Source organism: Ambystoma mexicanum, chromosome 1p (assembly GCF_040938575.1).
Source record: "Ambystoma mexicanum isolate Mex_15411 chromosome 1p, UKY_AmexF1_1, whole genome shotgun sequence".
Classification (NCBI taxonomy): domain Eukaryota; kingdom Metazoa; phylum Chordata; class Amphibia; order Caudata; family Ambystomatidae; genus Ambystoma; species Ambystoma mexicanum.
Genome location: NC_090921.1, coordinates 62,451,401 through 62,595,579, shown reverse-complemented (window position 1 = coordinate 62,595,579; position 144,179 = coordinate 62,451,401). Strand labels below are relative to the sequence as shown.

The following is a 144,179-nucleotide window of genomic DNA, read 5'->3' as shown; positions in this document are numbered from 1 at the left end:
CTGTGTCTACTCCTAAGCTAAATGTTGGGTGACGTAATTTTTGCCACATGCAGTTTTACAAACCTGTAATGTAAGCTGCTAGCATTTTGAGTGCACAGGGAACTGGATATCTCAAGCCTTAAATGTGAACTAGTTTTCATAAACCGAAATGTGTGCCTATGTTTGACACTCAGAGAAACGTGAAAATGATATTCTAGTGTTGTACCATAGTATTGTTATTGAAATTCAACATTCAACTGGGTTCATGGGAAACGAGTTTTGACCAGTTTATTTAGCCTGTGTTCCTTGTTTGTGAGACAAATGTACATATCTGCTCCGCTTACTAGTTGGCTGGCTACTCACAGAATCTCATTGGGACTAGGCTCCTCCATGACCAGTAGCCTCTGCAATGCCTCGGGGCCTACCACACACTTTGGGCACTATCTGTAACCCTACAGTCCTCTGCCTCCTTGCACTTACCCAGAACCGCACTGCCTGGATGCACTTACTTGAACAATGCTGCCCTGATTGCAATTCCCCCTTCCCCTTCCCTCCTCCGGTACTTCTCCTCTCCGTCTCCCCCTGCACTTGCACAATCTGAATGACACAGTAGGATCATTTGTTTTGGCCCCCCCCCCTCTCTGTCTTCCATACCTGGTCTTGTCGCGCCTAGAAACACTAGTGTACAGGCATGTTATAAATGACTTATCACATCATATCATGTAGATAAAGTGTGTTTTGTAATTGAAGCTGTCATTTCTGCCAGAAAGTAGGTGGCTGCTGTGATTGAGCAAATTATTATTCATTGCGCTTATAATTAAAATAAATATATATTCTTTCTATACCTCGGCCTGGTTCTTGGCTCACTGTGGGCACAGGGGGGAGATTTATGCGGCTCTATGTGAGTCTTCAGTAAGGTCAGCTCTAAAAGTTAAATTAAGCAAAGTATATTAGTGCTCCCTGATTGGTGGGGGAAGGAACCTTCCCAGGTTAAGGAAGGTCTCTCAATATAATGTGTACCCTTGGCTCTCTTCCTGCTCACACCTGTGAGGCTAAAAACCTCAGGGTCATCTTCGACTCCACACTTTCCTTCTCCCCTCACATTTCCTAAATCTCTAAGAAGTAACTACCAACTGCACCGCCTCAGAGGTATTCTTCCTTTCCTCGCCTTCCCCCAGACGTTCACTGTCTCCAGAGCTCTGGTTCTCTCTAGGCTTGACTACTGAAACAGCCTCTTTTTAAATCTACCCTCCTCTAATCTATGTCCTCTGTAATTTATCCAGAACAGGACTGCGATACTTGTCCTTGGCCTCAAGCCCAGGGATTGTATCTCTCCAGCTCTGAAATCTCTCCATTGGCTCCCAGTAGCTGCAAGGATAACATTCAAGACCCTTTGCATTGTCCACAAGGCCTTCTGGGGCCTGGGACCAAAATACCTGCAGCTTTCTCTTCCAAAACATCTTTCTTCTCGAGCTCATCGCTCTTCCACCTCCAACTCCCTTAGGATCAGTCACTTTTCTAAGCAACGAGTTTGGGGCAGATCTCTCTCTTCAGCCTGTGTCTCCCTCTGGAACAGCCTCCCTGCCTCTCTGAAACTTAGGCAGAACCATATCTCTTTCTGAAAGCAGCTCAAGACTTTTCTCTTTGCTTCTGCCTTCTCTCTCCCACTTCCCTTCTGATCTCCTGTCTTATAATGTACCGGTTACCTGGGTACGAACCCAGGTCCCTGCCCTCCCAGTTGCATGCTTGCACTGCCCCCTGGTAAGTCTGCACCTGGGGGCTGTATCTGCATCCCTACAGTACCCCTACTTGCACTTATCCAACACCTGTCTGCACTTAACCCCTGCACTGCCACCTGTTGGCCAAACTCTTTTCCTATGTCTTGATCCTATGTCTAGCACCTCTTCCCTCCCCTTTGCACTTTTCCCCTTCCCTCTCCTTCTCAATGTCACTTGGCCCATTAAGATCGTTGTCCTGTCCTCCCTTGTTCCCCCCTTGCCTTGTAGCACCTTTAAATACTTGTGTATAGGCGCGCTATAAATAAAATATATCATATCATATCATATTGCTGCAAATGAGTCAGCAAGAACCAAGTGGTGGGAATATAGGACTGTTACACACCATCATCAGGAACCCGGAGTAAGGCCACTGTGCCGACTTGTAAACTTTGTACCCCAGGTGGCAGAGGAGGAGGAATGTTCAAAAGTGTCATGCCTCCTCCTATACACAACAGGAGTTCATACCTGATTGCAGTCCATCTGGATGTATAGGTGGGCGGGGCTCTCTAGCAGTCACCCCAATTATCAGCAGAGAACCTCCAGGCCCATCAACGACTCCCCGCCACAAGAACGTAAGACTCAGCCATGGGAAAAAGTTACTTGGCCACATTACGGGTCCGGTGGTCACCCTGCTGGAGCTACTGGTGGGTTGTCACCAGACCTGTAAAGATTACGGCGCCTGACTTCCTGGTGCGACCGGGCTATTCCAAGTCCAGCACTCGGGAAGCCAGGCACCGGTAATTTCGTTTGTCCCCATTCCCATAGAGCCCGGGAATGGGGGCACGGGAGCACTGGCAACGTTGCTAACAGTGCCGGTGCTCCTGTGAAAAGTCTGCGGGCGGGACGGCACCCGCAGAGTTGTAGTGTGCCGTTCTTGAAACAATGGTACCGATAAGCTTACCGGCACCATTGTTTTCGAACCGGCATACTTAGAATGAGGCCCACTGTCTTTTATTAGCAAACAAATGACAGGGATCACACCAGAAAAGCAAGTATCCTCAAGAGCTCTCGTCTTCTAGACATGTGTCACCTGGTTTTATCCCGATGTGACATCACAAATGCAGGCTCCATCCCTGAAACCTATCAGACATTCACATTGGTCAGTTTGGGTAGGATACATATGGGAACTATATGGGTTAGTTCATCAATTAGATAGCCATATCTATTGGCTCCTACTAGTATGCATCTACAATGTTGCAGGTTTGCAGAGAGACCAAATCATATCCCCACTTGGAAGGTGAATCTGTATTGGGCAGAATGTGTCCTCCTGTCCTTGGGACCCCGGGCAGTTACCAGACTGAGTGTACATTTCAAGGCAATGGGAGTTAACATGGAAGTGCAAAGTGTTCCCTATTGTTGCAATCTCTGATCACCTAAGCCTGGGAGAATGCAGCCAGTTAACTTCTCATAGGCAACACTTCTTTACCTTCTGGTCCCACAGGAACAGTCCTCTTCGTCTACCTTGGATGAATGGGCAGGGTCCTGTTCGGCTGGATCATGTGTGTGGAGACCACAAAATGAAGCTGTTGTGCTTCTAATTATGAGGATTTTACCCTGACTTTCTGCAGGCGGCTCATTGTCTTGGTAACTGGAACTTTTCTGTCTCCATTTGTCCTTGGCTGCGTGCCTTGTTTCTGCTTTCCTCTGGCTGCAGCGATCATGTCAGCTTTTCCATGGACTCGAAGACTGTCTCTCTTCTGCCATCTTTTCAGAGACATATAGCTTCTATATCATTCCCTATGGCTTTTCCATGTTAATAGCAGTCAAGCATGTGCAAGCTAAGTAAAGGAACTCTTTGCATCTTACGGTTTCAGCTTTCACGAAGGGTATGAGTATAAAGAGATATGTATGTGTGTCCATCCTCTACCTACGTGAGTCATAAGCATGTGCTATGTGCCTATATGCAATAAACTAGTGCATGTTTGTGTAACTTCATGAATGGATGCATATGTACTTAATGTATAATGTGGCTACATCGTGATGTCAGTGATGATAGCATTGAATTCTGGCTTTGCAGCCAGTCGACTTGTACGACCGATGTCATTTCCATGTCGTCCAGGTCATCAATTGGGTATGGTCTGAATGGCTGTCTGAGCGAATAACGCTTCTCACACCTGCGTTACATTGAAGTTCATGGTGATGGGCCTAACGATGAGGCACATGTGTCGTTTCTCTGCCTTCATGCTGAGAGTCATATGAAGGGCATGAGGGGTACATGCATACCCAAGATCCACCGTCACATGACCGGGCATTCTGAAGGTTCACAATGGGCACATGCAGACCTTTGACCTGGCCCCCTGGCAAAGCCCAATGCCTGTGCTGCATGGCCCTGGAAGGCAGAACACATGAGCACAGGAGTGGGCAGTGAGTCCCTTGGTAAGGTGGCAAACCACTGAATGCATGGAATTAAAGCTGGTCTGGGGTACTGCTGGGAACACAGTGGAGTCAAGACACCCAGTTGTATGGAGGATCTCACAAGCAAGTCATGAATTCACTATTCACAGCATGGGTATGCGAGTGAGTGGAGAGGTCACACGACACCTGCCAGAACACCTGTCCACCCAATTACATGTAGCAACACGCATCCCTGACAGACTAACCTGTGAGCATGCAACACGTGCAGGCACACATTTCTGATGTAAAAGTGCTTATGCTGTTGACCCCAGCACAAACATATGGCATGATCACACATCAACTCTGCCTTCACATGCAGTGGGATGACAGATCATATTCCTGTCCCAGAGAGGTCAATGCACCAACATGGCATTTACAGACATCCATGCACACCTGATGAGTGGGGAGGGCTGCGCTACCAAATGTGCAACCCATAGAGGTGCCCTGCATGCATGTCCCTCACATGGCGACAACATCGTAATATGGCATCTGCACTGTCTGAGCATGTGTACTCATGAACTCACATTGCATGTGCACAAGTACACCAAGTCACCAAGTCGAACACTGCTCATGCCAACGCATGTCCAATCAACAGATGTCTGCCATCACATATTCCCAGCATTGGCAGGAGGCTGCATGCTGCTGTGGATCACTTAAAGACACATGCTCTGTATAGAAGGGAGTACCTTCAATCATGCAAGCCCATGCACAACACACATACACCGTAGAGCAGCGCAACACATGGGTACTCACCAGCAGCTTCCAGACGTCATTGCCACTCACAGATCTCAGTGTGGTTGCTGGGTAGAACCTCTTGAGGACCTGCAGCTGGTTAGATGACATCCTTAAGGGCTGCCACCGCCTTACTATAGCTCTGAATGTTGAGGTCCTGCCAGCATGGCAATCCCCGGGGCAGGTTTGGCTAGCTGTGTCGTGGAAATGCATGCTGACTCCCTTTGCGCCGCAGATGACCTGTAGGTTGATTGAATGCTAATTCTTCCAGTTGTGGTACATGTGCTTTGAGGGGCGGGGGGCGGATGTAGTGTGACATGCATGCAGGCAATGGCTCCCAGTACCCATAGGAAGTGTGCCTTGGCATGGAACTGCCACACTCTGTGCTTTGATCATTTTGCGGGTGAAAGGGGTCATATGCATGTTCTGTCCCCCATTTGCTTCATTGCGCAAGCCCTAACCACACTTTAGCAGCAAAGGAAAACTAAAAATAGACAGGAAAGAAAGAAAAAGAGCAAATGAAATAGTAGCACATAAAATAAAGAGTGAAAGAAAAGTAAAAGAAACAGTAAAGGAAAATGTATGAGCAAAAGAAAGAGCAAGAGTAATGAGGGGGAAAGGAAGTGACAGAAAGAGAGAAGTGACAGCAAAAGAACAAGCAACAAAGGACAGGAAATCTAGGGATTATTTAGATGTTTTACTTATTGGCGCAGGTTCTAGAACCCAACGTTATTGAGATAACATATAAAATACATATCAGGAGTTGGGTGGTATCCTTTAAATGCGCTGCTAATGCTATTACTCCCGCATTTAAGGGTTGTCCAATCCCGAGTATGGCCGCATTCACCTCCAGCTCTCAGCTGGCGGTGACTGCACCGGCGTTATGGGCTATTTTGGCGCTATTACCGCCAGCAGTATTTGCATCAGTGGGACTAGAACCACCCAAAGGGATTTACTGCCTCACCTCTACTCGTGATCAAGCGCAAATTGCGCCAGACTGAGTAGCAGTAACGCTATTTGCGCTGGCGGTATCCCGGTGCAATTAGAGAGAACGAAAGAGAGAACGAAAGAAAGAAGCGTTAATGCAAATGGCATGGTGCACGGAGCTTTATAGAGTTCTGTTGTGGCCCTGGGGGGCAGAGCGATGTGTTTTGGGCGGGGTGTTCCTCAAAACAAGTTCTTTGGCCACAGTCTCACTCGCTTTTGGTTCCTCTGCAGGCATGTTGTGTTACATGTGTTGATGTTCTCCCAGGGGCCACTGGCGATTACTGTAACCAGCTCTACATCCAAATGATCACAGGTACTAACTAGGCTGTGCGCTCCGCCCCAGCCCTACTCAGCACCGACGTTGGAATGGTCACTTCCTCCCCTTTAGCGTACATTCGGCTGTATTTATTTATTTATTTATTTATTTGTTGTATTGAAGCACCGCGCCTGCGCAAGGGAGATGCAGTTGTCAGCGAGGCGCTAGGCACTGCTTTGCTAAGTGCTGAATGTAGCGCCTCTTGGATATTGTGGCGGGCAGTTGGCCTCGCTTGCGGCGCAGTGCCAGCTCGATGCAAGCCGAGCCGCATGTGGAGCACTGGGGGCAGGGCTGCCTGTATTTGCTTTAGTAAGAGAAGGCAAAGCGAGATGGGCTTGGGTGGAAACAGGGAGGCGAGTGATGGGCCCGAGGAAAGGTCAGGGACGCCTCTCACTCAGCATAAGAGGAAGGAGCACACTTGCAGGCTTGCATCCTTGGAAAGGAGGCGTGCATTCCTCCAGATGTCAGCCACACATTATGCACAAAGTGCCGCAAATAACGGACCTTTCTTATTGGATGGCAATGAGCAACCCCTTTGTTTCATAGTGTGAGCCTTATCTCCATCATCAATTCTTACCTGGGTACGTTTTTATCCCGATCAGTGCTATAGATGTTTTAAGCAATAGCACTGTGCACTCTGGGACATGTAGTTCAGTAGTGACATTAGCAGTAACTGATGCCAAGTCCAGGAATTCAGGGAGCCGTGATCCAAATATGAATAATTTGCAAAGACTGACCCCCACAAGGCCCTGTTTGCCGTGTAACGTAGCTGTGTGGTCCTGACTATGTACATCCCCCCTCCACCCCCCCCCCCCCCGGACTGTACATAGTCTACAAGCACCACAAAAAAGCGTGCTAACCTGACGCGCCATGTAATACTCAGCTCCAATAAATATATATATATATAATATGTTGCCAAGATAAAGGCTGTGCTTCTGCAATAATTTTCCCTTTGCTGAAAACACAAGTAATATTAGGTTTCCGAATGTGTCGGGTGCTGACACCTTTTTTGTGTGGATAGTCCATAGTCACAAACAGAATGCACATTATACTGTGGGCTGCCCACCCCCTCCCCACCCTTGACACCAGTGGGCCTATTCACAGCAAACTCGGGGGAGCGAAAATACAATGGATTGAAAGAATGTTAAGCTAAGGAGTCAGAAAAGTGGAGTGTTGAGTTGATAACATGTGTACATGTGTGAATATATGTATGGTGTTCTGATGCAGGACATTGTATTGGTTTATCATTGTATATGAATCCGATGTGCATGGCTAGTTCGATCCTAGATCAGCTTCTGCGTGTAGAGCGCTTTGAAGCACTTGCCTGTGTATAGGCGCTTTATAAATAAACAGCACCATACCACGCCATGTATTTCGGAGGGGCTTCAGCGTACACGTACAGGGGGGGTTCTGTTGCAGGAGTAGGGTGCCCCACGTCGCACAGTGTTCCACGTTCAGGGTAGGGCACGACCCTTATGAGGTACATCCGGGTGAAGAGGCACTCGGCCTCAGAGGGCTGATCCTCACCTCTCCCTCTGCAGCGTGATTCCCCGGGGCGCTGGGAGGAAATTGGCACCTGTCAGCTCGCGCACGGACGGGCAGATGTGGAAGCCTGCCCTATAATTTGCTCACCTGGTCCTTAAAGCAATCATCATCATTCCTGCGAATAATTCTAGGTTACAGAGAAGGAGGTGTTCTAATAATTGCTCGACGCCCCGCAGCAGAACTATTTCCTGAGCAGGTGCTTTTGCCGCATCTCTGGGGGGTCGCAAAGGCTGTATGTATATAGGTGCCTATCTTCTGTGGGTTCGAGTCTTGCTGGCGCTTCGGGGGTTCGAAGGTGTGAGGGAGCGCCTGCAGAGTCTTGTCAGCGCTGCCCGAGTGACCTTTTGGCCTGGGAACCGAGATGGCGATCTGCCTTATCCTCACTCTCCTCATGGGGTCTGCGGTATCAGGCCAGCCCCCCCAGGCGGGCTGCAGACTTCCAAGGCAACAGATCAAGGCCTACGTGCAGGAGGGGGACGTCGTGCTGGGGGCCCTGCTACTGGTCTACTGGAAGCACTCAAACCCCGCCACCAGCTTCCGGGAGGAACCCAGTCCAATCACCTGTGATGAGTGAGTACCATGCTTACAGGACCCTCAGGAACAGGGGGCGATGGGAAGAGCTTCAGAACGACCCCCGCCCTGTATGCTTGGCCGGCGGATCTCTTGTTCTAACAGCACCAGGCCCACCTGCCATGGAATCACTGACAGTACCTCCCTTCTGGCCTGGTTCCATTTGAATGAAGCCTCCCCTGATTCCCTTACACATGATAATGCCTCCCCCTCCCCCCCGCAGCCAGAGAGGTACAGAGATGCTTCCTCTAACTGTATCCTAGTTAACACAATAATTGTAAAGCGCCTATACGCAAGACAAGTGTTTCAAAGTGCTCTAGGAGGGAGAGAACAAGGGGAAAAACAACAGTCGTTCAGAGCCCTTAAAATTCTGAATGATACACGTCTGCCCAGGCAGAGTAAGTGCATATAGTACAGTTAACAGTGTAGATAATAGCAAATAGGTCTGACGACGATTCTGCACTTTTCCCAAGTGCATTGAGGCGCCACCATGCAAGAAGGGGAGACACGGGAAAAACAGATAGACAATCTTTAAGGCATGGTACGTTCAGATTGTGCAAGTGCGCAAACAGGTGCAGGAGAGGGAGGTAGGGGGAGAACAAGTGCAGGGGGGTGTCCAAGTGCGCACAGTCAGTCAGAAACGGGGGTAAGTGTTGAGAGATGCCACTCTCATGGGTCATAGACCAAGTGCAGTAGTGCTGAGGCAAGTGCGAGAGGACAGGTGAGGGTGCCAGGGACCTGTGAGACTCGGCGGGACACCAGGCGGCCAGTCAGGTTTATAGCTTCCATCATCACGCAAGGTTGCAGAAGAGTGCACACTGCTCCTCTCTGCTTAAGGCACCTAAATGGCTAAGCACGTGCCCAGAGACCTGCAAAGAACTCAACGCTGGACCCTGGTGAGCTTCTTCTTCGATGGAAACCATTGTGTTCACGTGAGAAGACGAAGCCATTATTGTCAGCAGTAGCCAGTGTGGGGAAATTGCAAGTCCTCCTTCATTAAGCTCTGCACTAAAGCTCAGAGTTTAACCAACATCAAAAACTCAAGACCCACCTTATTAAGCAGTCTCTCCCCCTCAACACCTAGTGCATCATCGTCACCCCCCTCACGCAACCTCACTTGCCAGACGCTGTCTGCCACTGTCCTCCTAGCCACCCTGTGCAGCTGTACCCCTTCTCTGTGCTCCTCTCTATCCTACCCCGCTGTATATCTGTTCTGCTGTTAACACTACATAAGAGGGTTGAAATCCCTGCTAATCCCTTTGCGCTGACATTCTTTTTTGAATTGGGTTTATTCCTTATTACGCCCCCTTCTCCCCAAATTCCCTGATCTCATTTGTTTTAATTTGTGTATACCTTGGCGGGTGTATACCTTTCTTTGCTAAACGACTGCCCCGTTGTCGTCAGTATTTCTTTTCTCATGACTGCTCCCCATCGTATCGTCTGCTACGTAACCATCGGCTGGCATTTATGTGCCGCGAGATCCACCCGTGCAGCGGGTGGGGCCCAGCGGCCTGACACCGCGCGATAAAGGCAAGCCCGTCTGTGCCCGTCCGGCCTGCTGCCGGCCTTGCTGGCACCTTCCCCTGGATGGAAACCGCCTCCAAGCTGCCCGCTATGTTCTCCCGTAAGCAGCTTGCACCGCCAGGCATCCCTAACACAGATAATATCAGCCCTATCGTGACATTAGTTCAACCTCATTCCGAGTGTCGCCTCTTTCATGCGCGCTCACTTGTGGCGCGTGCTAATCAGTGCCATGCTACTTCATTAGATATAGCCCCGGTCTGCAGCTTGCTTTTGTGGCACTGTCTTAGTACATCTTAAAATTCTGCCTCTTGATTGGACAGCGCCCCCTGCTGGTGGTGGCGTTGCTATTCATTTCAACTCTTGTGTCGCTGTCACATTGATCACTTGAACCCATCATGTGCAGATGGAGGCTTGTATCCAGCTGCTGGCTTTGTATCTTCCACCTGCTGCGGTACTACTTTCTGTAGTGATGGTAGTGATGCCGTTCTTGATCCCCGCTTTCCTCCTCCTCACTGGGGACTTTCACCTTAGAATTAAGGATCCAACAGACAAGAAAACCCATACATTGTTTCCTGCCACCAACGAGCTGGCGACATCCCAGCACGTGACCTGCCCAACCCATGGCCTTGAAGCCCACCGCAGCTCATATCTTGACCTGTGTCTGGGCTGTCAGTATTCCCGGTCCTTCTGGTCTTTGGCTCAGACTACTTTATCCTCCCTTTTTCTTAGGCCTTGACATCTAGGGCTGATTCATGGAATATGTGCTCGGTTCAAAGAGAATTTGCACTGCTGAAAAGTGACTTTGCACTGCCGACACAAACCCTGATTCATGGAAGCATGCAAAGAGTACTTTTGCAGTGCAAAGTCCGGGCAAATTCAGCGCATAGTCATTTTTGCAGTAAAAAATGACTTTGCACAGACTTTGCACGGCAAAAATACCCTTTGCACAGTTCCATAAATCAGGGCTTGTGTCGGCAGTGCAAAGTCACTTTTCAGCAGTGCAAAGTCACTGTTCAGCAGTGCAAAATTACCTTAAACCGGGCAAATATTCCATGAATCGGACGCTCAGCCAACAGGGAGCACATTATCAAAGCGCAGCGCTTATTTTTAGTCACGCTGCAGCTAGTCTTAGCGCTGGGTTTAAATGATCAAAGGCTAGCGTGAACTTGATTTTTCGTGGAGAATGGTTCTATTTTGCACCCCTTTCCGCAGCGTTGCTCAGGGGCGTTTGTGCGCAAGGCTGAGACTAGTGTTGATTATTGCCGCTATCTTGTAAAAAGACAAGCAAGGCAATTACTGATGTCCTTGTGCATTATGCTCCATTATGTGTCTCGGGAAGATAGCTCAGGGACAACATGCTCACCTTGGAAGTAAGACGACACTGAGCAACACAGGTTCGATCCCCGGGTCCGTGCTTAGAAAACTCTGAGTATTAAGCGCATTTTAAATAACCTAACCTATCATATCTAAAGTGGTCCAATGTGACATGCTTTGAAACTCCCCTCTCCTGGGGCTTGTTTTAGAAGTGGCATTCTAACTTGCCAGCTGTCTACATGCGTGTTAACGCGTGCACACGTAAACAACAAAAGATTGAGGGGAAATTATTAGATGGCCCCAAGATTCATCCCCCCTAACAAGGGCTTGTGTAAACTTCAAGACTTAGGAATCCTATTGCCTTTCTGCTGGGACCCATAGGAAGTGCGAGGAACACTATACAAGAAAAAGCCTGTGTTTTTTCGCTAAAAACACACTACGGCACTCAAAAAGTAGTACATTATAACACATGACTTTATTAAGATAATAAATCTATTAAAAATGTATTAAACAATTCATATAATCATTTCATATTACTAAAAATCAATTTAATATACACATTCTAACCTCTAAAACTCGTAACACTACGAAGCACTCTCAGGGTGCAAACGTACTTGCTTGTCACTCACAAACCTCTCATACCTATATTAAACCTCACTCACACACCATACAAAGTTAAATAGACTACTGTCGAAAATACAAAAAAGCAAGCTCTCAAATTCTAAATTGCTCTTTCCAGCCAGTTTGTACCCTAGTTAGATTAATCCTTTTCAATGAAAGGTGCTCATTAAATAAATTAATTTTTATATAAAGTTGCCTATTAATAGGGCAACCAAAATGCCCGACATGTTTCGTTCTAATAACGATGTAAGACAAGTGATAGAACTTCTTCAGGGGAAATTCGACAACCAGGTTCTCTCGGTCTTCTTAAACTTTGTGGGGAAATGTTCCTCTGGGATCTGTGGTGACTTCAATATTTTAATCCATTCCCGGTTACGTAGGCTTGTTTCCAAACTCAAACAATCCACCGTTGTAGTTGACTACCACACAAGCAGGTGTCACTGTCCTGCTACAGATATGTAGAGTAATAAATTCACTCAAAAGGTTGCTGACCCGAGTTCGCTAAATCTTGTAGCCTGGATAACTCCCTCTGCTACGGCGGCAGATTGCCACTATTGTTGGGAACCGCTTGACTGTTCTGCAGTGAATGGTTTCAATTATCTTGACGTCTTGCGTTGTGTCCTCCATGTTCGCGTGCGTGTTGCCTCAATTACCTGGTACAACGCGTGTCACATGAGATGAGTGAAAAAAAGTGTCTGTCCGGCTTATGTAATAGCATGCTCGATCACATTTTTGCAGAAAACTTGTAATAGTGTAAAACACAGCACAGCCTCTCAACTTGAACATTAAAATATAAATTGCCCCTACATGGCCACAGGTATTTAATAATAAAATATCAGTGACACTCATTTCATTCCCCACCTCATTTGTGGGACGGGATAGCTCAAGGGCAACATGCTCGCCTTTGAAGCAAGACGACACGGAGCAACACAGGTTTGTTCCCTGGGTCCGCACTTAGAAACCTCTGGGTATTAAGCGCATTATAAATAACCCATCATATCATGAGGTGTCCACTTTCGGGTGTGGGGAGCAATGCTTGTAGTCCAAAATGGGGACATGTCTCCACTAACTCTGAGTACTGTTTCAGCATGCAAGGATCATGACCGGTAACGTGTTCTAGACCAGAGTGTCAGTACTGCCCCATTTCAGGCTGCCTTGGCGACAGCTCTACATTTCCAGTAGGGGTAGAATAAACCAACCCGCTGCAAACCTTAGTTACGATGTAACCCCTTCACTGCTCCAAGCAGTGCATTTTATAGTGCAATATTGCAGAATTAAAATAAATGAATGCCATGGAATTGCACAGTAGCTGCTAACGCTCCACGACAGTCACTCAACCTGCTGTGCTACCAATCACGATGTCTGCCTTAGAACCCGTCCCCTAAGTTTGAAAGAATTCACTTTCAAACGTGTACCTCCTATTAAAGTTCACGCGAGCCATGAACAGCGCACTACGAACAGGAAAGCCCACCCACCACCTAAACACTGTGCACAGTCGCATTCATTATGTCAAGTCTGGAATAAAACACGGAACATAGGCGGCGCATATAATGATAGCCTTGCACTCCTTGGTCTGGGAGGCAAGGGTGTGAAGCACAACACTCTTTATGTGGCATTTGCCCTGGAGTAGTGGACAGGCACGATTCATGGAATATTTGCCTGGTTCACGGTGAGTTTGCACTGCTGAAGAGTGACTTTGCCCTGCCGACACAAACCCTGATTCATGGAACCGTGCAAAGTGTATTTTAAAGGTATTTAATGATAAAATGTCATTGACACTCATTTCACTGACTGGATAGCCCGGGGGCAAAGTGCTCGCCTTGGAAGCAAGACGACAGGACCAACAGAGGTTCAATACCTGGGTCAGCGCTTAGAAACCTCTGGGTATTAAGCGTGTTATAAATAACTTATCATATCATAGGTGCCCACCTTCGGGTGTGGGGGAGCAAGATGGTGTCGGCATGGTTCATGGCCTTCATTTGCTGCATTGTGTCAATGCTCTGTAGTCCAAAATGAGGACACGTCTCCACTAACTCCGAGGACTGTTCCAGCATGCAAGGAGCATGACCTGTAACGTGTGATACACTAGCGTGTCAGTACTGCCCCATGTCAGGCTGCCTTACCATGACAACCCTTGGCGACAGCTCTACATTTCCAATAGGGGTAGAACAACTGCAAAAATGACTATGCGCTGACTTTGCACTGCAATAATACACTTTGCACGGTTCCATGAATCAGGGTTTGTGTCCAGATAGTTTTTTTATGAACCGTAGCATAAGCATATTCCTTTGATGTGCTGCGTGCATTTTGAACACTTTTCCATTTCGGTCCTTCCTGTGGCTATTACACAGCGATACTGGCAACAGGCGTGTACTGAAATGTCCCGTGCAACCTAGACATTTTGATAGCCGTATTACAGCAATGCCCTAAAAAACTTCCTTTTTTAGCATGTTTGCATTTAGTCTCTGTTAATAAGGAAAATAAACAGCCCGGTCCAAATGCACTACTTGTGACTGGCAGTGAGCTATTACCAGCTATCGTCTTGCGGCAAGCAAGGCCAGCTGCCCTTTGCATTATCGAACAGGTGCTTAGTTTGGCAATTATCAAAGGTGCACTTAGCAGCGCTTTGATAAGCGGCCGCCCTGTGCTTAAAAACTGCTCCAAGTGTGATCATTGCAAAAAAGTGACCGCATGGAAACCAGTGCTAGAAAGCACAGGCGCTCTGCGCCATTTCTTTGATCATCTGGCCCCAGGCGTCCCAATCGCATCCTGTCCCGCGGCGCGCCTGGCGCTTGGTGCCCAGCGGGGATATTATGCATCAAATTCAAGTGCGCCATGCGGATTCCAGCCTGGTAGATCCAGGTACTTTATCAAGTCCTTTCTTCGGCAGTGGCGGACTGCCGGGCTCCTTTTAAAAATCCCAAACCAAGAGCTCATCCGTCTGGCTACAATTCTGCTAAAAGAAAGGTCCCTTAAGCTACTTCCCATAACGCTATTGGTGCTGCCGAACAGGTCTACTTTTCATCTTGCATTGAAACATCTATTAATCGTTCTAAAGGGTTGCTGAAGACCTTGGGTCCTCCTGACCACATCCCGCCTTCTCAGGGTCTGTGTGATTCTCTGTCTAGATAAGGTTGATATAATCCGCTCGGATATCCTCTCCTCTGGACCTAGGTCACCTTTTTCCATCTACGATAGGGGCCGCCTTGACATTTTGAGGGGGATAGCTCAGAGGCGACGTGTTTGTCTTGGAAGTAAGATCCCACTGCTTAGAAACCAATCTCTGCTATTAAGCGTGTTATAAAAGAAGAATTATAACATTATAATCTACCACTTTGTGGTCAACCGTCCCTATCATTCTGCTGAGGATATCCTAATGGCTGTCTCAAAGTTGGAATCTGCACAAATCTGGACAAATTGGAGGTCATTGAGCTCAGTGGACGCTGCGACTCGCTGTCCATGAAGTGGCATTTATCCTGAGGGAGGGTCCGTGAGTTTGTACCAGTTTCCACGTTCCCCTCACTAGCCCATTGTGGCAAAGGCCAGCTGCCGTTCAATGGGCACCGATGGACGGACGCGACTAGCCACAGAATACGGCATGCGCATCGGCGCATCTGCGCCGTGATACCTGAGGGTTTGGGCGTATAATCAAATGCATTAAATAAATAAATCCAGCAGGCAAACCTCCTATCGCCCCGCATGACCATTAGCGGAAGGCGGGCCAGGCCGCGAGCACACAGCCTCCTCGCCTGGCCCACCCCAGCATATCCAAGGGATGGATGCGCGTCCTCCATGTGGCTACAGATTCCTGCTATTATAAGAGAAGGGACCATGCACGGAGGACCGGGACAGTCCTCCACACATATGTGCGCAAGGTGCACGTTTACATACTCACCCCGACCTCACAGCTGCTCGAAACATAGGAAAGAAAGACCTGTCCTTGCTATGCTGTGCATGCACTTTTATACTCAGGACATGGCCAAGCCGGCAGGAGTCTGGCAAGACCCATGCCACAGGGCAAACCAGGCATAGGGGCGTCTGCCATATCGGGGAGCGCGCGACTCGATGAAAAAGAGAGATTATTGTGGGTCAGTACCAAAAGCATTTGCACAAGCAGCTGACTTGACACATCGTTTGTATGAGGTCACTGAGAATGACATTTGGGGAGTACCGTCAGGACAGATGTTTGCAAGTGAATCTGATTCGGTTAGGCGGGAACTCGCAGGAATGAAAGGTCCCATTCGTAATCAGGAAAGTAAAGGGTTCCTCGTTTGCTGAATCAGGTGTTCAGGAGCAATAGGGATGAAAGGAGTGCCCAACAGGAATAGTGAATTAAGTGTAAAGGTTTAGAGGTTCAGAGGTTATGTAAAATGTGGTGCAAGGTCGAAAGTGGATTCTTAAGCTTGTTGCATCACAAGGAGAGTAGTTTCGACATATGGCACGATGTAAGACACGTGAGGTACACGCGTGCATATATGTATGGCACATGATAGGGAGAGGAGCCAAATAATCAGATCCATATCAGCTGATATGCGAACAAAATGAAGATTGGCATCTTTAAGATTCGATTATATTGGGTGTTCTTTAATGAAACAAGTGCCACAAGCACTGTGCAAAAGGGTGTCACAGGATGCACACTGGTGCATTATATAGCACTGCACTTGGGAGTACAGACATGCACCCCATGAGTATGCGCTAGGGCACAGTAAGGGGGTGGCACAGGATGCACACTGGTGCATTATATAGCACTGCGCTTGGGAGCACAGACATGCACCCCAGGAGTATGCGCTAGGAGCACAGTAAGGGGGTGGCACAGGATGCACACTGGTGCATTATATAGCACTGCGCTTGGGAGCACAGACATGCACCCCATGAGTATGCGCTAGGGCACAGTAAGGGGGTGGCACAGGATGCACACTGGTGCATTATATAGCACTGCGCTTGGGAGCACAGACATGCACCCCAGGAGTATGCGCTAGGAGCACAGTAAGGGGGTGGCACAGGATGCACACTGGTGCATTATATAGCACTGCGCTTGGGAGCACAGACATTCACCCCAGGAGTATGCTCTAGGAGCACAATAAGGGGGTGGCACAGGATGCACACTGGTGCATTATATAGCACTGCGCTTGGGAGCACAGACATGCACCCCAGGAGTATGCGCTAGGAGCACAGTAAGGGGGTGGCACAGGATGCACACTGGTGCATTATATAGCAGTGCATTTGGGAGCACAGACATGCACCCCAGGGGTATGCGCTAGGAGCACAGTAAGGGGGTGGCACAGGATGCACACTGGTGCATTATATAGCACTGCACTTGGGAGCACAGACATGCACCCCATGAGTATGCGCTAGGGCACAGTAAGGGGGTGGAACAGGATGCACACTGGTGCATTATATAGCACTGCGTTTGGGAGCACAGACATGCACCCCAGGAGTATGCGCTAGGAGCACAGTAAGGGGGTGGCACAGGATGCACACTGGTGCATTATATTACACTGCGCTTGGGAGCACAGACATGCACCCCCAGGAGTATGCGCTAGGAGCACAAAAGGGGGTAGCACACGATGCACACTGGTGCATTATATAGCACTGCGCTTGGGAGTACAGACATGCACCCCAGGAGTATGCGCTAGGAGCACAGTAAGGGGGTGGTAAAGGATGCACACTGGTGCATTATATAGCACAGCGCTTGGGAGTACAGACCTGCATCCCAGGAGTATGCGCTAGGAGCACAATAAGAGCGTGGCACACAATGCACACTGGTGCATTATATAGCACTGCGCTTGGGAGTATAGACATGCACCCCACCCCAGGAGTATGCGCTAGGAGCACAGTAAGGGGGTGGCACACGATGCACACTGGTGCATTATATTACACTGCGCTTGGGAGCACAGACATGCACCCCAGGAGTATGCGCTAGGAGCACAATAAGGGGGTGGCACACGATGCACACTGGTGCATTATATAGCACAGCGCTTGGGAGTACAGACCTGCATCCCAGGAGTATGTGCTATGAGCACAATAAGGGGGTTGCACACGATGCACACCCAGCCATTATATGCAATATGTTTAGGAGGCATCAGGGCCCGGGCAGTGAAGTGTTATATTGTGTAGGTAAGTGCAGAAATCACATTGTGGTATATCCCTGTCTGTCCTGTTCCCTAGACACCCATTCTTCTGATATCTGGAAAACGCAGGAAGGAGGAGTGGATCAACATCTCGGATTCCAATTCCAATAGGTCATAGGAGTCCTAGTCAGGTGCAACTGATGTAAGGGTGAAGGATGTGTAGCATTGTGTGAATCAGTGTGCTGTGCTGTTCGTCTGAATGGTGATGCCTTGTATCCTACACTCCGCTGTTTGAGCAAGCAGGCTCATGGCATCATGGAACTCGCATCTGCTGGTCGGATAAGGGCTCCATGTAAACAGGTGTGAGGGAGACCTGACAAGGTAAGATGACCACTCATGATGTATGTAACCAATCAATGGCCGTACATTGAAGATACCATCTGAGAGTCATCACTGCATACATCATTGAATGCAAGCTAACCCCATTCTAGCTAACACAACCATGTGCCCTCCTCATCACCTTATGTGTTTTGTTTTTCCCCACTAAGTTGTTTGTCCACTGGATAAACCCCATTATCTCCTCTTCCCCCAAACCTTCTTCTATATCAACAGGGCAAGGATGGATTACACTCTGGTGTGGTCACAATGCACCACTCCTTAGACAATGTCAGCTGCCATAACTTGCCACTTCAATCATTCTTGCACTCTCCTTGTCTCCTAGTCTTTTATCACTGAATCATTTGCTCAGTGATTATCCTAACTCAGTCTGTTTTCTTTCTTTGACCTTCTTTTATGCACAATGATAAAACTGGGTCAAAGCCTCAGAGTCATTATTGCATGGGACAAAGTTCTTCCCCAATGCATTGCACTTGGCTTCTTCCGAGGTAATTATCTAAGGACAGACATTATGCTGCCATAATGATCCCTGCCTACAGGTACATTATATGACACATAAGTGCTCCAAAACATTATTCTCAAATAGGGGATAACTTTCTCTTCTCAGCTACAATACATAATTTACTTGGAATGATCATGACTTTCCGGCTACAATGGGTGCCTTTCACAGTTTACAATAAGATCCAGGAAGAAGAGATTCATGACAGCATCTTCAGGGCCACCAAAATTTAATAGCCCACTAGCATTGGTGAGTCGTTTTTATGCAGGGCGAGTACCATTTGCATGATAAATAACCTTGCTGGCTAGTATGAGGATGTTAGAAACCTATTTTTCACTTACTGCGAACACACTTTGTTTTAAGTAAATGGCAAACACATGTTTCACTGTGCATGCTTGACAGCATTGCAGCAAAAATGAAGCATGCTTATAGCGACATGCAACATTTACAAAAAGCACTGGTAAATATTTAGTCACCAGTCACCTTAGGGCAAGTGCATTTCTCTTAGGTAGAGTATGTAACCTAAGGAACTGCAGGTCTAGTGGGATTTTTAAGAATTTGCAAGGCCTGATTATATTTATACTATGTGGTGTCAGCTTGCTGAATGCTATTGTGTCACTTCCAGCTGAGGACCTAGAGAAAAGGGCTGGTGGTAAAATGAGCTGTCTGTGTCCTAGGTGTATTTGTTTGTAGCCTCACATGCAGGCATTATGTCATCGCTTTATTTCCATTTGTATTAGAGTCAATTTGAGGGGAGGTGTTGAAAGATACAAAGGCTCTAAAGTCTGAGAGGTTCTGCAGAGCAATGATCCTCGCAATCAGCTATGTAGCTCACATCTCTATTTCTTTCTCTTAGTTTCCAGGTGATATCCTACCGTGATGTGCTGGTGATGGCCTTTGCTGTGGAAGAGATTAATCGCAATCCCAATTTCTTGCCTAACACCACCCTGGGCTTCCAGATCCATGACCCCTGCCTGTCTGAAGGTCTTGCTGTGGCTGGTTCAATGGCTTTAATTTCTGGAGCAGAGGAGCCAGTGCCAAAATACCGCTGTTCTCCCAGTGCATTGATACCAGGAGCTGTGGGAGAAGTGTGGGACACCAACACACAAATTATGTCCAGCATATTGGGAGTGCACAACGTCCCACAGGTATAAGCAATACCCACGTAGTATGTGGTTAGAAAAGAGTAAGGCATTACTGCACTGTGCCATAGAATGAAACATTAAAAGCAATCATCACATACTGCAAATCAACACAAAAACAGCATTTTAGGGGAAATGCTCCAGAATGGCTAATTTCCCTTACCTACCGAGCCCTCAGCAGTTTTGCTGGATTTCTAGGATTTATTTTTTCACCTGGTAAGAGTGTGAGCCTTTTTTCCCACTCTTTCATGTGTTTTGCTGTGTGTGTTTAACATTTGTGTTCTCATAGACTGTGGAGCCTCACCTACTCCATGTGCATCTTTTTACTGTGTGTCCCATAGCACCTTTAGTGCAGTGACACAGTGTTGTCTTTTTCAGACTTCCCATTTTAAACCCAATTTTCTGGGACTGACTACTGTCTCCCAGAAAATGTTGCCATTGACTATATTAGTCTTTTTAAACTCACACACCCAGTACAACCTATCTTACATAGAGTACTGGAAAGGGTTAATAGTTATCCCTTTTTGTCTGTCTCTCATGGAACATTGTTTTGTTCCCCTTTATTTAAGATTTGGCTGGTGGCAGCGGTATCTACCCTATTTTTCCTACCACGGTTATTTTAAATATCCTTGGTATTGTTTTAGGCTACCTTAACATTTACCCCATTTACTTTTATTTGTTTCCGGCTGGGTTTATTCGCCATTTATTTTTGTAAAGGTCTTTCTTGTGTTTTAATGTGTGCACCAAACCAGGTTTGGTTCCTTTGTTCGCCATCATTTGGTGGGCTTCTGCACGGAAACCCTCCTTAGGCGTCTGAATATCTATGTAGGCAGGAAGTTAGGGAGGGGTTTTAGGACCCCTGTCATGGGTTCCCTTGGTAACCCAAGTCGCACTCCTGTTTGATTGGCTAGGTTACTGTCCTGCCAGGACAGCCACCCTGCTGTGTGATTGACAGCCAGGATGGTGAATGGGGGAAAACTGCATAAAAAGCAGGTCTCTGGGACTCAGAAGACAGAGTCACAACTGGATCGAGAGAACTGAAGAGAAGATGAGAGAAGAGGACCTCTACCCAGACTGGGCTTCCCGTTGAAGCCTGCTGTGGGTCCGAATCTCCAAACTTCAACGACAGGCAAGATCTGCAAGGAATCTTCTCCCCTTGAGCTGGTGGGACCAACCAGTTCACCAAACTTCAAGCCAGGCCTCCCTCCTCTGGTCGAATTTGCTGTGCACAGCTAAAGTGAAGCGGATAGCCAGAAGGACCGGACCCTGCTTGGGTTTTAAGGCGCGCACCTTTTATTTGTTGCTTTGCTCTGCTGCTGGTTTCTTCCCTGTGCAGTGCAGGACCCTCCAGTCTTCCTACTTCGTGTCAGTACGACAGTCTCTTCAGGAACCGTGAGCCTGCAGGACCTGCCAGGAACTTCTGCCTCAGCTACAGCTTCCTCTCCATTGAAGGTACTGTTCTAACTCGGTTGTTCGTTCCGTCCGACCGCGGTGTAAGTGTTTGAAATCTTTCGCCAATCCGAGGCCTTGTCCTTCTCTATTCTTTAAAGTAACTTTTCTTCTGACCAACTTCGTTCCGAACTCTTGACAAACACTTAACCACGAACTACTCTGAACTGTGTTAACATTGGCCAAGGTCTGTTGATTTGAATCCTTATGTTTAAAGCCTTTTCTAGCTTGCCCTGCTTACTTACTTGTTGGTGCTGCTTGATTTTGAATACCCTTGTCTTTCCCTCCCTTTTAAATTGCTGGAGTGCCAGTTTGTTCACACTTCATATTGAGCTTAACTTGTCCAGAATCTATTGGGCGGTGTGTAGTATATTAAGAGTGTGATTTTTCTACTGCTTTACTTTAGTGAAATGTTTTACAACTGATGTGTAAATAAATGTATATTCTTTTACTCAGAAACTTTGAGTCAGTGTTTGTTTGAACCATAGTAATTGCTGTCCTTTGTGTAGCTATTGATACTGCTCACTTTACTCTTGAGATAAGTCTAGCTGCTCAGCCATCACTACCACTTTACTGTGTAGTCCAGGCTTGTACCAAAGCTGAATTTGTACTGACACTTGGTGTCTTAATTATGTGTGGTGTTCCCAAAGGGTACTGCATATAATTCTGCCTAACTCAGAACACACACTACTTATCATTGCAATAGTTGGATGGATGGATATGGTAATGGATGGATAGATGGGTGGATCGGTAGATGAGATGGATGGATGGATGGATGGATGGATGGGATGGGATGGTATGGGATGGATGGGTGGATGGATGGATGTATGGGTGCAAGGGTGGATGGATGTGTGGATGGATGGATGATGGGCGGGTGGATATATGGATGAATGGAAACGGTTTGGATGAATAGGTGGGGCGATGCATACAGGGATATAGCATTTATAAAGTATACAGTATTGACTAAAACATTACTAGGCACTAGGCTACTCTGTTTAAGAATTATGTAATTCAATTCCAGAGAGGGGGACAAGGAACAAGCAGTTAGAAGGCAATATGGAAAAGGGAGGGAAGCAAAGAGTGATGAATTAGAGAAAGATTGAGAGGCAGGCAGATAACCTAGGAAGAGAAGCTGGGGTAAATGATGGAGGGACCGACGGATGGAGTGATGATGGAATACAAGATGGTGTGAGGGAGCACGGAAGAGAGGGAGAGAAGGAAGAAGGAGGATGTGCCCAAGGGAAGATTAGAAATATGGGAATGTAGGAAAATTGTGATGGATAGATGGGAGCATCTGTAAACTCCACTACAATTTAGTGTTCTAGAGCCGCATAATCAGATCACAGGTATCTATTTTGTGGGGGTGAACACGAATGTTTCAACAGATTCCAGAATTTATGATGTTACACTCTTCACAGATGTAAATGAGCCAGGAGTTGCATGATCTGAAGGCTAGAAGTGTGAATCGGTGTTCTCTAGTGATTAACAAATGGAACATACACTCTCCTATGAAGGGCAGTGGATTATACTTTCCCAAGGTATGAGGGGGCTACTGATGCATTTGTGGGTTGAAATGACCACTTCAATGCTGAACGTATTGTCAAATGAAGTTGAGTTGTGGGTATACCTGTCGGGAGACAGCTTCATAAGTATCCCTGTTTTCAGTTTGACATGACTTAGGCATCTGTAGTCCATTCTCGCCATCTATAATATCTAATTCCAAGTGCAGATCCTCTTCAGGAACCTTTCTGCCATGAAGGGGTGCAGCGCCACTCTGCATCAACTCAGTGCCATGTCTGTGCTGGATGCGACATTGAGCCGTGTGTACATAGAGGTGCATGACCTTAGCTCCACACTTTTTCCCTAGCACTCCGATGCTGAAGGACCATATAAATTAAAGGTATACTAGCTATTTGCCATGAGGGGCAGGTTGGGAAGGTGATCAGGAATCAGTGGCAGGAAGCACCATCAGAAAAAACATTACCAAAAGGTAAGTAATGTGTTGGTCTAATAGATTCCTTCATCCCATGGATTCCTCATCTATGATGGTCTCCCAAACCAGCATGTGGCTATCGAGGAGGGAGGAGAGCAAACATTCCACTTATACCACAAAACAATGGCAGGCCGCTCTACCAAAATGAGCTTCCTGCCTTTATTGGGAATCCAAGCAGTAATGTTTGGCGAACATGAGCGTTGCATTGAGTCCAAGAACAGGGACTCCTCTCTGCTGCCAGTCCTCTAGTTGAATAAGATCTCGGACCCTCAGACACATCATCTCTTGCCAGATCTCAGCATTTATTTCAAGATCCAGAGGAAAATCCACCTTAACAGTGCCTGTTGGGTTGCAGCTCCGTCATCTCTCAACTGATAGCTGTAGCTTAGAGCCCACACCGGTCCCACTTATGGAATCACTCCATCACTCCTCTCCCTTGGAAGGATAAGGTAGAGGATAAAAGATAGGTAGATTCATCTTTTGAGACAGATGGAAATCTGAGACTACCTTTGGAATGAAGTATGGCCTCATTCTCAACATCACCTTTTATTTGGAAAATACCAAATAGGGAGGTTTAACAGATAATGCCTGGCACTCACTCACCAACCAGCGGAGGATATGGCACAATTACCACAAAACATGAATAACTGTGGGGGTCATGCTTCGGGGTGCTTTTGAAAACTAATATAGCTGAAAAGTTCTCCTTCACAGTGTCAATCTGCAGGCTTGTCCAGGTTAAATAAAGCAGAAAACCCAATACAGAGGAAATAGGACAAGTACACAAATGCAGATCCTTCTCCTGACACCAAGCTGAACATGTATATCATCTGTAGGCATACATGGACTTGGTGGCAAGCTTCCAAGCCAAGATAAGTGCGTTCAGGGTGCCATCTTACAATAACACTCCTTAAATCCCAGCGTCTCAGCAGCCAAACATGAAGGTTCAGATACAGTTCAAATGGGGCAACACTCCTTCTGACAGTAGAGCAGATTCACTCCATGTGGCAGGCTCCATGATGGGCAGATTTACATGCCCAGCAACTATGGGTGCCACTTTCTCTGACATCAATCTGGAATGATCAAAATCAGTGTCTATCCGAAAAGGCATAGCATTCTGAGAACTCTCAGGATGGCAGTGATCGACAGGAACACAAAGAGGGTGTCGAACCTCAATTCAACCATCCGTTTATTCCATAGATTTCTGTGTCAAGGAAAATCCATGAAGCAGAACAACTCATAATTCCTGTTTCCACTGGAAGCATAGAAGTTCACCTGTGAACACCACCACTGGGAGAAAACCTCCTCCAGAACAACTTTGACAGAACTCCACTTGTGGGAGGCCACATTCTGTCTGGCTGTCCAAGCCATACATAATGATTTTCTCTGTCACAGTGAGATAGGGTGCCGTCAGAGACACGTCATTCTCTAGACGCAGCCACATTTCTCATTGCTTCTCTGCATGGAGGTAAGGTCCCTACACCATCTTGCTTTTTGAGGTAGTGCATGGCTACTGCATTGTCCATCAGGACTAGCACAGTGTTGCACTGCACTAAAGGAAGGAAATTATAAGGGCGATACTGATCACTCTCAATTTCAGCAAGATTATGTGCTCTCAGGACTCCATTGGAGACCACATGCCACACATCATCAGATCTTGCAAGTGGGCACCCCAGCCTTTCAAGGGCTACAGTCAGGTGCGGCTAGGGTTGCCAAAGCAATGCCCACCCTTTCAACAGGCTGTCTACCAATCGCCACCATGCTAGGTCCTAGGTCCTACGACACACTCACTGAGAATTGCAAAAAGTCTGATGTGTACCCCTGAAACTGAAACCACTGGCAACTGAGAAACCACTAAAGCACCTCATGTGTAGCCAGGCCTCCAGTATTACAAGAAAGCAGGAGTCCATGAGACCCTGCAAGCACAGGACCTATGGGTCCAGCCAAAGACAACTCACTCAGTTCAGGCTATTTAGGTCTGACACTTCCCTACCCGTGATCTCAGTTTCCTTTTCTAAGCTAGTAAACTGCCCTGACGTCACTGAACATGGTGCTATCTCAAGAGTCACCTCAATGGCTGTCGAGTTCTCTCTCGCAAGAGAAGACGCATCAGGGGATGGACGGTCTTAGAGAATAACATTAATTTACATTTTCAGTTCCAAAATACCTATTAGAAGGACCCAAAGTAAATCAGACTAACCTCTTCATTAATATGCCCAAAGGACAACAGAGGGTCAGGGTTAATGTGATGTCACTTGTGGAACATTATTCAATCACAAACATTGACCAATGTGATTAGAGAAACTATACACACTTAAACAAGTTTTTTTTTTCTCCATAAAAGGTCAAACCCAGAGATTCTGGAACCACTGTTAGGGATTTTGTCAGAGGACTATACCTAATTTGGTGATATTTTATTATCATGGTAAAATGGTGGCACAGTGTTATTATGGTAAAGCCCTAGATGGTGTGACAGGACTCCCCTCTTCTACCTGTATTCTACTTAGGGTGAACTCTAAATACAGATCACCGGGGCTATCACATTAAAATATGTTGACAGTGCTATCTGTCACTCAGCAACTTATCTACAAGGCTGGACTTCTGTCTTTGACAGATTCTTTTGACTGTAAACATGCACAGCTGATTCCGCAGTCACGCTCTATCTACAGAACCCCCAGTAAATCAAATGACACAACCCGAGCACCATGAAGAATGTATCAAGACACGCTGTGACTTTTAAATTGTCTATTTCTCTTGGCAAATGAACTCACCGATCATAAACAGCAACATTGAATAGCAATACAATTAACCATGTGATTGTGATTCAGTAAAAATAAGCAGCAAGAAAGAAATTGTCAACATGAACTCAGCTCAATGACTAAACATGTGTTTCACCCACTTCGACCTTGGTTGTGAATTTTTTGGCAGGAACCAGGCTTAGTACAAAAAAAAATGTAATTTCTCTGCATTACATTTGAAAGGTGCTGAATTTTGTTTCATAAAAAAAAACAGAATATCTCTGGCTGTCTCAGAATACATCCGCACATGTGCACCTTACTTAACCGATATGCTCACATTAAGTATGGGCGAGATTTCTGCGCTGTTATAATGGGCAACCCTTCGCTGTTGTCCTGCCAGGCTGCAGCAGTATCATGACTCCCACACCCAGGCAATCCAGATAAAAGGACACAACCTCCCTCCGACTACAGCTCGTCTTCTCCATCTGCTGCCTGGAAAATCTTGCCTCTCTGTACTGCATGATTCCGGCCGGTCACTTGCTTGTCTATCGGCTGAACCCCCACACCTCTTCTGTCTCTTGAATTTATATGCTATCCCTGTCAATCTCACAAAAACCTGCCTCTATCATGACGTGCATCAACCCCTCGATTTGGTTTTTCTGGAAGCATAGCTTTATGAATAGATTTGTAACAATCATTTCCTCTGGGAACAACAGCACTTTCTCCAGAGTGCATATTTTCCTTGCAGTTTGTGCAATAAAATCACAGCCAGCAAACTTGTCCCTGCACGTTTTAACTCCACTGTAAAAAAACACCTTACTTTTGACATGTCATCTGAACCTGGTTTGCACTGCTTTGTTAGAGATAAATTATCAATTAATTGGAAGGGTGTTAATTGGTTAGTTTGGGTTAATATGTACAAAATGGACAGATAACCTATTCACCCTGAAGTGAATCATTTAAAACATGGTTACCACAAGAGTGTGTATTTCCATTTGTAATATAGACCAGCTATTTGATGCCTGTATTCCTTTTACTGCCTCCTCTGAATATAATGTCATGGCTCACTTACTGCCCCTCGTATACAATATCCCTACATCTACAGTATCTCTCCTACATCTCCCTCCTTTTTCTACTACTGGGATCCCCTGGAATACCACTGCAGGAGAAACTAAATAATCTTTCAAAAATAAAGTTTAAAAATAAAACGTGTACTCACAACCGAAATGTCCATATTTGAAACAAAAACCCACCATACACATTAAACCACAGGCGTCATTAATTAAGTACATACTCCAGCTACATGGAACAAGCAACATTTCCCACCACAGATATATTAATGATATTTACATACATAAACAAAAATCATATATTTATCTGATTTATTTTTATCAGACATCATCATCCTTTAACAGTGGTCCGATCTCCATTTTGATGGAGCACAGCACAACAATATGCTCCATATGCAATAAACGAAAAATAAATTATAGTGAAGATGATGTCCTTTTAGTTCCTGGTACCCAGAATATACTGGATCACATCTCCGGAATGTCCTGTCCATTAGTATTTGCACTACCACTGCACATAACGCTGTCATCAGCAGAACTCCTCTAGTCAGGCACTCCATGAGATCTCCTCCAAAGGCATCATCTTTATGGCATCTCTGGCTCCTTATCTTCACCCCTTTCTCTCGGTTCAGGGGCTTTCCCAGGGCCTCCATTCCCGTGGCATCCTCCAAGGGTCCAGCACTCCAAGGATCCGTCTCTGCCGGGGCAAGGTATTAGTCATCTAAAGTAAAAAGAAGCAAAACAAATTAAGTACCTAGAACAACACATTTTTCTATCCCTCTTCTGCTTCAATTCCTGAAAATAAAATTGGATTGTCGTTATTATTATAGTGGCTCCATAGAGTTAAACTTGCCACTCTGGAACACCTGAAAATAAATGTATCATTATATAATTCAAAAACATACAACCAAAACACTTTCAGCAACATGCATTATATAGAACATAGCTCTTTATATCAGAAACCTTTATCATTATTTATTTTTTAACTAGCCTCAACTTGCTCAAGCCTTTTCACCTCATGTTTCGGGTGGAAAGGTTTGATTTGACTTACATGGACAAACTGTTCCACTGTCATCTCACTCTCCCTTTTATTCTATACACCACAATGGACACCATGTCTTTTATTTTAAATGGACCTTGCCATGCTGCAAGAAACTTAGAGTTTTTATGCTTACCTTTCCCAAAATTTAATTTGTAGACTTGATCTCCCACCTTGTACTCCCTTATAGATGTCTTCCTATCATAATAGTTTTTGCACTATCAGCAGCCCTCTCGAGATTCTGCTGCACAAATGTTGTGCAACTCTTCCACATATTCGTCAATTGTGGAGACATTTACAATTGTTTGCTCATTAGTCCTATACAATAAATGTTGTGGCAACACCATCTCCCTGTCAATATTTCATGAGGACTGAGGTTTGTTGATTTAGCGGGGGTCTAACTAATGGCCATCAATACTAAGGGCAGCCGAAGATCCCAACTAGACCCTGCCTCAACCACAAATTTCTTCAACATGTCATCAATAGACCCATTATTCCATTCCACCCCACCTGAAGAAGAAGGACGATATGAGATGTGCAGTTTCCTTTTCACACCCAATATTTGCCAACCTTTGGTCATCAATGCAGTAGTGAAATGACTACCCCGGTGTGACTCTATCCTTTGGGGTAACCCAAATCTTGAAAAAATATGATTTACCAATACCGTGGCTGTTGTTTGCGCACTGCAATCTGGTGCGGGTATGCATTCCACCCATTTGGACATTAAACAAACTACCGTTAAGAAATATTTATTTCCCCTGGCTGACCTTTTTACAGGCCAAACATAGTCGATTTGCATATCAGACCATGGAAGGGTCACACCTCTTTTCATTAAAGGAGCTCTTTGCGTAGGTGAAGCAGATTGAAATGGTGAACATACTAGACACCCTCTGGTGTATAGTTCAACATCTTGGGACATATGTGGCAATAAGCATAATCTTTTAAGATTTCCAAAGTGTTATGTGAATCTCTGTGTCCCGCAGTTATTGCATCATGTGCATGATGTAACATCAGCCCCCGAAATGACATGGGTACCTCCCATTGGATTTGACCTGTTATAGATTCTCTAATCATCAATCCATCTTGTAACCTAATTCTCTTTTTGTTCTTCAGCAGTACTCTCAATTCTTTTTTCCCTTTACAATCATTTTCCGTCAGAGGATTTTGTTCTGCATCTACCAAGTGATTATGAAATATGTCTAAAATTGGGTCTTTTTTTGCGCATTGATCAGGTCCTGATCTGAGGTATCATAACTCCATTGCACTGCAGGCTGTTCGACTTCTTTTGGAGATTTGGAGCATGTGATCGCATCGACCTGTATTTCACCAAGTAGGTGTTCAATGGGAAACACCTCTCCCATTACAGATCCAATTTTGGCTAACTGATCTGCTTTGTCATTCACCTCCTTGTCCTCACCTGGTGTCTGATTTTTCTCCAATGTATTATTAAATCATTTTCTGACACAAGTTTGTCTATGGCTTGGATCATCTTCCGATGTTTAAGAGGTTTTTTGTTATATGTGAGCATACCTTTTGCCTTCCAGCCAGACAAATATTCCACAAAACTGTTTCACGCACAATGCCTTTCATTTTATTTCCAACTGTAGTAGCAATTGCCTTGTAAATGGCAGCTAACTCTTCTACTTGACTACTCCTAGATCCGATCCTCATGCTCACTATTGGAATGTTGTCACATTTAAACTAGATATCTCCTATTCCTGCTACCAGTTATTTTTCTGTGTTATTTTGCACATGGCATGCGTACCCATCGACATACACTGTTGGTAAATCCCTACATATATCCTCATTAAATGCCTTCAGGGGAGATTGTTCAAATTCATTCAAATTCGATTCTATTTCTGCTTCATTGGGTGTACATTCAGCTGCACACTCAGGCAGTTCTGCTAACTCTTGGGCAATTGGGCTCTTCTTATTTTGTCTATATTTCACTGCCACAGGAACCCGTGAAGTGGCAATGTCCAGGAATTAATTCTGGACTGTGCCAAATGACCTAACCTAATTCTTTTACTTTGAAGAAACTGCAGGGTTTGGTGATTTGTTTCAATAATTACCCATTCTCCTTGAATGATGGGATGGAAATGCTACAAGGCCCAAACAGGGGTTAGGAGTGCTTTTTCTCATTCACTGAGTTTAGTTTCAACCTGAGATAATGCCTTGCTAGCATATGCAATAGTTTTGTTATTCACATGATGCCTTTGAGATAAAACTGCTGACATACACTGGTCATTGTACCCTATTTCTACAAAGAATCCTTGTTCTTTATGGGATATGCCAAATATGGCACCTTCACAAGGCATTCTTACAGCCTGACCACCATTTTACACTGCTCCTTTTCCCAACTCCAGGGTACACCCTGCTTTAATGATCAGGTTAAAGGTTGCATAATCTCTGCATGATTTTCAATAAATCTCCTGTTATATCCTGTCATCCCAAATAAACTCCTTAACCCTTTCAAATTAATTAGTAGGATCTTTCAATATCTATATTGCTTCCACCTTTTTCTTTCGTGGATTCAACCCATTCTCAGTCACCTCATGACCCAAGAAGTTCACTTTCTTTTTACACCATGTCTAATCCCATTGAAATGACTTTTCAGATCCTCATTTCTGATGAAAACATCATATACATAAACTATTGTCCCCCTTTCTGTTGCATCTCTTTGGAGAGTTGACACATTTAAATATTTTGACTTACATTTCAATATGCTGTTTTTCAGTTTTATTTTCCTTACATCAATTGTCTTGGTGACAGCACACTGTCGCGCTTGATTCGTAAGGATAAACAGACTGAATTTTATATATTCCTTTAGGTTGAGAATCCAAAGACTCTGGCAACTCACCCTGCACATTCACATATCTCTCAGCTATATTCCCAATCACTGCATTATTGAATTCTGCAGTATAATGAGAGGTTTGTATTGCCATTCCTAACGAAGAATTCTACTCTAAATGAATATCTTGGCAGCCTTTAATGTCCACCAGGATATTAATGGGCCCATCCCCAATCTCTACCAGGGGTATATATTCACATTCTAGCCCTTGCTGCCTCATGGATTCATTTAGGCACACAAATGTTGTCCCTTTCTGTGTTTTAGGGTTATTGTAACTTGCCTGGTAAATGCAGGAATGGTAAAATCCTTTTTCACCTGTAATTCAATAGCATACGGTACCATCTGTGCGCAATGATAAGCATGTCTTTTGTCTTCACATTCAGGGGCAGGTCCCCCCAATCTGGACCACACTTTGTGATTAAGGAAGTCTAACACTTTTTGTGCATAGTCATTTCCCTAATAAAAGTTATTCTGTGCCCCACTCACTATCCACATGTTGTGACAGATAGTTTTTGGGCCAATGGTGATTTTTAACATACATCTGACTCTATTCCCTGAGTCTGGATCATCCAACCCAAAAATGTGCTGATTTTTTACTCTGAATTTTGGGATCTTCTCCCTGTCAATTATTCGCTGGAGTATTTTCTCATTAATGAAACTTCTTTCCTGCTCAAGTGCTAAAGTGGCTTCTATCATTTCAGAATGACCATTTACATGGATTGATATTGATATTGAAGGTTTATGTGTTTAGCACCTATACACATTGGGCCTCATTACGAGGTAGGAGGTAGCCATGGTGCTTTTAGCACCATGGCTACCCCCTTACCGCATTCCGGGTCCGGGTTCCCGAAATAGGGACTTACCCGGTCAACCTTGGAGGACCCGGTAAGTCCCCATTCCGAGAACCATTCCCCATTCCCATTTGAGCCCCCATAGGGCTCAATGGGAATGGGGATGGAGCTAATAACAGGCCCGTTAATAGCGGCCCCATTATTAGCTCCCTGGTCCCTTAGCGGCTCCTGCTAAGGACGCCTGGTAACACCAGGCGCCCATAGCGGGACCCGCTAAGGGACCTCGGAATATGGAGGTAAGGGATTACTGGCATCGGCACCCTTACCGGTGCCGGTAATCCCTTACCTACTACCTCGTAATGAGGCCCATTGTGTTTCAAAGTGCTTCAAGGAAGGGAGGGAACATGGAAAAATTATACAGTGAACATTCTTACAGTCCTTGATACATTCAGAATGCAAAAAACAGAAATTAACTATCATAATCAGCCTGGTGACATTTCAGGTAGTGCAAGTGCTAAGACAATGATGAGGAGGGGAGGAAGGGAGGAAGAGTGAAACAGACAGGCGGCTACATTACTATGCCTGACGGCAGTTGAGGTAGTGCCAGAAGAATAACGAGAGGAGTGGGTGGGGGTAGTTGGTGAGTTGGAGTGAGGGAGACGGAGAAGAACAGAACAAGCGACTATTTTACTAGATCTGATGAAAATTCAGATAGGGATCCATGGCTGCCCATCTCCCATTTGCATTTCAGAAAGTTTTGAAATGTGTTTTTCTGTGTTCATCTCTGGAGTGTCAGGTGGCTTGCATTTTTCTTCTTTTAAATAAAAACGTAATGTGTTTTCATCTATTTCTGATTGCCATTTTTTCTTGGGGTCCAAATAAATCTCTAGAGACTGCTTCTCTTTTTCACCTCGCATTTCACCCTGACACATTAGAATGACAGTGACACTAGGTACACAACCATTCTGAAGATACACTTCCACTGCATCAGCTGACTTAGCCACTCTATAGCATTCTTTTATACTGTTGTTCTGTGACCTCACCTTCTTAAGCTTCAACAGCTTTTTGGCTAGGGACCATAAGACCCTGTTTCCCCCATCAATGAGGGGCCACAACCTCTTCAGGCAATCTGTTCCTATCAGAAACGGTATTTCATTGATGGATGTAATCAATTCTTCCTGTCTCATCCGGTGTTTCCCTATCTTTATGTCAACCTCAGTGACACCTTCGATAGGTATCTCCTCACCATTAAAATTGTGCACCGGGCCTTTATTTTGTCTCACTTTGATATGATTTTTTGGGGGTACCCCTTCATTGATACTTCTTGCAAAATCTTTGGACATGATTGTGGCCTATACCCCTGTGTCAATCATTGCAAGTGCATTGCATTTTTCTTCTACAGTGATAAGCCACTCTCTGCCCCTCTAACCTGGGACTACCAGTGTTTACAGTGCAGTTTTTGACTGAACATTCTCACAAGGATCACGTTGTAGCCTGTCATTTTCTGCCTCAGAACACCAAATTACATTTTGCATGGTGTCTGTCTTTTCAGTCTCCTGAAATATGGTGTGGCTCAAAATATTCCTCAGGTGACTGGCAGCATCCTCCGTTTGAGCAACCATTTTTCTGACAGGCCTTCATCAGTATTCTGACTGTCAAGGGAGGATATTTTAACAACTAATCCTACCTCTTTATCAGATGTTTTATTTTCACATAAGATGTCCTTTTTAAATTTGTCTCTCTGTTCTTTAGAATTTTCCTGTTAATTTTCTCCTTTTGGATTTTCATCTGCACACACTTCCATAGTCGGGTTCAACTCTAAATTGGAGGACGGTTTAATTCGACTTACGAGCGGAACCACAAAGGAGGTATCACTCGACTGGAGTCTGACGCAGAGCCGACTGCTGAAGACCTCGCCATCGTTGTAGATTCTGCAGAATTGTTCCTCTGCTGACCAAATTTTCATGGACGGGTACCAATGAAAAGGACCCCGCGACCTGGAGCAGCACAATGAATTGTTCACTGAGCCTGTCTGCCACTGGGAGCTGTGATGCGTTATCCATCTGATGCCTGATACACCAGTGAGGCCCTTCACTCGTGGGCATGAACAGGATACTGGGGGTAGACACATACAGCTAACTTTTCCCACATGGCACAACTGTGGAGTTCTCAACGAGGACGGGTAACCACCTGTTGAAACTCTTGTACGAGGAATTCCAAGGAAATTAACTTTGGGAACCCAGTGAAACTGACACACAGACCGTGTTTGTCTGAAGATTCTTTTTCCCAGAACATTTTATGAATTTCTGTGTCTATGCTATTCTCTCTCTTTGATACTGCCCCTGAAGAATTTCCATGGAGTAAATCCGCAATAGGGAAGAAACATGTTGGGCTGGTTTTTACACAATGTTGAAATTTACTTGATGTATGAATGAATGAAAATTGGTTCATGAACGAGTATGATTGGTATGAATGTCATGAGTGGGAGGATAATTTAATGAATAATTGAATTAGTTTGTTTTTCATTATTTAAATTCTGAATGTCTAGTTTGTTAGGCTCAAGTCACGTAATTACACTGCCTTGGCCCTACTTAGTGTGGTTGTTTGTTAATGTTCTTGTCTAATTTTTTAACTACATTCTGTCTTTCCTCTGTTGATTAAATCTATGAGAGGTGTATGAATTTTGCTAACACATCAAACCAATATAATGAATATGTGTTTGAAATAAACTTGTTTTAAGAATAACAATAATTTTGGGATTCTTTTCAATCTGTAGCTAATAAGAATGATGCTGGCTCATTAACTTGAGGTCGATAGCTGGTTCCTTTCAACCCTGTTAAAGTAGCGGTATAAATTTGCAGTCACCAGCTCTTTTGTTGTTTATCAAGGGTTCCGCCCTTAATGTGAGGGTCTGCTGGTGACTCACCTTTTTCCCTCAACCTCTTTGTGTTAAGATAATACTCACTGTAAATTGAACCAGACTCCCTTTTTGTGTGTGTGAGTAACGCTTGTTTCACTTTCACTGGTGGGTATTTTCATTTTTGAATCAGCAAGCAATTCCAGACTGATACACAAAACTGGTTCATGGGCTTCTGTATTTTTATCATTGCACGGGCTAGCACATAGTCACTTGTTGTCAGAACGCACAAGATCATTCCTATGACATTCCGCCCCTTCACTTGGCTGGTGCTTTTGGACTGCACAGAATGTTCCTATTGCTCAGATAACATTTTAACTTTGTCCTCCAGACATTGACATCTGTCCATGTTTCTAGATTCCTCTCTTTGCGGACTAGTCCGGTATTGATCATATTCACCCTGGTTGGGCCTTTTTTGGTATCTCCCAGGAGATTGATTTCTATTTGAGTTATTTCTGAATTCATGGGTCATTGGAGGTGGAGAACTTGGTGGTACCATTCTTTGGCTGTGGTCGACTGGTGGTGATGACTGATTATAATTGCGCGGAACATAATTCATGTTTTGTCTCTCATTTGGTGGGTACTGTCCCATATGCTGATTTCCATTTTCAATGAATGTATCCACATACCGGGGCCTTTCTTGATGGCCATATACCATGGTATTAGGGTCAAATCTGCTCTGTGTCCCCAGTGTCTGGGATGGGCCATTGTTACTTTGATTTTGATTGTTATTCATGCCTGACATATCGGACCGGTATCCTACTCTAGGTCTGTCACCTAAATATCTAGGACTAATGTAATTTTCTCTATTGCTCGAGTCGTGCGATTGAAATATAGTGTTTTGGGGTGGCGTCCTCTGTGGTGGCGTGCCCCATTGATTATGTGTCATATCGTTCCTTGCCTGAGTTCGGCTGATTCAAGTGGCATTTTTGTAGATTTTATCTCTGTTACCTTTGGTGTTGAATCTTTAGATTTTGATTTGACTTCCCTCATCTTAGATCCTTCCTCTCTTTGACTCTATATTACCCCATACATTTTAGTCCCTGTCCGACAATCTACTCTAAGGATTTTTCTCAGTCAAACTCACAAATTCACTGTGATATAATGTCTTTTTTGGAGACAATAAAATTATGTGGTCTTAAATTCTGCTGAATTAGGGCTAATAGATACATCAAAATGGGAAAATGTTCTTTTTAATTCTTGGAGGAACTGGCGAGGGGACGTATCTGGCTTCGCTGTCATGGTATATGGTGCTTTCTTGGCATCTTGTATTGACTGGTAAGGTGGGAAATTATGTCTAACCTCTTTATCATAGTCTGCCCATGATGGGCTTTCTTGTTCATTAAGGCCTCTAATGACACTAGCAGTTGCAGATTCAAGTGTTAGGTGAAAGTATTGTCTATACTGTTCCCTAGGTATCTGAAGAGCTTTAAATATATTATGCAATGTTTGTCAATGGTCTTCTATTCATCAATTGCCTCCTTTTCTGAATGGCTTAATCAAAGTTTTGATGGACTTCATTATTTTGATGGGGCTACTTGGTGCATTATGGGGTACATTATACAGCCTCTTATTTCTTTTCTCTGGTGGGTAGGACTGAGGATAACCATCGGCGGGAGAATCAAATCCCCCCAATGGGCTACAACCAGATCTATTGGTACATTGCTTCCTCGGGCAGGGTTAATCTCAACTCCATTAAACATAGCGCCTTGTTGTTTTTCTTGAGATTTGAAACTAAACATTTGCTGTTCCAAATCTTTGCACCTTTTTATGAATTTATTCTGCCTCCTGACCAAGGTTAGAATTCTCATCACTAATCTTATTGATCACACCTGCATTTCATTTATTTGCATTTGGCACTGACTAAACTCTCTGTCCTTCTTGTCATTCTCTTCTAACATTTTACCCATTTCTTGCTCTATAGCATGACATTTGTTTCTCTCTCCTTGTTATTCTTTTCAAGCATTGTCATCTCCAAAATGGTGCCATCCTTGTCTTGCCTGATTGCGTCTATGACCGGTTTTAATTGCATCAGTTTCTGTTCAATCTCCTCAAACTGCCTTTTTTTCTGAGACAGCTGTTTGTCCAACTCACTGCATGTAGACTGCATCTCTGTGTTAAATTGCACTAATTCCAATTTTAAAAACTTTACTTGCTCACTTGCCTCCTCCAAATTAATCACTTCAGAATCATTCTCCTGCAGTCTTAAAGACCGATTTAAGAGAAACCAAAGTTTCACACATAACCTTATTATGCAATATTTCCCTGCATTTTTGTCTGAAGCCCTGAAAAGTCTTAATAGGCATATCTGTACGATGCCGCCCTCTTCAAAAATGTCATGCAATGACTATTAGGAAAGATTTAATTTTAGGTAATTTTCCTTCCATGTGGCAACCCCTAAACTTTTTGCTGCTGTTTTCACCCTGATCTAGACTTTGTCAGAGAAGCGCAGCCTTCTGCCGCACTCCTCTGGGCTTTCGCTCCATTCTTACGGGGAAACTGACATGCCCTTAAGACAGTCAGTACCGGGAAACGTTGTTTTCCGTAGTTCTTTTATCATGTTGCAGCTTTTGCGCAACATGACACAAGAGGGCACTGTAAGCTAAGTTACTGCTCTCTTGGGTCTCTAGTCACTCTACAGGCCCTAGACACTCTCTTTGGATTGTTAACGAACGGTGCAAGTGAATCACGGACGGGACTGGTGGCAGCAATTGTTTCTTTGTGTTTTGAGCTCCTTTTGGCTGTTTAAGCGCGTTTCTCGCGCTTAGCCCAAAATGGTGGCCTGGCTCCCAAAATGGCCAAACCACGAGGCTCTTTGTCCTGCCCGCTGACAGTCTTGCCCCCTTCACCTTTCCCCAGGTCGAGCCGACCCGGGGCCTTCCTAATTTGGGCATGTACTTTCCCGCAAAACACAGATGCTTTTGTGGGCTTCTACAGGCCTTGCGTGTGCCTCCAGGATGTGGGCTGGGATGTCTGGTCCCAATACACATCCTGGGTGCCAGAGAGTCTAGTGTGTCTTGAATGCCTGTGACCACCGTGGTCCGTGATAGGTCCACGTACGGTGTGAGTGTTTTGTGAGCAGATCTCCCATTGGGTCCCCTCTGTTTTTGCACGAAGGGAACTCTGGATAAGAGGAGGCTGGGAACACCACTACCATGTCGGTCTCCTGAGTTCTCACGAACGACGGATACAGGAGCCAAGTATCCTGCAACTAAGAGGCTGAACCGAGGAATCGCTGGTGACCCGCTGAAGGACTGCTCCTCTGCACTGCTGTCGCCCGGTGAAACCATTCTGCCTCTGATCGAACAATAAGGCCTGTACTGGTACCTCAACGCTTTGGAAAAGTGGGAACAACTATTCTCGGCATCTTCATCATCTCCTGCACGTAAGCCTTCAGAAGCGTCTCTGGGCCATCCGGTGGACTGACCAGCCTACACAGGAGTCTTGCTCTGTTACCGCCGTCAGGTTGTGTTGTATTCCAATTCCTTAGCACTCTCACATGATTCGTACACTTGGCATTCCCAGGTCTGAAGTGAGAAGTGTACATTGGGCTGAAACACACACGGCCTCTTCGTTGCCCTGCTGTGGTAACAATCTGTGCGGGTTCATTGCGTTTGGGACATCCTCAACTCTAACTTCTGCTGCCGCGGAATCTACACGTCGCCGAGACGTCCCCAGCTCGCATCTGAACCTGCCAGCAATGAAACTGACGTGGAGAAGCCTTGGTCTGCCTGCATCGGGGACCGGTGAGTAGCAACGCTAGGAACTGGTCGCCCTCCTGCAGTAGCCGATAGATTTTCCTCGCTGTGTTAAACAGCGCACCTTTTTCGCACTCGTGCTCTTCTTCTGCCCGCAAGTGGAGGCCGCGCCTGAGTAGCGGAGATCTGTCCACCCTCCTTTGTTCACCACTCTGACTTCCTTGAAGAGACTCCACTTGGCCCATCGGCACCAGTGTGTGCAGGTACTTTTGAGCACAAGGCTCCACTCTTCGTGGGGCTCGGACTACCTTCTAGTTAGGTGGCCTCTGAAGGCTAACTGGGTCTAAACTATTACTTGCAGTGCCTGTTTTCCTCCCCATCTAGGTGGTCTGCATATTTCATGCTTCTAACTCTTTAGACCCTTTGGTAATTGTATATATATTGTATTTGATTGTGATGTGTTGATTTCATTGAGTTTTATCGTGATTCTTTACTATGGTCAATATTACAAAGGCCTTGTAATAAATGTGTCTATATTTTTAATATAACACCTGCTTGGACTAATTTGTAAGCCTCCTTGCTTTGTGTGCTCATTGCGGGCTTTTAGTCACCCTCACCCCTCTTGAGACCTAGTCTTGACCACGGCGATCGCTACCTTGAGTGATCTGGCTTGTCCAGAGGTTACCCTATTCCAAGAAACTAGGCTGGCCTTCTGAACCTCTTCCCCTCCAGGACAGAGTTCATAAATCCATCTTAACAATGACTATTTTTGCACCTCCCCACATATGTGATCTCACCATAAAGCAGCATTTTCTGATGACCACACCCATGGGCAAATAGCATTGCCTCCAGGTAGTTCACCAGCTCAAAGAAATGTGCTTCAGTTTGGGACTTAATGACACTGCACGCAGCGCCACACTACCACCTCACAGAATGAGTTCTCTTTTAAGTGCACCAAATGGCTGTACAGAACACACTTGCCACACCCAGTAACTGCTTTAAAATTCCTTCCCACAGGCGTACACACCAAAGTATGTTAGGGATTTTGTCAGAGGGCTATACCTAGTTTGGTGGTATTTATTATCATGGTAAAATGATGGCACAGCGTTGTTATGTTAATGCCCTATATGGTGTGACAAGACCTGTATTCTACTTAGGGTCAACTCTAAATGCAGATCACTGCGCCTATCACGCTAAAATATGTTGACACCCAGCCACTTATCTACGAGGCTGGACGACTGTATTTGACAGATTTGTTCAACTGTTAACATGCACAGCTGAATACCGCACTCACGTTCTATCTATCTACAGAACCCCCAGTAAATGAAATGACACAACCCGAGCACCATGAAGAATGTATCAAGACACGCTGTCTCTTTTAAGTGGTGTATTTATCTTGGCAAATTAACTTACCGATCATAAACTGTAACATTTAATAGCAATATAATTAACCATGTGAATGTGATTCAGTAAAAATAAGCAGCAAGAAAGAAATTGTCAACATGAACTCAGCTCAATGACAAAACATGTGTTTCACCCTCTTCGACCTCGGTTGTGAATTTTTTGGCAGGAACCACGCTTAGTAGAAAAGAAAAATGTAATTTCTCTGCATTACATTTGAAAGGTGCTGATTTTTTTTACATAAAAAAACCTCCCTGGCTGTCTCAGAATACATTTGCACATGTGCACCTGACTTAACCGATATGCTCACATTAAGTATGGGCGAGATTTCTGTGCTGTTATAATGGGCAACCCTTCTCTGCTGTCCTGCCAGCATGCAGCAGTATCACGACTCCCGCACCCAGGCAATCCATATAAAAGGACACGACCTCCCTCCGACTACTTCGCTCGCTCGTCTTCTCTATCTGCTGCATGGAAAATCTTGCCTCTCTGCACTACGCGATTCTGGCCGGCTTGTCTATCGGTTGAACCACCCACGCCCATTCTGTCTCTTGAATTTATATGCTATCCCTGTCAATCACACTAAAAAACTGCCTCTATCATGACATGCATCAATCCCTCGATTTGGTTTCTCTGGAAGCATAGCTTCATGAATAGATTTGTAACAATCATTTCCTCAGCAGCACTTTCTCCAGAGTGCATATTTTCCTTGCAGTTTGTGCAATAAAATCACAGCCAGCAAACTTGTCCCTGCACGTTTTAACTCCACTGTAAAAAACACCTTACTTTTGACATGTCATCTGAACCTGGTTTGCACTGCTTTGTTAGAGATAAATTATCAATTAATTGGAAGGGTGTTAATTGGTTAGTTTGGGTTAATATGTACAAAATGGACAGATAACCTATTCACCCTGAAGTGAATCATTTTAAAACATGGTTACCACAAGAGTGTGTATTTCCATTTGTAATATAGACCAGCTATTTGATGCCTGTATTCTGTTTACTGCCTCCTCTGAATATCATGTCATGGCTCACTTACTGCCCCTCATATACAGTTTCCCTACATCTACAGTATCTCTCCTTCACCACTCATTCGCTCACTCACTTACTGATGGAAAAGAGGAAGGAAAGAAAGGAGAATGGTAATAACAGGAAGGATTGTTTTCCTTTTGAAGCCATTGATGGATTATTAGCAGAGCACTGTAAGGAATTAAAGTCCCAGGTCTTGTTCAGTGAAAGGTGGCAGACAAGCTGCAGAGGGAAGTTAACCTCATTTTTCCCACTGATTCCTACCAGTTCCTAGAGGGGGAGAATGGAACCAGTCCTTAAAAGGGGGCCCACTTGCCTGTAACACAGCCCAAATAATCTCATATGTAAGTATGATATAATGGGGAAATAATCCTGGGGGAGCAATACTATAAAGAACAATAGATACATTCCAGACCCTGTTATTTGTACGTACTGATGGGTCGGAATGTACGCATTGATTGTACATCTTGAGAAGTTAGGGAACCTTCTGGAACTATGCATTGGATAGTCTAGGTCCAATGGTGTGTACACTATGAGATCCCCTCACTCCTTCTCTGGGCGAAGATGGCTAGCACATTAAGTCCCACTCCACCCACATACTGTGACCATACATTTATGTGCCTCACCCAGCTGTCAGCTTTTAGCGCATGGCATGATCCAGCAGAACTAAATATCTAGTGTTACTGTTTAGCTTTGTTCCACTCATATCTGTAAGAAGTGTTTGTTTGCCCAAATGTAGGGAATTAGTTAATAGCCACTCCTATGTTGGCTGGTGCATTACAGGGCTTTATACCACACTAGGCACACTGTATTTCTGCACTATATGTTGTAAACTGAATAAGCCACGCAATAACAGAGCGACAAACAGGATTTCACAATTATGCCTCAGGCACTTGTATATACATTCAGCAAAACCAGAATAGAAAAATGCAGCAGAGCAACTTCAGTGTTGAACATATGCAAAAGAAAAATTAAAGAAACTTTCCATTGGAAGAAAGAAAAGTATTGTTGTAACCATACGATCAAAACAATCTCAACTCTACACCTTGTATTTTGGCCATGTAAATATTCTGATCTCTAATTCCATTCCCCCTGTCAGCAGCTAAGTTATAAAATAAACCAATAGATTCACTCCTGCAGGTTATCAGAGAAAGGAAATCGTAATATGCATTTTCACACTGACAGTTTCCTATTTAGCATTCATGATAATGTATATGTTGTGCGTAACCCCTTGTATAGATGGAGATTGTGTTGGGACACACCTTGGTATGCAACTCAGTTAGTTATGGGGACAGACACAATTTAGGAACCGGCCCCACTTATAATCTACCCCTTTTTCCCTTTTAGTCAAGTGCCAGATTAGTCTGAGGTCGTTAAAAATGGGATTTCCTGCATAATATAATTATTCCCACAATCAATTTATCATTTACGGGATTCCATATTTGTCAGGTACCGTGATGCACAAGGTTAATCCCTTCTAGGTCTAATAAACCTGGCCAAATAAAGATTCCCCGGCAAGAAATTCCACAAGAATTCCATGGCGATCCCTATTCATACTTACATCACTTAGAATGAGATGCTATTTGACCCAGCTCCACTGGCTTCACTGCAGTCTGGCACCCATCTCTGCATCAGCTCACGGCAGCCCCCACCATCCAGCTCAGCCTGGAAGCATGTCGCAAGGCCAACACACCAACCTCCCATTTCCCAACGGCTTTCACAACAAACCCATCCAGGTTTGGCGGAATGCCTCGATGTTCGCAGGACAGGGAAAGCAGACCCAGATCTCCTTTTCTCAATTAAGATTTGTAAGAGCTAAAGTGTTCTTTCTTGCCTCATGTAATTAGCAATGGAAAAAATGCCCTCATGTGCACCACAATAGGCCACAATGCAAGAATATACAGAACCTGCCTCTCATGGACACAGCAATCGGCAAAAAAACCCACCTGTCTGCTTGCAGATTCTTATATAGTTTTCTTCAAAACTCAGCCCTGAATCTATACATCATATGGAAACTACACCGTCTCCTCCAGCTCGGTCATCATGTGAACTCCTTCTGTGCCAGCCCTTGGTGCCACAAAACACTTGACAAACCCTTCTCGAAACTTCGAGTTTCGAATAGAATTTTAGCCCTTCAAGTATTTGGACAGAATTCCTAACACACCACCCAAATGTAACTCATTCTTGCTTCCTCTTTTCCTGTTCAGAACAATGAAGCGTTAGCTGATAATCAAGGTCTTTTTAACAACAACCTCCAACATAGCCTCTAAGTCTTGCCTGCAAGCGTAGCTTCACTTTAATTTCTGAAAACTGGCAGCTGACAACCAGTGTGTTTATGCACCTGCAGTGGTACTATTCCACACTGGACCTGTGGCCTGGAAATCTAGCCCTCACAATGGCTCTGATATTAGCTGTTAGTACCCCTTTCTACTTTCTGCTGCTATATATATTCCCCCACACACAAGTGCTTGTTAGACATTAGTAATTAGTATGGCTAGTATTGTTAATAAAATCTGCAGTACACCATACATGGCATGTGCTGCAATATTAGCTTCATGTGTAACTGGTGCACACAGTGTCTGCTGAAATCTGTAAGTGACTTCAATCCAGCAATCCAACTAAGTCAATGCCTAGTCTGGGATGCCCAATGGAAGCCCTTATTAATATATTTTTATGTCACATTCTTTGAATCTGGATGATAAACCCTTATATAACACCCCTTTCTTTGAATCCCCCTGAACTCATTGAGCCAAGAAATACGTTTGTTTTGCAAATTAAAGGATTTATTTGAAGAATGAAACAATATATATATATATATATATATTTATATATATATATATATCACACTTTTATGAATAAATTAATATTTGATAGCACACTTATAAATATAATCGTGATCAACAATGGGTAATATTACAATAGCGCACTCTCTTTAATCAATAAGGAGTTGGTATAGAAAGGATAAGGTAGCAGAGAATACTTTGTATGGTTTCAAGGAAATGCAAGTTGGGAAAGAATGCAACACAGAAATAAACTTGAAATGAATTCAATCAGAAGATAATATACTCACTTTTTCCCCTTTGACTACTCACTCCCCCCCTATGCAATATGCAGAGATCGAAAGGAGAGCACACAGGTTTCCAGAATACAATCAAATGCAGGTCAGTTCCAGTTCCCCCCAGCAAGCTTAGAGAAAACCGGTATGATTTTAAACAGGCAAAACACTTTTAAATGTGATTGCAATGAAGTGAAAAATATGCTTAAAATGATTTTAATTCACTAAAGGAGATTCAGGATAAGTGATAGCTACTTTGGATTAGTTCAGGTCAACACTAGCAATGATTCATGAATGATTATCAACTTGAAAACGAAATTCAGCAGTTGCAAGCAAAAGACAGCAATTTTGACAGGTGGTGAGATGGAGCTAATTTTTTAATTTGCGAGCCTTTTTCCACGTGCATATAAAAGGAAAAACTATAAGGAGTTGGAATGTCATTTTGGGTTTGTTGGAAAGCCGAGGATCTTAGCTTTAAAATGACAGTTAAATTCTTCTAGGACGTGCGGTTCAAAAGATGTGGACGTTTTTGTGGAGGTAGATTTTCAGAATGACAGATGGCGCTCATGCAGATTTGAAACCACAGAATGGACACACGATTTCTATGCAGTTCTGGTCAGGTTGAAATGGTTTAAATAAGATTATGTTAAACTAAGAGATTGGTTCTGTACAGTTCTAGGCTGGATACTCACTCCTAGTTTTGGACTGGAAGGGCCTTGGACAGCACCCTCGTCACAGATCTGGTCAGGTTTGGACTTTACTCACCACCGGACGGTCTCAGTCCCTCTAAGTTCTGCTCACAGCATGCTCTCTGGTCTGCTATCGGCACTGCACAGCGGTCTGGTCTGGGTCTGACGGGTTCTGGATACAGCTCTGCTTTCTGGGTCTGGATCTGGTTCTGGCACCGGGTTCAAGCCAGAAGCAAAACAGCTCACCTGGCTGTTGAATAGTTTAGTTAGGTTGCTGGATTCTGAGGCCTGCTGAGAAGAGTTCAGCTTGTGGATTAGGCCTCTGCTTCTCCAAGGTTCTAGAGTTTGGGTTCTAGAGTTTTGGTTCTGGAGTCTGTCTGGAATCTGGAGTCTCAGGAGTCTGGAATCTTTGTCTGGATATGGTTGGGCAGCGTCCTACGCAGGAATCGATGAGTAGTGGAAAAATCAGTGTCCCTATCTGGGTCTCAGTGGTTCTTTTTATGTGTTTCCAAAGGGGGTGTAGAGGCTGAGTTTCTATGCCCAACCCACTAAGGATTTGATAGGTTAGAGGATTCTCTGTGCCCTGACTGGAGAATGGAGTATGAGTCATCCTATGTCATCAGGGGTCATGTTTATGGCTTGCGGAACGAACACTCCCCTTTGCATTTACTTAGAAAAACAATTTTTTATAACCAAACATGCTTCCCAGATACACAAGTTGTTGAGAATACATGTACATATCACATATTAATTAAGACAGGTCTCTGTTTAACCCTGATCTTTCTAAGAGCTTGGGTTCAGAAATGACAACTTATTTGAGATTTTAGTAGGTTTTGCAATATTGGTTTTCTACCAAATCTTACACAGAGGTACACACCCTCTCTGAGCATATTACTGGAAGTTCTTAGGTTTCTAGCATAAACACTGCATCCACAATATTAATAATTATGGGGCTTGGCCTCAGAACATCCCACAGCATCCAACTTAGTCTTGAACTGTGAATGCATTTTTCATATTAAGACTCTCAAAATTGTACATTTCTATTAGCAGGTTACAATTAGTTATAAGTATTCTTATAAAACATATATTTTCTTTCACTGCAGTACACCCATTGGTTTGTTCCCACCCCTAGAAGCTTGGCTTGACTCAGAGGTCTCATGTCTTGTTTTTCCTAGAAGAGTGTTGACAGTTACACCCAAAATCAGCATATTCTATTCAATTGAAAGAGTCTATTGTCTTGTGTTCCTGCCAGCATACCAGGGTGCCACTCTCCATCTAATTAACATGACCATGCGATTTCCTGCCTTGTTGCTGAGGAGACTAGGTGTGAAGGCTTCCCAGGATCAGCAAGCCTTTTGAAGTCTTAGCTACATCAGGTTACTGTTCTGATCAATTGCAATAGAGTTCCTTATTGAAAAATACATAGCATTATAAACTGAAAATAAGCAACATCTCTTTAATCAAATCTTTTTCCACATTAAATCAATGTGTGGCACTCTATATGGCATTTTGATAGACTCCTCTGCTTTGGCAGGTTTAGCTTCTGCAAGACAGCTTTCCTGTCAGGATTAAGAATCGCCAGCACCTGTCAGGGGCGAGCGCCGGTATTGCACCCATTTTTGACAGCTGTCTTTAAATCAAATGTCTTTAACATGGGATTTTGTCCTAATAACATATGATTCTTGCTGACATTGTACTGATGTGGATTCTTGCAGTAGAGTAATGTAGAACACCCAACAAGAACTTGTATCCTTATGGTGGTTTTTTGAGCCATGATTTTAGCAATTTATGACATCAAATAAAACGGATTTTGAACAGCTCTATATTCCTTTGCACTGATTTTGCTCTGTGTGCAGCCGAAGGATGGGGTCTGGCAATGGTCTCCTGTATTAACACTGACAGAGGCAAAAGAAGATGGCAGCCTATCTTTCAGATTTTTACTGCGCATTTTGGGATGATTTCTGGCGAGCAGCATGCTTTCCTTCAACCATTATGATATTTCCGCTGCCAGTAATGCACGGCGATGTTGCAGAGCTTGGATGCATGGGTTGAAACATCCCACAAATCAGTTGCCCTTATTCGTGCACTGCATTATTCCAACATAGTGCTACCATCAACAACTGCTATGCCACACCACATGCGAGTGCAATCGCGGCTAAGGGATGTGTGCCTGACATGAATGGAAATGATTTGCAAATATCTCCTTCGCGTTCTAGGCAATACCATTGCTGGGTGAGGCAGAATCCTATGTGTTCAGTTCAGAGTGTCATGCTATCACGACCATGCTACCTTCATGCTAGATATAGAGGGGCCTAAGCGTATGTAGCGCTTGATGGACCATTTACAGTTCGATAGCATTATTGTAGAGCTCCAATGGCTTTCAGAAGCAAGGGAAAATGTGTTATATTGTCTCCCAAAAAACTCTTGCATTTGGGAAACACATGACCCACGTGTTCAGATGTAGCACACTATTAATAACGTAATGCTTTATTTACTTTTTGCATAGACTTGCATAATAGCCTGGCACTTAGGGGTTAATCTGGGTACACCGTTGGAGCAACAAGACAAAGGTTAATTAAGTTTAATGTGACTGGGCAAGAATCACTCTTCATTATGCTTTCACCAAACAAATGAAAAGGAAACGAAAATGATCCAACATACTAAACTGAAACTTAACGGGAGGGGGGGGGGGGGCAGAGGGATGTGTCAATGACCTAATTTGACCTGGCTATGAGATCATCAGGTCTTATCTATGGCATTTGTTGTGGTGCTGTACCCTTCACTGTTGTGTATTTGTGTGCTCATCTCTTTCAATGGCTTGTGAGATATCTGGGTCCTGAGGCAGTGTGGCACATTGTGCAATATGCAATATGTTGTGCAATATGCATCACGATATCACAATGGGGCACCGGGTCTCTGTTCTATGTAATAAAACTGCACGACTTCAGTGCACACGCCTAAATCAATGGAGTCTTTGCCTGGGCTTGTAGCACTTTGTCAGTGTTGCACAGAGAGGGAATAAATAGGGAAGGAGTCATCAGTAATGTTGTTTTGTATAGGCGCTGTCAACCTACATGTTTCAAGGCAATGGAAAGCCGACCTCCTGACTTTTTCCACATCGCTCCCAGTAGTTAATATATTCCTCCATGTGCACACTCATGAGGCAACCAGCTCCTTCCGCGATGAACTTGTATCATGAGTGGTGGGTGGGTTGCTTCTGCACAGAGACAAATATTCATGTGCTGAGCCAGTGTGATTGGCATTAGAAGGACTGATTAGCAGGTTGCAGTGAAATTAATCAGCATTACTTTGTTTTCCTGTCCCAGAACATTCGTTCACCTACACTTGGAGGCACTCATTTCATGTATGCTGTCAATGGCTCCCACCACATTAGGGAAACCTGCTATCCTGTAGAAGGCTGCTTCCACCTGCATGAGCTTGTGGGCAGTGGTGTGAAGCTTCGTAAATTGCCGAACAATGTCCAACTGTGCTGGGGGCACCTGCTGCATGAACCTCAAAGTTCTGGTCTCTATGCCAACTATCGCCGGTAATGAGCCCGTTTCCACAAAGAGTAGCACCTAAGAAAACTACACCAGTCATGGCACACCTGCCTTTAGTGTTTTGTTGGGTTGTAAATTAATTTGAGTTATATCCAACACAATCAGGTAACTAAATATATGTGCGTATCCATATGTCACAGCTTCAGCACCTGGTTGACTGTCATCCAAAATAAATTGGCACAAGACCTGTTTATTCACTTGTGGTATGCTGTTCTTTGTAATGCTTACACAACTTGAACATGAAGCTTGACAGATTCACGCCTCAACTCTAACCCAGTGCAAACTGTCTGACCTTTACTATTGACTCAGACCGCTCACTCAAAACACAAGACCGCTCACTCAAAACACAAGACCGCTCACTCAAAACAAAACACAAGGCCGTTCACTCAAAACACAAGACCGCTCACTCAAAGCACAAGACCGCTCACTCAAAACACAAGACCGCTCACTCAAAACAAAACATAAGACCGCTCACTCAAAACACAAGACGGCTCACTCAAAACACACATGGGCAGGAAGACGCGAGCAGATTGGTACCAGCACAAGTAGGGTTCAGGGGCCCGATCAGCAATGAGGGAGATGTTATTTGAAGAGCTTGGTCTTCAGGCCCTTCTGTAAGTGTAGGAGGGAGGGGGCTCCCTCCTACAAAAACAGGCTGCATACCAGTAAAAGGTACATTTCCTGTTTTTCCCTCTTCTATTTCCATACTGGAGATGTTGCTTCTAATATAGTGTGTTGGCCTCGGGAGATAGTGAGGTTCTCGGCGAAGTAGAGTGATGTTTTGATTGTGACAGCTTTGTAGATGATGAAGGCAGCACCATACGATACCAATACCAGTGCTCCCCAAACAGTCCTCACCTGCACTACATTAGCCATTGCTTTAGAGTGCACCCTCCTTCTCGCGACACCCTGCCCATGCCTTCTTCTGCAGCTTTCCCTGCAATCCGTGTCTTTGATTCCAGCACCCTCAAACACCCACGGCAGTGCTCTTCATCCTATCCCAAAGTGCACACCTTTCGACATCCTAACAGTCCCACTGAACCCCCCGATCAATGCCTCCTCCTTTATTGCTAGACATACTTATGTATAAAGGAAATCATGTTGAATTGAATGTATTTAAATGAAACATAAAATTAAATGTTAAACTGTGTGTGTGTGTGTGTGTGTGTGTTGGGGAGAATTATCTCTTTAGGCTGAATTTCCTAACCTAGTGAGTCCCCCAGCAGCTTTGCTGGATTTCGGGAGTTTGTTTTTTTCCTCCTGCCAAGAGTGAGACTCTTTTTCTCCCACTCTTGGACATGATTTATGGTGTTCCTTTGACTGTTAATGTGTTTTATGGGCTATGGGTTCCTTTACTCCATAGGGTCTCATGTGTTTTTACTATGTGTGTTACACAGCACCCTCCGTGCAGTAACACAGGGGTGTCATAGTGACCCCCCACCATGGACTCCATACCCTGGGACTGACTACTGTCTCCCAGGGCATCTAAAGTCACCATTGGCTTTACTAGTCCCATATTATTAACAGAAACCGGTACAAACCATCATATTGTGGACGTACTGGTCTGGGCAATTCGATTGCCCCGGGGTCTGTTAGTTGAGGGGGCACGTCTCCGCCCCCCCTGATCGAGTTTTGGCTGCTTGCAGTGGAAACTACTTTTTATATTCAACCGCAAATATTTTCCTATGGGATTTTCCCATGGTTCGAGGCAACCAACTTTAATTATTTAATTCTCATAGCCTCAAACATACCGCCGGTTTATTTAATTAATATTAATTCTCCGGTTGGTATTTTTTGGCAAGACTCGATTCTAAAATGGCGTTTGTGTTCTCTTCTGTGACTCCAACCCAAGTCGAGCCCTTTGTTCCACTTTTTGGCAGGCTTCTCCACAGAAGCCACCAAAAGTGGTGCCACTCTGTCTGGATACCACAGGGGGTGTGGGAGGGGGTTTAGGCACCCTGGACTGAGTTTCCATGGTAACTCAAGTCGCACTCTTGTGTGATTGGCCCAAGTGGTGAGCTGGCCGGCTCACCACTTAGCATGTTTGATTGACAGCTAGGCTGAGTAAAAGCAGGGCTTTGGGGACTGGAAATTCAGAAGTCGCCACAGGATCTGAGAATCCGATGAGGGAGAAGCTGAGCCGACCTACCACGATGACACCACCGGTGGAGCCCTGCAGAACCAACTCACCACTTCCCGACGGCAGAGAAGATCTCCCGGCTGCAGAGGCTTCTTCCCCTGACTGGTGGGCACAACCAGTTTACCTTTCTTTCTTCGCACCCCAGACCGGTTTGTGGTCGAACTGCCTGTGCAAGCACCCCGGCGGCCGGATAGCCACTCACCACTGAACCGCGAATCAACGGACCGCTCCTTGTACCTGAGAAACTCTGCGGCTGGTTTCTTCCCTGGCAGTGCAATGGACTCCTGTCTTCCTCCACGATGAGATCCTCTCTTCCCCCGGATGAAGCACCAACGTGCATCCGCTGCCAGGAACAACTGCCCCATCTGGAGTGTTCTCACCACTTTAAGGTACCGTGTCCGCCAGGCCTCCCTTTCTAAAGATTGCTACAAGGTAATAATAACTCCTTAACCTTCTGGACTGGGCTGGCCGCCTTGACCCTCTAACTGGTTCCTTTCTTTGGTCCAACTCCTTTTTGAACCCTTACAAGACTTTTGTGCACTGCAACCGTGTGACCTTGGACACATTTCGTTTCGATCCTCTTAAAGCGGATCCGGCCTACTGACTCTGAATTCACGGTTTTACTTTGCCTTCCTCTCTTGTTATGTTCTTGTAAAAGTGTTGGGATCTGTTCAAATTGTTCTCTGCTTTTCTCTCCCTTTTTAAAACGAACTATTAGAGTACCATCTGCGTTAAGCGTTCACCGCTGTCTGAAAATAAGTGGGGCTTTACTTAAGACTTGTCTAATATTCTTTTAAGGGAGTGTATATCTTTTAGTGACCGTGTTTTTCAACTGCTTAATAATAGTGCCTGTGTGTTTTATTAGATGTGGTTTTAAATAAATAATTATATCTCTTTTACACCAAGCCCTGGTCAGTGTTTACTTGTTCTATTTTGTGCTCTTGACCTATTGTGAATACTCTGTATACTGCCTAACTCTTCTTGAGGGAAGTCGGACTGCTCAGCCACAGCTACCAAGTGAATCTGTGTGGTACAGACTGCTACCAAGTGGGTTTACTGCCAAACACCTGTAGTCTTAAATCTTTTGCAGTGGTCCCAGAGGGAACTGCAAAGGTTTCTGCCTAACAGTGTGTGTGTTTGTGTGTGTTTGTGTGTATATGTGTGTCTGTCTGTATTTCTGTCCACATATTTTGGGAACATTGCAAACAAGCTATGGCAATGCCAACAGTTTGGGCTTTTGTGTTGGCATGGCAAAGGCACTTGCCAGGCACAGCCTAAGTAGCATTAACTTGCCTATTGACATTGATGGTAGCAGCTGCAAAATGGTACGTATACCTTAGCATCTAATACCAGTGCCTGGAAAATGCCTAATTCTTGTACACAAGCCAAAACGATTGGCTTTGTCAATGCTTGCTTTGACAGGACTTCAGTGAAAGACACGCAGAGGGCTCATAAATCAGAGTAGACTGGCCAAAAAGCATTTTAAGTGTGGTTCTATTAGCTTTTTGGTTTTTAACATGTGGTCAACCCATCTGGGAAATGCAGCAGAGGAGAAATGGTTTCAAAGGATTGCAACTATTTTGAAGACATGCGGATCCTGTGTCATTTTAAAACATTAAGATTTTAGCAATGGAGTAAATTGAAGAGCTCAACTCGCTCCAGGCAGCATCTTGCCTCACATGCGATTCTTTATGCTTGTTGTGAAAGAAAAAAAAAAAAAAACGAGCGAGAATCTCGGAAACTTTAACTCGAGTTGATCAAGCGATGGAACACTGCAGCTGCAATCTTTCATAAGACACGCCTCCTTCCTCCTCCGACCCGCCTCCTTCCTCCCCACCTCCCCAAGCTGAAAAATAAAAATCGGCAGCCTGCGCCTTACGCCAGCACACTGCACCAAGAATCCAAAGCCTTCATTACAGAGAGCTTGCAAGCTCAAAGAGTTCCCATGAGGAGGAGCTTTGGGCGGGGAGAGGCAGGAATAGGTGGGACTGGCCATAGGGATCAGCATGGCAATGGGTGGGCTCATAACCAAACCACACCTGTACACTGTGTGCGGCTCCTCACATGTCAGTCATCTGTGACCCTCACCAGATGTCCTTCCTCTCTATCCCTACTTAAAACAGCACTCAAATGCACACGTTTGGGCCTTATGTGTGTCGCAAGTGACACTTAATATCCCAACTAAGAAAGTGCCCCCTTCCCCCCCTTCAACACTGCTCCCTTTGCTAGCACCACGTGTGATGGATGAGAAAAACATTGCATGTTCAAAAGTACTGCCAGACCGCACTGGAGTGCCACTCTCCCCAAAATGGCTGTTTCGGCGTGCAAAGTGAGAATGACATGCGATGATGCTTGGTCACATGTTTGTCTCAGGGCTTTTCTGTTCCATGGCTGCTTGCATGATATGAAGGGACTAAAGGTCTGTTTTATACAGTGAAAGTTGAGGCATACAAATGCAAAGTTACTGAATATGTATTAACATGTTATGGCCATCAAAAACTGAATTGAAGGTGAAATTCAGTCTTGGCTCAAATCCCTAAGCTACAGTGCATATGCTGTGACAAATGTCATTAAGCAGAAGCAGAGCAAGTCTTCGCCCCTCACCATGCTCTCAGCCTAAACTCTCAACATGGACACTGCGGTTTCCATCTCACCCTACCTCGCGGAGAGAGTGAAGTAGTGTTCTTACTTAGCCTTTAGGCCTATCAGAGACGGGGAACAATGCATGAATTACCTGGAAGCCGCTGTCCAGTAGAAAGGGCCTCATATTGCAGCAAAGGGTGCATTGTGTGTTGGGCTATATTAAAAATGTCGATGGCAAGTGCTGTATTTGTCAATCTATCCGTATAAATATAAGGGAACATTTGTGGGTTTGTGGCTCTGCGTATGTTTCCCATACAATTCTACGCTGTTTCACCAATCTGCACCACATTTTGCACAATCACCTGTTAGGTCCCTCTGGACATTCCTGTTTACATGACATTTGGACACCCCACCCCTTTCTCTGGATTTCAGCAAAACACATTTATTTATTTGCATTTGTATAGTGCACATGCAGCCCAGAGGCATCGTGGCGCTGTTGTGTGTTTGGGGGTTTGTGGTTTGGTGAAGTGTTGCTCCTTATACAATTCCACACCGTTTCACCAATCTGCACAAACTTTTGGGCAGTTATCTGTGCCTATGAGGGAATGAAAGCCCGGGGCAATGCCGGGTATATCAGCTAGGATACTATATTAATGGAAGCAACTCATTTTCCTCATCGTTTATTTTCTATATCAACTCGGTTGAAAGGGAAGATCATTTGATTTGATTTTAAGCATATTAATGGCCTGAAGTTGGGACATCTATTGGGGCTCCATAAGTGAGAATGAAGCATGTTGACAAATAAAGTGTATAAAATAAGGTCAGTGACCCACATATGATGTTAAAGTGTTTCTTCTTTGTAGGTCAGCTACGGGTCAACCACCACTATCTTCAGCAACAAGTATCTTTACCCTGCGTTTTTACGAACAGTGCCTACTGACCCGACAGGGGTTTACGCCATAGTAAGTCTTCTGAGACGCTTCAGCTGGACCTGGATTGGGGTTTTATGTTCAGATGATGATGCTGGTATTTTGGGGAGCGAACTGTTGATGGAGGAGGTGAAAAGATCTGGCGGATGCATTGCGTTCTCGGAAAGGGTCTCCATGCAACATTCAGGGGAGCGAGCGAGACGCCTTGTTGACTTGATTGAGCGATCTACAGCTAACGTCATCGTGGTCTACTCTCACGTGGGCTTCATGGTGCCCATTTTTGAGATGCTCGCTCAGAGGAAGGTCACGGGGAAGGTTTGGTTGGGTTCCCCCGCCTTCATCATCACCCCAGATTTGTTCACTAAACCCACTTGGGAGTCGTTGAACGGAACCATGGCCATAGCTTTCCATGATGCTGCGATTCCTGGATTCAAGGAATTTGTGCACAGTATTCACCCGTCGACATCGCCAGGCGATATCTTTATTAAACCTTTCTGGGAGAAAGTCTTCCGCTGCACATGGCACAACACAAATGACAGCCAGGCTCAAGGAGATGAAAGAGAGGCCAAGTCCTGCACGGGGACAGAAGAAGTGTCTTCCTTGGACCCCGCCCTCTTTCACCTGGACAGTCTCCGGTATGCATACAATGTGTACCTGGCAGTCTATGCATTCGCACACGCCTTGCATGATCTAATGGGATGCCAGTCTCAGGACAAGAAAGTGCCTCAAACATCTTGTCTCAGCATTAAGAAACCTCAGCCACGACAGGTAAAGGTATTGTTTGAGAAAGCTCCAAAGATTGGCCATTTGGATGTATATATGTTTTTTCTCTCTCTCCAACCATATTAATTTGATTTTTTTTTGCCTAAAGTTTGTTTTGATAGAAAGCAGAGGGAACCCACTGCCCTTACAAGACCCCATTCCCTTTACCCAACCCCATACTCACAATGTACATTTTGTATAGAAACCTCGAGCAAAACAATTCTAACTAAAATGGTGCAAGCCAAAATGGTTCGCTGAAAAGAGCTCCTTCCTGCCATGTGCAGGCACATGTTTTGCGCGTGCAGGGCCACTGCTTGTGTGGTTCACAGTGCTTCTGGTGATGAAAGGCAGATGGCATCGTTCACGTTAATGCTACTGATGATGACTAGACTGGAAGCGTGAAGAGTGACAGTTGTTACTTTCCCTAAAACGAGCAAATCTGGCAATAAATGGGATTGCAGCCACCGATACTGTGTCTCATATGTTTAATGTGCGTGGTTCTTTTAACTAGTTCATGGCTTACATCGAGTTATGGCACCCGGAGACTCTGAGATCATGAACACGTGTTTGCAGTCATGTTTCTCTCTGGTCTGTGAAACAGATTCAGACATTCAAACCGTGATTGTCATGATGGTAGCGAGAGTGTTTCCCAAAAGGCCAGCAGTCTTTGTGGCTGTTGCAACAGTTCTCATAAGCTCTGGAAGTGTCCAGTTGGCAAACCTGACGACTGCAGTATGATCCCCAGGTTGGCTTTAATTCATAAATTCAAGGGAGGGTTCAGTGTTTCTCATTTTAGCTGGGGGGGACTGAGTCCACCCGCGTGTACCCTCGACTTTAGCCCTGTTTGCATCCTGCTTATCCAGTAGGCACTAGGTTGTACAAATGGGCTCCTTTAGATTCACCCGACTCCCAGTCATGTGTGGGGTCCCCAAAATCCCATTCTCTCCCCAATCATCTTCAATCTATACATTGAACCATTGGGACCCCCAACATAGAAATTCCTTCAGAATAACTGAATGACTGAAACCTGCATTCAACTCATTTTGATTTTGATTTATATCAGAAAATATGTAAGGTAGTTTATTTTTTGTACTGCCGATAAATCAAATAATATTAAAATCCCATTTAAAATGTATTTGATTTTATTTCAAGCCAGTTACAAGAACGGGACTGTGTCTGTTGGGTTACTATTTAGTTACATTGGCCACAAGTCCTTCAAAACCCCATTGCTATCGACGACTCATTCAATTATTTATTTATTTATTTCCTATAACGCGCGTCTCGCCAAACGGCCTTGGTGCGCCAGACACTTGTTTGGCCCTGGCCTCAAAAGGTTGTTTGTGATGTGTGAAGGGCCCTCTGCCCTCGCTTTAATGTGCCTGGTGAAGCACTGGCTATTCAGTGTGATGTATGTCTCTCATGAGCCCATCCATGTGCCATGGCTCTATCCATGCTTCATCTGTGGGCCACTTTTCACTGCAAGGGGATAGTGCTGCTCAGCAGCCGGGCTACTCACTGTGCGAATCTCTCTGGGGGAGGCCTGGAGGCTTGTGACCTTCTCTGCCTGTGGGGCACCTATGCAGCTCCACCTCTCACTATGGAAAAGCCCGTGCCAGCTCAGAACTCACAACTCATCTCCAACTCGCAGCAGGTGGAGTCTGATGCTCAAACAGCAGCCAGCCACCCTGACGGCATTTACTCGTTGAGTTGCTTTTATGCTTTTGTTCAGTGAAACAGACCATTGAGGTGCATCTTCTCTGACCCTCTCCACCCTCATACATCTCAGCCATCGAATGAACAATTGTTTGTCCTGCTCACTGCCCCATGCATAAAATACCTCCACACAAACTGCCTCTTTACACACAGTCTCACACTCACACAGTGCCACCTCTAAACAAACACTGCCCCACACAAACTGCCCCGACATACACAGACGCTACACGCACGTGCACTACACCTACGCAATGCCCACACACGTTGTCCGCCCACACACTTCTCCCGTATACACTACCCCTCACACACACTGCCCCCGCACGCCATCCCCACACACACACTGCCCATATACACATACTTCCTCCCACCCCCACACAACTCCAGGCAAGTATTCCCCACATATAAAGACACTGCTCGCACACATATTTCCTACACACACACACACACACACCCACACAAACACACACACACACACCGAACCTACTTACACTGCCGCCAAACACACTGTCCCCACACAATGCACCATAAAAAATGCCACTCACCTACACTTTGTGTCCGCACACTGACCCTACACGCGCACTGCCCCTACACGCATGCTGTGCCAATATGCACAGTGCCCTTATGCACACAATGGTGCACACACTGTGCCCACATACATTGCCACCACTAACTGAACCCACAATCTGCCTTCCGAACATGTACTGGCCCCAACATTGTCTCCCTCACACCCACACACTACCCCTCACACACACATGCCTCCACATGCACACAATGCAAGCTGTTAGGCGGAAACCTGTGCAGTTCCCTCTGGGACCACTGCAAAAGATTTAGGACTACAGGTGTTTGGCAGTAAACCCACTTGCTAGCAGTCTGTACCAAACAGATTCACTTGGTAGCTGTGGCTGAGCAGTCAGACTTCTCTCAAGAAGAGTTAGACAGTATGTGGAGTATACAAAATAGGGCAATTCTACACAGTAAGATAAGCAAACACGCGACAAGGCTTTGGTGTAAGGATATAAAGGTATTTATTTATAACAACACATCTATAGAAAACACTCTGGCACTATTACGGCAAACAACTTCAATCACAATTACTATCAGAAAAAGATCAATCCCCCTAACAATAGTTCGACAAGTCTAGGTTCAACGGCATCACTTATTTGCAGACAGAGGTGTATGCTTTAACCTAGATGGCACTCTAGTATTCGTTAGGACGGGAGAGAAAAGGCGAGTTAAGAAATCAACTCGATACCAATACTTGTAAGAACAAAGATGCAAGGCAAGAAGACAAGAACCACTGTAGATTCCAAAGTTCAGAGGCCAGGCCCACTCGGAGAGAGGCAAGGCGATATGTCCCAAAAAGTATCTTGGTGGAAATGCGCTTCGAGTCTTTGTCGCAAATTGTTATAGGCAGTTTGGACCAGTTCAGAACAAAACGTTATAGAAGCTTGGAGGCGACCCTATGGAGAGGCGAGGATTAAGACACCCCACTCTATCCGGCAACAAGGGAAGCCAGGCGGACACAGTACCTTGTTTGTGGAGAGACAGCTCCGGCTGGGGCAGTTGTTCCTGGTGGTGGATGCACGTCTGGTCTTTGCCAAGAGAAGAGATGTCCCCGTCGTCGAAGGAAAGTTGAAGATCGTTGCACCACCAGGGAAGAGACCAGCCGCGGAGTGCTCCGTCACAAGGCACCACCTTTTGGTCGCGGTACAGAGGTAGTGGCTATCCGGTTGCCGAGGTGCTCCGCACGGGCTATTCAACCACTGCGTCCTGGAGCGAAGAAAAAGCAAAGGGACTGGTTGTTCCCACCAGTCAGGGGAAGAGACTCTCCGGCAGGGAGATCTCCTCTGTCGTCGGGAAGTGGTGAGTCGGTTCAGCAGGGCTCCACCGGAGGTGTCGTCGTTGCAGGTCGGCTCAGCTTTACCCTCGTCGGATTCTTAGGTCCTGTTGCGACTTCTGAAGGTCCAGTCCCAAAAGCGCTGCTTTTATGCAGAAAACCCCCATTCATTCAGCCTAGCTGTCACTCAAAACACGCTAAGTGGTGAGCGGGGAGGCTCACCACTTGGGCCAATCACACCAGAGTGCGACCGGAGTTGGCAAGGCAACTCAGTCCAGGGTACCTAAACCCCCTCCCACACCCCTGTGGTAACCCAGACAGAATGGCACCACTTTGGAGGGTCTCTGTACAGAGGCCCGCCAAAAGTGGAACAAAGGGCTCAACCTTTGGTTTAGGAGTCACAGAGACGAACACAGACGCCCTTTTAAAAACCGAGTTCTGGCAGAAAATACCATCCGATAGACTTATTTAAGATAAGTAAACCGGTGGTATGTTAGAGATTAACGAGGAAAAGGTATTAATCTCCAACAATGGGAAGAATCCCATAGGGTTATATTCGGGGTCGAATATAACAAGTAGTTTCCACTGCCACCAGCCAAAACTCGACGAGGGGGGACGGGACAGTGCCCCCTCGAATAACAGACCCAGGAGTAATTGAATGACCCCTACTAGTACGTCCACAATAGGATGGTTTGTACTAGTTCTGTTAGTAAATTTAGGTCTAGTAAAGCCAATGGTGACTTTACATGCCTGGGGAGACAGTAGTCAGTCCCCGGCTATGGAGTCTATGATGGAGTTCCGCTGGGATGCCTCAGTGTTACGGCACGTAGGGTGCGATGTAACACACATAGAAAAACTTATGAGACCATATGGAGTAAAAGACCCCATAGCCCATAGAAAACATTGACATTCGAAGGAATTACACACATTCATGTCCAAGAGTGGGAGAAAAAGAGTCTCACTCTTGGCAGGATGGAAAAAAACAAACTCCAGAAATCCAGCAAAGCTGCTGGGGGACTCACTAGGTTAGGAAATTCAGCCTAAACAGAGAATTCTCCCTAACACAAGCCCCACACACTATCATTGCCCTCACTCTCACACACACATACTCCCCCACACACAGAAACACACAGCCTCCCACTTCATAGTGATTTGCTTTATTTGGACATATTCATGTGGCATGGACCCTGGCTGTCTAGCATGACCATGCCCTGTTTTTTCTGTCTTTTTACGCTAATGGTGCACCTGGTGAACACAGACAGGTAGTACCGGTGCTAACCAGAGACTCCGTTTACATAACTATGGAGATCCGGATAGTGGTGTCCTATCTTTGGTTTTGTTTTAGATTTGTCCTGGTGAAGGATTCTTTATCCGAAACGCAGTGGCCAGTTTGATTTGGCTGCCACTACCCTTTGATTCTTTAACCATTTGGACGACTTGACTGACCTCAATTCGTTGCGAGCCTTTGTGGAACACTAGGGCTCATTGAGGAACCTCTCTGATTGCAATGCGCTACCAACAAATGCAATAAATAAATAAATAATATCTGGGTTGAGAACAAAAGAGACCTGTACATCGCCGCCTTCCCTGGAATTGTTTCTGCTTGCAGGTGGATAAACCTCGCAAAGCCCTAACACCCAGTTGCATCTAACCTGAAACTTATTTCTAGCAGAGAGAACAACACTAAAGTAATTCCAGTGAGACCTACATGTTCTGCCCATCACACCCACCTTTTATGCCCGAACGCCACTTTGAATCTTGGGGCATGCGCGGCTACTGATGAAGTGCACATACTCTGTTTTGCTGTGCATAAGATTGACACATGCAGCCAATAGATGTGCCTTGATGAAGGTGTGGCAGGATTGGGTATCAGCATCTGGCAACTGTCTGATATCGGCATTTTGGTGCAGATGGCCTCCTACAGCAGAGGCCATGGTATACAGAACTGACCCCTTGGGGCCCTCACATGTGATGACAGAGTCTTGGTGTTGATGGTTATAATGTTGGGTGGTTGTTATTGGCATAGAAATTGGGCCATTCCTGGCACATATCATGAATGGTCACATTCGGTCCTTTGATCGGGTTTTCTTGATTTCACTGAGAGCTAGATATATGTGTAATAACATCACCGACAAATAACACCAGTAAATGTGAATTCTCAGGTCCTCCACCACCTCAGGAAGGTCCACTTTGTAACCAGCTCTGGAGAAGAGGTCTTCTTTGATGAGAACGGCGATCCTCCAGCTGTGTACGATTTTCTGAACTGGCGGATATTTCCCGATGGATCGTACAGATTGGTGACGATTGCAAAATTCGATGAGCGCGCACCTCCTGGGCAAGAAATCACTTTCAACACAGAGGTTTTTCCCTGGAATGCCTCCTTCTCTGAGGTATTTGCACTACCCTGTCCATGTACTCTAAGCCTTTGCGAACAAGACCATGCAGACCTTTTACAGAGTGTTGGCCATGCAGACCTTTTACAGAGTGTTGACCATGCAGACCTTTTACAGAGTGTTGGCCATGCAGACCTTTTACAGTGTGTGGAGCATGCAGACTTTTACAGAGTGTTGACCATGCAGACCTTTTAGAGAGTGTTGGCCATGCAGACCTTTTACAGCGTGTTGGCCATGCAGACCTTTTACAGAATGTTGACCATGCAGAATCTATACAGAGTGTTGGCCATGCAGACCTTTTACAGAGTGTTGACCATGCAGACCTCAGAGTGTTGACCATGCAGACCTTTTACAGGGTGTTGGCCATGCAGTCCTTCTACAGAGCGTTGACTATGTAGACCTTTTACAGAGTGTTGGCCATGCAGACCTTTTACAGAGTGTTGACCATGCAGAACCTATACAGAGTGTTGGCCATGCAGACCTTTCACAGAGTGTTGACCATGCAGACCTATTATAGAGTGTTGGCCATGCAGACCTTTTAGAAAATGTGGAGCATGCAGACCTTTTAAAGAGTGGTTGCCATGCAGACCTTTTACAGAGTCTTGACCATGCATACCTTTTACAAAGTGTTGACCATGCAGATGTTTTACAGAATGTTGACTGTGCAGACCTTCATGCAGACTTTTACACAGTGTTGACCATGCAGACCTTTTACACAATGTTGACCATGCAGACGTTTTACAGAGTGTTGACCATGCAGAGTTGACCATGCAGACCTTTTACACAGTGTTGACCATGCAGACGTTTTACAGAGTTTTGACCATTTGCACCTTTTACAGAGTGTTGGCCATGCAGTGCTTTTACAGGGTGTTGCCATAACCAACTCTATTTGGTCAATACAATCTAAAAGGGATTGTAATTATTGAAACTTAATGGAACATAGTTTATCCTCAAAGGATTCTGTACCCTGGTGATATTTGAAGCTATATATGCTATTTGCACAAGGATTTATTAATAAATAACTTAACCTATTTTTACTAAAAACGTCTGCACCTAGGTCTGTTATCCCCTTTCTCTACTATAGGACAGTTAATGTGAAGTGACTCTGGTACCAATATTTGTGTAGAGTCTGACATTGGCATGGCCTCAAAACACTTTATGGTCCCTGGAGTTTGGCAGACTACAGTGTGAAGATACATGATACAGTACATTGCATTGCAGCAGAATGATATTAAATCAGAATCCACTTTTTAAAACTCTACAGGCAATTACAATTTCTGACATACGTGGCTTTTATTGTAAATATGTATATTTAGCGGTTTTCTATGTTGGCTGCAGAGGGTTGTGGGGTTTGCTATGTCAGTGAATATGTGATTGTTAGCACTAGGATCGAATTTGCCGTGGGACTCAGTCAACAAATACAGTGAGGCTGCACTACAAGGTGAGGCGAGCAGCCTTTACATGCACAAATGTTCAACCCTAGAGCAACTGGCTGCAGTTGAGGGCTCTGCGGTTACATTCCAGACACCACTTTATATCACAAGCACATTGAGCAGCACATGTTTAATGATCATTATATATTAGCATTGTTAATATTACATGTTAAACTGTACAGTGCCAGGCCACACTAGCGTCCTGCACTTCCGCCATAGTGTGGTGCTTCTCTGGAGCATGCATGAGCCCTTCACACAGGCCCACACTGTCCCTTGTGTGTGCGCCACTGGACTTGACACCCTGCTAGCATTGCTGAGTGCTCATTCCTGGGCCACTGCCTGCATGACCCCTCTCTCTGCCCTGTGTTGGACTCTGTGGAAATAAAGACATGTTAGCAGTAGGGAGCTTTGGCTTTTCACCGCAGGTTAGTGGCACACAGCTGCAGTCATGGGCTCTGATCTGAGCATTGATGCTTGGAATCTTACTTTCTGCTCCCATTGTTCATATTGTTTGTTTTGGTTTTTTAGTTTTGACAACATCAGAATAACAACATCTAGTTTTATATAGCGCTACGAGCCCGCACGTATCTGAGTGCTGAGATAACAGTTGATATTATTATCCCACAGTGTGGTATTACGTGGTACTCAATTTATCGACCTTGGAAGGATGAAAGGTTGAGTGGGCCCTGCCGGGCTTCGAACCTGCACACAGATGTCAGAAAGGGCCGCGCTCGCTGTGCTATCTGAACGGCGAAACCTCTGGGACAGCTTCTTTTTATTAATTCTGTTGGATTTTGGAGTTGGGTTTTGGGTCATGGCCACTACACACCATGTGGCTGCATATTGTATTTGTGACTCTTTCTTGCAATAAACACTGCAGTTTGACTTCCATTTTTCATTTCATGTCATCATTTTGTGTTTAGATGGTTGAGAGGTAAGGGTATCCCACTCATGTCGACACATAGAGATGTTAACCTCCTGCATTGTTAGGCTGTGTTAGCCCGCACCTTGAGGTTTCATCCATACAGTTTTGGTCGATGGCTTTATTTTATGAATTGCCCTTGAGTTTTTATTATTTCATTTTGCTGTGTTTTGTTGTGTACGCTTCGACAACTGGACCATAAATATAAGCACGAAAGGCAATATGTGGTTTACGCTTATGCACCATTGGAGTAGCAGGTACCCTTGGGCAGTGACTTGGGTAACTGTCCCGGACAGGTTTATGTAATCTATTCAGCAATCAAGTGCATAGTTGCAAATCTTCGTGGCATCCAACACTGCGTTTTAGATCCCTCATCGCAAACAGTTATGTGATATGATGAAATGGAAGTGCTTTTAGGTGCAACGAGACAAGGTAGGGAGACATAGGGAGGACAAAACAACGATCTTACTAGGCCTTGTGTCATTCAAATCGTGCAAGTGCAGGGGGAAGGGTGAGGGTAGAAGTGCCAGGGGAGCGAGAGGGGGAAGTGCGGTCAGCGCAGCATTGCTCTGAGTAAGTGCAGCCGGGGGAGCCAGCTCAGGATAGTGCAAGGAGAAAGGGTACAGCAGGCTTGCCGATACAGCCCCTAAGTGCGAAAAGGCTCAGAGGCAGTGCAGGTGCTTGCAGGTGCTTGTGCTTGCAGGTCAGGGGGAGCCTGGGGCCCATAGAGTTCTGAGTGTAGTCAGGTGACCCGCCAGTGCAGCAGACAGGTGGGTCAGCAAGGGAGGGAAAGAGAGAAAGCAGAAGTGAAAAGTAAGGTCTTGACCTGCTTCTGGAACCTGAGGGGGTCCTGCTCGAGTTTGAGAGGGGCTAGGAGGCCATTCCAGAGGGTAGCCCCTGCCGAGGAGAGAGCTCTACCTGCTACTCTTTGACTTGAGAAGCGTCTGAACATCAGAGAACTGGAGGTAGCTGATTTAAGGGCTCGAGAAGGAAGATGTTTAGCAAGAGAGAGTTGGATGTAGTTTGGGCCCTGGATCCCGAAAGCAATGTGGACAATGCAGAGGCTCTTGAACTTGATCCTTGCAGACACCGGGAGCCACTGGAGAGATTTCAGGGCTGGAGAGATACTATCCCTGGGCTTGAGGCCAAGGAAAAGTCCCGCAGTCGTGTTCTGGATTAGTTGCAAAGGGTGGACAGTAAAGGAAGGCCGGTTAAGAAGGATACTTTTGCAGTAGTCCAGCCTAGAGAGAACCAGGGCTCTGGAGACATTGACCTTCTGGGGGAAAGTGAGAAAAGGAAGACTACCTCTGAGGAGGTGCAGCTGGTAGTGGGACGTCTTTGAGAGGTTGGTGATGATAGGAAAGAAGGAGAGAGTGGAGTCAAAGTTGACCTCAAGGTTTTTTGCCTCACAGGAAGGCACAGGGAGAGGGCCCAAGGAAGGCAGCCAGAGTGAAAGAGGGAAAGTGGGAGCAGGGGTCCCAATGAGGAGGATCTTGCTGGCATTGAGGCAGAGATCTTTGGTGGTGCACCATTCCTGAATCCCCAATAGACAGTCAGGAATGAGCTAGAGAAGAGAGGAGGCAGAGGGGAGCCTGAAGGAGAGCTGTGTGTCATCCGCATAACACTGTAAGTTAGAGGAGAAGGTAGAGATGAGGTGGGCCAAAGGGGTCAAAAGACATTAAAAAGCCAGGATGAGAGGTTGGAGCCCTCTGAGAACACCACATGTGGAGAGAGAGGGGTGGTGGAGAGAAAGGACCTCAGTTGGACCTGAGAGGGATGGTCCAGGAGGAAGGAGGTTAACCATGCAAAGGCCTGATCCATGATGCCCAGGTACTCATGGAGATGATTGATAGGGATGGCATGATTGACTGTGTTGAAAGCAGAGGAAAGATCAAGGGGGATGAGGACAGAAGGAAGGCTACATTCAAGATTAGTGTGCGGGTGTTCACAGGTGTTCAGGAGAGCAGTTTCCGTGCTTCTGCTACTCTGAAGACAGACTGATGATCATGGAGACAACTAACAGATTCAGTGTGGATAGTAAGCTGGGAGATGGCCAGCTCTTGCAAGACTTTGCCCAAGAAAGGAGTGATAGATATCAGGTGTTAGTTTGCTGAACAGGAAGAATTGGTGTAAGATTTCTTCAGGAGGGGGTGCACAAGGCAGTGCTAAAGGAGGGGGGGGGGAGTTCCAGTGGCAAAAGAGTGATTTCAGAAATTGACCAAGGCTGGAACGAGTGTGTAGATGTGATCCTTGATGGTTCTGGAGGAGCAGGGGAGCACCTGCTTGGATGACACTTTCATAGATAGGACTTGCCTAGAAACCTCATAAGGAGTGATCACAGAAAAAGAGGAGAAAGGAGTAGAATTTTAATCCACCCTTTCTATTTTTGAAGGTCATTTGATTTTTCTTTTAAGTGGCAAGCAGTAAAGAACCCAACTAGATAATATCCACTAGAAGTACAATATGATAGGAACACCAATAACTTTGTGGTTTGGTTGGCCAGTGTGTCATGAACCATCGGACGCGTCCTTTCTGGACTTCCTGGTTCCTGACCCATAGGGGCTTGCACTCAGCAGTACTCCCAACATGGCTGCCGAACGCGGAACACTGCTTACCAGTTTCCGCGTCGTACGCATTACGTTCTATAAAGCGGAGACGCCCCCACGGCCCTGTGCGTCTCAACGCTACCGCTTGCCATGGCCTGCCGTAGTTCGCTTGTGCTTACCCTTTGATTCCTGGTTCCCCTAAATTCCTCCTCCTTCATTCCCCCTCTTTTTGTCCTCTATTGCATCCCGGATCTCCGTGCACTCGTCTTCTCGGTGCACTCTTCGCTGTTTTCCTGGATTTCCTCGGACTTCCCCGGACATCTGAACGTTCCCAGGAGTCGGAACACTGAACGCACGCTGGAACCCGAGAACCTACACAAAGGGTTATACAAGACCCGAACTGTGCGAAAGAAGACTCCATCGAAGAACTCCACCAAACAACATAGACAGGTGAGAAGGGGGGAACCTGTGACAGATTGCAACGCCAACAAACTGATACAGATACGGACATGGAGGCTGCAGTTCAAGACCTCATGCGCGGCATGCAAGAGTTAATTACATAAATTCAGAATCTCAAAGCCGAGAATGCTGCATTAAAACAACTAGTCCTGTCACGTGATTACGCGACCAAGGAAAGTGTATTGCTGGTTGGAGTAGTGGATAAATATGTTTGCTCCTCAAAGAACCTTTGTGGCTTCCTTGATTCGTGTTTAGTGCACTTTACCTTTAAGCCCTACTACTTTTTCACCCCCAGGGCAAAGGTGGGCTTTATGATTTCGCATCTCTCCAGGAATGCATTAACCTTGGCTACGCCCTTAGTTAATTCTGGAGATGCCCTCCTGGGTGATTATGATGGGTTCGTACTGGCTCTAAAGTCCATTTTTGACCGCCCAGAACACGTTTACACTGCCCAAGAACGTCTATTGGTTTTCCAACAAGGGTCCCAGGATATGATTACCTATGTAACACGCTTTAAGCAACTGGCCAAGGAAGCAGATTGGGCCTCGGAGGCCTGCTTTACCCTATTCCGGCGAGGACTAAACGAAGAGATAAAAGACGAGCTAGCCAGGGTAGCTCGCCCAGGTTCCTTCCAGGCCCTTATGGACCTCTCTTTACAAATAGACTTTCGAATCCAGGAAAGGAAGGCGGAAAAGAAAAAAAACAAAGATGCCTTACCAAAAGACCTCTATAGAATCTCCCTCTAAACCCCGAGCCCACTCCTGCCCCGACCACAGACCCAGAACCCATGCAACTGGGGGCCTTCCGTGGGCCCATATCCCCGCAAGAAAGATTGTGACAGATTCACACCGGGCTGTGTATGTATTGTGCCTCAGATAAACATCTTGTGAGAGAATGTCCTTTGGCCCCTCCCCGGCACTCGGGAAAAGCCAGCTCCTGATCCTAGATGGAGCACAGCTTCGGGAGAGAGATGCTTGCTCCACATCTATTCCATCCTTGAACTCTCCTGGACAAAACAACCTTGTGATCTTGCAGGCCTTTCTATCTCCGTCCAAAAAAGAAACTTACCCCATTCTGGCATTAGTGGATTGTGGAGCAATAGGGATTTTTATAGATCAGGATTGGGTCACTACCCACCACATTCCGCATGAAACCTGAGACATCATGCAACCTGTAGAGGCCATCGATGGACGACCTCTCTCTTCAGGACCAATAACCCTGCAATCCAAAGACATCCAGCTCTCGATAAACCATCATCAAGAGATCCTTGTTTCTTGGCTCCGAACATTGCATGTCTCACTGCCTATCCCTTGATTCCTCTTCAAGATCCTCTGAAGGTACGCTGACAGACCAGCAAGGCCCACTCACGGTCTCAAATATCATCCAGGTCCCCAGGGCATATCAGGATTACACTGATGTGTTTTCAACTGCCATAGTTCAAGCCCTACCCCCTCACAGACCTGAAGACTGCGCTATTGATAGTGAACCCTCAGCAATGATTCCCTTTGGAAGGATGTTCATTCTATCAGAACCAGAAAAAAGGGCCCTCCGAGAATACTTGGATACCAACCTAGAAAATGGCACCATACGACCATCCAAATCCCTGGCGGGAGCTTCGTTGTTTTTCGTTCCCAAGAAAGATACTAAAGAGCTTACGCCTTGTCTTGATTATCGTGGTCTTAATCAATGCACCATCAATGACCGCTCCCCATTGCCCTTAATCTCGGATATCCTGTAAGTGGTAAGAGGAGCTGTAATCTTCACGAAATTAGATCTCAGAGGTGCCTACCATCTGATCCCTATAAAGGAAAGTGACTAATAGAAAACAGCCTTTAGAACACCCTTTGGTCACTTTGAATACTTGGTTATGCCCTTCGGACTCGCCAATCCCCCAGAGGTCTTTCAACGTTTTATGGACCGGGTGTTCTCCGATATGCTGTTCCTCTTCATAATAGTTTACCTGGACGACATACTGATATACTCCAAGGACCATCTTAAGCATGAAGATCATGTCAAGGCTGTCTTACAACGGCTACATGAACATAAACTCCTGGCTAAACCTGAGAAATGCCTTTTTCATGTCTCTACTGTTCACTATCTCGGATTTGTCCTTAGTCCAGAAGGAATTGGAATGGACCACTCAAAAGTAAATTCCATACTATCCTGGCCTGTTCCAACTACTGTGAAACAGATTCAATCCTTGTAAGCGATATTCAATCAACACTACAGCTAAGTCAATGCCTAGTCTGGGATGCTGAGGAAAACCCTTATTGATGTATTTTTATATCCAGTTCAGTACTCTGGATGACAACCCTTGTATAACACCCCCTCTTAGAATCCCCCTGACACCACTGAGCCAAGAAGTAGGTTTTATTTTGCACATTAAAAGGTTTATTTGAAAATTTAAACAATATATATATATATATCACACTTCTATAAATAAATTGATAATGGATATTACACTTGTGAATATGATCAGTAGTCAGCAAGAGGTAACTTATGAATAAGAACAGAAGAATAAGGTGGGAAAGAATGCTTTATATGGTTCAAGGAAACGCAAGGCGGAATAAAATGCAGTACAGAAATAACTTGTTATGATTTTAGCAAAAGGTAATATGATCACTTTTTCTTTGGACAATTCACTCCCCCCCTATGCAATACAAGAAGTGGAAGGAGAGCACACAGTCTTCAAGAATCCCCACAAATCACACTTTATAATGCAATACACAGTTCCAGTTCTCCCAGCAAGCTTAGGGAAAACAGGGATGAGTTTTAAACACAGGCAAATTACTTTAATGTGGTTTGCAAGGAAGTGAAAAGGTGCTAACATTGCTTTTAATTCCCTCTAGAGGTTCAGGGTAGGTGATGGCTACTTTATATTAGTTCAGGCTCACTTTAACAATACTCTATGAATGATTAGCAGATTGCAAACGAATTTTAGCAAAGAGAAGCAAAAAGCTGCTGATTTCTACAGTTCTATGTTCATTGGAAAGCCTAGATTCTAAGCTTTCAGATGAAAGTTAAATCTCGTTCCTAGCACAAACGGTTCCGGAGATACGGATGATTTAATGAAGGTAGATTTTCGAATTTAAAGTAAAACTCAAAATGACAGGTGGCAGCTTGCAGCTGCAGAATTGACAGGTGACAGTTGTGCAGCTTTAAAAATGACAGATGACACGATTTCTAGGAGGCAGTTCTACTTAGGTTAAAATACTTTGGATTAGATTATTTTAACTAAGAGATTGGGTTCTGCACAGTTCTGGCGGTACTCACAATATATTTTGGGCAGGAATGGGCCTCGTCACGGATCTGGTCAGGTTTTGGACTGGACTCCGGTTCTGGTTCTCGATCTGGGTCAGCTCTCTGGATACAGCGGCCTGTGGTTCTCTGGATCTCTGGTCTGCTTCCGGTCCGGATCAAGTGGATTCTGGATGTAACACTGCTTTCTGGGTACTGGCAAAAGTTCTTGGCACAGAATTCAGACAGCTCGCCCGGCTGTGGAATAGTTTGCAGATGATTTTAAGGATGCTGAGGCCTGCTGAGAAGAGTTCTCAGTTTGTGGGTTTAGGCCCTTGCTTTAAGTACTGAAGTAAAGTTCTGGTCTTTGGAGATTGATGGATGTGAAGTCTGGAGTCTCCCGGCAGAGCGTCCCGCAGAAAATGGAATTGAATGTCCCTACCTGTCCCAGCAGTCTCTTTTTATGTGTTTTGGAAGTGGGTGTGTGCGCGGCCTAACTGAGCCTGCCCCTCTCTACTTGTCATTGGCCCAATTCTCCCCGCTCCCATGATTGGGGAATTGGGTTGTGAGTCAGAGTGATGAGGTCTGTTTATGGGTCAGAGGATCCTCCCCTGGTCAATTTGCCCACAAATCTATACCTGATCCAAATACATATTTCCCAGGTACACAGTTGTTTGACATCACATACACACATCATATATTACTAAAGATAGTCCCTGTCCCGACTCTGGCGTTTCTAGGAGCTTGCATTAAAAAATGGCAACTTATTTTCGATTTTAGTGGGTTTTGCAATATGGGATTTTCATCAAAAATTATACAAAGGTACATTTCCCTTCCACATATATCCCAGTAACTTTCCATGTCTCTATCTTAAACACATTGTCTACAATATTCATAATTAGCAGGGTTTTACCCCAGAACATGGTACAAATTGGAGTTTGGACTCAAATCGTGAGGGCATTTTTCAAACTAAGACTCTCAAAGTTGTACATTCCTGTCATTTGGTTACAATGAGTTATCACTGTTTCTATAAAATATATATTTGTTGCACTTCAACTCCCCAAAGTGTTTGGGTCCGCCTCCAGAAGTCTGGGTGGGTCAGTGATCACATGTCTCTCCTTGCTGGCAGAGGACTGTTGACAGGAAACACTCAAAATTAACATACCCCATTCAACAGAAAGAGCCTTTTGTGTGGGCTCCAGCAGGCTGCCTGGAAGTCTCTCTTCAATCAATCAACAGGGTCATGTGATATCTTGCCTCCTGGTGTGGGAATCTCTGAGGTGTTAAGGTTTCCCAGCCTCTTGGCCTCTGGGAACAGCAGGTGGCTACGATTTTCAATTAACCAACAATCTTTGAAGTCCCTGCCCCTCTTGCAACTCCTAAATACAGTTTCCCTGTCAGAGTTTAGACCCCTAGCGCCACCTTGGGGAATTTGTCGGTACTGCATCCATTTTTGAGTTGTCTTGAATTACTGCATTTCAATAGAGTGGTCTTTAGCTTGATAGTATAGGGCCCTTGCTTAACATTGTTTTGATGGCATCCTTACAGTAGAGTGGTGATGTGGAACCCCCCCACAAGAAGGTTGTATCTTTGGAGTTGTCTTGTGCCAACTGCGCAGTTCTCCTATTCTGGCGTGAATGTGGGCGGCGATAGCTCATCCCCACATCCACCCAGTCTATTGATTTAGTTTGTTCTGGGATAGAATAATGGGCGGCGACAGCTCATCCCCACATCTACCCAGTCTATTGATTCAACATGGGTCAAAACCCTTGACATCCTTCCTGGGGCTTGCCAACTTCTACCGGAAATTCATACCTTCCTTTTCTGAGATAGTTCAACTGATCATTTTATTGTTGAAGAAGGATACTCACTTCATCTGGACCGCAGCCCAAGACGAGGCGTTCCAACGTTTGAAGTCGGAATTTACACAAGCCCCCATCTTGGCTCAACCTGACATTGATCGTCCTTTCCTAGTGGAGACTGATTCCTCCAACTACGCCATCGGAGCAGTCTTAAAGCAGGAATTTGAGGACAAGTTAGAACACCCCATCGCTTATCTCTCGCGAACCCTAACTCCCAGCGAGACCCATTATTCTGTTCTGGAAAAGGAATTATTGCCCATCTGTCAAGCCTTCACAGAGTGGCGTCATCTACTCCTAGGAGCTAAACATCCTGTTCAGGTCCGTACGGATCATCGGAATTTCCAAGTTATACAATCCCTGGAATGTAGGAATAATCGTCAAGCCCGTTGAGCCTTCTTCTTTGTCCAGTACCAGTTCCAAATTCATCATGTTCCTGAAACATACAACATAATTGCTGACGCCTTATCCAGACGTCCCGACTACGAAACTCTTGAAGATCGATCCTTCCCAAAGATGTTTCCCCATACAATTTTCATAGCCCAAGCAATCACTCTCCTGGAAGACATTCGGATTCAAACCCACTCAGTCCTCTGAGATCTGGAAGGAAATTCATGGGAAGAATCGATGGAATCTTAAAACCAAGAACGGGTATTTGTTCAAGGACAATGGCCTGGTCATTCCCACACATAGACTGCGACAAAGGATTGCAAGCCTCTGTCATGATACCCTTCATTCAGGACATTGTGGCATTACCAACACTCTCTGTTTAATACAAAGACAGTTTTGGTGGCCAAAAATGAAATTTGACGTCCAGCAGTACATCCAAGCCTGTGCAGTCTGCAATCAAAGCAAGCATGATAACAAGAGGCCGGCTGGTCTCCTACTCCAACCAACGCTACCAACAAGACCCTGGAAATGTATTGCTACAGACTTTATTGTGGAACTACCACCTTCCAGGGGATACACAACTATCATGGTTACCATTGATTTATTTACTCACATGGCTCATTTTACACCCTTGTATAAACTACCATCTTCCTCAGAACTCACTGGAATCTTCCTGGAACACATATTTCGACTTCATGGACTCCCTTCCAAGATCATATCAGATAGAGGTCCTCAATACATATTTCAATTCTGGAAACACTTATGCCGAATACTAGGAATCCAACGTGCCCTCTCCTCAGGTTATCATCCACAGACCAACAAAGCTACAGAACGTGTGAACCGAACCCTGGAGCAGTATCTTTGTTGTTTCACCACCAAGGTCCATGACGATTGGTCTCTCTTAATACCTGTGGCTGAATTTGCCTACAACAATTCGGATCACTCGGCTGTCAAGACCAGTCCCTTCTTCTGCAGCTAAGGATTCTACCATCCCTTCTTCCAAATCCTACACCAGTTCCTACAGTCGACTCCTGGATTGAAACGCTTATCAACGTACACAAGGAAGCCAAAGAACACCTCGAAAGGGCCCGAACTAACATCAAGCACTATGCAGACTCCAAAAGAAGACCAGGACCTTCCTATGCGGTGGGTGATAAGGTCTGGCTATCCTCAAAACTATTGCCTCGACACTTACAACCTAATAAGTTGGCTCCTCGGTACTATGGCCCCTTTTCCATAAAGGAAATCATTAACCCAGTGGCCTTCCAACTCAAACTACCAGACTCCTGGAAGAGGATCCACCCAGTGTTTCACACATCTCTAATGAAACCATACGTCCAGACCTCCTGGACTGCTCCAAGATCTACCCCTGTGATTGTCGATGACAAGCTAGAATACGAAGTGTCCAGAATATGTGAATCCAGGTACAGACGTGGTCAGCTACAGTATCTGGTTGAGTGGAAAGGCTATCCACCCAGTGAACGCACCTGGGAACCAGTCTCAAACCTAAACGCCCCCAGACTACTTCAAAGGTACCACCTTATACACCCGGGCAAACCTGGAGGAACAGGCCTTTGGAGGAGGCATGCTGTCATGAACCATCGGACGCGTCCTTTCTGGACTTCCTGGTCCCTGACCCATAGGGGCTTGCACTCAGCAGTACTCCCAACATGGCCGCCGAACGAGGAACACTGTTTACCAGTTTCCGCGTCGTACGCATTACGTTCTATAAAGTGGACACACCCCTGCGGCCCTGCGCGTCTCAACGCTACCGCTTGCCGTGACTAGACGTGTGCTGCCATAGTTCGCTTGTGCTTATCCTTTGATTCCTGGTTCCCGGTTCCCCTAAATTCCTCCTCCTTCATTCCCCCTCTTTTTGTCCTCTATTGCAACCCGGATCTCCGTGCACTCGTCTTCCATGTGCACTCTTCGCTGTTTTCCTGGATTTCCTCGGACTTCCCCGGACATCTTAACGTTCCCAGGAGATGGAACTCTGAACGCACGCTGGATCCCGAGGACCTGCACACAGGGTTATACCAGACCCGAACTGTGCGAAAGAAGACTCCATCGAAGAACTCCAACAAACAACATATAAAGGTGAGAAGGGGGAAACCTGTGACACAGTGATTCTATCCTCTGACTTGAGCGGTCATGATGGTAGTTATCTCGGAAGTTGCTCAAGATGGGAAATCCTGGCAGGAATCAATTATCCTGTATATCTTGAAGTCCTGCAACATTTTCTTATAGTTTTTATTTTTTACATATACTAATAAAAACGAAAGAGGCCTACTAACAGCTATTCAAGCAGGTTTTTCTAAATGTCTTTCCTTACATCTTGCTTCGTGCATTACAGTGTGAATGATTAACTTTCTGTGCCAAGGTTTGTGTGAAGAGCTCTGTATATTTTCTTACATGAAATGTCTTTGTTTGGCTGAATTGAAACGCAACGACCAGGCAAATTCTCCAAGTACAGTTCTCATCTTTCCCTGCCCGCCTGAAGACAGGTATTATGCAGTTGTGTGTTGTTTGGTAATGTAGATATGAGCCCTTAGCTAATAATGTGGGTGTACATGCTTTCATCTGATGTAAGGGTCTGATCACTCTTGTGTTTTGCCAAGATGTTGATTCATACCTTTTAATGGAGACATGTCCTTCTACGACTACGTCAGGGATTCACCTTGATGGTGCAGATGTATGTACCCTCTGCAGCACCAAGGGCAACTAATGACCACTGATGGCTTAAGAACTGCACTGGTACTCATCTATGGGTCTGGTACGGATGGGAGCGGGCAGGGGGCATCGAGAAGTAGAGGCAAGAAGCTCAGGATGCTTGTGTTATGTGCAGTACATACTGATATGCCCTCTTAATCATAGGACACATAGTCCTCTAAAGGTTTAAATAAGATGCAGCTATGAACATCGGTATCTCATTGCAAAGACTGGAGGTGGTGTCTGTACTACTACTTATTATATGGTTGGGGGATAGAGGCGCAGAGGTACACCAGCCAAGGCTCTCAATCGGTGGCAATGGACGAGCAGCCAACGCTGAGACCCACGGTAGGTGATGCAGGCTGGTTCTTAGAAACAGTGAATCCCCAGGCTCCCCCTTTGAAATTTCCACAGACTGTGTTAGGTGCCAACACAGTTCTTTTATTAAAGGACATACAAGTTATGTGGAGATATACAGAAAAATAAGACTCACTTTGTACTCAGAAATCTAATGAAATTGTCGACTCAATATATTTGATTGATTGATTGATATTTTATTTCTATCGCGCTCATACACAAGTGTTTCAGAGGGAAGGGAAGGGTAACAGGGGAGAACAAAAACAACGATCTTACTAGGCCCAGTGACATTGAGAACGTGCAAGTGCAGGGTAGAGGGAAAAGGGGGAGAGGTGCATGGAAGGGGGAACAAAAGGAGAGTGCAGAGCGAGAAGGAAAAAACAAAAATAATAATAAAATAATAAATGAAAAGGCAACAAACAATGGGAGTGCAGCCAGCAAGTGGCAAGTGCTGGGTTTATGGCAGCAGGCTATGTAGGTCTGAAAGTGCAGGAAGAAAAACGAGGGCTGTATGGGTACAGATACAGACCCCAGTGCAGGGGGTGGCCCGGAGGCAGTGCGTGAGGGTGGCAAGATGAGCAGGTACCTGGGCCCAGAGGACAGAGGGTGGCCAGGTGCATGGTGCCGAGGGAGAGTAGAATCAACAGGGGAGAGGGGTGGAGAAGGCAGAAGCAAAGAGGAAGGTTTTGAGGTGCTTCCAGAACCGGAGATGGTTCTACTCAAGTTTTAGAGTGGCAGGGAGGCTGTTCCAGAGGGAGGCCCCGGCGAAAGACAGAGATCTACCCCTAGCTTGTTTCTTTGAGAATCCCTGAAGGAGTTAGAGGTAGAGGAGAGGAGTGCTCGAGATGGGAGGTATTTGCGGAGGAATAGCTGAAGGTATGTTGGACCCAGGCACCAGAAAACCTTCTGGACAATGCAGAGGGTTTCGAATTTAATCCTTGCATCCACTGGGAGCCAATGGAGAGATTTCAGAGCTGGAGAGATACGATCCCATGGCTTGAGGCCAAGGACAAGTCTTGCAGTCCCGTTCTGGATAAGTTGTAAAGGGCAGAGAGTAGAGGCAGGTAGATTAAGAAAGAGGCTGTTGCAATAGTCCACCATAGAGAGAACCAGAGCTTGGGAGACAGTGAGCTTCTGGGGGAATGAGAGGAAAGGAAGAATACCTCTGAGGAGGTGCAGTAGGATGTTTGACTTTTTTGATACATCAGCGATGTGGGCGGAGAAGGAGAGTGTGGAATCAAAGGTGACACCAAGGTTCTTGGCCTCGCAGGTGGGAATAGGAGGAGGGCCAAGGGAGGACGGCCAGAGAGTGAGGGGAAAGGAAGGTGATGGTGTGCCAATGAGGAGGATCTCTGTCTTGCTGACATTAAGACAAAGATTGTTGGCGGCACACCAATCTTGGATGGCAGTTAGGCAAACAGTGATGAGAGAGGTGGGGGAGGTGGCTGAGGGCAGCCTAAAAATGAGTTGAGTGTCGTCTGCGTAGCACTGGAGGTTTTAGCAGAAAATGGCGATACAGCGGGCGAGAGTTGCCAGGTATTGGTTGAAAAGCCAGGGCGAGAAGTTAGACCCCAGGGGAACACCACAGGTAGAGATGAAGGCAGATGATAGGAAGGACCCAAGTCGGACCTGGGAGGGTCGATCAGAGCGGAAAGAGGTCCGTCAGGCCAGAGCCTGATCAGTGATGCCCAAGTTATCCCGGAGACGGTTGAGCAGGATGGTATGGTTGACCGTGTCGAAGGCAGAGGAGAGATCAAGTAGGATGAGAACAGAGGGAATGCTAGAGTCAAGGTTGGAAAGCAGATCTTCACAGATGTTCAGGAGATCAGTTTTTGTGCTTCTGCCAGATCTGAAGCCAGACTGATGGTCATGGAGACAGCCAACAGAATCAGTTTAGCTGAGAGATGGCCAGCTTTTCAAGGAGTTTTCCTAAGAAGGGGGTAATGGAAATTGGGCGATAGTTGGCCGGACAAGAGGGATCAGCTGTGGGTTTCTTGAGGAGAGGATGCACAAGGGAGTGCTTAAGAGAGGAGGGGAAGGATCCTGAGGCAAAGGAGTGGTTGCAGAAGTCGGCAAAGGCCAGAGTGAGGGTATCAATGTGGTCCTTGAGAGTTTTAGAGGAACAGGGATGAACCTGTTTTGATGAGGCTTTAATAGATCGGACTTGTCTAGCAACCTCATCAGGGGAGAAGAGAGGAAAGGAAGAGAAGGAGGGTGGGGGGGTGGCTGGAGGAGGGTCAGTGAGTACCGACGGAGAGGGGAGAGGAGAGGCGGTGGAGGAGAGTGTTGACAGGATGTCCTGGGTTTTTGAGATAAAGTGTGAGGCCAGGGCATTGCAAAGAGCCTGAGAGGCAAGGGGATGGGTAGAGACTGCAGCAGGGTTGGCCAGCTCCTTACAAATTTTAAAGAGTTTGGCCGAGCAGTTAGATGCCGCAGAGACACAGGCTTGAATGTGGACTCTCTTCTTGGTACGGACAGAGAGACGATATTGCCTTTGGAGAAGGCAACAGGCCAGTTTGTCAGAGGATGAGTAGGAATCCCTCCATTTTCTCTCAGCCGCCCTACACCTACTTTTAAGTGTAACTAGGTCGGAGTCATACCAGGAATTGCACTTGGTTTTGGACTTCAGGCGGATCCTCATGACAGGGGCAAGAACATCAAGAGTATCAGAAATAGAAGAATAGAGAGAAGACAGGGCTGTGTCAGGGTGTGAGTCAGCCAGAGGAAGAGGGTATGGGGAGAAGGTGGAAGCAAAAGCCTCGACTGACACATGCTTCATGAGCCGGATGTCCAGGAAGGTAGGTGGCAGTGTTGGGGTAGGCTTGGCTTGGGGGTAAGAGAGAATGAGATGAGAGGAGAGGAGGTAGTGGTCACTCCAGGAGAGGGGAGTGGAGAGAGGGATAAATAGGAGGAGGCTAGAGGAGATCAAGACCTCAAGTGTGTGCCCTGCAGAGTGCGTTGGGCAAGAGGGAAGGATAGAGAGGGAGAGGGAATCGCAGAGGTTGCGAAAGAGCAATGTTGAGGGACAGGGAGAATAAAGGTGAATGTTGAGGTCACCAAGGAGGAGGAGTTGAGTAGTTGAGGCCAGTAGAGAGGAGGAGAGGTCGATTTGACCAGGGGGTCGGTAGAGAGTGGCAACAGTAAGAGAGCGGCTAGTAGAGATTGAGAGCCTGCAGACGAGGCATTCGAAAGAGGAGTAGATCTGAGTGGGAATTATAGTGGCAGGAATCCACTCAGGAAAGATCAAGGCTACACCCCCTCCAGGGCGAGTGGATCTGGGTGCGGGGAGGATCTTGTAGCCATCAGGGAGGAGAGTGTCAAAGCTCATGACAGAGCTGGCCGTGAACCGTGTCTCTGTAAGGCCAAGGACGTCAAGGTCAAGTTCTTCAAGGAGGTGGCAGATGTCAGAGGAGTGTTTGACAGTGGAGCGAGAGTTGAGAGTGGCAAGATGAAGAAGGTTGCCGGCCTTAAAGACCTTCCAGCGAGGGCTACAAATCAGAGGTACACCCTGCGGAGTTGTGGAGGTAGCCAGAAGATGGGCAGAAGAGGGAAGAGTGGCAAGGTAGCCAAGGAATGAGAGGAGGGGACAGCCGGAGAAGAAAGGAAGTTGATGAGGCGAGGGAAACGTCTATCGAAGAGGAGGAGATTGGCCTGGATACCTTGGACCATGACAGTGCCATTTAGGTATAATCAATCAAAACTTGTTTTCGGCAATAATTCAGCCTTCATACATTGTAACAAATTGAACGCAGAATCTCCTACCTGGAATTGGATGAATGGCAGAATCCTATCCGATTTGGCATTTGGAGTTTTAGAATGGAGTGTGGAATGTCAATCGGCTTCCCAGCAGAAGATAGGAATCCCCCTGGAAACCCCTCTGGAGCCCAGCTTAAATACTTGGCAGCTGGAGGGATAACAGGGAAACCCTCTCGGGGGGAAAAAACCCTGCAAAGAGCTGCTGGGGAGCGTTGATTTAGTGAGACGGGCGGGAAGGGACTGGAGATCCGTCTCGAGGTTCCGATTTTCTCTTTACTTGCTGGATTGATGCTGAAGAGGTATTAGAATAGAGACACGGGGTTCAGTTTCAGGATGAAAGAAAAACTTAGCCAGGAGTAATAGAGTAATGAGAGGATTAGAAATTACCATTAGAATGTCTAGGCAGCGAAGACTAGTAGCTGGGGAAAAAAGTCCATGCATTCTCAATACTGTTGGGGAAACACAGGATTTAGAAGAGATACAGGCTTAAAGGAGGATAAGCTAAAAATGAATATGGGTCTCTTACGTGCCAGTGATCAACTGTTTGAGGCAAAGAAATGGCTTGCGATTAGGAACTGCTCTTTCGAGTGCAATGGACTGCAATGTAATAGCAAACACAATATATTAAATGCGCAGAAATACAATGCCTGGTAGGAATTGAACCGTACTAGATGGAGAGTCTACCTGAAAAAGGAACACAAAACAAAGCCGTAATGGGTCGCGTACAATGGAGGTGTGGCTTGGTAGTTTCGATTTAGAAAGTATCGGTCTGATTGTATGCCGAATGCTGTGGGTAGATAGATGAAAAAAATAAGACAGAGATAAGAATGGAGCATAGAATGCAATGGGATTTGGAAGAATAGATAGATTGAGGAGCAGGATTTGCTATACTCACTAAGCGTCGGTGTACTCCTATGAGAGTAGCAACGCGCTGATCTCCAGGGATTTCCGGCTGATATGCCGAAGAGGAAGTGACTTCCGCATCCAGCGTTGCTCAAAGAGGAGAAACAACTAGACCGTTGCTGGGGCTTTGGTCACAACCCGGCGCGGCCATCTCGGAATAGGTGGAAGAGAAATGACACGTCTTCACGATCATTACAGTTGAGTAGTTGAGGCCAGTAGAGAGGAGGAGAGGTCGATTTGACCAGGGGGTCGGTAGAGAGTGGCAACAGTAAGAGAGTGGCTAGGAGAGATTGAGAGCCTGCAGACGAGGCATTCGAAAGAGGAGTAGATCTGAGTGGGAATTATAGTGGCAGGAATCCACTCAGGAAAGATCAAGGCTACACCCCCTCCAGGGCGAGTGGATCTGGGTGAGGAGAGGATCTTGTAGCCACCAGGGAGGAGAGTGTCAAAGCTCATAACAGAGCTGGCCGTGAACCGTGTCTCTGTAAGACCAAGGACGTCAAGGTCAAGTTCTTCAAGGAGGTGGCAGATGTCAGAGGAGTGTTTGACAGCAGAGCGAGAGTTGAGAGTGGCAAGATGAAGAAGGTTGCCGGCCTTAAAGACCTTCCAGCGAGGGGTACAAATCAGAGGTACACCCTGCGGAGTTGTGGAGATAGCCAGAAGATGGGCAGAAGAGGGAAGAGTGGCAAGGTAGCCAAGGAATGAGAGGAGGGGACAGCCAGAGAAGAAAGGAAGTTGATGAGGCGAGGGAAACGCCTATCGAAGAGGAGGAGATTGGCCTAGGGACCTTGGACCATGACAGTGCCATTTAGGTAGACGTTAGGGATGACTCTGGAGGAGTAATAAGAAGCCATGAGGACTTCCCAGCGAGTGCCACCATTTATGGGAGAGGAGGAGACAGGACAGAGCACAGAGATCATATGGGGGGTCCATAGATCAGGCGAAGGAACAACAAAGAGGGTGTCGGTGAGGGTCTGTCTGGAAGAGGCGCTGGTATAGGTATCATCAATAGGGAGACCACGGTTGGAGGCCAAGATATCCTTTTTAAACTTCTTCTTTCCAGATTTAGTGAGAAGGGAAGGATAGTTGATAGAGAAGCAGTTGGAATAGATGGGAGAAACAGACAGCGCCATGAGTATGAAGAGAGGAGGCAGGGGGAGAAGTAAGCAAGTGCAGCGGTTTGACTTTCACGTTAAATGCAAAATACACAGTTCTATGCGGTACCACAGTTACTGTTAGATTATAATGCCTCAACTGCTGACCGATATTTAAAAGCATTACAATTTCTAGGCACTGTTTAGCCCCATAGACAATAAAGTAGAAATGCAGGCCATACTTAAACATTGGCAGATTGATTTCTTTTAAAATAAAAATGCAATCATGTGTGAGGATCCCCCAACATGGGCAACCTGTAAGAAAAGCTAAGATGCACTTTGCTTTTAAGTCAATGCCCAGTCCTTATGTGTTCAATAATTGCCTGCTTCTACAGATCCCACATCCCAAAGAACCTGGGAAGCCACAGGAGAACAGGATCCAAGATGAATCTGGGACCCTTGGATGAACTCTGAGGATGGAAGACACTATTCCTTGTCACAGTACCTTGGGTGCCTTGGAAGGTGAAGTGGTGAAGTTCTTCCACTTAACTAAATGTGATGGACTCCCTGTGAAAGAAGGCGTCTCTGGGACGTTGGTGTCGAGCAGGAGAAGGGAATATAGCAATGCCGTAAAGGCAACAGTGAAGGTCTGTCGCAGTGGTTTCATTGGTCGGGTTTGGATATCCCACAAAGCTGAAGCTCACTGTGGACCTCGACAAGGCAGGGCAGGTGAGAATGAGTGCTTTGGCTTTCCTCAATGAACTTCTGTGGCGACAGGTGCAGTGACAGAAGTATGTGTTGGGTTTTGGTAATTTTCGGTTGGCTGCGGTTTGCTTCTTAGGTGCTGCAGCCACAGCAGAGATGATAGGATGGCTTTCTGGTGACTTGTACTCGAGCACTGAATCTCTCTGCCAGCCACCACGAAGTTTGGACACTCAGGACAAGATATTTTGTTCAAATTGTGGGAAACCCACCGTGGGGCACTTCCCTGTAGGTGCCGTCCCTTGACCTCCTCAGCCTTGGAAAAGTGGACAGATGCGGTTGCAGTGCCCTTTGAAGATTTCTTCTTTTGTTTGGAACTTGGCAAGCTCTAGGTTCCAGGCAGCAATATTCTAGGGTACCTCCTCTTCTGGGAGATACACATCAGTCTGGCTTTCCTCTGGTCATGGACAGCCACCTGGACACAAGACAATGCTGGTGGAATTCTTGGGCTCAAGCTGTCTGGTCATTCTTCGTCTGGAGCCCCAAAGGTACCTCTGCAGGACAGTAGCCACTCAGGACTGGCTTCCAGGACACTTTGGTGAAGCACAGCGGTTGCACGAGGTCCCCTTATAGCTACGGGAATAGGTCACCTGTCCAGGTCCTCCTGGATCAGTCCTTACATCATCAAAGCAGCCTTTGGATTTGTTGAAGTGTTGCAGCCGCAGACTTCTTCCTCCAACGGGATTCAGGATACAAGCTTCATGAATACTCCAGGTTTCTTCTTCTGACTTCTGAATTCAGCTTCTGACACAGAGAAATGTGAGTGGTCTCCTGATATACACAAAACTCCCCTTGCACTCAGGCTGAGCTTGGCTCAGTCAGCCAATCACACAATAGTGCATTCATCAGGCCGCATCCAAGCAGGCTCCCAGGCATTCAGGGCATTCTGCCAAAACCAGACCCCGAAGAATGGATGAGTAGTGGAGGCATCTCCAAGCCTTTCTGAGCATTCACTGCATTCATTCAGTTTCAGACATGGCTGGCTCAGGCAGGACCACACACATTGAATCACACAACCAAAACCAGACACCCACAATACATAATTGGATTTAATTCTTCTCTCCATTTATTCAGGTCCCACCCATATGGTGGACCCAAAACAAGCAGTCCATGGAGAGGCTCCTACCAGTCTAGCAGGGGCAGTCTGAGAGCCATATATGGTCCTTTCACCCAACATCCAATCAGGGGAAGGGAGACAGAGCCAGGGCTTCTTAGGACTCTGAGAAACAGGAAGGGACGGGCAGGAAGCCATGAGACTTTCAGAGGCCATCTTGCCTTTGTTCAGCAATCCATTGATTCCTATGGCAGATCATGGGTGTCCCGAAATTGGAGGACAACCAGAGCCACTTTGAAGTCGGCATGATGCTGCCACCAGCCCATACCCTGCTCTTTGGGGAACACACTAGTGTCCAAAAACTCACATTAGGGGTACCAAGGTGTACCCCCAACCATGGGTGCCATAGGGGTATCCCGTAGGTCTTGCTCGTCAATAATACAAATGAAGAGCTGCACTGCCAGAGGTCCAGACTGGACTCCTGTGGCAGAAAAACACTCAAATGTAAAGGCACACACTATATCAGAACTCAGACAGCATGTTCCTTTCCTTTAATACAGTAGGTAAAGCAACACAGACGTCCAAAATATTATTTTGAAAATGCTTTATTGTGGTAGAAAGAATATAAGTGCAGGGCAGAATGGCAAAGTGTAACCTGTCCAGTGCCACCAAAGGATGGGAAGAAGAAGGAAATGACAGAGTCGCCAGTGGGTGTCAGTGGACCAGCCTCATGACTCACATACCAAGGAGGTGAGGATTATTGGGGTACATGAAGGAGGCGACTCATTTCAGGGAATAAAGTGGGGGAGAGATGAAGGTGTGGGTTGGCAACTTCCAATGGACCAACCACTAGTCTCCAAGGGTGTACCTGCCTCTTCAAACTATCCCTGAGTAAGTGTACTCTATGCTCGAGGTGCCTCAAATGACCCCTTTGCTCTGACTGCTCAGGACAGCTGAGGAAACACCCGCTGCCTACAGGGGGCAGTGTAGCTAGGGCGCAGCTTTGATCGACTTGCTAGTTCTGGTTCGTTGTGCATTTCTTGACCAACCACTTGTTGACCCTCTGGAAGGCTCAGGCCATCCTTGGGTGCAAGTCAGTATTTGTGTAGCCATCCCACACTGTGGATATAGAGAGGCATAAGGATTAGCACAGCAGATGTTGATATCTGTCACAGACACGAGAGAAGAGAGTCAGAGGGTTCACAGGATCTTCTTGCGTAGACTTATCCTAGAAGGTAGCGGTCATAGCACGTGACACGGGTGACATTTTGTATGGGAAATGATAAACAGTAGAGTGGGGAAGGAAGAAGCAATGTGTGAACACGGATGAACGGGTCAGTGGAATAGCATGAAGGAATAGAATTGCTGGGTGGGTGGAATGGGAGGGCTGGTTGCATGGCGCATTATGAATGGCAATATCCAAAAGGCTAAGTGGAAAATTGAAAAATGATTAAACAAGATAGAGGATGAGTTTGAAATCGTCATTGACTGCACTGATGGACTTCATTGATGTGTTTGTGCAGACGCACGAGTGCTCTAGAGGGGAATGGCGGAGACCCAACAGTTGAGAGATTGAGCTCAAGTGGCACAGGGGAACAGCTGAATGGTTGGTTGGTAGATTATGATACGTAGAAATGAGGTCAGCAACTGGGCAGAGAAGTAAATGCCACGTGCTGCCAAGAGCAGGCAGATTATGCCCGTCCTTACTTGTGCAGGAGGAGGACATTGAAGTGTGCGGTGAATTGGCAAGAGTTAAAGAAGAAAGGGAGAGAGCGTAGTGCCTGACCACACATCAGATATCAAGTTCATTGCAAAGCCCCGCGTCTTTCCATGACGCCGTCAGGCAGTCTCAAGGGGTCACTGTTCAGGGCAATTTGGCATCAGGTCCCATGTCCACTGGCATTGGCATGTGTCTTGTAAAACCTCCCCTGGTTCCATGGTCATCTAAGGGTGTATGTCCCACAACTCTGGTAGGACAGATATTAGCTGTGCTTTTAAGCATTGCACGGGGCACTTCCTTGGCTCCGGGCCCAATGTATGTTTTTTCTAAAATTGGGTTCTTGCTTGACGCCCCACCGGTGAGCAATGTCAAGGCAAGGTGCTAGCAGATTTTAGGTTGGGCCGGTGTGAGGAATGCCTGTGCAGTAATGTTATTCCCCTTCAGAATCTGAGATCATGTATTGCTTCCTGAAAGGTGGACAATTCCAAAACTATGTGGTGTCCTTTTGCAAATAAACAGGGGTGTGGGGAGCTGGGGGGGGGGGCAATGCAGACATTGTCCATCTGTTTCGAGGAGAGACACTGCACTATGGCCTTTTTGACCAATGAAGAATACTGTGCACTAACCACGAAACCCGTCTTTGATGATAATGGCAAAGTGTAACATTGCAAAATGATTAAGCAGGACATAGGATGAGTTTGAAATCATCATTGATGATAATTAAGTCAATGGGCCTCTGGGTTGGTCCATGGAGGTTCTGACATGTGACTCTCTGTGAATCTTTCCTATGGAGGGAAACATGTCATAGATAGGCATTAGCTCTTCCTGCACATATGTACATTACTGGACAGTACGTGAACGTCTGCGTATCATCAACTGGATTCGTAGATCTTTCTTTTCCCTTCTGCCCACGACGGACCACGCCGTGCTTTCGACCTTTGAACATTGAGACACTCTTGGCCTCTATGGACTGACTGAGTAATTCACGTCTGTTTGTTGTTGGATTGATCTCGACTTGGGAAGAAATTGAATGCCGAGTCCACACCTGAGTTGAGAATATGAATGTGTGTTTTTATATTAACACAAATTGGCTAAAATGAGGAACAAGAGTCATTCTAGAATGAGCCGCGAATGACCAGCATCGGTTAGATCTAAGTTGAACTTTGTGGCATCGACGTTCCTTGAGTGCTTCGTCCTGAAGAAGACGTGTATCAGTTATTAATGACTAGATTCATTAAATCGTCGGAACTACTAATTTTAAGATCTATTTGCTTGACACTTTGGCATTTATCTCTGTTGTCCCCAGAATTTGTAGTCGACTTAATGCACCTCATTTTGACATGATGTCGAGTTTCATTGCACTTTAGCGTTTTTTTTGCACTTTGAATTGCCTCCAGACTCGATAGTCCTTAGTCTCCATTAATTGTTTACAGTGTGTTGGATACACTCTAGTTTGTCTGACATTGTTTTTTGGACATTCATAAAATGGAAGGTGCTGCTGCATTATGAACCTTTTAAATGACAGAGAAGAAATGCTTTGTAACGTTGTCCTAGTACCCGGAATGCAAGCTATGCATCTGATGACAATACTTACTGTAGTCTATAGTTTTACGGTTCTATAGTAGACTTACTTAAGGAGTGTGTGCCTTAACCTGCATCACATACAAATGATTAGAAAGCCCTTTATGTTTTCATGATATAAGGTATATCAGTAGTACGTCTGCCAGTCAGTCTGGCCATGGTCATCATGTCTCTGAATTCAACGATCCCTGAAGACCTGAAGGCAGTGCTGGCGATAATAACAATCTCTGTAGTTTTCAATTTTAAATGTTGCATTGTAAATAAAATGGGGTTTCTGTTTTTCTGGGCAAATCTGTCTACTAATTCAGCTGCCTCCACTGCTAAGAGCAGCTACACAACATCCATTAGTGAGGTGACTGATGACTGCACTGTCTTGGAAGATTGGTGGAGCAATGGTACTGAACGCTTCCATGGGACAGGCACTGGTCAGATGTCTGTAAGCACATACATATTTTCTGTCCACAGCGGCGAGGGAGGGGTAAACTGCATAGGGCCCAGGAGCTCTGCAATCCATTGCTACACAATCATCCACAAAGCTCCCATTAAAAATAGATCAATAAAGGCGAAGCCGGGTAGTCCAGTATATACACTGTTAGGCAGAAACCTGTGCAGTTCCCTTAGGGACCACTGCAAACGGCCTAAGACTACAGGAGTTGGCAATACACCCAATTGGTAGCAGTCTGTAACACCCAGATTTACCTGGTAGCTGTAGCTGAGCAGCCAGACTTCTCTCAAGAAGAGTTGGACAGTATATAGAGTATACAAGAAAGGTACCAAAATACAGTAGCACAAGCAAACACTGACCAGAGCTTTGGTATCAAAGTATATAATTATTTATTAAAAAGACACACTTAGAAACACTCCAGCACTAGTATTGTAAGCAGGTTCACAAACACAGTCACTATTAATATATGTACATCCCTTATTCCTTATTAGACAAGTCTTAGTTAACACCACTTATTTCCAGACAGAGGTGAGCGCTTAACTAAAGATGGCAATCCAATAAGTTAAGAAAAAGGGAGGGAAAAGGCAGAAATTAGGAAAAGCGCACAATACAATACTTTAGTAGCACCCGGCAAGGCAGGAAAGTCAAAGTCTACTGGTGAGCAAAATGTTCAGAGGCCAGGCTCCCTCTTGGAGAGAGTAGAACAGCAATGCGCTCAAGATCACACAGTTTAAAAGGCTTGAAAAGTCTTGCAGGGAGTTCAAAAAGGAATTAGTACAGCTCAGAAAAGTTCAGTTAGCCAGCCTAGGGCCAACCCAAGTGGTGTGTTGAGGATTTAAGGGACACCCCACACAGACCGTATCGAGGGAGGCCAGGCAGACACAGTACCTTGAAAGTGGAGAGAATCCTCCAGCGGGGGCAGTTGTTCCTGGCAGTGGGTGCAAGTCACGGTGTCGTCCAGAGGAAGAGAAGATCTCGACGTGGAGAAAAGCTGAAGGTCGTTGCACTTCCAGGGAAGAAACCAGCCGCGGAGTTCTCCGGTTAAAAGGTACTACCCTTTTATTCGCGGTAGTGGTAAAACATGGTATCCCTGTTGCCGGGGTGCTTGGCACAGGCAAGGCAGCCACGAGATGATCCGGGAAGGCGAAAAGGAGGGCAAACTGGTTATCCCCACCAGTCAAAGGAAGAAGACTCTTCGGGATGAATATCTCCTCTGTCGTTGGAAGAAGTGGTGAGTCGGTTCAGCAGGGCTCCACCGGTGGAGTCATCATTGCAGGTCGGCTCAGCTTCTCCCTCTTCGGATTCTTTGGTCCTGTGGTGACGTCTGAAGTCCCAGTACCCAAAGCCCTGCTTTTATGCAGAAAACCCCCATTCATCAGTCCTAGCTGTCACTCAAACATGCTAAGTGGTGAGCCGGGCGGCTTGCCACTGGGCCAATCACACAAGAGTGCGACTTGAGTTGCCAAGGCAACTCAGTCCAGGGTGCCTAAACCCCCCTCCTACTCATCCAGACAGAGTGGCACCACTTTTGGAGGCTTCTGTGTAGAAGCCTGCCAAAAAGTGGAACAAAGGGCTCGACTTGGGTTGGAGTTACAGAGGCGAACACAAACGCCATTTTAAAACCGAGTCCTGGCGAAAGACCCAACCGGGGAATAAATATTAAATAAGTAACCCGGCGGGATCTTTAACATTGCACCAAAAAGTGGTGCGTTTAAAATTAATGGTAAAATCCCATAGTAAATATTCTTAAGGAATATTTTGCGTGGTAACTACTGCGACCAGCCAGAAACTCGATGAGGGGGGACTGCACAGTGCCCCCTCGAAAAACAGACCCAGGGGCAATCTAATTACCCCTACCAGTACTTCCACAATATGATGGTTTGTACTGGTTCTGTCCCCATTTTAAGACTAGTAAAGTCAATGGTGACTTTACATGCCCTGGGAGACAGTAGTCAGTCCCAGGGTATGGAGTCTATGTTTGGGGGTCACTATGACACCCCTGTGTTACTGCACTGAGGGTGCTGTGTAACACACTTACCAAAAACCACATGAAACCCTATGGAGTAAAAGACCCCATAGCCCATGAAACACATTCAAAGTCAAAGGAACACCTCAAATCATGTCTAAGAGTGGGAGAAAAAGAGTCTCACTCTTAGCAGGAGAAAAGAAATAAACCCCAAAAATCCAGCAAAGCTGCTGGGGGGCTCACTATGATTGGGAAATTAGACTTAACAGAGAATTCTCCCTAACATACACCTTGCAAGGGGCATGTGCAGTTGGGATGTACCAGGATAACAGGAGACACGCTTCCTCTTCAGTCATGCTGTAATTAAGTAATGTGTCGGTGGTGGGGGAGAAGTAGATAAATGCACCATAACATGACATGGGCAAAACAAGGGAAAGAAACAGTACCACCAACCACCACCCTGTACACATGGGACACATCTGTGCAATGTACTGTAGAGGACAAATAGAAACTCACACAAAGGATTGCCCCCTAATGTCACTTTGCTTAACACTTGGAAAAGGTGTGGAACTGACACTCCCATTAATTCTACGCAGGATATTGAATGGGAGAGCTCATGGTAGTTGAAGTTCAAATATCTTCACAACCTCCAGATAGCAATTTCAAATCCTACTAAACACAAATAGTAAACAAGTAAAAGAAGAATGATTAACAAAACCCTAACATCTACTGAATGCTATTTAAATTAACAATGAGAGACCAGAGCACCACCAGGGACCCAGTTGAGTTAGGAGTCACCCAATTGATTTCTGAGCCACCCAATTGTTGAGGGCTTTGTTCAGTTGATGAATTGCATGCCATGTTGGAATACCGGTCCCAAAACTATCCTGGGTACACCAGGTAGGCACTCAATCCACATATTCATTTTCATCGGGGGCGTAACATTAATGGAATGTGTGAAAGCATTGAATAATACATTTACGCCTTGCATTAACATCACTCTCCATTTCTATCCATTTGTAAGCCGGAGAAGAGGAGGGGTCGCATCTTGCATTTCCGCAACCTCCATTCCTCTCGGTCATACAAATGTCCCAGCATTTGCACTGACATGCATTGTGATGCCAGCATAAAACCGACTGACTCCATAGAGATCCTTTGTGCATGCGCCTGCCACGCTTGCATGTCAGACAGTGTTTACAAGAGAACGCCGCCTACCATGCGCGCTTCGTACTAACATAACATCATGGGCATTAGGTACATATTATCTGTATATAAATAAAGTGCAACAAGCAGAGTTATACAATTATTGATATGCAATATGCAATATGATAAGTGTATGCCACAATTTGGAGTACCTGCACTGTGGTGATATTGGGACTGAGATATGAGAATGATGACGTGAAGGGTAAACATTTTGAGCTCTGCATCACTTCTTAATGAAAACGAGTCCCCTCCAAGTCTTGCCATTCATGCAAACCCTCCATCTTGTTGCTCCCATCACAATCCAGCCTGGATTCATTTATCTTCTCCTTTGCTGACCTTTCAGTGACCTAGGCCTTAATGGTGCTCCCACCACTCTTAACACCTTGCCAACTATTTTGTCAGCACACTTGCCCAGAAGAGGAAGTTAAAGTTTCCTTCATTCACCCTGGTCAAGTAACCCAAGAAAATCTAAGTATGGTTCCAGGAACATGGCCTCTGCAACTACAGTGTTAACCTAGCCCAGCAGCCACCATGCTATGTTCAGTCAGATAATGTCTGTTTGCAGGCGTGACTCAGTTTTAAGTAGAAGAACATTGTTGCCTTCAGTTTATGCAGGAAGAAGGATTGTGGAGGCATTTATGTATTTATAGTGAACTAGCTGGGGTAACCGGCGGTGCCCGTGTCCTGATCGAGTGGTGTCTCATGTGCCCTGGAGGATGTTGCTCTTGTCCTCATGTCAGCAAGTCTTGCTGCAGTTTGTTGTTGTGTTACTGAAGCTCTTGATATTGATTTTCGCTTTGCATCAGATGGAGCTTTTCCAAGTGATGTTTGTTTTTGTGCAAAGTGTTTTGGTCACATGTGAGAATATGTCCAAGAAATATTGATCGGTTGTGCTCTCTTCTCGTGAATGAACTTAAGTAAACCATAACCTAGCCATTTCCCATATTTGGAGGGACACGATCAATAAAATGTAAATACTTTTTTTTAATTCCCTTTAAAAATGCTTTAATAGACACTTTTGAACTGTATACAGTATTAATACATTTCAAAAGGAATAACCAACACATTGAGCATTTTGCTTCAGACACTTTTCAAAATGTTGCCTCCTTCTAGTACCTAGTATAGTGAATCGGGGTGAGAATCAGTAAATTTGGGTGTCTACAGAATGAATTGTTTGCACCCCAACATAGACTACAAGCTTGCCCTATACAAATGAGGAATCCATGCAAAATTTGGTAGCAGAGGGTTCAACGGTGTGGATTTCTATAGTCGGACAAACATACACACAAACACGCATCCACATTATTTTTTGCATATAAGATTTTTGAATCCAGACATAGACTATGATCTTGCCCAAGACAAAAGAGGACTCCATGCAAAATGTGGTAGACATGGGTTCAACGGTGTGGATTTGTATAGCCAGACAAACATACATACATAAATACATTCATACATTCCGATTTATATATAAAGATTGACACTATGTCCTCCTTACCATTGCTGATGAGCATCCCGGGTGTACGTCTTCCAAATCATGAGTAGGAGGGGGTGAGCACTATACATCACCGGTAATGGCGGAATTACAGCTGAAAACCACAACACCAATGGAAATTATGCAAAAATTCACCAGAATTACTGTTACCGCTGTACAATTGGAAGTAATTCCACGGCGGAATTACCAGTGGTGGCATTATCGCCGGAAGGAATAGCGTCATGGCCGGAACGGGAAGCATGGGGGCGGCCATCTTTAAAAACACAATCTATTGAAAACCTACAGGAACGGAGTGCCATCAACCCCAGCAGCCACCAAAACCATGTCAGGAGGCACAAGCAAGGGAAAGGTGCCTGAAATGCAGCAGCACAAGCAGAAGGTCAGGGAGCAGGAATGCAGGGTGCTTGCAGAGCAGGTGGTGGCTCATGCAGAGGATTTGGGGGATATGGGTCACAAAACCGCAAAACAAGCCAACAGCTCATAAACGCCATTTGTGAGGATATCATGGACAAGGTGGCGACCGTAGGACATGTCCTACTGGACAGTATGGACATGCAGAAGAGGTTGAACGACCCTAAAGCCTGAGTCCGCACCCTCATCGTAACATAACAATAAAGCACATGCCACTACGGTCCAAGCAAGGCACTCCTTCCAGGCTGTCCATATACACACACAACCATCAAGGCAGTAAACCTCCATACTGTATGCCACATGAAGTAAGCCCCATGGGGTCCTAGCAGCCTGTGACACTATAGCAAATAGAACACTGTATGAACGCACACCTTACCAAACTTAATCAAGATATTTACGCACTCTTTCATGTCATATAACAAGCTCAAAAGATTCTGGAAGGTGGCAGTACCTCCAGCGCACCAGCCCCGCAAGTGGAATAAAGGCCACAGGATATGCTGCACCCAGGAAGGGGAATGCCCAGAAGACACTCAAAACACCCCTGTTCACGGGCACTGCATCTGCCACCTCTGGTGGCACTGACACACCAGCCACAATCGTGCCACCAACTCTGCTGGACCTCTTACCACTGCTGGGGAGTCAGATGACCAAGCCACCCACCCAAGTGCCGACAACATGCAGGCACAGGACCCGGTCATGGCACCCACTGCTGCTGCACCAACAGAGTCTGCCACCACTGCCTTAAATTCTGCATCTTCCCCTGCCAGGCAGATGTCCCCTATATCCTCTTCCCTGAACAGCATATCACCCATGCACTCCTCCCCCTCCCTCTTGTCATCTGGTGTCCTACATTGTGACCCTCCAGAGGACACGGTTTCTCAAGGGAATGATGATGGTGAGCAAGCAGGTCGGGCATACGGCATTGTGGGAAGGCGCCCCATCCGCCTCCAAGGCCAGTGCAGGACCACACACTAAATACCATTGGGAAGAGGCTCACCCAGATAGAGCAGCAGCAGGAGGCAATGCAGCAGATCAACCAGGAGCAACTGGGTGCCTCCAGGCGGGTGGCCACATCCCTGGACCGTCTGTGCTGTCGTGCCGCAGCTTCCAGTGCCAGTAACACCCTAGTGATCCAGAGGGCGAGGGAGCTAACTGAGCATATCTCACATGAGACAATGGCCATGGCCATGAATATGACCATGCAGCACCTCCGGGGCAGTGAACCTGCCAGTTCTGTTTCGGCCACCACAACTGAGGGATCAGTGGCAACTATGCCACCAAGGGACTCCCAGCACTGCACAAGTCCTGCACCCATTCCCACATGAAATGGGGACAAGAGGAGGTGGTAGAGGACACCACAATGGAGCAGACTTGGGATCACTAGGGGTGTGGAGAGGGGGACGGTGTTGGGGATGAGTGTGTGGGAAGGGGGATGGAATTGGGGATGAGGGTGTGGGGAGGGGGACAATGTTGGGGATGATGGTGTGTAGGGGAATTGCAGATGAGGGTATGAGAAGGACAGTATTGGGGATGAGGGTGTGGGGAGGGAAACGAAGTTGGGGATGAGGGTGTAGGAGGGGGATAGCATTGAGGATGAGGGTGTGGAGAGGGGGATGGTATTGGTGATGAGTGTGTTTGACGATGTTGCGGATGAGGATGTGGGAAGGGGGATGAGGGTGTGGGGAGGGTTTGGGGAGGGGGACAGTGTTTGGTGAGGGTGAGTGTGTTTGAAGGGAGACTGCATTGGGGATATAGGTGTGGGGAGGGGGACAATGTTGAGGATGAGGATGTGGGAAGGGGGGATGAGGGTGTGGGGAGGGTGTGGGGAGGGAGACGGTGTTGGGATGACGGTATGGGAAGGAGGACGGCATTGGGGATGAGGGTGTGGGAAGGGGGACGAAGTTGGGGATGAGGGTGTAGGAGGGGGGACATCATTGAGGATGAGGGTGTGGGGAGGGGATAGTGTTGGGGATGAGTGTGTTTGAAGGGGGGACGTATTAGGGATTACGGTGTTGGGAGGGGGACAATGTTGCGTATGAGGATGTGGGAAGGGGACGATATTGGGGTGAGGGTGTGGGGAGGGGGAGGATGTTGCAGATGAGGCTGTGGGAAGGGGGATGATGGTGTGGGGAGGGTGTGGGGAGGGAGGCGGTATTGGGGTGAGGGTGAGTGGGTTTGAAGGAAGACTGCATTGGGGATGAGGGTGTGGGGAGGGGGACGATGTTGCAGATGAGGATGTGGGAAGGGGGACGGTATTGGGGATGAGGGTGTGGTGAGGGAGAAGGTGTTCGGAGGAGGGTGAGTGTTTTTTTTTTAACGGGAGACTGCATTGGGGATGTGGGTGTGGGGAGGGGGATGATGTTGCATATGAGGATGTGGGACGGGGATGGCATTAGGGATGAGGGTGTGGGGAGGGGGATAGTGTTGGGGATGATGGGGTGGAGGGGCGTTGCAGATGAGGGTATGGGAAGGAGGACGGCATTGGGGATGAGGGTGTGGGGAGGGGGACGAAGATGGGGATGAGGGTGTAGGAGGGGGACAGCATTGAGGATTAGGGTGTGGAGACGGGGATGGTGTTGGGTATGAGTGTGTTTGAAGGGAGACTGCATTGGGGATGAGGGTGTGGGGAGGGGGACGATATTGCAGACAAGGATGTGGGAAGGGGGTGAGGGTGTGGGAAAAGGGACGGTATTCGGGATGAAGGTGTGGGGAGGGAGACGGTGTTGGGGTGAAGGTATGGGAAGGAGGACTGCATTGGGGATGAGGTGTGGGGAGAGGGACGATGTTGCAGATGCGGATGTGGGAAGGGGGATGAGAGTGTGGGGAGGGTGTGGAGAGGGGGATGGTGTTGGAGATGAGAGTATGGGAAAGAGGACTGCATTGGGGATGAGGGTGTGGGGCGGGGGACGATGTTGCAGATGAGGATGTGGGAAGGGGGATGAGGGTGTGGGAAGGGAGACAGTGTTGGGGTGAGGATGTGGGAAGAGGGACGGTATTGGGGATGAAGGTGTGGGGAGCAAGACGGTGTTGGGGTGAGGGTGTGGGAAGCAAGACGGTGTTGGGGTGAGGGAGCGGGTAGGGAGATGGTGTTAGGGTGAGGGTGTGGGAAGAGGGAGATGGTGTTTGGGTGAGGGAGATGGTGTTGGGGAGAGGGTGTGGGAAGAGGGTGATGGTGTTGGGGTGAGGGAGATGGTGTTGGGGTGAGGGTGTGGGAAGAGGGATGGTATTGGGGATGAAGGTGTGGGGAGCGAGACAGTGTTGGGGTGAGGGTGTGGGGAGAGAGAAGGTGTTGGGGTGAGGGAGATGGTGTTGGGGTGAGGGTGTGGGAAGAGGGAGATGGTGTTGGGGTGAGGGTGTGGGGAGAGAGACGGTGTTGGGGTGAGGGTGTGGGGAGAGAGACGGTGTTGGGGTGAGGGAGGTGGTGTTTTGGGTGAGGGTGTGGGAAGAGGGAGATGGTGTTTGGGTGAGGGTGTGGGAAGAGGGATGGTGCCTACATAGAGTAAATCACTGTTGAGTTCAGTCAATGTTTCCAGTGTTCATTTAATTGAAGTGATGTATTTTTATTCAGTGAATGGTCACAGTACTGTGATAGGTGCATATGTTTGGAATCAAAAATAGTTGTCCATTAGGTCCTGACAGACAATGCATCCGTCTCTCACCTTCCCACGTATGTCCTGAGTTGCCAGGTGTCTCCTGCTACGTCTTTGTCAACAGACCCTGGGAGCGAATAGTCTTCATCTAGTTGCAGTGGAATGTTCCGTTGTATGCACATGTGCACGATTGCAACGTATGGTGACGATTTTACCAACCTTCACAGGGCTGTACATGAGTGCACCATCAGTCCAGTGGAGGCACCTGAATCTTGTCTTTAGAAGTCCAAATGTGCGCTTGATGCTTGTCCTGGTACTCCTGTGTGCCTCATTATAGGCAGTGTACCAGGGTTCCTGAACCGTGTCCTCAAAAAGAAAAACTGTGGATAGCCTGATCCACCTACAACACATTGAAAGTAGAGTGTTGGACATGACAGTTTGCTCGTATTCATTCTCAATCCAGTCTCCATGTGACCTCCACACTATTTAATTGTCAGATTGACGGCTTACCCACAAGCCGGGTATGCTGTCCTCTGTGTGTGTTCATGTAAGCTGGTAGGGTGCTGTTCCTCAATATCATGGCGTTGTGGGTGGCAACTGGGAATCCGGCACAGCAGCAGCTGATAGTGAGTTCTGCGTCATGAATGTTCATGGAATGTTCCCGTTTCCGTTTCCGATATGCCGGCTCCACTGCCTGGGGGAGGAGGAGCACTAATGCCACATGTGTGCAATCCCGTGTTGCAATGATATTAGAGAAATGGGCAGTGGCACCTGAGCCTGGGTGTTGGCCAGGGAGATGTGCTGATGGACATGCCTCATGAGTGCATCCAAGACTTGCTCCAGCACTTTGGAGCATGTTTACTCGGACATCCCATGCAGCGTCCCAACAGTGTGCTGGAATCCGCCCGTGGCACGGAAGTGTAGGACGAACACCAGCGCTACCACGGCTGGATGGCGATGATGCTCTGGAGGGCAGCCTCGCCCAGGGTCTGCGGGTCTGATATGGTGTGCCGGTCCAAGCGATAGTGTGTCAGTCAGTGTCCAACGTGCTGGACGGACACATGGTATGGGTGGCCTGCGCAGCACACGTCTCCTCCGCCTTTGTGGTGCTCCTCTCCTCGTCCCCTGTGGCCTTGCATACTGCAGTAGCTCAATGTACCGTAGCAGGTTGTGGATCCCATAGCGGACACCTGGTTTTGACTGCATGTTGTTTGGATGTGTGTTTGGGGACGGTGTGGGCCTTGTACACCCTTCCTGAATGGATTAGGTGTACCTGTGGATTTATTTACTCACGTGCATTCATTTACCTCCACCTTTGAGGTAAGTGAAATGCATTTTTGGCAGAGTTACTGCCTGGTTTTGACAGCATTTCTGTGGTATTTCACCCTATAATTTGGTGGAATTACTGTTGCTTTCATTGGAACTAATACCACCAGAGGACTTACCAATTTTGGAATGTCTGCTGGTTTCTTGATGGTATTTCCATCGGTGCTAATTCCACTGACAGAATTAGCATGACGGAATTACCGCCATTTTTATGTTCATGTAATTTGGTGGTGCGGTAACAGTGACAGCAACGGAATTACCGACACTTTTTACCCCGACAACCTTGTAATGAGGCCCTCAACTACACCTTTGACAACTCTGCTCCTCCATAGGATGAATGTGTGCAAAATAGTGAGCGAGTGGTCTATGAGCCATGTTTCATTCAGCACCAGGAGCGTAGCTTGGAATTGGTTATTAATTTATTATTTACAGGAGATGATGAGGCTGTGGAGATGAAGGGCATTGCGGAGCGTGAAGCAGCAATTTGCTAACTCACAAGATGACTACGGCATTTGAGGGTGGGGCTTGTGTGTGGGTCAAGCATAGAGTTTCTAAATAAGGGAGAAACTGGGACAGAATACAATTCCTTCACAAAACATTGCAAAATAATTTGCAGCCAACAGACTTTTTCCTGGGAATTTTCAAGCGGAGGGGCAAAGCATACATTTCCCCAAGGTTTTCTCTCCCTGTAGCAGGGTCGAACTGGGCCATTAGATTGTCTCAGGCACCGATGAAAAAGTGTCCCACAGTTGAACATGACAATTCATTCGTTTTCTGACTGTTTGAGTAGTACCCAAGGGGGAGGTTTCTGATCAAATGCATGCAAATTGTGCTTGTTAAAGAATTTGTATTCAGTAACACTGGTCAAAACTGCTAACCGTACAGTGAAGTAACTCCTCAAACTGGTCCACATTGGCTTAAAAACGTTGCACACTTTGACCCAAAAAAACTGGCCCACAACAGCATTTTGTGTTTTTGGTTCGGCCACAGGGCTATTGATCTATAGGCCAGTCCGACCCTGCCCTGCAGCTGCAACTGCGGGATGGATTTGCACAGCGTCTGTGCCTGAAACTGTGCTCGCACATGTTTGGTGCAAATCGGTACAGCGACGACTTTTAAATCTAGCTGAAAGGGCCCAGAAATCTACTTGCAGTATCTGGCTCTGCTTTTAACGATAGGAAGACATGTGACCGTTTGCAGGTTTCTGATTGGACCACATGTTCCTGCGGAAATTCTAAAAGGCATCCAAAGGCAACCACATTGGCTGCTGTTGACTGGTTAATCTGGTTGTACGCTAGCGCCAAAAAATGTTGATGGACACCGGTGTAGCCGTGGACAGTACGCATGGCAGTCCAGACTTTGCTGCAAGAACGGGTCATAATTCAGACCCCTTGACCCAAGAGAGGGTGCAATATATGCCCTGAAAATGGGGAAAAACCCCTGATTCAGTCAGAAACACTTGAGTACGAGCGTGATAGAAATAAAATATCAATTCAGTTCAATTCAATGCCATCCAGGGGGCCTAGAGCCACTGGATATCAACATCTGGGTATTCATCAAGATTCAGGAGGACAGACCTGGGTGGTGGGAGGCCAGCAATAGGGCCAGAGTGGTCACTCTGCCTCTTATCCAGACCAGTGCCCACTTTCAGACAATGGCAATGGTATGTTACAAACGGTAGAAATTCAGTGAAAAAGTCTTTGGTTAAAAGCAGCACTACGGCCCAGTTTCCCTTAAAAATAAACATTGACATTCAGGGGGAAACCTTTTTCTAAAGGCACTCGAGGGCCGCGCTGCGAAGCATCACATCGCAAACTATTGGGGCATAAAATGTAGCCTGAGCCGCATCAAGCAAGAGCATGGAGTGCAGGCAGTGACCGCTGCACAGTGGCCTAACACATAATGAGGGAGCCCCCTTTTAAAATGCGGGCACGTTGCTCCAATATTCGTGGGGCCTCGTTTATTTCACAGCCTTGGGGCAAGCTGGGGGCCTTTGAATTTTGGGGTGCACCTGCACTGCAGGAGTTGCAGACAGGGCCGACCTTAGGGGCGGGTCGCCTGGATAATTGCCCAGGGCGCCTTTAGCCCTCCACCACTCCAGCTCTGGAGAGTCTTTCAAGGTCTCCCCCAAAGTGGCGTGGTGGGAGAAGGCGCAGCAGGCGTCCTATTGAAAATAAATGTGCAACTCTCTCTCAAAAAGCAAAGACAGTTTACTACAGTCCAAAGAGTGTGGGCGAGCTTGCAGAACCTAGGCAGCACTTTGCATAATGCAGAAATGCGGCACTGGCAATCTGATAAGGGCACATATTTCAGACAGTCCTAGAATCGGTACACCCCATTTTGGCGCAGCCGTTTCACCGCGGGCCAGTTCGGCGCGGCCAGTTGGCTGCGCCCATTTCGGCACAGGAGCCTTTCTGGCGCTGCCGATTTGGCGCGAGGGACGTCACATCTAAACTCCCTCACGCCAAATATAAAAGCATAATTATTTTCAAATGCAGCACGTTGACAGGAACTGTGCCTGACAACGTGTTGCATTTGAAAATAATTTGGGGTCAAGTGACTGGCATGAAGTGTAGTATTTTTTCTTGTGAATTACCCAAATGCTTTATTACTATTTTTTTTTTATTAGACTGTTCAATTATGCGAGTTAAATATGCAACTTTTGCTGCCCCAAGCCCAAGGCCAGTTTGGTCTTGTGGTTAAGTTCCAAGCCTCACAATCTTGCAGGCCATGGTTCGTGGCTGGGCTAAAGCTTTTAATTTTATTCTATGTGAAAAAAAAATAATGTGATATTTTGCAAATAGAATACAATTAAAAGCTTTAGCAACCTGTCAGCTACCACCTCTCCTCCACCCCCTGCCCACTACCACCTCCTCCCTCCCACCACCTGCCCACTACCACCTCCCCCTTCCACCACCTGCCAGCCACCACCTCTAACCCCCTGCCAGCTACCACCTCTCTCCTCCACCCCCTGCTCACTACCGCCTCCCACCACCTGCCAGCTACCATCTCGCTCCTCCACCCCCTGCCCACTACCAACTCCCCCCTCCCACCACCTGCCCACTACCACCTCCCCCCTCCCACCACCTGCCAGCTACCACCTCTCTCCTCCACCCCCTGCCCACTACCGCCTCCCACCACCTCCCTGCTACCACCTCGAAGTTAGTGGCCTTGCGTAAAGTTCTCTACCCCAGAGTCTTGCAGGCCATGGTTTGTGGATAAACAGAACCTTTCTTTAATTTCCCCTTTTAAATAAAAATAATGTGATATTTTGAAAATAGAATAAAATTAAAAAGCTTTAGCCCAGCCACGGACCATGGCCTGCAAGATTGTGAGGCTTGGAACTTAACCACAAGACCGAACTGGCCTTGTGCCTGAGGCAGCAAAAGTTTTATATTTAAGTCCCATGATTAACCAATTGATAAAGAAAAAAAAAATAACAAAGTATTCGGGCAATTCACAATAAAAAATACTCTAAAGCATGTGCTTTAAAATAAATACTGTAAAAAAAATACTGTAAAAAAATACTGTAACCCCCTTCCCGCGCCAAAACATCATTTGCGCAAATCACATAAAAAAATACTGTAACCCCCACCCCGTGCCAAAACATCCCCTCGGCCAAACGTCGCAGCGCCAAATTGGGTGCGCCAAAATGGCTCCCGCGCCGAATCGGTCGCGGCGAATAGTCCTGCTCCGTCCTAGAATATAGATTGCCTGCTTATTACATGCGCAGTCTGCCATCTTGAGGTCTTTTAGTGTAATATCTTTTTAATACAGTCTGCATGCAAACTTCAGTTTTTGGAAAAGCTAAAACTTTGTAAGGAATGCTGCATCTTGTCATCACTAAAGACAGGGTGATGTTAATGAAAGCCTCCTTAGGCTGGAACAGAAAGGCTGCTCTGAGCCTCAGAATACAGTCCATGCCACGTGAGGCGGTTGGCAAGGCTGGCGCTATGCCGTAAATCACGGTTTTGCAGGAGTGCTGGACTTGATATATTGCCACTCTTGGATAACTGAGACACCTCACTTTTCCATTTTATCAGGCACCTCTGAATCAGGTCCAGAGTCTTGAATTGGAAATAACAGCGTGATTAGATAAGCTTGAAATTGACCAGGGAAACAGATCTGCACTGGGCGTCTTCAGGAAGAACACAGCGACCACTTCTCGGGCATAAGTACCAGCTTTTCCTTTGGCAGAGATGCATTTCTAGCTTTTGGAAAGGTGAACATTTTCATTGAGAAGACATTTGTCAAGTTATCCAGGTGTGACTTGATGGAAAGACACAAGGTGAAGACTAAATGTAGGATACATCTGACACCGCCTCATTGTATGTACTATGGCCACACTAGAACTCTTTTTTGTGCACTTTTCTTTATTTTGTCTGCATAATTGGATAACGATCAAATTGAAAGCATACTAGATTCTAGGCACAGGTTTAAAGCATGGACGCAGCTGAACATAGCTGGGAAATCACAACCATGAGTAGCCAGCTGTGCACCACGCAGGTCAGACAATGGGCCTCATTATGACCCCGGCGGTAGCCGTGCAAGTAAAAATGGCACGGCTGTCGCCGGAGTAATTCTTTTTCCGGCGCCCGGCAATGGGGCCTTACCGGGGCATTACAGCCCCGACGGTCCCGGTAATTGCCCATTGCCGGGCGCCGGAAAAATGACTCCCCATTCCCATTGAGTCCTATTGGGAGGACGGATGCACCAACACTGTGTGCAACAGTGGCGCTGCACCCGTCAAGGTCTGCGAGCGGGTGCCATTCCGTCCACCAGGACTGACCTGGCGGGCGGAAAGGCACCCGTTCGGAGACCTTGAAGTGTGCCGGTCTGGTAACAACAGTGCTGGTAGCTTACTGCATATTCATAAAGAGGCCCAATGATCTGGCCTGCGGCCTAAAATCACTGCCACAAGTCAGGTAGGATGAGAGCCCTCTCCTTCACACCTGCCCGCAACGCGCTACACACCATGAGTTGCTGTCCCTGTCAAAGTGTTTGCAAGCAACTCATGCTTGCAGAACATGATTTTAATTTTAGAGGCGGCTCTACAAGCCAAAATTAAAAGTAAATCTTGCAGATCATCATTTTAAAATTTTAAAACAGCTAAGCCTTAATGCTAAACATGTTCTTGATTCTTGGTCCCAGATGCCTTGCTCATGTATGGACTCCCCACGCATAGTACAATATCCCTGTTCAGAAATGTGACACATCAGTGTAACCAGTGAAAGGTTTTGCTAGACAGCAACTCCAAGCTTCTACCATGCAGTCCCCAGTAGGACTGAGGGGGTGGTTTGGTGAGCATTGCACACTGCGGCCAATGCTCATGGCCTGACCTTTAAGACCTCATACTATATCAAAAGAGGGATTCCCAAATGCCCACTAAAGTGGTTGTTTTATCTTTTTCTGGGCTACATAGAACTAGTTAAACAATAAATAGATAGCTAGAATTTTCACAACAATTACCATCATAAAACTTCAGTTTCTATTAGACATAAAGCAGTTATTAAAGACATGAAAACATTACAAATACATCATAATTCGAATAATAAAACACTGTTTTAAAAATATGTGACAAGACATAACCAGCTGGGTTAGCTAACAATCAATGTAGACCCGGTAGTTAGTGTCTTAGAGAACCACAAAATGATAGTCTCTAGGTTAATAATGTCCTTATCTGGACAAATATGATCTATCAATGGTTATTCTATTGATCATTGTATTGTCTCGACATGTTTCAGTTCTTTTTCTGTGTATATAGAACTTTCTTCAGGAGAATTGTCACTTCATTAAAGATTAAAAAACAATCTATACTTTTAATCTATATAGTCGAAGATTTATCCGACCGATTGTTAGCAGTGCATGCACTATGTCTTGCGTGATCTCAAACTGTTGTAACTGTTGGAAAAACAACAAGAAAACAAAAGAGAAGCGCTATTAGTGCTAATATCTCTAGAGAAAAATATATTTCAAAACATGGATCAGAAGTTACAAATACCTTGTCGAATCAGTGGAGTTCAACAAGAAGCAAATTTGATTTAAGCAAGAGAGAGCTTCTTTTGATGAGCGATTCCCAATTTCAGGATATACACTCTGCAAAAACTATATATTGCAATTTATTAAAACCCTGAGAGATTGTGAGAGAAATAGTCCCAAGTACTGAAACCAATATGGCAATCTAGGCCAGTCAAAGTTCTTTTCTGACGGTAATTAGACAGAAAAAGGGGGAATTAATCCATATCGAAACCCCCCCTGAGAGAATGTTAAGAACCATTTGTTAGAGCTTACAAGTAGAAAACTTGCTAGATGTTACGTTAATCCGTCCTTGTGTAGGATAAATTCAAAAGCTCTCATGGTGGCCCGTGTTTTACACCAGAAAATGTTCTGGAGGTGCTCTAAGGAGATACAGAAAAACGTGGCTTAGTAAATATATAATTAGTCTCACGATTTACAGACCCCTTTCAAAATAGTCGGTAATTTTACCTAAATGCGCCTTTATGGGAACGTGTGTCCCACTGGAATGTATTCAGGTAGGAATTACAACCCGCTCTTCTTTCGTTGGAACAGCTCAGTTATTCCTATGAATATAAGGAGAACTATCCTTATTATTTGTAGCCGGCATTGGTCTATAGATACGCATTTGTCACAATGTTTTAAGTATCATTCTAAAGAAGCTTCTAGTGTTAATCACGAGTATTCTTATCTTTTTAGCGGACGTGCAGAGTGGCAAGTCCCTGTGGTATCTTCGCTCGATCAGTGCACTAAATATCGGTTTATTCGATTTGCGCCCGCCATCTTGGAATGGGCTTATATCCCTACCTTGGTCCTTTCTTAGTGTTAGCAGCACTTGGGAATCGCAATGGGAAGTACTTGGGAACATATTGTTCTAAATCAGGGCGGCCATATTAGATATGTCAAGAGTGAAACATTTAGTATAGAATCTTTAAGGAATACTTATTATCCTACATTCTACTCTGCTCTAGCAATAACTGTTATAAATAGTAATCACTTTCTTCACTTATATGACCAACGGTTGACTAAATCTAAATAAATTTAGAAAAATAAATTAATTCCTTTGAATTTTGCCCCATTCTACTGCGCTGTTCAGCCCTTCTTTGTCACTCTGAGTCAAAAAAATGTATTTTTGTTCTTTTTCTATAAGGGCCTGTTTCTTTTTATTAATATTAGTGATCGACAAAGTAAGTAAACTGTCCTTTCAGACCTCAGCCATTATTCACCATAATAGCTGTCTGCGAGCAGCCCTCCATGGAGTCCAGTGCAACCCTGACCTGCGATGGTTATAGGAGAAAATGATTAGCAAGTCTGGAAGGTAATTAGGAGCTTGGGGAGTAGTTCTGCCACTTGCCCTGACCACTGATACAAAGTAAAATGGCAGCTTCTTTCTCCTGAGAAAGGAACCCACCTCTCTTTGCCATCCTGACAGTCCCAAGACAAGGTGCAGTCCATGTAAAGCCGGACAAAGCGACTCCAAAGAGAAGATCAATAGGGACTGTGTCAATCTTCAGGTTGCAATTGATCATGGTCAATAACAGAGACTTTGTTGGACAGTACTTTCATTTGGCAACTTGCTGCCGTGTTGTTGCTTGGAGGCCTCGGCTGCAGACTCGCATTTATGAGGAGAGCAGCCTGCCCTCGTCCAATGTTCCCACTATGTTATGTGTAAGTCGTAAGAGGTATACAATCCACTTTCATCTGCTTGAGCTTTGAGAGTGAACCCCCATTGAGCCGTTTGAGTTCTGGTTCGGTAAAAGCATGGCATAGTGGCACCATCAATTACACCATCAAGCACACCAATGCACTAACCAATTCCCCCCTTCCTGATCCTCCAACACAACCAATGCCACAATACATGTCTAGGAGCTAGCCACACTACACATAGACACACGAGAACTAATCCTATCCACGCACTCAACCAACTCTCGGAAACTCTGGAAGTAACCTTAGAGGAACACACCCTTGCACAGAGTCCATAAACACACTGACACTACACAAATGCAATGCACACCAACACAATACAATAAAACACTGAAAGTCTCGACCTCCTTATGGATACAACTAACCAGTGCGCACCACTACAACCCCACTGTAACTTCATATAAATCACGCACCCAACACAAACACTAGCACACATCTGAGGCACTGAGACCTACCCATACTGTTACAACAAGCGGGGCCTCTGGAATCGAACCAACTCCCACACGCAAAACAACGCACAAAGATTCCAGTTCTTACTGCCGCTGAACCTATCCTATCCTCACTAACATGCCACACCCCCGTCTCTTGCAGAGCCATGTGAGCGCCTGGAGGCTGCCCTCGGGTGGCAGCGGTGCGTGGTATAAATCAACATAACATAACATAGTGCATTGAAACCTTTACTCTCCATTGTTCTGCTTTGGCCAGTACTGTTTTTTGTTTTTTTTGTCTCTAGGGTTGTTTCTGAGTCCATATTAGGTGCTCAACTTGCAGGGTTTTCTGATTGGTTCTCTGATTGGAGGGGAAAGCCCCTGTATCACTGATTGGCTGTCTGTTTGTGTCCAACTTTACCAGATCCAATCAATTTCTACATGCCAAAGGTATCCCCATTAACTTCACCCAAAAAATGGTCTTCTAGCTTACCTCTTGTGCGTTCACTTTTTTAGTCATTGACTTAACCTTCCTTGTGCTGTCTGCATCGTCACACCATCAGGCTTCCATGTAGGTTTAAAGCTAATATCAGGGGTAGCAAGCATTAGGATTAGGGAAAAGGTCTACTTAAGTGTTACACTTAGTGATGATGTGATGTGATAGGTTATTTATAACTCGCTTAATACTCAGAGGTCTAGGCGTGGACCCGGGGATTGAACCTGTGGTGTTCTGTGTCCTTTTGCATCCAAGGCGAGCACAGTTCCCCCGAGATATCCTCCCGGGACACTAGTGGGAAGGAAAGTATTATGGGCAGGGGGGCCCATGTGGGTAAGAAAATAAGGGGCTATGAGGGGTCGTAATGACCAAGTGAAATGTAGTAGAAATGGGGGTTATGACCAGTAATAGGATTTTAATTGAGGATCAGGAATAGGACAACGGTTTTGTGGGCAGTCACATGTACATGTATGTGTAAGGAAAGTGTTGGAGGGCGTGGGTTAGGGCAGGCAAAGGGTATGAGTAGGGCTATGCTTAAGTCATGGGATATAGCTGAGGTTAGCTGTACGGTAAGGGTTGGGGTTAAGGGTTGGTATAAGGAAGAACATGGGGTATAAGGGAAATGTGGCTACAGGGGTCCTCCCTCTGTAATGACCCAGTGAATTACAGAAGATGTGAAAGACAGTAGACCTGAAGGTAAGAAGATATAAAAATGGCAAACTGTCCGTATGCCGCACTGAATGCAAAGATGTAACTGACCAGAGCCAATCAATGGCTGTCTTCCAGCATCAACTGTGCCAGAGTCTGGTATGGTGTGTGTTGAGGAAAGGGAGCTCTAGGGGTCTACAAGATATTCATTACAACTCACAATGGCAGATTCAAAAGCGAATAGGGACAGCTGTGAGCGCTAATGCAGAAGAAGGGGTAACATTGTCCTTCAAAGCTGGACAAGGCTGAAAAATTAGTTAGGCTTCAGGCGCCGAACCCTGAGACTGTCTGATTCTATGCCCCCATTCCATGGAGGGACAAGAAAAACATCCCGGGCCACACCTGTCAATCATTTTCCTGTTCACACCTCCACTCCATCCTGAAAGGGCTGCTAAGGATGAATTTATTTTTTTATTTATTTATTTATTAATACGGCAATGAAGCCCGCAGGCATAAGGGCACCAAACATGGACACAAGGGACTCAAAGCGTACAGGCTACATGACTGGGGCCAGAGTTAGCCAAATGTCTTTTTTTATCAAAACAGAAAAGTCTTAACCTTCTTTCAGAAGGTACTACAAGGTCTCGAGCCTATCGGATGGTGGAAGATCGTTCCATGTGGCAGCTGCTATTGTGTGGAAAGCTGAGCCTAGGCCATTTATTTTCTTGTATCTGGTGGTTTCTAACTGGCCCAGTGCTTGGGAACTGAGGACCCTCCTTGGTACGTACTGGTCAGTTCCGCTAAACTTCCACTCAGCCTGCCCACTGGCCCATTCCTTATGTTTGACTCAGCCAGGGCAAGCACACCCCCTGGTGGACTTCTCATGCACTGAATGCTCCCCACCCTCACCACACTGCTGCAGCCTTACACATATGAACCACGGTGGCCTATTCTTACACAGACCTTCTGGCAGTGAACAGTAACATCTCCATCCCTGTGGTTTATATTGCAGCTCCCCAAATCAGTGTGCAGTGTTAGCTGCACTCCCGGCTTCCGGAAGGCTCCGCTACAAGGACAGCCCGGCTGCTGCTATGACTGCGTCCCATGTGACAATGGCGAAATCTCCAATGAAACTGGTAAGGCACAGGCTGTCGGTCTGAAATTATTGTGGCTGTTCAATATTGATGTTGAAACCAGAAATGTCCAGTACAGACACAACTCTGATCACTCTTGAGAATAGATACAGTGCCCTTTATGAGCGATTAATGGTTAAGGAAAATGGTCTTCCGATTATCCTCCATAGTGCCAGTTGAGTTGATAATCCAGAAAAACCTTGATTCAGTCTATTGGCATTCATTGAACTCTTCATTGAATTGAGTAATTTTTCTGCAGACTTTTTATAGTATTCAAATCATAGGTTTGTAAAAAAACCTTTCACGAAAGTGACATTGGGACTATGATATAATAGGTTATTTATAACGCGCTTAACACCCAGAGGTTTCAAAGCACGGACCCGGTGAACGTACCTGTGTCGCTCCGTGTCTTCTTGTTTCCAAGGTGAGGACGTTGCCCCTGAGCTATCCTCCCGACACATGGTCTTCTGTTTTAATCCACCTCATCATGCTAAAACCATTGAGAGACATACTGCACAGGGAGCATTCTTGTTAAGAAGAAAGCAAGATTATTAATGTATGTATTTATTTAATATTAAAGTGTGTCTATTGGCTTGAAATTAAACCTTTCATTAACATCTAAAACATGTACCAATGGTACATGACTTGCAACAGCATTTAACATTCAATCATCAGTAATGTCAGAGGAATCAAGCAGAAAGCAAGATGACCCGGAAGAACCTCAATTCCAGACTAGTGAGGGGGAAAGCCAGCAAGAGAATGGGAGCAGCAACACAAACACAGTGGCATGTTGTGGATGCACTGTAGGGTTATTGTAGTGCACGGGATGCTACCCTGAGCGCTTCCATGGCATGGGGAGGGGGAAAGGTAGCTTCTGAGTAATCTATGCAGACACATCTGTTGATGTAAGATTCACATTCAATCGTGTTCAAGTGAGTCTCTAAACTCCATCTAGTCGGACTTCATTCTGGTGGGGACGAGGAGGAAGGGAGTCCCAGAGGAAGAAGTCTTGAAAGTCGGAAAGCCTAACCCCCAAACATTGGTGTCTGTCTGATTGATTTTCAGAAGCTGAGACTCATGCTTTGGTCAAGTATTCTGGTGCTGGGACATGTGAGGCCTTCAGTATAAGTCATAAGATCTTCAATTCAATTTGTTTCACTATGTACAGAAAAAGTATTGACTTGAAGGCCGAGGGTGGAGGAGGTGAGCGTGTTTCGGTGTGCAGGTTTCAGCAGGGTTTTTGCAGGTTGACTATTGTGAATCCTGTTGCAGTTGTCAAGTTGCTCGATGACAGCAGTAATGACAAGTGTCATACTGTGGGGGGCCAAGAGGAGAGTTGAGAGGAGAATAAGGGATCCTTTAGCAACATTATTCACTTGTGGCGCAAACAACATGTTCACATCAAATCATGCTCGCTGTATACTGACATCATGTTTGGTTACGAGGCTCAGTTTGGCCTTGTTTGGGTGGCCATGAGAAAGGGGTTTGACGGGTCTGCCCGTAGTATCCCTGTGTTTGAGGGAAGGTTTGCTATTCCCTCTTTCTTGTGTGGGATCATTTGCGACGGTGATTCGATATAAGTACTGCAGAATATTGGTGGGAAAGAGAGTCCTATGGAATCTTTTAATGGCTCATTTTCTGAATGTATCTTTCATAATGATGCTGTAATTTCCCTAAATTCATGTTGGATCAAACCAAAATCGTTCTAGGTTCAAAAGGAACAATGTTGACCTAATATAAACAAACCATGGAAAACTGCAGCCCCACCACAATTCATCAAGTCCATGTGTACCTCTCGATAGCTCCCAAACTCTTGGTTGGACCAAAGCTTCACCGAATACGTATCAGTGGTTTCCGGGCAATGAAACTGCTGATGGGGGTCAAAATGCACAAGCAAATTAGGTGCACTTTCTGGGAACATTAGCAACTTTTTAAAAAAAATATTTTCTGTGGTATTTAGACTAGAGGTTCTCCCATGTCCCCCACAGTTCAGCACCATATATTGCTGCCCCTATGGGTATTACCCAAATTGATCATTTACAAACGATCGCATGGTAAATCTGGCCGAATTTGGCCAGTACCATTCGATCGTTTGTAAACGATCAGTTTGGCTAATCACTACCAAACATGGGGGGATGGGATTGCAGAGGTGTTCCCCGCTCCACATGTTTGGTAGTGATGGCTTTTGGGGGTGTCCTCTGCTTCCGGAGGTTTGGAGGCAGGGGAAGGGAAGGAAAAAAAAAAAGAAAAGCAGACCCTGCGGTGTCGGATCCGACCCAAGTAGGACGACGGATCTGACACCACAGGGTTAGAGGATGAGCGGACGGTGAGAAGGTAAGTACGGGGCGGGTGGGGGAGTGTATGGAGGTGGGTGGGGTATTTTAGTGTGGACGGATTCGGCTGCAGCAAAATTGCCTTTGTGACAAATTTACCATGATCAATTGTGCCACAAACAATTGTGCCACGGCCAAATCGTATACATCCCCCCTATGGCCGGCACAAACTGTATATGTCCAGGGCCAGATGGGCAATACTGTTCCCAAACTTCTTAGTGAAGTTCTAGAATGCATGTGCATCCTAAAGACAGGGTTACATTCGCTTTGTACATGTGTTTAGCCATTTTGCCATTGTTGGGGAATGTTAATCCCAAAAAATTGAATGTCTTGACTTCATTAACCATGATGCCTCCTATTTGGATGTATTCCCTCATGTTTTGCCACATTGTATCATTGCATCAATTTTGTTTTGCTTGGGTTGACAGTTAGACCCTTTGCATCACATAACTGGCCTCATTTTATAAGATCACGTGTTCCTCGGGATATCATTACTCGGGACATCTGAATAAAGCTATATTAGGAGATAGTAGCTCCTTGCATGGACTGGCACGGCGAGTACCAAATGGTACTCATCCACAAGAGGCAGAGGTGCCTGCCTTTCTAACTGAGCATTGATCCGGAGATTCTTTAAGAAATATAACATCCTCATTGTTGTAACATAGGCCGGATTCTAATCTTCATCACTCTTTATGGGACTTGATGAGCGGGTTAAGTTGACTGCTCCTTTGATTTTGGAGCTGAACCTGGTATTGAACTGGTTCGTCTTTATGAAGATATTAAATTGAAACTATCTGCTCATACTCTTCAGTTGAATGAAATTAAAATTTTGTTGCAAATATTGAGAGATCTAATGAAGGTAGATTTTGAGACCGTAATAAGCAAATCTCACAAATGCCTTTGGTTGCACTTCCTATTGTTAATTCTAGGCAAATAACCAACAGTTGTGATAAAGAGCTCATGACTGTTAATCATGTCTGGACCCCTGTAGTGGGGCGAACCAGGTGTTTAAAGCTCTTGATAAATCTACTATGACAGTTAATTCTGATGAGCCTGGGCAATTTGTCTCAACTCCAGGATAACGGGGTAAGACTCAGAACAGACCAAAGTGATGTCAGCTTCAACTCCTAAACATGTTTCATGTAACTCCTTGTTGCCCTTGAACTCTGTGACTGTTCTGGGAGCTGTAATATCCAAAAGATGAAGGTATCTGGTAGACTTTCCGTTCCAAAAAAGGCGTTCAAAAAGAGTAAATATTGGGAGAAGAAAGAATGCCAGGAAAGGCTCCAGGACATTTTTAAGTAACCTCCATCTTAAGGAGAAGGACGCTGATAAAGCAAAGGTGTCTCTGCTTGAGTTATCTTGATCAAGGTACTCTTTCAGTGCTAGAAATACCTCTCTCTTTAACCACCAGAAATAAAGAAATGTGTACACAGACTGATAATATGGATTTGATGGTTAGTAAAGTAAGCTGCGGACACTTCTGATGTTCTGTCTGGTGTGCACTCTCAGTGGTTGGAGCCAAATTTGTATATGAAATGAAAATGCTGTCACTAAATGTATGAAAGGGAATGATATGTGTGTGCAAACAGAGTGTTTATTGGTCTCTTGGAGCCCTCAAAATCAGGATGGTAATTGTGGCAAGGAAGCGACTCAATCGACTGCAATTTCTATTACTCAATATCCTAATTTAAAGCAATTACCTGAGTTACGAAGCACTGTGAAGGTCATTGATAAGGGTGCACCCAAGCTACAGTTGTTAAATATGCTCAAGAGAGTTTCATGCAAACTGAGCAGCTTTGGGATGTTGTTTCAATTGAGGGAGGTAAGGGTAATACAATGGATGCTGCTTGTACTGCAGGAATTTGACAAAGTTTACGAGATACTTATATGAGAGATCTACAAGCACCCTCAACTTCATTATATCGAATTGGATCAAGGGAAAGAGAGGGACCTCTAAGTGAGTTATGACCGTTGTCGCCCTATCAAGCTGTGATCAAGGCACTGGAGAGAATTTTAAGTGACATCATGCCTGTGGTGCCCAATTCTTATGCCCCCGGGAACATCTATTACTAAAGTTGGTTTGGCTTCTAAAAATCGCTCACATGAGCCCATACTCACGAACACAATATTTCTGGAAGCTGGGTCAATTCTTGATAAGAATATTGTATTGAATGGATCAAATATCTTAAGAATCTTTTATGCGCTTCCTGCTCTATGTTCATTATCCAGTCATCATTTAGATTATGTGTTGTTTCCTGGTGATACTCGCAATAATTTTTTGGAGGTTGGTTTGATTTTGGAACTGATAGTGAAAATACTCGTTCTATTTATCAGGAACGTAGAGTTCGGATGGAACTTAACAAAAAGGATAAAGATCAATATCATTACACAGGACCAGAAATTCTCAACTCGAAAGGATAGAATGGATAATGTCTTGAGTAGTTGGGATAATGATGCTGATGTGTCAGAGATATTTGATTTAATTGGTCAAGCAGGGTCTGATGAGTTGTCCTGGTTATTGGGTATTTTACATCAAGAGTTTAAAAAGTTGGGCGACACGGGTCAGGATCTCTAAACAACCCTGAATTCAAGTTGGTGAGTTGGAATACTAGAGGCTGTAGAAGTTTCATGGGTAGTGATGTTAAAATGGACATTTTTAGTAAATCTGATTTAGTCATGTTCCAGGTGACATGGCTGAATACAGGCCTGGGCATGGATGGATTTTCTATAGTACACCAATATGTGCAGAAGCAAAATGAATGTCACCCCACCAGTGGCTTACTGCTACCCACAAAGAATTCTGGTTTTAGTAATCTTGCGGTGATTTCAGCGGAACCTCCAGTGATCATTTCATCAAAAATAAATTACATAGAGAGAGGGATTAGAGGAGGGAGGGATTTGCCAAACTTTACTTGTTATTAACCTCTATTGGAATACTGCTACAACACCTCTTGAGGTTTTCATTAAAATGGTTGTCATCGATTTTAGTGGATGCTATGATAACGAATGACACTTTCATTTCATCATATGGATGGTGATTTCAATTCAAATTGCTTGTCAGAAGACATAGAAGTGGGCAGTCAAGAAGTGGGATAGAGTAAAGGTTAATAGAAATATGGGCGCCGATAATCCTGCAAGAGAAACATGGAAGAGTGGGAAGGCCTCCTTGATTATAGATTACTTGAAACTCTCAAGCTCCTTGAGGAATATCTGTAGATCTTTTGAGTTAGCAGAGACTACTCTAAGTGACTACAATATGTTAACGTCCTATTTTGATTTTGTTTGAAAAGACTGTTGTCCAGTTAGCTGTCCTCCAGTTTGTGTGAACTTGAGAGCTAATCGTGTTGTTAACTTTGGGGCAGGCGGCTCAATTCTAAATCAAGAGCTGGGGACAGTGGCCTCTGCTTTCTCGAATAAACAATTGAAGCCGGCTTGTGGAGTCTCCAATTTTAATTTTAGTGATTTCTTGTGGAGTATTGATACTCTGACGTGCATGTTTGTTGGTATGAATACTACACATAGACACATATTTAATCAACTGATATGTGAAATGTAAGAGGATCTTGACACAGCCAGCCTTAAAGTATCTAAAATTAAATGTAGAAAGTTACAAGATTAGAAAAACTACAGGATCATAGAAATTGGTGGCGAGCACATCGTTTTTTAATGGCACAGAAGGATGGTGAATTAATGTTGAATATACTGTTTTCCAGGAATGATAGACATGTTTGTACTCTAATTAATAATTACTCCAACTCTCCAATAGAATTGCAAGCCAATTCAGTCAGTGAAAGTAAATGAATGGGTATCTATAAAAATAAAGGTGGGTTTAAGGAAAGATTTGAGGAGTGCCAAACTTATAATTTGGATTTTAGTCAAATTGATGTGGAACTTATTCAGAAGGCTTCTAATGCCAGGGCAGCTGGCCTGAATGGGCTGACAAATCAAGTACTCAAGGCTCTTTGGTCTTGTAAATTATTTTTGCTATTTACAAATTTTATTATAGCAAGTCATATGCCCTCATCCTGGAAAACCTCAATAACTGTTCCAATATATAAGAACGGCGAAAGAGTTGACCCATACAATTATAGGCTGATCGCCCTTCTAGATGCAGATAGTAAGATCTTCGTCTCATTGTTATTGCTACACTTGGAATTCTGGGTTCCTGAGAAACATGTTTTGGCTAAAGAACAGGTTGTATTCAGGAAGGGCATGTCTACTGGTCTTAATGGTATTATTATTTCAATGTTAAGAGATTGTGTTTGGGCTAGGCAGGGTAAATGTCTCTATACTCTATACTGTGTTAATAGATTATTCCGACGCTTTTTACACTGTTAATCGAGAACGACTGGTTCAGCAGATAATGGCTTGGGGTGTAACTGTCTCTAATAGGCATACAAATATACAGATTAGGATGGAACTGCAGGGAAACGTAGCAAATACAATGAATATGAATAGGCACCTAGGCAGGGGTGCATTTTGACCCCGCGTTTTATACGTCTAACTGGTGGCTATAGGGGAGACCCTCCAAAAACATGCATTTTTGTGTCCTAGCATGGGCGATTGGAGAGTCTGCTGGATGGCATACGCTGGTAATATTATCCCAACGATAATACCCAAGTTGACATCCAGATCCTCATATCAGCAACAACCATGTACGCTAAAAGACAATGAACTGGAAATTGATTTTTCCTATATCATCTGTTTTTCAAATAAGGTCAAACATGTAAACATTTCACATGACTGATTGATGCTAAATAGACACAAGTTGTTAAAGAGGTTATTTGTTTAGGTTTCCATTTTAGTGCCCAACCAAATGTTGCAAATACTCAGAAGATTTTTGAGGGGAAAATAGATCAATTAGTCTGTAAAATGCATAAAAAATATTGTAAATACTTCAGATTCTCTCTATAACCTGTACTTAGATTCTACAAAGCAAAGGGGATCCCGGTTATTTTGAATGCAGCTGACATTGGATCGCAAGCACACAAATTGATCTGGGAAAGGCTGGAAGACAGGATTTGGAAGAAAGTTTTAAATGTTCCCTTATCCTTACCTATAGACTATCTCCATTTTGAGTTAGTTTTGACATTACTCAAGGCCTGCATTGACTGGCATTGTCTGTTCAGGTATGGCAAGATCATGTTTCCTAATCTCGAATCTCTGTTTGAGGATTTCAAGGTTTCTATGAGGGGTTTGGATCCCCTATCAGTGACATTGAAAAAAGGGTAGAGAGTCATTTGAGGGTTACTGGTAGGCAATTGTCGTATTTGTGGGACAACCCAATTGCATTTAAGAAAGTATTTATTGCTGCAGATTGGATTGCCACCATGGATAGAGAGCGCAGCTGTCGCCTGCACTCTAAATTCTCTTTTTTGGATAAGCTCTTTGGACTGGGTCCCTAATATCTTAAAACATTCCTAAATGCAATGGTGTGTGACCAATTTCGTCAATTTCTGCCTTAACCGCTTGAACACTGGGGAGATATTGGAAAAGTGTTTAGGGTCCCAGTGAAATGATGAATTGTATGATCTTTGTAAGGATGGTGCAACTTAACAAACATTAAAACATCTTTTTATGAGCAGTCCTGTGACATGGGAACTTTGTTTGAAATATCTGGGTCGATGTGTTGATAATTTAATTTTGCTCAATATGGAGGAGTTTTGGTATAGATTATGCGTGGGGGAGGAAACCTTTTTAACATTGGAAGTTTTAAGAGTATTAAAAGTGATCGGTCTTTAGATTTCAATATTGTATCATATTAACTAATGCTTAGTGTATATATGATGAAAGTTGTGAAGATTTTATATGGGCAATATGTATTTTATCTTTCCTTTTAAATGTGTTTATCATATTGTTTTATCTGTATTTTTGTAAGGTCAATATTTATTTAATCAAACATAATAAATAAATCCAATTGTATAAAACAGAGGTGATTGCTGCAGTCAGCCACACCTTCACAGTACCTTCAGGAGTGCTGTCCTTGTGGTGGATTCCCCCTGCGGGCATAATGGATGGGCAAGTATTCCCCTTGATGTCATTTGGGACCTAGCCCCACAGTTCCCTCTTCTATGTGCTCCCCTCCACCATGTGGGGCCACCCTGAATCACTACATATAGCCTGTGTCCAAACATTGTCTCTGGGCGGCCACCTGCCCAGGTGGGGCCTTGCCTGTTTTCACTGCTGCAACCTTGTGGTGCAAACCATTGTTTTTAGGGGCCCCCATGGCGTGAGGGCCTGCCCAATCTCACTGCTGTAGACTGCGACCAAGTTCGCTCTTCAGGGTGGCTCCGTAGCCTGGTGTCACCCTGGAGAGCGTCACCACCGCACTCCTGTGATGTCATTGTATCTTCAGGCAGTGTCCACTTTTCCATTAGGACATCATCGCTGTCCCCAAAGAAATGGTGCACATTCACTGGTTCAACACCTCTCTTCGATGCCTCTCAGAGATGCAGGCAGGGAGCCGCTCATTTTCACTCGGCTGCACTGCTGCAGTAGCTTAGAACTCAGCAGGGCAGTCCGGGACTTTGCCAATCTCAGCCTCTTCATCCAGTCTTCCCTTCACCGCTCCATGCTCTGAGGCAGAGCAGGCTTCCTTGTTCTTCATCTCCCATGTCAGTTGGCAGACCCAGCTCGGGAGGTCTTTCCTACAGGACCCACCTGTCGGTCACGAGGTGGACCAACAGGTCACGAGGTGGACCAACATGAGGCATAGACGGAAATGTATACGTGTTTACAGATTGGAATGTAGTGGCCCATCTTGGCAAGTAAGGAGCATGTGCATTGTAAAAACACTTCATACTTCATACAGGCAATCACACATCACAGAACGAAATTTCTATTCGAAAGCACGATGAGCATGTAAGACTACTCCATCCATAAAACATGGGACAATCCCATTGAACAACTCTTTGTGAAACAGATCCCTATATAAATGCATTATTTCATTTGTGTAATGCATTAACATACCTACATTTAAAAGGTGACAACTCAACCATTGTAGCTTTCCAGGAAAATTGTCTAGTCGAGGCGTTTGGATTCAGGACATTCAGACCAACCAGTAGCCAGAGGATTTAGGGAGTATGAACCATATGAAATTGAGCAAATTGGGCCCTCTTCATTTCAAAGCTGTCATGTCCCTTCTAAAAAATAAAATCATACAAACTATAGAAATTAATGCTGCTTTTCCATTCTAAATAGTATTATTTCTGCCAAAGCATTTCTGTAGTTTCAAGAAAAAAAAAAGATGCAAATAGTAGGAATACAGTATCATTGGCTTGGAGCTGGTATTTTGTAATGCATAACAGTGTTACCTTTGAAATTGAATGTTTTCTGTTTAAAAAAATATAACACATCATTGGCAGCCTTTTTCATCATTAACCATATTAATAAATCAGCTCATGTTAGGCACCTAAAGAATGACATATAGTACTGATGAATATTATTGATGGTTTTGCCTTTTCTTTTACTCACAGATGCTACTGCCTGTACCAAATGCAGAGAGCAAGACTGGCCCAATGAGAGGAGAGACGAGTGCAAGCCAAGGATCGTCGAGTTTCTCTCCTACGAGGAACCGCTGGGCTTGGCCTTATCGTCGCTATCCACGATCTTGTCTTTGGTGACTATATCCATTCTGTGCATCTTTGTGAGGCACCGTGACACCCCGATAGTCAAAGCAAACAACCGGGAGCTGAGTTATCTCCTCCTGGGGTCCCTCCTCTTCTGCTTCCTCTGCTCCTTCATGTTTATTGGACGCCCCAAGAAGTGGACCTGCATGTTCCGGCAAATGGCCTTTGGGCTAATTTTTTCATTGAGCATCTCTTGTGTTTTGGGTAAAACAATCATGGTCACTGTTGCCTTCAGGGCCACCAAACCCAACAGCCAATTAAAGAAATGGGTCGGCTCTCGGACTCCGACCTACCTTGTCCTTTGCTGTTTGATGGTCCAGCTCGTTATATGCACGGCCTGGTTAGCCACTGATCCTCCGTTTCCAGGCTACAGCACGGCCGGCATGAAAATCATCATCCAGTGTTATGAGGGGTCTGTAATTATGTTCTACTGCATGCTGGGATATCTCGGCTTTCTGGCTGGAGCCAGTTTCATTGTTGCCTTCTTATCAAGGAAACTTCCGGACAGCTTCAACGAAGCCAAGTTCATCACCTTCAGTCTGCTGGTGTTCCTGAGCGTGTGGCTTTCCTTCATCCCAGCCTACCTCAGCACACAAGGGAAATACATGGTGGCCGTGGAGACCTTTGCCATCTTGGCTTCCAGTTCTGGACTGCTGTCATGCATATTTTTTCCCAAAATGTTTATTATTCTTCTAAGACCTGACATGAATTCAAAAGGTTATCTATTTGGTAAAATGCATAAAAAGGATAAGTTGAAGTGACCTGTATATTCTGTACTTATATATTGTCAATATAAATGTTTTTCCATTGTATTAATTAACATTAAACCTTTCTCAGCTGTAGAAATGGTGAAAATTATACAACTTTTTAAAAACATTTTAATTGAATATGTTAATGTCCAGGACAATTTTCAATTAGCTTGACAGTGAGTCCAACATTGTACAAATTTGACCCTAATTCTCCGAACTGAGAAATGTGAAGTCAGTTGTATTTACCATGCTTGTTTTTGGAAACTTGTTGTGTGAGACGGGTTTAATTTGGTACTATGCTAGCTTTTACATCCAGCTACTTATTTAACAACATTAAAATGTTTTCAATACTGAAGTGCAAAGATATATATATACTACATTAAATAAAGTCAAAGTGAACAAAAAATCAAACTTTTTCTAAAGTCTTTGCAAATCATATGCATTTGTTGTGACTGTTGTTGTGGTAATATAACTTAGATGAAAAAAGAGAATACTCCAGAATTGTATATGCATAAAAGTGAACTGAATAACCTCAGTCCTTTAAAATGAGCAGCAATTACTACGCAGATGAAAGGGGAAGCAGATTTTATTCATACATCAATAATCAAAACGACTCAGTTAGTTGGCAAAAAGGATAGCTGTTTTATTCTCAGTTCTCTGAAAAATGGAGCATAACGATCATCAACGAATTTGCACGATCCTCTACACAACGAATTTCATTAAAAAATTGAGCTCAAATACTGAAAACTTGTCATCATTGATGTTGACCTGCGTCATTAACAACGTCTCCCTACGTGGCAAACTACAAAACCCTAATAGCGACTGTGATAGGCTCTTAATGAACCTCTAAGTATATGAACTAGACTAGTGTGGGATAGTGAATAAGAGTGATAGGCTTCTTAACATCAGGTGAGGCAACTAAGCACTTCCCTTAAAATTGCTCTTTTAGACGTCACTAAATACACAACGTCTCATTGGCTACATAAGCTATAGGACCCTTAATTACGCAGTCCCCACAATTGGCTGGCACTCTAACCTTTGTCAGTACTTTTCCTCCTACGTTAGCAGCACACAGGCTGGCCTTCCAGGTGCTGGTGAGCTTGTCTTAATCCCAGCTTCCCACCAGTTAGTATATCAATCTATCCTCACCTCAGTGGTCAGTCATTTTATTAAGCTTTGAAGCTTGGCCTTGAGTTTGTTCTGTACTGTGGAGAATCAGGGGAGTGAAGGCTCGTTCTGTCCTCATGCGTAGGCGTGAGCATCTTGCTCGTCCAACTTCTTTCTTCCACGTGACTGAAGACGATAATTTTGAGCTTTTCAACGTGTTAAAATACTGTTTTTTAATAGACCTCTGATGTCTTCTTGGTCTGTCCATGTTTTCTGAACAGTAGTTTTGTTCTTTCACACGATTTGTATCCAATGTTTGTTAACTTCAGCCTGATAAGACCTTGGCTCCTTGGCTTGACTTCATGACTCCTCCAGCCTCGCCTTTCCGAGATCTGCTTCTGTAATTCAATTGCTTTTTCAACCGCGACACACTAGAAATGAGGCCTTCTTTCGAAAGTCCAGCAGTGCTTTAATATGTAGAGGAAACATCCATCCTTTACTCTTTATGGTAACATGTTGGCCCATGCCGCAATCTATTCACTATAAAGCTAGCCTCAAGATGACTTTGTCTGCTTGCATTTCTGTTACATCTGTACACGTGTAAAACAATTTGACATCTTCATCGTTTCTGTGGCATACGTTTCTACACATTGATCCCCAGATGTCACTTATCCTTGATACTTTCTTGATGCCATATAGAATATCTGCATTCTCTAGTCTCTGCATCTTTTCAGTGAACGTCAGCTCAACTCTGTATGACATCACCTTTCGTCTTCGCCATTCATTTGCTCTACCTCTTCCGGAATTTCATTCAAACGACCATCATATTTTCTTGTATGCAGGTATAGTTTTCTCAATGGGAACCTTGTCTCCAGGATTATCCTAGGTATCGGTATCCCCCCTGGTACTGCATGGTTTTCGCATCTGGGCTCCCAACATATAGACAATATGGATGAGGTGGTTGACATGGGGGTACTTGGCTTCTCCTCTACACTCCCCCCCTCTGGGTGATATATCGACCACTCTCTCATCATCCTTCACATCAAAACATCTTGGCCTAACAACGAGTTTTGTTGGGATCCATATCTTCACGTGCTCATCTTTGTTCCATGTCATGAGGCTGCACTGTCCATTTGGACTGCAATAGATCCATCTTCCCACATACTTCTTATGATTCTTTGGATACAAGAATTTCATCCTCTCAGGTGCACGGACACTGGCCTTCACAAAGTCTCCAATTTCTTCATCTGCTAAGTCTTTGGCCTTCTATCCTTTTTTGCCATCAATCATAACTTTCATCCCTGTGACTTTCTTGGCTGTTTTCTTGCATTGGGAGATTATTATCTTGATCACAAAAAATCCAAGCAATATCATTAGTATCAGAGCTCCGGTAAATTTGAAAATATCTGACATCCATTGTGGAACCCAGGAGAAGAGCGATCCAAATCAACTGTCATCAGCAATGTCTACCACTTACTCAATAATCATGCCATGAAGTTTCGTCAACATACCTATGGCCTCGGTCAAGGTTCCATACTCGTCATCATGGGAGGGTATGAATGTGCACCTCCATCCACAGCTGTGATCATGTCTAGAACATATCTGTTCTGGAGAGTCATCAGTCGTATGCCTGTCAACTCTTCTCTAATTGGCATTGAATCCCTTTATGGTAGTGTTGATTGTCTGTAGCAATTCCCATCTTGTAATCTGCAGCCATTTGGTATTTGCTCCAATCTGGACACTCAGCATGAAGATCAATGAAACCACTGACAACACCTGGCTGAACAACCTGTGTTCATAAGGAATGGCATCAAAAGCTTCTACAGATTTTGCTGAGAAATAGTTCTCTCTCTTGATTCTTTTTATCAGCTTCACAGATCTCCTTTTCCTCAGGTGAGCATCTGCTTTTGGAAAAATGGCAAAGTTTAAGTCGCTTTTTGGAATCACCAATGCTGGAACATGAACATTCACCAGTGAACATCATCCTCCCCAATCCTTGAGTAGCCTCATATATGCTCTCGATCCACAAGCCCAGTTCTGATTTACTCAAAATGTTCTTGTGCCCTTATTTCTGAAGCACAGTTTTGCACTTTCCAAAGGCACTAACTGCAAGGGTGCTCCTTTGTCATTGACCCAAATCAGTAGTTTAGCAAATGTTGGCCATAATGGTTTGCAACCATTCTGCCCTATGTCAATAGCTGGTTTATAACAACCAATGACCACCCAGGCTCTGGAGACAACCACTCCTTCTTCCCATCCATCTGGTGATAGCACTGATCCCCAGAACTGCATCTGGCCTCTGTTCTTCCATCTACGAATTCCTGCTGCAGATTTGCTTGGACTCTCCAGTTTCTTGTTTACTTCCCATCTGATTCCAGCTCCTTTCACTGTTGGTTTCCCGTACCTGATCACATGATTCTTAGTGTGAGCTCTGTTTCTTGTCTTCATATCTTGTACATAATCATCTTCATCTGGGTCTGTCCATTCAGTTGTCCATTTCAGATAGGCATCTTGACCCATGAAGTGGCCTCTTGTCAAGCAAAGTGCTACGTGAGAAAGACAATGTGCTGTCTAGACGTCTATTTCAATTGCTACGAAGATCTTGGATTTCCCCATGCTATAAGGCAAGAGTGCACATACAAAGCATTCCTCTTTGGAAGTTCTTCTTCCCACTTCCCTCATATGTTAATAGGATGTGTTGTTTTCCAAGTGTGCTGTACTATCCAGGTAATCATTTAACTCAAAGTCATCCACCCCAGTATCCCTTTTAGGTCTTGTTCTTCTCCTATGATCTGCCATGATTATCTCATACAACATGTCAGCATAACCTCTTCTAACTGGAATAATCATAGGTGCACCGGTCAGTGGATTTGGTGTGTTTGCATGCCTTAGCTGTATAGGTTTCGGCACCCATTTCTTTGGTTTCCCTTGTAAAGCCTGTTTCTCATCTCCAAAAATAATCTCTAATAGACCTTCAACATGTGACTGACGATTAGTGGCATTTTCCCCAGACTTAGGTTTCTCCTTATCATTCTTTGAAACAGGGATAACCACATAAGGTCTCGGTTGCCTAGTAGTTGCCATGTTTACAACTTCCTTCTGCTCAGGAAGATTCTCAGGATTCTTAACTCCATTCACGTCAATGTTGTAGGATGTTCGCACAGTGAGTGAAAGTAATATTATTATAAACAGAATGCAAGAATAAATTAAACAGAGGTACGAAAATGTACAGCATCGATTTTTTTACACATCGTGGACGTCTCTCTGGACCTGGCATGATAATGTTACTACTAATACTCCCCATTTTTATTGCCAAAGGTAGGAAAAATAAACTTTAATATGATGCCATTATGCACTGCTTCTGGAAACTGTCCACCTCACTCGATAAATCCTTTTGATCCACCAACTGCTTACTGGATGATGAACATAAAGTCCCAGTGAACTCCTCGAATCGGCCTCACTCAGACCTCAGCGTTCTGTCGGAATACGCATTCACTTGGAATGGAATGTCTCTCAAAATCTCATTTAATGCTGCATTATTTCTCGGGTCCCTTAGAAAAGTACGGACATCTGTGTGTCTATTAACAAGCTGTGGGCATTCTTCAACCTGGTAGTAGAACACAAGGCTGACCAGTCTGTGCCCATTGTTAGGTGAAAGGGGCATGTGCACCTTCCTCACTAAATTCAGGAAGCTGAAAAACATGCTCAATAATTGCTGTGAGCAATCTCCTTACGTTTGGACCATTCTTATGATCTTGCAGAAAAGCATCTATGCTAGTAGTTCTCCCCACAATTGCAGGATATGTGCGTAACACGAAAAGAAACACTTCAAATATGATCCGTCAAATGTTGTCATTGGGTAACAACATGAGCAAATACAAAAAGGAATTCAGTGAGAAAAGAATCATGACATTGTACCCTCTTCCAATCGTCGAAAACAAAATCAAGATCTTGCATATTTTTCTTCTTATCAAGGCTTAAGCATGCCTCAGTCCAATGTCACATATTCCTGTGGCTCAAACCCAGATATCTCCCCTTACCTTCCCTTACCTCTCCCCTAAATGACTGAAAATAGTGTTCAAAACCAAGCCATAGTCCAATGAACTCTTTGTCTTTACTCAACAGCTTCTGCAACCTTCTTCCTCATCATGGTCCTAGTCTGCACATGCTGATGTTCTTCCCCATTGCTTGCTTCCATAAAGTGTGGGGGTAAAGGGGTCTTTCAAGCATAGATCTTTACGTCATCTAGAAAAGTCCAAGCATGTCTGCCTTGCACTCTGACTTGAGATGGTGTGACATCTTCCACGATAAAAGGACCGTTGAAGCGGGGCTTGTCCCACTTTTTCTCGTGTGGTTGTGAATTAGGATTTCATCTCCACAAAACACTTTAGGAATACATAATTCTTGCAGTCCATTTGTTGAAGCATCTCTCTCTGTATTCTGTACTGCCCCACACCCTCTTCACCGTAGCTGATCTGAAATGACAGAGATACTTGAGGCCATACAGGTAGGATTGTCACATAACTCCATGTGAGGGGTGTCCTCATTCGCCTCCGTGTCACTATTTCATGGGGGGTAAGATGGTGGTCCGAACCTGGTTGGTTCCTCAATGCCTATAATGCCAGTGGTAGGCAATGCAACCACCCTTACTTCAAGGTAAGCTTCAACTTGGCTATCCTTCATTTAAGCCTTTCACAGATCCCCTTCCCTTGTGGATGATAAACTTAAAACACCTTGTGCTTTATACCGAGCAACAAACTTATCTGTTAAAAACTTGATTCACAATGTGAGGACCATTATCTGATCTTAATATTTCACATACTCCCCATCTAGGAAACACTTCTCGCACTAAGCTAAGAATTTTGCTGCACAGGTGGAGTCTGGGTGAGTACACGGTCCAGACTCAATCCATCATGAAAAGGGACAAACTACTACAATCATGTATTTACACCAATTACATACTTGCAGAATGTTGACGTAGCCTATATGCAAATGCTGAAAGGGGACATTAGGTCTCGGAATAACTTCTCTAACTGTCCGCAATGTGTGCCCAGCTGTGAACATTCGACAAAAGATGCCATTCACTACATAGAATGCAACCTTTTGTAACAAATTTGGTAAAAAACAATCCTCTGCAATAGCTGCAGCAAGGTTTTCTCTAGTTACGCGTGCAGTGTAGTGTAGCTGTTCCAGTGCTGCCCTTAACAAGACTTCAGGCATTGCTGGTTTATCAGTGCTGTCTTGTACCCACAAAGCTTCAGAGGGGTTTAAAGAACACTGTCTCCATAAATCCTTCTCATCTTGAGGTGCTTCTCCCTGAACCTCTATTAATTGTGTCTTTGAAAGATTACTATAAGGATCAGACACACTCATCATCAACACAATTTTTTCATTTACATTAGGCATGTCAAAAGACATAATATCCTCAATACATGCAGCGCGTTTGGCCTCATCATCTGCTTTTTGATTTTCTGCACATTTAACGACTGTGATGGCTACTGGGAGTTATGTGCTTTAATAAGCCACTCCAATAAGGTGGCATGTTGCACCGGAGTGCCATCCGCTTGGAAGTAGCCCCTACTTTTCCATCGTGCTAATCCTGCGTGCACCGTAGACATCACGTAGGCGGAGTCACTGTACACTGTTACTTCCTGGTCTGCATGATTCTCGAGCACGACTATCAGTGCCACTAACTCTGCAGCCTGCGCCGAATAGTGAGACAGGAGTCATGCACTTGCCAATGTTTAAAACTCCCCATTTGCCATATATTTTATCACAGCGGCACCTGTATATCTCTGCCCGTCATCCTGATCGATCCTTGAAGAACCATCAACAAAAACAAAGCATTTTCCTTTACCCTAGGGATTTCATCATAGAACTCTTCTTAGTTCAAACAGTCATGCACATGCTCTCCTCTGCCAGTGGTCCCACTACAAACATGGCAGGATTCACTAGTTTGCATCAAACTATTTTAATAACCGGATTCAATATGACTACCTCATAGGCAGACGCTGTTTGAGAAGTCAACGTCCCTTTCTGTTTCTCCAAGATGGCAAATAATGCATGCTTAACAAACAACGTCATAAAGCATCCCATGACTATGTTTGCAGCCTTCTCAATGGCGAATGCGGTGGCTTCCAAAGATTGTTCGCACAGGAAATGACCCGTCATCACTGGGTCCAAATCCCACTGTAATATGCAAGGGACTTGTACCCTAATGTGGTTCTCTGCATGGGGACTGCTGTCATAACGGTACCATCCGTATGTGAAAACACAAAGAATTCCTCAGCATAATTAGGAATCCCTAAAACTGGAGCTGTACAAATTGCCTTTTTTAATTCCTCAAACCCTTCTTCCATCTCCTCAGTCCAAACAATGTTCTCCTGCATTGCTTGTGCTTTCTTTAGAGCCTGTAATAACAGCCCAGTATATGAGCTGTAGGCAAAGTCCCATGCTCTGACATAATTGCATAATCCCAAAAATATCTGCATGTGTTTTATCGTGTGTGGCTTTGCAGTTTTCAAAATAGCTTCAGTCCTTTCAGGAGTGATCTTTTTTTCCTTCAAAATCAACTGACCTATATACAACACTTCTTGTTGACAATACTGTAACTTCTCCTTGTCAACCTTACATCCTTTATCAGCAAGCGTAATCATCAACTGAATAGATTCATGTCTGCACTCTTCCTCTGAAATGCTACAAACTAAAATGTCATCTTCATATTGCAATACAATGCTTACCAGATAAATATTGCTTAAATCCATCTGGAGAACCCTTTAAAAAATCGATGGAGACTCACAATACTGTTATGCTAATTGTGTGCTTTTTAACTTAGTCTGTCTGAATGAAAAGGATGTCAGAGCCTACAAGTCTTTGTGTAAAGGGATTGAGAAAAACACATTTTTCAAGTCAATCACAGTAAAATATCATGCTTCAACAGGTATATTACATAAGATTGTAGCCAGATTAGGAACCAGAGGAAACTCTACAATCTGGTTAATGGGTCTCAAATCTTGAATTAGCCTCCATGACCCCCTTTTGATTTCTTTATAGGGTACACAGATGTATTACATGGTGACTCTGACATGATCCATCGTGGCGGAAACCATTTTAGAAATGCCTTCATCTGCCTCTCGAGGCATAGGATAATGACGTGCTTGAGGTAAAATTGCTTCTGGCTTTAATTTAATCTTCACTTCTCCAACCCCCTTCAATAAGCCTACGTCATAAGTCACTGTAGTCCACAATAAGACCAGCACCTTTGCCATGTCTTCATCAGAATATTCCGGATGCTTTTGCACCATCATCATTTTTTGAGGGACCTCTCGTTTGATGGCTCGTACCCAATAAGCAATGCTCTACTCAAACACCACTTCGTCATCAGATGAGTGATCCATACACATATCATCATCAGTGATGTCAGTCAATCTGCACCCCTCCCCAATAGCAATCACTGTGCTCCATCGCCTTCCTTCGTAATCATTTCCGTCAAGCACAGCCATTTTTCCTCGCACTAAGGCTGCCTGTAGTTCTAAAGGCAAGATTTTCCATTCCTCTTCATCCATAGGTATCTCCGACTGAACAGAAACTCTTCTGCCTACTAGGCCTGGTAACCATGTGAACAGAATGTGTACCCCATAATGAAAAACCTCAGGTTCCAATGGAACTTCTCATATTGTCACTTGTCCTGCAAACACCATAATACATTCACTCACGTTTAAATAATCCATTCCTGGCATTGAACACACTATACCTTTATCAGTAAACGAAATTGTCATATTCAACTTGGTCATTAGATCTCGACCTAATATATTGCCAGGTGTCTGCCTTGAATACTGAAGTGGCACTGACATGTCACATTCTCCTATAGAGACTGGTAAGTCTTCAGTAAAAGGAACTCCACTTGTAATTCCTGTGAAACCTTGAGAATTCATGGCATTTCCAGATGGAATAGGACGAAATGTCAGTATAAAAATGACTGACCCCACCAAAAGACCTAAAACACACACTATAAAAGGTTCTAACCACCAAAAGTTCTAACTTTTTGTGGTATGTGTTTAGGTGTGTTTAGGTGTTTTGGTGGGGTCGGTATGAGGCAAGGGGGTGTACCATGCAACACCCCGCTCAGCCCCCCGCCAGAACAAATAGTATAGTGAGCGGGGACACCCCCGCAGCTCACCCGTGCAAAAAAGAAAAAAAGAAATGAAAGCTGGGGGCTGCAGTATAGTGGGCGGGGGTTGCTGGGGACACCCCCGCAGCTCACAAGAGCAAAAGTAAAACAAAAAAAAAGAAGAAAGGGACCCTGCTGCGCCGGTTCCCGATCCCGATCACGGAAGTGAAAGGGAACTGGCGTTGCAGGTACACAGCCTGTCTGAAGGAAAGGTAAGTAGGGGGTGGAGGTGTGGTGGGGTGTGTTGGGGTGTAAGTGAGGGTGTGAGTGAGGGTATAAATGAGGGTGTGTGTTTGAATCTGTGTGATTTGTAATGGAAATGTTCGTTTGCATGGGAAATGTAAGAACATTTTGTATTGCTTACATTTCCCATGCAAACATTTCTGTTGCAGGTAATTTACCCGCGGACAAATCACATAGATCCTTGCCAGACATTGAAAATGTTCCCTCTTTTATACACAAGCATGTTGCACCCGTGTCTGCCAAAACCGAAAAACATTTGCCTCCTATACTGAAGTCTATCCTCTGTTCCCCATGAGGATTTGGCATCACGGATAGTATTGAACACATCAAGTCTTCCAGTGAGCTGTCCTATTGTGGATACAGCCTCATTCCCGTGCCTGTAAAATGATGTCCTCCCTCTACAGTAACACCCCCTATCCTAGGAGTCATTAACTGTCCCATGCTTGTGCTCTGCTGTATCTGCATAGGTGAATCCTGCGACTGCCTTTGCAGCGGATTCACTGCTGCTTGCTGCGTTTGCAAACCTTGCTGCATTCTTGGCGCTTCTGCCTGTTGCACCGTTTGATTCTGAGCAAACCCGTTTCCACCCTCCTGAGAATATGCAGGTGGGTTCAAGGTCCACCCTCTTGAGAATTGATCGTTCTGCACAAACCCTTGAATTCTACACATACGAGCTAAATGTCCTGTCATTCCACATGCCCAACATACAGGAGGCAGGAATCTCCTATTCTGCTCATCCTGCATCCTTTGATTGTTGCTCTGCGTATTTTGAAACCTGCATGGAATATTTCTACCTCGAAATCCTTCACTTCCTCATGGAGCACATCCATTATTGCTCTGATCAAATTGCCTTTGATTATTCACCTGCGGTATGTTCGTTACCTGATGGGAATTCGATCTGTCCCCACTAGTTATCATTGCCCCTTCAATAGCGTACTTCTTCTGCACTAGCTTAGCCTCTTTACCTTTCCTGATATCCCCCTTTTTGCGAATCTTTTCTTGCAAGAGTCTGCAATAATGTTCAATGGTCAGCTGAATTTCTGACAATGGTTTTGCCTCCATGCCCACTAATTTCTTTAGCTGCTTCTGTACCTGGTCTGGCATACCCTTGGCATAATGATAGAACACAGGTATAGATTTTCCCCAAGCTTTCCGTGTCTACAAGGACCACTGCTCTTGGAAATTCTGAATATAAACAAACGGGTCTTCCACTTCCTGCATCATTTTCGTCATGATAGCAAGACTGCCTTCGATAGTGACCCTCCTTGCGGCCACAGCATAAACATTTTGTCTGCGGTTTACTTAACCCATTCCGCACTATACTGTCTAAGTTTGGGTGCATGTTACGGCAAGTGCACAAGTGGCGTAACATCCTCCATTGTTTATTTATTTATTTATTGCATTTGTTGTACGCCCAAACCCGTTGGTATCACAGCGTAGGTTACAGGCAGCTTACTTTCTCTAGTTACAATGGGAGTAAGACACACACTCATAGAGGAGTAAGCATTAAACAAGACAAACTATCCAACATGTGTGATTACTTCATGGCAGTGACAGTAAAAATGGACAGAGCTAGTGGTCTAGGATGCTGAGTTTAATGTAGAACTGGGAACCTTAGGCAGATGCTGTTAGAATTTTTGTTGAATAGCCAGGTCTTTGGGTATTTTTGAACTTAGAATGGGAAGGTTAATTTCTCAGAGCAACTGGTAGGGAGTTCCATGATTTAGGTGCAAGGACTGGGAAACTGCTGCATCCCACCCTTGTGAGTTTGAAGTGTGGGACTCGGAGTTGGGACAAGTTGTTAGATCTCAGGGCTCTTGATGAGGAGTTGGGTGTTACTGTATTATTGAGGTAAGTGGGGGCCTTTTTAGCTAGGCATTTGTGTGTAATACAGAGGGTTTTGAATAGTATTGTTGCTTTGATGGGCAGCCAGTGCACATCTCTTCTTATGTTGGAGATATGGTCTGATTTTTTAATGCCAAGTGCTGCTCTTCGCGCATCATTTTGTAAGAGTTGGAGCTTTGCTAAATTGGATTGTGAGGAACCTAGTAGTACTACAATGCAGATGTCTATTGTTGACAAAATTAGTGTGCGAGAGAGGGTGATGCAGTTTTGTCGTGTTAAGAATTTGCGGCGTGGAGACGGTATTGATATGCTTGACCATGGTGAAGTTCAAATCCAGGTAAACACCCAAAGTTTTGACTTGGTTAAGAATCGGGATGGGCGTGCCGTCAATGATGAAAGAGGTTTAGTCTGGATGGAGGGATTTGATTTTGGACGGGGCGCATACTATGAGAATTCTCGTCTTTTCATCATTGAGGCAAAGACTGTTGGTTGCCAACCAATTTTGTAGATTTCATTTATTAGGATTGTATCTTGCTCGTAGTTACCTGAGATGGGTATCAGGATCTGTGTGTCATCTGCGAAATCTGTTTAGATGAAACCCATAGCGTCCAAGGCGTCAATGAGTAACTTGGTATAGGCATTGTAGAAAGTAGGCGAAAGGCAGGAGCCTTGTGGAATGCCTAAAGGAACCAGGATGGGGTCCACGGCTTCCTTCACTATGGTTACTCTGGAGGTTCGATCAGCTAAAATGATTTGACCCAGGCGGTGGCTTCACATGAAAAGAGAAAGTTGTCTGACAGCATATTGCAGAGTTTGTCATGGTCGACCAGATCAAACGCTGCTGATATGTCTAGTAGGAGTAAGATGCAGATATTACCTGAATCTCTGATGCTGTCCATTTGGATTTTTAAATCCAGTACAACTGTTTCCGTGCTGTGGCTAGGCTGAAAACCAGATTGTCTTGTTCCTAGTAAGTGGTTTAATTACAGGTGAGATTGAATTTGGGACTAGACTATTTTGTCTATTATTTTCAGGATGAAGGGGACAGTGGTGACGGGGTGGTAGTTGGCGTGTATGGTAGGGTCCAAGGAGGTTTTTTTCAGGAGAGGCATGACCCAAGCTTCTTTGATGTTAGTGGGGACTACATTGGTTCTGAAAGAGGCCTTAACAAAGTCGGCTATAATGGGAGAGATGGAAGGGGCGCATAGTTTGAGCAGTTGGGCTGGGAAGCAGTTTTCTTTACAGTTTGAGGGTTTAAGCCCTGCAATGGTCTTGTGGACCTGAGTTTCATTTACCAGAGAGAAACTAAACTGCTGACCTGTTTTAGCCAAATCTAAATCATTTGGTGATAGAGGTGGGCCTTTGTTAGCTAGTAGTTGTTGCTTGCTTAGGATTTTGTCTTGGAGTTTTGCGATTTTAGCCGCTAGGGCATTCTGTATTGTTGTACACCATTCTTTGCTAGCTATCATTGGACTGATAATAGGGATTGTGTTTTCCAGTTCTCGTAATATGGTGAACCACTCTCTAGTATTGGAGGATGAATTGTTGATCTGGGAATTCAAAGCAATAGCTTTCTGTTCAATAACTGAGGATTTATATTTGTTGATTACCTCAACTTTGCGTCGGATTTTAGTGATCAGTTGGTCTAGTTTATCAATGGTTGTTTTGAAACATTCATGATATGCAAAAGCAATGCATTGGGATCTGCATTCTGCATAGGGGTTGGTAGCTTTGCTAGGGCTTCTGCCAATATCGGAGAGAGGTTGTCGCATGTGAGATTGCGAGTATTGCTAGTTTCGATGGGATTTAGCCTTATGTTAGTGATAGAGGGTTTCTCAAGGGGAGTGAACGTGAAACTGATGAGGTGATAATCCGACCAGTTTATCTCACTTATGGACTTGATAGAGAGGCAAACATTTTGGGTCAGAATCCAGTAAAGGATTCTCCCTTTTTCATGAATACAGAGAAGCACGCATTGGGAGAAGTTCATGTTGTGCAGGGCAGTGATGAGGGCACTGGATTTATAGTTGTCAGGATCGTTGAATCCTAAATTAATATCACCTAGGATTCTGAATTTTGTTTTAGGTTTGATAAAGGGTGTGATGGCTAGTGGTAAATCAACTTCTGGGTGAGAGGATTGTTTAGGTGACCTGTAAATGATGAGGAAATTGGTGGTGGTCTTATGTTCGGTTCCAAGTATTAATAAGAGAGGTTCGTAACCCTCAATGGATTCGAAGGTGCATGTTATGAAGTTGATGTTCTGAAGTTAAGGCTGGATTTCGAAATGATAGCGATTGTTAACTCGTCACTCTTAAATTGTTAATACTCGTTTGCTTTTATCACATATTCTTTAACAAAAAACAATACGTTTCAGAAAAAAAATATAATATGGGCGTGCACCAATCGTTGCAGGCTCCAATCCCTTTAAATTGCGCTTTTTACTTTAATGTTGCTAAAAAAACCATAAAGATAATCTCGATCAAACAATTACATTCTTCAACCTGGTGTTTCTCCTTTTTTCCCAGCAATTACTTTTTAATTTTCACGTCATCACCAATACATAAATACACAAAACAAACAGACAAACAGACACACACAACCGGTCACATATTTCTCTTATTTCTTACGATCTTTTCTCTAAGACTTGTCTAACCCTCTATCAATACCCGATACGAAATTTCAATTAACCTCTTTAAGTTACGTCTTTAACTGAACCCGTCTTCTACTGCTTTCAATTTTAGGTTAACATTTCTTCTGTTACGTTCTTCAAAACACAGGCAGAGGGCGTATCCTCTTATCGTGGCACTCTCCTCATGATAGTTCTTCAATAGATTGGCCACACTCAAGTCAATTTCTATTGAATATTTTAACACTCCTATTCTAAAGTTACATTTATCCCACCTCACTCCGTTACACTTTCTTCCCTTTAGCACTTCTCGGCATTCATTTCCCATGCAATTTTGCCATCTCGCTCAGTTTTTACTCACCATTCGCATGTTCGTCTTCCGACTCTCGAGATTGTACGCCTCTTTTACTGCCTCTCCAACTTCCCATTCATTCAGCTTCTGGTAGACAGTGGGAGGGGATTCTGTCTGAAACCTGAGGGACCCGTCAAACCCTACTTGCAAGATTTTAGCAATTTAAACTAAACCACTATCTACAGGGAGCTTCACGTCCTGTTAGCTGAATGTCAGAGGTTGTGGGATATTGCCGGGACTCTAAAGTTTACTTATGTCGATGGATTTTTTAAACCATACTCTGCTACCAAGTGAACTGAATAACCTCATTCCTTTAAAATGAGTAGCGATTACCCTGGAGATGAATGGGGATGCAGATTTTATTAATACATCAATAATCAAAACAACTCAGTTAGTTGGCAAAAAGGATTACTGTTTTATTTTCATTTCTCTAAACCAGGGAGTATAACCAACATCAACGAATTCGCTTGATCATCTTACTCAACGAATTTCATAAAAAACTGAGCTTATATACTGAAAACTTTTCATCATTGACAATGTCATTAACAACGTCGCCCTACATGGCACACTACAAAGCCCTAATAGCAACTGTGATAGGCTCTTAATGAACCTCTAAGTATATGATCTATACTAGTGTGCGATAGTGATCAAGAGTCATAGGCTTCTTAACATCAAGTGAGGCAACTAAGCCCTTAACTTAAAATCGCTGCTATAGACATCACTAAATACACAACGTCTCATTGGCTAGATAACCTATAGGACCCTTAATTATGCGGTCCCATTCAATTAGTTGGCACTCTAACCTTTGTCAGTAGTTTTCGTCCTACTTTAGCAGCACACGGGCTGGCCTTCCAGGTGCTGGTGAGCTCGACTTAATCCCAGCTTCCCACCAATTAGCATATCAATCTATCATCACCTCAGTGGTCAGGCATTCAATTAAGCTTTGAAGCTCGTCCTTGAGTTTGTTCTGTACTGTGAAGAATCAGGGGAGCGAAGGCATGCTCTGCCCTCATGCATTGGTGTGAACATCTTGCTCGTACAACTTCTTTCTTCGCCGTGACTGAAGACCATGATTTACGTAGAGGAACCATCCATCCTTTCCTCTTTATGTAAACATGTTGGCGCAAGCCGCAATCTATTCACTATAAAGCTAGCCTCAGGATGACATTGTCTGCTGTGTTTCTGTTGCATCTGTACACGTGTAAAAGAACTTGACATTTTCAACGTATCTGTGGCATACGTTTCTACACCTTGATCCCAAGATGTCACTTATCCTTGATACTTTCTTGATGCTTTGTAGAATATCTGCATTCTCTAGTCTCTGCATCTTTTCAGTGCACGTCAGCTGAACTCTGCATGACATCACCATTCGTCTTCGCCAGTCATTTGCTCTGCTTCTTCCGGAATTTCATTCAAACAACCATCATATTTTTTTGTATCCAAATATGGTTTTCTCAATGGGAACGTTGTCTCCAGGATTCTCCTATCTATCAGTATACCAACTGGTACTGCACGGTTATCGCATCCGGGCTCCCCACATATAGGCACTATGGATGAGGTGGTTGACGTGACAAAACATGAAAAATGCGGTACGAATTCCAGCAAAAAGGAAACAAGTTGGGCACAACCTGTTGCTCATATTTGTCTCGTTATGATAGCTCAGAGGGAAGCAAGCCAGCACAAAGCAACACAGGTATGAACCCCGGGTCTGCGCTTAGAAACCTCTGGGTATTAAGAACGTTATAAATCTATTCCTTTTCTTTTTTAATTTTGTGTAAATCCATCTTGTCATTTTTTGTAAAAATTGACATTGACATTGTTGCTCCTGGTCAGAAAAAGCTTGTTGGGTGGCAGATGATTACTGCCCGACCCAAATCCAAAAGTGCACAGGTGAGAACAAAAACCACGATCTTACTAGGCCCAGTGACATTGAGAACGTGCAAGTGCCTGGAAGAGGGAAAGGGTAAAGTGCATGGGAGGGAGGAAGTGGAAAGTGCTGCGCAAAGGAATAAAAATAAATAATACGTAATAAATAAATAAATAGTAAAAAGTAACAAACTGTGGTAGTGCTGCCGGCAAGTAGCAAGTCCTAGCTTTAAGGCAACAGACAGGGTGTGTCCGATAAGTGCAGGGGGGGGGGGGCTGTAGCATTACAGATACAGACCCCAGTGCAAGGGATAGCCAGGAGGGAGAGCTGTGGGTGGCAGGGTGAGCAGGTACCTGGGCTCGAAAGCCAGAGGGTAACCAGGTGCACGATGTGGAGACAGAACAGATCAGCAGGGGAGGAGCGAAAGCAGAAGCAAAGCAGAAGGTCTTGAGGTGCTTCTAGAACCGGAGATGGTTCTCCTGAAGATGTCTTGTTGGCATTTAGACCAAGATTGAGTTTCGTCTTGATTGATTTCAGTACCTCTGGCATAAAAGGAACTGTTTTTGTGCCCGCTTAACTGATGGTAGCAGAGGATTGTCTTGACTAAGTGCTGATGGAGTATTGGAAAAGTCCCTGTCGTGTCATCCGTGGACTGCAGAGGGGACCTGTGGAGAAAGAGAACATGCGCAACAGCGAAGGGTCCCCAGGAGCCCCTTAAAGAAAGTCCTGTCTGGTTCTCATCTGGTCCTGGTCCTCGTAGGGAAGGAGGGTAGCAGGCTAATAGGGGAAACCCGACAGCAAAGACCTTCAGCAGTTCCATGGATGTAAGCATGACATTTTCACTGCAAAACGGGCCAAGGCGATTTTTTGTATCTTGGGGAATTGTGAAAAGATACAACACATTTTTTTTAACTTCTGGCAAAGGCCAGGAAAGATCCTGTGGTATTCCTCGTTATAGGGAAGGAATAAAAAGAGATGGATAACCTCACCAAGAGATGAGCTGAAACGACAGCTGCATTGTATTGTGTAGTGATTCCTTGTGCCAGCCTCATGTTGCAAGATGGCTAGGGCTTTGTAGAAGTTAATTTTTGTTTTTGGAGCATGTAAATTGTGGGTGTGGATCGTAAGGTGTGATTAGGTGTGGAAGCAGCGAGGTGGGGCTGTTCAGAGCATGAGTGGCATAGTGGTGCCACTTAGAAGGCTTGAATGGCAGCAGGGTGGGGCCGCTCGAAGGGAAAGTGCCATTCTGTGGTGCTGCTTGGAAGGATGGGGTGATGCAGGGAGTATTACATTTGTGAGAAGGTATTGTGGAGAGGGGGTTTGAAAAGGACAAAAGGGTGACTGAGAATGAGAGGTGTATTGGTGTGTAAAAAGCATTAAAATGGGTAATACCCCAATCATTCATCTATTTAAGGCATTACCCTGGTACAAGGACAAAATACTAAAGTACCACACAAAGTGGGTTAAAGATATTGATATTTTATTTATATCGCGCTCATACACAAGTGTTTCAGAGCGTGGCAAGAGAGGGGTACAGGGGAGAACAAAACAATGATCTTACTACGCCCAGTGACATTGAGAATGCCCAAGTGCATGGGAAAGGGAAAAAGGGGAAAAGTGCATGAAAGGGGGGAGAAGTGGAAAGTGCGGAGCAGAGGAGAAATAAATTCATAATAAAGGCAATAATCAGTGGTAGTGCAGCCAGAAAGTAGCAAGTTCTGGGTTTTAGCAGATGTCTGATAAGTGCAGAAGAAATTAAAGGGGGTGGAGGACTGTATGGGTACAGATACAGATACAGAACCCAGGGCAATGAGTGGCCTGGAGGCAGTGCAGGAGGGTGGCAGGGTGAGCGAGTACCTGGCCCCGGAGGACAGAGTGTGGCCAGATGCACAGTGCCGAGAGAGAAACATATCAGCAGGGCAGAAATGGGCAAAGGCAGAAGCAAAGAGAAAGGTCTTTTCCGGAACCGAAGGTGGTACTCCTCAAGTTTCAGAGTAGCAGGGAGGCTGTTCCAAAGGGATGCCCCAGCCAAAGATAGAGATCTACCCCCCACTCGTCTCTTTGAAAAAAGACTGACTCTGAGGCAGTTAGAGGTAGAGGAGCGAAGAACTCGAGAGGGGAGGTAGTTACAGAGGGATAGTTGAAGGTATATTGGACCCAGGCCCCAGGCCCCAGAAAGCCTTGTGAACAATGCAGAGGGTATTGAATTGAATCTTTGCATCCACTGGGAACCAATGGAGGGATTTCAGAGCTGGAGAGTTACGATCTCAGGGCTTGACGCCAAGGACAAGTCTTGCAGTCCTGTTCTGGATTAGTTGTAATGGGCGGAGAGTAGGGGCGGGTAAACTTAGAAAGAGGCTGTTACAATAGTCCAACCTAGAGTGAACCAGAGCTTGGAAGACAGTGAGCTTCTGGTGGCAGGAGAGGAAAGGCAGAGTACCTCTGAGGGGGTGCAGTAGGACGTGCGACTTTTTAGAAACATCAGAGATGTGGGCGGAGAAGAAAAGTGTGGTGTCAAAGATGACCCTCAGGTTTTTAGCCTCGCAGTTAGGGGTATGAGGAAGGCCAAAGGCGGCCGGCCAGAGAGTGAGAGGAAAGGATGGTGAAGGTGTACCGATGAGGAGGATCTCAGTCTTGTTGGCATTTAGACCAAGATCGTTGGCGGCATAAGGAAAGAGGACAGCCAGCCCAGAGCCTGATCAGTGATACCCAGGTTATCAAAGAGACGGTTGAGCAGGGTGATATGGTTGACCTTGTTGAAGGTGGAAGAGAGATCGAATAGGATGAGGACCGAGGGAATGTAAGAGTCAAGGTTGGAGAGCAGATCTTCATGAATTTTCAGGAGAGCAGTTTCCGTGCATCTGGCAGCCCTGAAGCCAAACTGGTAGTCATGGAGAGAGCCAACAGAATCGGAATTAAGGTTTAGCTGAGAGATGGCCAGATTTCAAGGAGTTTAACCCAAAAGGGAGTAATGGAAATTGGGTGATAGTTAGCCGGACAAGAAGAATTAGCTGTGAGTTCTTGAGAAGAGGATGCACAAGGGAGCGCTTCAGTGGGGAGGGGAAGAATCCAGAGGCAAAGGAGAGGTTTCAGAAATTGGCAAGGGCCTCAGCACGGGCATGGATGTGGTCCTTGATGGTTTTAGAGGAACAAGGATGAACCTGTTTCGACAAGGCTTTCACAGATCGGACTTGTTGAACAACCTCATCTGGTGAGAAAAGAGGAAAGGTTGAGAAAGAAGGTGGGGGGGTGGCTGAAGGATGGTCAGCAAGCGCAGACAGAGAAGGGAGAGAAGGGGGTGGGAAAGAGAGGGTGGGCAGGATGTCCTGAGTTTTTGAGATAAAGTAAGAGGCAAGGGCATTGCAAGTAGCCTGGGAGGCAAGAGGAGGGATAGAGACTGCAGCAGGGTTGGCAAGCTCCTTGCTGATTTTAAAGAGTTCGACCGAGTTGTTAGATTCTGCAGAGACATGGGCCGAAAGTCGGCATTGCCTTTGGAGCAGGCGACAAGCCAGTTTGTCAGAGGATGGACAAAAAGCCCTCCATTTCCTCTCAGCCACCCTACACTTACGTTTAAGTTTAGCTAGGTCGGAGTCATACCAGGAATTGCACTTGGCTTTGGACTTCAAACAGATCCTCATGACAGGGGCAAGACTATCAAGAGTATCAGAAATAGAAGAGTAGAGCAGTGACAGGGCTGTGTCAGGGTGTCAGTCAGCCAGGGGTGAAGGGAGGGAGAGAAGGTGGCCGAAAAAGCCTGCACTGAAACACACCTCATGGGCTGGATGTCCGAGAAGGTAGGTGGCAGTGTTGGGGTAGGCTTGGCTTGGGGGAAGAAAGGGAGAGATGAGAGGAGAGGAGGTAGTGATCACTCCATGAGAGAGGAGTGGTCAAAGGGGTAGAGAGGAGGAGGCCAGAGGAGATCAAGATATCAAGTGTGTGTCCTGCACAGTATGTCGGGCCAGAGGGGGGGGGATAGAAAGAGAGAGGGAATCACAGAGGTTGTGAAAGAGTAAGGATGAGGAACAGAGAGAATCAAGATGGATGTTGAGGTCACCAAGGAGGAGGAGTTATGTGGTTGAGTCCAGGAAGGAGGAGGAGAGGTCTGCCCACTCAGAGAGAAATTAGGTGGTTTGACCAGGGGGCCGGTAGAGAGTAGCAACAGTAAGAGAGTGGTTAGGAGAGAGAGAGCGAGCCTGCAGACAAGGCATTCAAAAGAGGAGTAAGTCTGAGTGGGGATGATAGAGGCAGGAATCCACTCAGGAAAAATAAGGACTACGCCCCCTCCGGGCAGGGTGGTTCTGGGCGTGGAGAGGGTCTTGTAGCCTCCAGGGAGGAGAGTGTCAAAGGTTGTGACAGAGCTGGCCATGAACCTTGCCTCGGTAAGACCGAGATCAAGGTCAAGTTCTTCCAAGAGGTTGCAGATGTCAGAGTAGTGTTTGACAGCAGAGTGAGAGTTGACAGTGGCAAGATGAAGAAGGTTGCCAGCCTTAAAGACCTTGCAGGGAGGTGTACAAATCAGAGGTATGCCCTTCGGAGGTGTGGAGGGAGCCAGAGGTGGAGCAGAGGACGAGGGAAGAGAGGGCAAGGTAGCCAAGGGAGAAGAGGAGACGACAGCCTGAGATTAAAACAAATTGATGAGGCGAGGGAACCACCTATAAAAGTGGAGATTGGCCTAAAGGCCTTGGACCATGACAGTGCCATTTAGGTAGACATTTAGGATGGCTCCGGAGGAGTTGAAAGAATCCATGAGGACTTCCCAGCAGGTGCCACCATTAACGGGAGAGGAGGAAACTGGACAGAGCACAGAGATTATATGAGGGGTCATAGATATGGCGAATGAACGACAAAAAGGATGTCGGTGAGGGTTTGTCTGGAAGAGGCACTGCAATATGTACCAGTGATGGGGAGACATTGGTTGGAGGCCAACATATACTTTTTAAACTTCTTCTTACCAGACTTTGTGAGAAGGGAAGGATAGTTGATAGAGAAGCAGTTGGAGTAGATAGGAGAAACATATAGCGTCATGCGTGAGTAGAAAGAGGGGTCATTGTGAGGAGTATGCACGTCCAGTGGTGTGGAACAGTCACTGGGCTAGCAGGTTACAATTAATGGCCAAATTACAATGCAAAACACACCCAATTTTCACTTTCAAAGGTAAATGCAAAAACACACCCAAGTCTGACGTTCCATGCAAAACACACCCAAGTTTGACTTTCGAAGTTAAATGCAAAACACACCCAAGTCTGACTTTCAAAGATAAATGTAAAACACACCCAAATTTGACTTACAAAGTTAAATGCAAAACACACCCAAGTCTGACTTTCCAAGTTAACAACTGAAAAACGCACTCAAATCTTACTTTCAAAGTTAAATGCAAAACACACCCAAGTTTGACTTCCAAAGTTAAATGCAAAACACACCTAAATAAAATATGACTTTCAAAGTTAGTGCAAAACACTCCCAAGTTGACTTTCAAAGTTAATTGCAAAACAAACCCACATCTGACTTTCTAAGTAAAATGCAAAACACACTCACATCTGACTTTCCAAGTTAAATGCAAAAGACACCCACGTTTGACTTTCAAAGTTAAATGCAAAAACACACCCAAGTCTGACTTTCCAAGTTAACTGCAAAACACACCCAAATCTGACTTTCAAAGTTAAATGCAAAAAAACACCCAAGTTTGACTTTCAAAGTTAAATGCAAAACACATCCAAATCTGACTTTCAAAGTTAAATGCAAAACACACCCAAATATGAATTTCCGACTTCAGTGCAAAAATACACCCACATTTGACTTTCCAAGTTCACTGCAAAACTCACCCAAATCTGGCTTTCAAAGTTAAATACAAAACACACCCAAGTCTGACTTTCCAAGTTAACTGCAAAACTCACCCACAAACTGACTTTCCAAGTTAAATGTAAAACACACCCAAGTTTGACTTACAAAGTTAAATGCAAAACACACCCAAGTTTGACTTACAAAGTTAAATGCAAAACACACCCAAGTTTGACTCCCAAAGTAAAATGCAAAAACACACCCAATTCCGACTTTCCAAGTTAACTGCAAAACACACCTAAATCTGACTTTCAAAGTTAAATGCAAAACACACCCAAGTTTGACTTTCAAAGTTAAATACAAAACACATCCAAATCTGAAGTTGAAAGTTAAATGCAAAACACTCCCAAATATGAATGTCCAAGTTAAGTGCAAAACACACCCAAATCTGACTTTCAAAGTTAAATGTAAAACACACCCAAGTCTGACTTTCCAAGTTAACTGCAAAACACACACAAAAACGGACTTTCCAAGTTAAATGCTAAACACACCCAAGTCTGGCTTTCAAAGTTGAATGCAAAACACACCCAATTCTGATTTTCTAAGTAAAATGCAAAAACACCCAAATCTGACTTTCCAAGTTAAATGCAAAACACACCCACTTTTGACTTTCAAAGGTAAATGCAAGAACACACCCAAGTCTGACTTTCAAAGTTAAATGCAAAACACACCCAAGTTTGATTTACAAAGTTTTTTTGATTAAACACTTTTATTGGTTTTATTGCATAATACACAAAAACATTGACACTGAAGGGGTCCAGCAACCAAAACATCACAAAAGTACACAAGGTCCAGAATTCAGCAACACAAGGTTCACTCTTACATTTCATTTACATTCTGGCCACAGGCCTGTGTTATACAAAAGTCTTATTGGGCGTTCTCCCACTTTTCCCAGATTTTCCCAGCTTTCCCAGGGCAACCTCTGTCCACATACACTCTTCGCTCCATCGCAATGCATGCATCTACATCATGTATCCATTGTGCATGCTCAGGGGTTACACCCGATCCCCATAGCTTGGCAATGTTGCGTTTGATCAGTGCTGTGGCGGTTGCAAACAGTAGCTTGTCAGTGCGAGACATCTCACCCTCGTCCTCGACACCCAGAAACATCAATTTCGGATCTCTGGGCACGATCCGACCCAGTACCTTAGTTAGTGTGTCGCAGCAGTGTTGCCAGTATGGCTTGATGTGCGGACAGTCCCATATGATGTGGAAAAAGGTGCCCTCTTCCTGGCGGCAGCGCAGGCAGTTCGGGTCTGTGGTTTTACCCCATCGGTATAGTGCTACCCTCGGATAGTAAATTCTATGCAGGATTTTGAGCTGGACAAGGCGTAATCTGGCAGAAATGGCAGTTTCTCTCGGGTACATTAGGATCGTTATCCAGTCTTCAGGCAGTATCTCTCCCACATTCCTTTCCCACTTAGACTTTAGACTTGATAGCTCCGGTGTGGCAAAGGAGGTGAGAACAATATACATCACCAAGGTGATTTTGGCATCTATGCTATCTAGGACCAGGTTCCTCTCTATAGTGGTGCAGTCTGCCATGTCACGCAGGTCAGGCAAGTGCCGCTGTAGGGCATGACTTAATTGTGTATGTCGGTAACCGTCAGTGAAAGGGAGGTTGAACTCATCCACTAACCCCTCAAATGGCACAATTCCCCCATCCCGAATCACATCCCCCACTTTTGTTATTCCCGCAGTTATCCAATTCTGCCATTTTGGGAGCCTGTCCAGCTCAGGGATATGTTTATTTGCCCACAATGTCTGTACCGGTGTGGTTTTCCCTTCCCAGTTTATATGTCTATGCGCCTCTGCCCAGATTAGTGCCCGGTGAGCAGCCATTGTTTTCATGGTGTTGATGTTAGTTTTCCGGTATCGGGACTCTAGTGGTGTTATATTCGCTCCATCTAGGGTGTCGGATTTAATGTGAGGTAGCGAGGGATTGCCATGTAATAGGTCGTTTATCACTTCCATCTGACTCGCCCAATAGTACGTCTGTACACGCGGCAACCCTATGCCTCCCTCGCAGATGGAACGCTGCAGGGTGTGGAGCGCTATTCTCGGGTGTCCATTGTTCCATAGGAGTTTCCGGAGGATTCTGACGATTCTGTGAAACTCCCGAGTGGGGATGTGTAACGGGGCATTTTGGAGGATGAACAGGAATCTAGGCAGTGCCATCATTTCAAATAGTGCTGCTCTCCCCAGCAGGGTCAGTGGAAGGGCGTTCCAATGTTTGACGTCCTCTGCAAAGCGGTTTATGATAGGGTGGAGATTTTTCTCTACGTAATCGTTTAAGTTTGTTGTTATCTGAACCCCCCAGGTATCGAAATTGGTTAACTTCTATACGGAAGGGGCAATTCTGTATCCCTATGCTACCTATCTCTTTCACTGGAAACAGTATGGATTTCGACCAGTTTACCCTCAAGCCACTAAAAGATTCACATTCATTCAGTAAGCATATTACTGTTGGGCAAGAGGTTATGGGGTCTGATAGGTACAGGAGCAGGTCATCTGCATATAATGAGACCTTATCCTCCCAATCATCTGTCCACCGGAAGCCCTTCCACATTTGTGATTCTCTTAACAGAATCGCCAATGGCTCTATGGAAAGCGCAAAAAGCATTGCAGACAAGGGGCAGCCCTGTCGTGTCCCCTTGCCCAATCTAAATGGCTGCGAGAACCACCCATTTACTCTGGTCATGGCCTCTGGGGACTTGTATAGCAGCTGCAACCATCCCAGGAATTGGTCACCGAAACCCATTTGACGCATTACTTCCCACAGTGCTGGCCAGTGCACCGAGTCGAAGGCTTTCTCAAAGTCTATTGTTAATAACGCTAAGGGACCCTGCAGGAGGGAGGATTTTTCGAGTGCAGCGTGCAGTCTGTGTATATTCATACGCGTAGACCTCTGGGGCATAAAACCGCACTGGTCTGGATGTATCAGTGACAGGATAACTTCTGCAGTCGATTTGCTAATGCTTTCGCTAGGATCTTGGTTTCAGTGTTGATTAACGAGATCGACCTGTATGAACTACATTTCTCTGGGGGCCTATCTGGTTTGGGGACCACTATTATGGTTGCTCTCCATAGGTCTGGGAGGAGCTGTCCCTGCTCCCTCGAATGTGTGTACATCTGCAGGAGATGTGGAAGTATCGCACTTGGTTCTATCCCTTTCCATGTCTCCACCGGGAAGCCGTTCGGCCCCAGTGTTTTCCCAGGGTGTAGTTGTGACATGGCCAACCCTAGCTCCTTTTCAGTAATGGCTGCCTCCAGTAGTTCTCTCTGTGCGCCCGTTAGGGTAGGGAGGGTAATCCCATTTAATACGGAGAGGTTGGTGGGGGCTTCTGGTGACCCATAGAGTGTTGCATAGTAAGCTGCAAAACCTTCTGCAATATCCTGATCTGTCCACAGCGGTTCCGAGTTATCGGGTTTGATCATCCTGACCTGTTTATGCCCTTCATCTCTGTGCTCCAGCCAGGCTAACATTTTACCCACCTTATCTCCAGTCTCATATAATCTGGCGCGCATTGTACTGTGGGCCTGTTTAGCGTTGTCTAGGGCCACATTGTGCATTTCTTTTTGGGCAAGGACCAGTGCTCGGTTAGTTTCAGGCAGGTCTCGACTTACAAAGTTAAATGCAAAACACACCCAATTCTGACTTTCACAGTAAAATGTAAAACACACCCAAGTCAGACTTTCCAAGTTAACTGCAAAATACACACAAAATCTGACTTTCCAAGTTATATGCAAAACACACCCAAGATTGACTTTTGAAGTTAAATGCAAAAGCACACCCAAGTCTGGCTTTCAAAGTTAAATATAAAACACACCCAAGTATGACTTCAAAAGTTAAATGCAAAGCACACCCAATTCAGACTTTCCAAGTAAAATGCAAAACACACCCAAATCTGACTTTCCAAGTTAAATGCAAAACACATCCATGTTTGACTTTCAAAGTTAAATCCATAACACACCCAAGTCTGACTTTCCAAGTTAACTGCAAAACTCACCCACAAACTGACTTTCCAAGTTAAATGCAAAACACACCCAAGTTTGACTTACAAACTTAAATGCAAAACACACCCAAGTTTGACTTTCAAAGTTAAATCTAAAACACACTCAAGTCTGACTTTCAAAGTTAAATCTAAAACACACTCAAATCTGACTTTCAAAGTTAAATGCAAAACACACCCAAATATACATTTCCAAGTTAAATGCAAAAATACACTCACGTTTGACTTTCCAGGTTCACTGCAAAACACAACTGGGTGTTTTGGTAAGCCAGGTTTCTTGGAGGCATATGACATGGCAGGATTCAAGTTCTGAGCTGGGGAGGCAAATAGATGGGAGAGACCTCTCATGTTCCATGAACATAGAGACCAGCCGTGGGTATTTTGCAGATTTGATGGTTATGAATAATAGTTTGTCTCTTTGGTTTGCATTGTACAATCTCCCTCGTATTCATGCTGAATAGGGTGTTGAAAATAGTACGGTGGCGAGGGGTGTTGGGGACTTGATGTGTGTAAATCACAGTCCCTTCATGAAGCATTCTTGTTGGTCATTATCTTAGATGTTCTATGATATTGTGTCCAGCTACGCTCTTCAGTAAGGTTTCATTTACAGGGGTACTCTTAAAGAAAGGAAATAACCCTGAGCATGGACACCATGCATGAAAAGCATATATTTATTAAACCCCTACAGCTGGGAGACAGAATTTCAAAACAGCTCTGTGAGCTGAACTGGTTGAAAAGGTTTTCAACTCCGCCTAGGACAAGATACAATGCGTATAGACTTGAACACATATTAACATAATCCCAATGAGTTCCATTCTAGGGAATGTCAAAAGACCTGGTTGGTTAGAGGATCATCAAACCCCCATGGATAAAATACATTGTCCCCCTAATTTCGCGAAACCAAACCCTTCACTACTCATTTCTGACATCACAATACTGAAAGCTCACTCCCCCCAATAACATCACCATATGCTGACCAGCAGAAACCCTTTGGTTTGTCTGGCTGGAACACTCCACATCAACTCAACTGAGCTGTATTTTCCCTCTTTTTAGGGACCGTGTGGGTGAGGACTACAATATAACATGTACTCAAAAAAATCACACTAAAACGGCTTCCACCATTTAAGCCAGAAGGATGTGTCTCATATTCACCTGACACCTATCCACACTTTTTCTATTCAACAAAATTCCAGAGATAGCTCTTGTTTATCAAAAATAACATCCATATTTTAACATCCAAAAATAATTATACAAGTGGTGAACACAC

The 144,179-nt window shown here is 45.1% G+C and overlaps 1 protein-coding gene across 1 annotated transcript; it reads left to right on the top strand.

The window, feature by feature from the left end:
• The first annotated feature begins 51,529 nt into the window (after nt 1-51,529).
• On the top strand, nt 51,530-116,863 carry LOC138583197 (extracellular calcium-sensing receptor-like). The gene is made up of 5 exons (XM_069655259.1): nt 51,530-51,607; nt 53,729-54,562; nt 60,269-60,496; nt 106,018-106,141; nt 115,950-116,863. The coding sequence occupies exons 1-5, from the start codon at nt 51,530-51,532 to the stop codon at nt 116,861-116,863; spliced, it is 2,178 nt and encodes a 725-aa protein (XP_069511360.1).
• The last annotated feature ends 27,316 nt before the right edge of the window (nt 116,864-144,179 follow it).

Excerpts from the sequence above, each read along its gene's own strand:
- LOC138583197 (XM_069655259.1), top strand. The coding sequence starts at position 51,530 with ATGGCAAAGGCACTTGCCAGGCACAGCCTAAGTAGCATTAACTTGCCT. Across the intron at positions 51,608-53,728 it reads ATGGTAGCAGCTGCAAAATG|GTCAGCTACGGGTCAACCAC; the intron begins GTACGTATACCT and ends TCTTCTTTGTAG. Across the intron at positions 60,497-106,017 it reads GGAATGCCTCCTTCTCTGAG|CTCCCCAAATCAGTGTGCAG; the intron begins GTATTTGCACTA and ends TTTATATTGCAG.